Below are 144179 nucleotides of genomic sequence, written 5' to 3' on the forward strand. Positions count from 1 at the left end.
GAGTCGACAGGCAGGAACATTTAAGTTGGCTGAAGCTGTGCCCAGAGCCACCCCTTCCCCCAGGTGCTCTGTCCCAGAGAGATGGGAGTTTTATCTATAAGCCCCTGACTGGGGCTGCTGCCTTTCTTTCAGAGATGCCCTGCCTAGAGAGGAGGAATCTAGAGAGGCAGTCTGGCTACAGTGGCTTTGTGGCGCTGCAGTGGGCTTTGCCCAGTCCGAACTTCCTAGTGGCTTTGTTTACACTGTGAAGGGAAAACCACCTACTCAAGCCTCAGTAATGGTGGACGCCCCTCCCCCCACCAAGCTGGAGAGTCCCAGGTGGACTTCACAGTGCTGTGCTGGCAGCGAAAATTTCAAGCCAGTGGATCTTAGCTTGCTGGGCTCCATGTAGGTGCGATCCGCTGAGCAAGACAACTTGGCTCTCTGGCTTTGGCCCTGTTTCCAGGGGAGTGAATGGTTCTGTCTTGCTGGTTTTCCAGGTGCCACTGGGGTATTAAAAAAAAACGCCTGCAGCTAGCTTGGTGTCTGCCCAAACAGCCACTCAGTTTTGTGCTTGAAGCCCAGGGCCCTGGTGGTGTAGGCACCTGAGGGAATCTCCTGGTCTGTGAGTTGCGAAGACCATGGGAAAAGCATAGTATCTGGGCCAGATAGCACCATCCCTCACAGCAGGGTCCCTCATGGCTTCCCTTGTCTAGGGGAGGGAGTTCCCTGACCCCTTGCACTTCCTGGGTGAGGCAATGCCCCACCCTGCTTCTGCTCACCCTCAGTAGGCTGCACCCACTGTCTACCCAGTCCCAATGAGATGAATGGAGTACCTCAGTTGAAGATGCAGAAATCACCTGCCTTCTGCGTTGGTCTCACTGGGAGCTGCAGACCGGAGCTGTTCCTATTCGGACATCTTGCCTGGGAATCCTGGTTCTTAATAATAGTAAAATCTCTAATAGTGCTTGGCAAAATCAAGCCAACCTAAGGAATGCTCATTTTACCAAAGGCATATTTCAGGATATTCGTCATTTCTTCAAAATATTGAACAAAAAAACCACTATGGAACATTTCTACAGGTTATTTTAATCACTTTAAAGTATACAAGGTAAAGAAGAGTGTTGCAGATAAAAAGGCAACTTTAACAAATGGACAAGAACGGAAGCTGTGTGATACATGAAATGTTTATGGGCTTAGTAATCAGATCAAGCAGTGTTCAAATCCTGCCTCTTCAGCTTACTAAGTGACCTTAGATGAGTTACTGAACTTAGAACTTCAGCTTTCGTACCTACAAGACGGAGATGAAAATCATCTATTTCAAAGAATTCTTCTAAGGACCAAATGACACTGTATATAAACTGTCTTGCTGGGTATATACTATGCATTCAGTTAATTATAGTTTCTCCCATATGAAACCAGCACATCAGAGTAGCCTTCACTTATACTGCTGTACATAATTAGACAGTTAAAATAACTACCCCTTAGGTAAATATTTCCATAAAATCTTACATATGCTATAAATTTACCTAAATTGTAATCTTTTAAATAGTGAAATTCATTCTTACCTCTATTATTAATACAAATTATCACAATTCTCGATTTGTGGAGCTTGAATTAGATCTTGCTATAATTGCTGTCACAAGACAATTCTAGACCAAACTGCTCTGACATGCATTACAGCAAAGTGTATTGTGATCATTTAAAAATGTATATCGGAACCTAGGTTTAGGAAGTTATTTTAATATCCATAAGAAGCAGTCTCAATATTAACTTAGTTGTGAAATTTCCAAAGAAATATATTAAGGGAAGATCAAAGATTATGGTGCCATATTGAGTATAACAAATCAAGTACTTAATAGAAGACAAAATTCATTTCTCTTGATTAAAGGAATTAACGAGCTCTGTGTGTGTCTATATATGTGCATATAAAGGGAAGGGGAGGAAATATGTAAATGCATGCAGGGAGCTTTCATACTACTCCACAAGCTGAGTGTGCTTTAAGCTGCTGCAAGAAAAAAAAATCTGAGCTTCTCAGATTCCTTCCTTCCCAACTTTTAAACCCATAGCATTCATAAAGCATTCATTCCTCTTTTCTACTTCCAGAGTAACAGAGGTCCCTATATTTTTACTGCTCAAATAAACTTTTTCTTCTTCTCAGGCTTTGATTCTCTCTCCCTTTTGAAGCTGAACACAAATGAACTCTTTCCTGAGAGACTTTGCACATATGAAAATGCTCTGAATTTGGAAACAACTATTAACATGAATTTAAACATTTTTCTGTAAAAAAATGATTTGTTGTAGATCATTATTTTAGATTTTAAACTTTTTTACTTTAAAAATTAGAATTGCTGAAAGTAATATACATCTTTGATGTTAAATTTAGAAAATACAGGGAAAAGGGTAAGGAAAAAAATAACCCATATCCTACAACCAAAATATAATCAGTTAAAAGATGACTATATTTCTTTCCAGTTCTTTATATATACTTGTGTGTATGCATTCTTGCATGTAAGAGCAGACTGTATATACTGTGTAACTTTATATCCACTTTTAATATTAAATCATGGGCATTTTCTCACATTAAAACTTCAAAATATATACTTCTTTTTTTTTTTTTTTTTTGAGATGGACTCTCGCTCTGTCGCCAGGCTAGAGTGCAATGGCACAATCTTAGCTCACTGCAACCTCTGCCTTCCAGGTTCAAGCAATTCCCCTGCCTCAGCCTCCTGAGTAGTTGGGATTACAGGCGCACGCCACCACGCCTGGCTAATTTTTGTATTTTTAGTACAGAAGGGGTTTCACCATGTTGGTCAGGCTGGTTTCAAACTCCTGACCTCATGATCTGTCCTCCTCGGCCTCCCAAAGTGCTGGGATTACAGGCGTGAGCCACCGTGCCCAGCCTAAAACTTCGCAATATTGTAAATGCATTATTTAAACACCTTCTCCCACTTCTGAACCTTCTGATCACCTATTTTTTTCCACTGTCATTAATAATTCTGTCATGAACCTCATTTTACCATGCAACAGGCTTTGGCCTACAAAATGCAAGCTCACACTCAAAATACATTCTAAGGAAGAAATTATAAAGAGGAGATACTAGGGAAAGGAGTGAGACTAGGCATCCAAGCCCCCAGCCTGCCTGAGTATGAGGGGAAAAAACACATTACCATTTGACAGCTACTCTGATGCCTGTAAAGAATAAGTTAAAGGGTTCCAATCTCTTTACAATGGCCAGAGGTTCACATGGCTTCAGATTATACCAAATGGTCTGTATTTGATTCCGAAGTTTAATAATGGTAGTTCATGTGAGCAGAGCTACAGGGAGCAAGTATGATCCCACACACAAAGCACCTCACTCAGACAGTTTTGGTTTAAGAATACAGCTGTGTACATATCCATTTATAAACATGTAAGCTAAAAGGACTAAAGACTCACTGGAAACCCAAGAAAAACAATTAATGTGTTACAATGATAGATTGCAGTAAAATAGCTTTTTAAAACTTTTATCATTGTGCTTTAGATATCCAATATTCAAAACAGACAGAAAAATAGGCAGACGTTCATTTAAAAAAAGAACTAATTTTATGACATCGTTGCATAAGCAAGAGCTTTCTGGGAGGGGGAGACAAGGGGACAATTAAAGAACAAGCTGGGGTGGGGAGGGGTAGAAATACAGTCTTTATAATATCAAACCCAGTATGATATCTTATGATTCCTTATAATACTCCCATCTTACTTTCAAAATTCACCTTTACTAAGTGACAAGTTACTAACCTGACAAGTTTTAAGCTATTCTTATATTTGAAAGCGATCCTTGATAAAGCTATCAGAAATCTAAAAACATTCAAGACCCATGCACTGAATTGATTTGTATATTAATTTTGCCGCTAGTGTGGCATGGCTGCTTTTTTTCCTGACAGTATGGCTTCTGGCCATAGGAATATTTTGAAGAATTCTTTAATGCCTGAAGAAAGGGTACTTGAGATCCAATTGATTTTTTTTACCTAATCAATCCAAATATTACAGTAATGATAATATCTTTCTTCAAGCTATTCTCCAAGAAGAGAGCTACATTTCTCCTCTACTGACTCATGGTCCCCTCTGAAAATCAGATGAGGGCTATATCTTCTCTTCCTGAAGAAATGTGCATGCACACCTACAAAATTCTTCAATTTCCAGAGGGCCTTGGACTCCCTGAATTCCTGTTAACAGCCTCTATACCAGAAAAAAAGGAATTTACAGAGAAATTGTAAACTGGCAGACTGAGAGTTGAAGAAAGAAAGAAAGGATGGGAAGTAGAAAACGAAGTTTCCCACTCTGGGCCAGACTTGGCCTAGACGTTTCCTCTCACTTTTCACAGCAGCTCTGTGTACTACATATTTTTTAATAGTCAAGGAAACTAAGGTTCAGAGAGGTTATGTGGCTTTCCCACAAGGTCATACTGCTGCAAAGTGGCAGAGCCAAAACACAAACCTGATCTTCTAAGTCCAATGCACACCTCACTTAGCACTTACAAAGTGAACTTACTACGGTTTCATCTTGGGACTTCTCAAGACTGAACTATTAGAATAAATGCATCTACTGTGGACCCCCCTCACTTAGCACTTACAAAGTGAACTTACTACAGTTTCATCTTGGGACTTCTCAAGACTGAACTATTAGACTAAATGCATCTACTGTGAACTCCCTGAGGTGGGGGGGGGGAGGTCCATGTATCATTCCCTCTATATCTCCAGCACACAGACAGCATATAGAAGGCATTCCTTAAAAGAGGAATGAATGAATAAATGAAAACACTGGGACAACAATCCCACTGATAGTGGCAGAAGCCATATGCAGCTGTATGTTGCCACAACATAAAGGTCCGTGTCATCACTAAATATTCCTTTGGATGACCACTGGACACAGATATTAATATATTTTAAAACACATATGGTAAAATTCTTGTACTAGAACAGTGTTTAATCCTCTTGAAAAATAACCTATTCATAAAACACAAAGTAGCTTTCTATCAATCTGTCTAATATTATCAGAATAATTAACATCCTTTGTTAGCCAACTAGAGTATCTTATAAAAACCAACTTATGTTGAAAATGAATACAGAAGTTAGGACTACTTCTAAAAAATACTTTAATTTTACTAATTTCCTAACTAGAACGTAAGTGCATTTTTGTTTTGTTTTTGTTTTTGCAATAATTGCTCTGAAGATAAAACCAAAGCACCACTTCGATGTAGCAAAGGTAATTGGTGCATTTACTGCTCGTGGCATGTTGATGTATGACTATGTATCAAAGGTCATCCTTCTGCACTCATACATTATCAAATTTGAAAGCACAGTATTTGATTCTGAACAACCTTTAAACTGACCAAAATGTGTGTGAAAAATAGATAGAGTTCTACTTTGGGTTGAAAAAAAAGTGAACCCATGTTTTGAAAGCAGAAGGGTCAAGAAGCCAGTGGCAAGGTTAGATGTTAGCACTATGAATCTCAGACTGTCTTAGCTTATCAATGAGGTCTAGTGATCACAATGTGATCACAATGATCACAAGCTAAAATTGCTGTACTAATGAAGACAAAGGTCTAAAAAAGTAGTGCAGGCTCCCTAACAGAGGGCACTACCTGGTGGACAATAATGCAGAAATAAGGATATAAATCACTCTTTAGAGACAATAAAACCTATAACGCATAAATTGAGTTGTTTACATGTCCATTGAAGGCACTCTTAAAAACAGAAGGTGTCAGCTGCCATATCTCTTCTTATTCATCTGGAATGCAGTTGCCCCAAATTCAGCTTCTTTATTAGAAAGCAAGGCATCTGTTTCCCATTCTCTTCTTCCAACTCCAGATACACAGCACTACTTTGCCAACACACAATTTAGTAGTTTTGTGCCATCCTGACCCGAAAGAATTGTTGGACATTCACTCTGGCTTCAAACTTTTGCTTACAATTGCTTGCCAGGTAGATAAATTGGTCTTATCAGAATGTACTAAAACATGAACAGCTGTGGTTTTCTCCTTTGATGGTTCAGGTGCAGGAAGAAACAGTGGAAAGGAAAAAATCCCCTCCTTTTTCTATAGTGATTGTGGTTATTCTGAAACAAATAAAACATAATTTAATTTCATCAAGCCCAACTACAGGAGATTGCCTTATTGAAGAGAAGATCATACAAACATACAAAAAGAATCCGGTCTTCAAAAAAGAAAACACTGTGCTGAAAAGGACCAGGAAGAACCCATAACATCTATCCAAAACATGTCTCAAGCATATCAATTTTCTTTCAGTCTGTACTTTATTTCACACAATTCACAGCATCCCATTCTGAAAATTCATGTATTATTTGGCTATGTGGATATTCTTAATTGAGAATACAAGTCCATTCCAAATATATTTTCCTTCTTGTTGCTGCTAAAAAAGATATTTTTAAAAAGCAAACCACTGTAATTTAATAAAACAAGAGCCAACTCATGGCAGCTATGCAAAGCCTTTAGAATTCTTGCTAAAGACAGTAAGGCACAAGTAGCCAGTTTCATTTTGGACGCAGGGTGGGGAACATCACACACTGGGGCCTGTCATGGGGTGGGGGGACGGGGAGGGATAGCATTAGGAGATATACCTAATGCAAATGACGAGTTAACGGGTGCAGCACAGCAGAATGGCACATGTATACATATGTTAACAAACCTGCACATTGTGCACATGTACCCTAGAACTTAAAGTATAATTAAGAAAAAAAAAAAGACAATGAGGCTGGGTGTGGTGGTTCACGCCTATGATCCCAACACTTTGGGAGGCCGAGGTGGGAGGATCACCTGAGGTCAGCAGTTCAAGACAAGCCTGACCAACATGGTAAAGCCCCGTCTCTACTAAAAATACAAAAATTAGCTGGGCATGCTGGCATGCGCCTGTAGTTCCAGCTACTCGGGAGGCTGAGGCAGGAGAATCGCTTGAACCCAGGAGGCGGAGGTTGCAGTGAGCCGAGATCACACCATTGCATTCCAGCCTGGGCAACAAGAGCCGAACTCCATCTCAAAAAGAAAAAATAAGACAATGAATAACTTGGTTAGCTTCAATTCATAAATTATACCACAACTAGAGCAAGTTTCAATTACACTTGCCATGTACAGTAACACATTTCCTTTTAATGCTATTTATTTATTCATTTTTGAGATGGAGTCTCGCTCTGTCACCCAGGCTGGAGTGCAGTGGTGCGATCTTGGCTCACTGCAACCTCTGCCTCTTTCAAGCAATTCTTCTGCCTCAGCCTCCCGAGTAGCTGGGACTACAGGCGCACGCAGCCACACCTGGCTAATTTTTTGTATTTTAGTAAAGTCAGGGTTTCACCATGTTGTCCAGGCTGGTCTCGAACTCCTGAGCTCAGGCAATCCGCCCGCCTCGGCCTCCCAAAGTGCTAGGATTACAGGCATGAGCCACCACACCCGGCCTATTTTATTTTTTTGAGACAGAGTCTCGCTCTGTCGCCTGGGCTGGAGTGCAATGTTGCAATCTCAGCTCACTGCAACCTCTGCCTACAGGGTTCAAGCAGTTCTCCTCTCAGCCTCTGGAGTAGCTGGGATTATAGGGTTCCCCACCCTAATTTTTGTATTTTTAGTAGAGACAGGGTTTCACCATGTTGGCCAGCCTAGTCTCAAACTCCCGACCTCAGGTGATGCGCCCACCTCAGTTTCCCAAAGTACTGGGATTATGGGTGTGAGCCACCACACCCAGCCCCTTTTAATACTTTTTAGATGCATGTGTCTGACTTTAAGGTCTGAATTTCTATGGTCTATATACTGAAAGAGAAAATATTCTTACATTATTTTGCATGCTGTATGTATGTACATGTGAGTGTGTCCAGGCTCCACTAGACACAGATGTCAAAAAAGCAGCAACTTTATCCAGACCATTTCTAACTTAATGCCAGTTATAACACTAAATGAGTCAGAAATCAGATAATGAATAAAAATCAACATAAAAACAAAAAATATTTTTAAATACCTCATTCCATAGATATTTACGGGAGCAGGGAGTGCGGGGTATTGGGATCTTCAACAATGGGAACTCATTAAATGAACACAAAATATTTTATGTACAAGTTAGAAACTTTATCCAAATCATGGATTCATGTGAATGAGGGATGAGCTCCTGTACTGTAATCCCCCTGAACACCTGTGTTGTGAGGTCATCTCCAGTTCAATTCATTCATGATGAGAGCTTTTCCTATGTCAGGCATTGAGAGTACAAAACACATGAATCCCCCCACCCTCAATGTGCTCAGTTTCCATATTCTTATGTCTTGAGCTAGTCCTTCTCACTTTCTAGCTCCAATTCCTGGATTTGTAAGAGTTTCAAGAGAAGCAGCACACCAACCATTGATGCTGAGAAAGTCAGATCTATCAGTTATATGAATCCACTCAACATACCTGTAGCAGGCACAGGTTTTGTTTTTATTTCCTGTTATTTTGTTTGAGGAGAGCAAAAGTGAGAAAGTAAAAATTAAGGAACATGGCCTATCTTCAGTGTCAGGTCAAATGAGGGAAGTAGACAGAACAAATAACAAGAGGTCAGGAGACTACAAGTTACATAAAGTGTATAAAGTGCAATCAACAAAAAAGCAAGTAACTGCTTAGAAAATTTGAGGATGATGTCACTCAGAAGATTACAGTTAATGCTGGGTCTTGAAGAAATGAGAGTTTAAAAAGAATAGATCGTATGAGAGTGCATGGCATCTCTCAGATGTATGAAATACTAATCTATGGCCGGAGTATAAAGGAGAGTACTGGGAAATAGGCTGAAAAGGTGATTTTCAATTCTGAAGGGCTTCCTTGCAAGTTGCCTAAGGAGTTGCAATATACAAATGAGTCGTAGAATATTTTTAAAGATGTGTGTTTTAGAAAGCTCCAAGAGCAATGTGGACAATGGATCAAAAAAAGACAGAGGAACCAACTGGAGTTTGCCTAAATTGTGAAGAACAAGTTATCTGGCCCTTTCCCTACTCAATAGTTCAAACAATTTAAGATTTGCAAAATTCCCCACACTACAAAATCTGCACTAAGAGTATATTTCCCATTCTGTGTGGTCTGTTTGTGCATACTACCTATTCAACAGATATTGTCTTCCATGTGTTGAACACTGGGAATAAAATGATGAGCAACAACAGATATGGTCTTGCCTTCAAGGAGTTCATAGTTTGATATGGGAGATAATATTAGAAGGAATTTCAAGGAAGGGTGTTGAATAGAGTGTCTAGCAAGTCCTAGGTTAAGACTGCCCTGAAGAAGTAAAAATTATCACAAAAATATGAGGAACCAAAAAGAGCATTAATCTATTTTTTACATCTACCAAAAGAGAGGATTCATAGGTAGTAAAAAGAGCATGGACTTAAAGATCCTAGGTTCAGATTCCATTTGCAATGCCCATAAACTAAATAGTCTTGGGGAATGAATTTAATCTGTTTGATAGGATTCTATCTCCTCACATGGTTGTTGTGAGAACTGTGTGACAGTACTTAGCATACAGTGCCTGACCAAGAGAAGGTATTCAAACAATGTACACTTAATTTGCCACTTTCTTCACCTTTCAAAATATTTATTTTCATGAAAATAAATGATTTTTCCCAGTTGTCCTAAATCAAGTGCCAGGGATCTGGTAAAAGTCTTTGGCAGCTGAAAATCTGGCCTATTCTCACAGAATCCTGGACTAAAAACTTAAAAGTCTAATTTACGAGGGAGACTTTTGAGAACATTTTTTAATCCTTCCAGAGTACTTCCAACTTCCATTAATTCTGCTGCCAAACAAAAAGGAAGGTATACTTAAAAAAATAGAGAAAATGCATAAAGCAGAAAATCTAGGTTTTAAAAAGCATCAAGTAATATAGAACTATATAACTGGATGGTGCTTCCTTCTCCTAAAGTCCATTAGTAGTATGAATTAAACCAGGTATGATAGAAGCTCTGGAGGACCAAGAATGGAAAATTAAGTGGAATCTAAGTTTCATATACAGGCAAACTGATAAAGGGCAATTGGGGCAAGATACCTACTACCCAATAAATTTAGTAATTTTTAGTCATTTAAAATAGCATTAAAGTAGAAAATGTAGATTAGTTTCTGAGGAGGAAAGAAATTAGGATGAGACAAATAATATATGGAGTGATACAATTTAATAAGGTTTTCATTCTGTACTCATTTTAATTTTTATTCTTGTTTGTATTCTAACAAATGTACTTTTCTATATTTATATATTCATCTGTCTACATTCAGAGCCTGAATATATTTACTTATTGACCAGTAGAATGCATACAATTAAAACTTTAATACTTTTGAAACAAGTCAAATTACATAACTGTAACATACAGCAGATCACCAATTCACAACCATCTCTACCTTGGTTCATCTTTACATAAGTACTTGAATTTCCTTCAATGTCTCTTTAGGAGTTCATAAACTATATCTAGATCTCTGCTATAATTTTCACAATTAATTGAAGTTGTACCAGATAGTAACTTAATACAGTATCTTCTTCCAACTTTCTAGAGTAGCTAATCTCCATGACCATTTCAAAATATTCATAATTCACAAATTGTCTTTATTCTTTGGCCCTTCAACTAACTGATTTGTACACAGATAATAAATCCAACAGGTAATATTGTAAAGTAATATTGTAAGAAGAAAGTTTTAAGACGATTAAGTAGTTGCTGTCCACTGGAAATAAAAGTAGACTTATAAGGTCTTATTTTTTAAATAAAACTTTAACTTTATATAACCTTAAGGTTGTATTTTTTAAATAACCTTAAATGCTGACACCAACATTGAGAGGCAGTGTAAAATTCATGGTTCAATACAAATCATCCTGCATTAACAGTTGAGATCTAAGTTCTGGCTTGGCTCAGGTGCCTGCTATCCCTATAACCCTGTGTCTTAGCCCATTTGTGTTGTTAAGGAATACCTGAGGCTGGGTAATTTATTGAAAAAAAAAAAAAAACAAAGAAGAAGTTTATTTGGTTTACAGTTCTGCAGGCTGTACTAGAAGCATGGTGCCAGCCTCTGCTTGGCTTCTGGTGAGAGCCTCAGACCACTCATGGCAGAAAGCAAAGGGGAGCTGGTGTGTGCAGAGATCACACAGCAAGAGAGAGGAAACAAAGAAGAAAGGGAGGGAGGATACCAGGCTCTTTTAAACAATCAGCTTCCAGGGGAGGAAAAATAGAGCAAGAACTCATTACTGCAAGGACAACACCAAGACATTCATGAGGGATCCGCTCCATGCTCAAACACCTCCAGCAATGGGGATCAAATTTCAACATGAGATTTGCAGGGGTCAAACAAACCACATATAGCACCATTTCTAAGTCATTTAGGATTTTCGGAAACTCAGCATACTATATTTAATGAGAATCATCATATAATCAGAACATCTCTCCCCTGACACACGCACATCCACACCCAAAGCTGTATCTCTCCTGATACAATTATGTTCTCCACAACAATAGTGACTGTGTCTAATGCACAAAATGAGTTTGTGTGAGAAATAGCAACTTCAAGAATAAAAGGCCTAGCTTAACAAGAAGTAGCAAAATTTCCAAACTTGGGTTCCAAGTGGAACGATTCCAATTCAATTAAACAGCTATTTTTATTTAGTGCCCCCAATGTCTATGTGAGTGGGAGCGTATCTCAGGCAGAGGAAAAGCTCAAGAAGGCTGGGAGATGAGAAAAGACTGTATATGCAAAGCACAGAAAACACTAGTATTGTTACTTTTAAAATGTGTGTGTGGCAGGGGAGGTGGCAGTGGCTGTAGTCGTGGTGCAGATGCCAGCCATAACTAGGAGCAAAATTACACAGGGCTTTGCAGACGTTATTAGTAAATTTGGACCTCATCTCAAGAGTCATTAAAGGGTCTAAGCAATGGTGTGGGAGATTCATTTTCCTTTTTTTTTTTTTTTTTTTTTTGAGATGGAGTTTCACTCTTGTTGCCCAGGCTGGAGTACAATGGCGCAATCTCTGCTCACTGCAACCTCCGCCTCCCGGGTTCAAGCAATTCTCCTGCCTCAGCCTCCTGAGTAGCTAGGATTACAGGCATGCACCACCATGCCTGGCTAATTTTGTATTTTTAGTAGAGACGGTGTTTCTCCACATTGGTCAGTCTGGTCTCGAACTCCTGACCTCAGGTGATCCGCCCGCCTTGGCCTCCCAACGTGCTGGGATTACAGGCATGAGCCATCGCGCCCGGCCCCTCATTTTCCGTCTTTTAAAAACTCAGGCTGCAGCACACAGAATAGATAGCAAGTGCCCAAGGTTGGAGACAAAGAAACCAGTTAAGAGACAGCTTTGGTAATCTGAAATGATGGAGGCCAAAATTAGAAGCAGTACAACAGAAATTAAGAGTAAATCCTCTCAAGTCATTTGCCTACATTCAAATCCCTGATTTTCCACTTACCAGGTATACAACTTCAAGCAAAGTTGCTTCCTGCTATGGTTTGAATGCTACAAAAAGCATGTGTTGAAAACTTATGCTAACTGTTGCACTGGAAGCTGGAGCCTAATGGAGATGTTTAGGTCATGAGGGTGAAGCCCTCATGAATGGATTAATGCTCATTATAAAACAGCTTGAGGTTGCAACTTCCATCTCTTGCTCACTCTTGCCCTCTCTTACCCTTCTGCCTTCTGGCATGGGATGACAAAGCACAAACGCCCTCACCAGATGCTAGCATCATGCTTTTGGATTTCCCAGCTTCCAGAACTGAGCCAAATAAATTTTTGTTCATCACGTTACCCAGTCTGTGGTATTCTGTTATAGCAGCCCAAACGGACTTAAATACATACTCGCTCTACAACTCAGCTTTCTCTTCTAGTAGTCCAAAGATAAAAATCTTCACAGGATTCTTGCCAAAGTACAAATAAAATAATATATATACAGCAGTTAGCATGTTTCCTGGCACAGAATAAGAATGCAAATGTTTATCATCATTATTAACGCAATGTGAATACAGAAATGAGAATATAACTAGAAGATGTTTAGGAGACAAAAACTGACAGTTTGAATAAAGGGAAAAGAGATGAGTTTACAGCTTCTGGCTTAGAGAGTAACTCTATTTGATTAGATGAGAAACAAACGGTTTGAATGTTCTAAAGGTTTGAAGCAAAGTATAGTGTTCATTCTTGAATATATGGATTGTGATAGACAGGCCAGTAGGCAGGCAAATATATAGCTCTAAAGTAAAGGAAACAGATCAAAGTTGGAGATCTGAGATTCAGAGAGACAGATGGTTGAGTCCTTTGGTGTTGAGAAGAACCCCTAGAGAAAGAATATGCAGAATGAAGAAATGATGACACTAGGTAGAACTTAAGGAACACCAACACTTACAGGATGTTAAGAGCAAGAAGCCAGAGAAATAAGAGAATAATAGTGTGATATGTGAAAAGCCAAAAGAAAAAAAGTATCTCAGAGAATATTCAACAACGTCAATACTGCCAAGCAGTGAAACAAGAACTGAGTTTTCACTGGATTTGGCAACAAAGTATTTATTCACACAATATGCATCAAGCATTGTGCTAGACCCTTGAGATACAGACATGAATAAGAAAAATAAGACCCTTGCACAAAGGGACATTATGTTGTGAAGACAGTAAACTAGCAAACAAATCAAATACACATTGTGATAAGGATGGTGAGCAGAGAGTCACATGATAGAGAGGAAAAGGCAGAGGCCAGCTTTAGATGAAAGGTAGAGGCCAGCTTTAGATGGGGAGTTTGGGAAGGCATCTCTCTGAGGAGGGAAAATTTAAGCTGAAATCTGAGGCAGGAAAGGGCATGGTCAGAGAACTGAAAGGAGTTCCATATGGCTACAGCACAACGATGGTGGGAAGATGGAGAGACAGAAGCTAGACCATGTTTGTAGATCACGCTCGGGACATAGAAGAATTTAGATGATGGCCCACTGAACAATTGTAAGCAAGGAAGCTAAGATCACTGTAGCTAATTGTACTTAATAGCTTGGCTTTTCTCATTTATACTAGTCTTAATAATCAGTAATAGGACATTTTACTAATGTTTCAACCATTAACTGTTTATTATAATAATAATGAAAATAAGCTTTTGTATCTAAAAGGATACTATATGGTTACAAACATGTTACCTATTGCATTAATTTTACTAATCCCCTTTTAACTTTCCTCCATATTTCTTTCAAAGATATTTGTCATACTATGTGTTTGAGTCTATCAAATTTCTCTGAGGTACTTACTCATTTTCAAGCAATGTATATCAGAATTTGAATGTTTTATAACAACATGACTAAGCAAGATGTTACTAAAATCCATATGGGTCAGTAACATACAAAAAACCTGATGAAATTATTTTTAAAAAGATTATATTCTATAGAGTTTCAGTTTCCTATTTCCTTAATCTATGTATTTATATACATACATACAATAAAGAAAAGTTGATGCAAAAAACATTGGCTTGAATCTGAGAAGCTGAATTACATGTTTGTATTATTTTTTAATTTCCTCATCTGCAAGAGGAAAAACTTATGGTCCTTGCATATTTTAAAGACGTTAATAAGAACAAATGCCATCATTATCAGGTAGTGTGCTAGGCACATTACATTATTTTTAATTATCCTAATACCCTTCAAAAATAAACATAATTCTTCCCATTTTACAGATGAAAAAATCATCTCAGTGAGTTTAGGTGACTTGCCCAAGACTACAGACCCGAAATTTAAGCCCAATACGGCAGGCTCAAAAACTCTGGTTAATATACCAGATGTCCCAGACTGTTAACAGATTGAGTTCCAAAAAAAAAAAAAAAGTCACATATGAGATATTAAATCATAAAGATAGATTTTTAAATGATAAAAATGTTTTGTTCACTTTTTAATAAACTGTGTGCAACTTAGAAACATTAGCCAAACACACCATTCTTATACAGGTATATTTTTCCCTTCAGCATAATAATTCGATTTCCATTTTTTTTAATATTGGAGAAGAGAGATAAAAGGAGGCCATAACAGATAAGCACACTGTATTAAAGGTCCAAGAATCAGCACTGAGACACATTTTTTCCAGTTAATCCTTAATACAAATATTAAATCCAATTAACTAACAGCAACCCACTACCTATTCTCACAAAATTTGTTTCTCAAAGTTAAAAATTACAAATGGCTGGCCTACAATATTCCTGAATCAGAAAAACCTAACTTTTGATTAAAACCTCTAAATGTCACTATTTCTCTTAACTAGAAAGGAAACAAGTCTGAATAAAAGTACCATAATTTGCTCTAAGCAGAATCTACAGATTTATTGTATTGTGAGCTATTCCTCCTAAGATTTTTCAGGTAGCCAAGTCACCCACCAAGATACTGTTTGAAGAAGACTAGATATTTAGCAAAATGAAACTGATGCCAGATTATTTTTATTTTCCTTAATAAAATACAAACAAGAGCACAAAATTCACTTATATATCATCATTTTATACGTATAAATAATGCTCAGAATTCAAGTAGGGTCAAGTGCAGAAATATTTCCTATATGCTAGTGTGTAAATATAAACTAATTATATACATCATGTGCCTTTTTTGGCCCAGTTGTAAAATAAAAGACATCAAAAAGAAACACTGCACTTGACTGTTTCATTGCATTCTCACTGAGAATTCGTACCAGTGCCTATGTAGTTACAGTTCTACTTAACTGTTCCATTGCATTCTTATTGAGAATTCGTACCAGTGTCTATGTGGTAACAATAACAACTTTCATACCGCTTAATGTAAACACCTAAATAGACATTTCCCCCAGTTGTAAATATCTCAGGAGCTAAAATTCTATCAATTTTTAATAATGAAGTAGTCAAAATCTTAACCAAGTTTCATTCCTTAAAACAAACACAATTAGAGAACTTACTCTTAACCAAAGTTCTTCCTATGTCAAAATGGATATTTACAGGTTATACATACAGAAAACAAGGCAATCATGTTTGCTTACTTTTAGAATGGACAAAAAAGTATCTAAAAGCTGTCTCAATAGTGTGGGTCTTTGTACATTCAAAAGGATCTTACTTCACTGATATAACTTGCTTTTAATTTTAATACTCAGTATATATAACTTTGAGATGTTCAAATAGCTAGGCAATCTGAATTCAAATGATACACAAGCATACCCTTAGAGGGGCAAAAAAAGTAAGTGCCACAGAAAAAGCAATAACTGACATCAACGAGACTATAAATATCCAGTTGAAGGCACATGGAAGCATTTACTACTCTGTGGTCAAAGATTCTCCATTTAGTTCAGGATCAGGAATAGAATCAGCTCCGGGAACTGTGGAGTTGGTTTCAATCACTGAGGCTTCCTCATTCTCAGTCTCTTGTTTCTCCTCTGGTTCCTCTGAGTCAGATGCTTTTTCAATCACTTGGTTTGTCTGTTCTGTAGCTGGTATTTTGTCATCTGTCTGCTCTGTATTATTATCAAGAACATCTTGTTCTAAAGATTCTGAAAAGATAAAGATTCAAAACTTTAGGAATACCCGAACGTTAAAACTGCTAAATAAGGCAAGCAAAAGATAAACACACACACACACACACACACACACACACAAAGAAACCATACAATTGTCTAACATTATCCTTAAAATCTTTTAAAATAAGTACATAACTCTCTTTACAGTTAGTATGACAGAAGAAAAAAAGTAATTCAGAGGAAATAAACCCATAAATATACTTTTTCTAATGTCCCATATTTTCATACAAAATAAGTTACTAAAGACACATCTGAAAGTTGAAAGTCCAAAAATCATAGTCCCAACAGAATTATGTGCTATAATACAATAGTCCAGCAAACAATGCAAATGTATTAATGTCCAGATTACATTTCCTGAAGAAACTGTTTCCCTTGTGTCCAGGCAACCCTGTGAGCAATATGTAAATGTGTACTTTGTGGGTGGATGGTGCTTTCCTACACTGATATACATCTCTATTATCCAAAAACCGGGAAGTCAGGTTTCTATCTTTTCCAAAGGCATGACTAGTCTCTCCTCATCCCTCTGCAAGACAAGTCCTCTGTATTTAACCTCTGGGTCAGAATGTGCTACATACCTAGCATATTAGGGAGAGAAAGAGAAGGGTCTTTTAATCCCATCTCCATAGCAGAAGTTAAGGGTACTAGTCCCTACATGAAAATTTACTCCTTTTAAACTCTCTTTTTAAGTATTATTGAATTTAAATCCCTTAATAATAATATAACAATTGTATTGAATAAACTGCCTTTAATTCTTTAAAGTTTAAAGAACAGGATGGAGGAGGGAATGACTGGAGCAGACAACCTTTGGGCCACCCAATTTCTACATTAAAGATAAAAATCTAGCTTTAAGGTATCTCTTTGTTTATGTAAAAAAACAGCAATTAATATTTTTGCTAGTAGAAATATGGCCAAACCATATCAGTTAAGAAAAAAAGCAGATTTTTCTACTCTCATAGATGATTCCTTACATACTACAAATGTTACTGATTCAAAAACTCTGGAGGGAAGGCCAGCCTTAGTAAAAAGTTCTAATTAAGTTCCTTGTACAATACAGGTCAGTTTTGCTAAATAAATAAAATTGTTTTGCAAAGAAATTATGTGTTATATGCACAAGTGTTAATATGGAAGTCTTAGAAATCCATGGTTTTACCATACCAGTTTATCTATAGCTCACATACTCTATGCCAAGACTTTAAAAATATTTAAAAAGAATTATTTCTTTAAAGAGATACCTTGGACTCCAGCTTATATAGTTTAACCACCTTCCTCCTTTTGATATGTAGAATAAAGGCCCAAATTCTATAGTTTTACTACATGAAAACTTCCTATGCTCACAAAAAGTAGTAAGGAATGTCCATAAATTAATTTGTGCCAAATTTCATTTTTTAAAATCCTATCTGTATCTTAATATGGAACTTAAAATGGCATTGCTACACACATGGAATTTTATAAAAATCCAAGTTAGAAAACAGTAAGTCACTTGAATTTTGTTATTTCAATGTTCCAGAGCAGAAAGGAAAAGCAGAAAGGGCAAATGAAACTACAGGCATGTACAAATCATTTCTGCTACAAGGGCAAACAAGTTATCCGTGGAAAACTTCAGGAGTCACCAATCATTTGTAATTCTACCCTCACAGAATGTATCCAAGACAGAATGTTAAGCATCATGGTTTTCCACAACTCTCTGGCCATAGAGCAGTATTTACTTGGCAAGAACTTCACAATTTCTTATAGTTTAGTAAGCCTTCTGAAACAAACCAATAAAGCCACAAGAAATGAAAAAACAAAAAGCTAAGAATCCAGGATGTAACTCACCAATAAACATGTTTAAGTGAAAACAGGCCCACATAGTTTGTCATATTCTGTCTGACAGACTGCCTCAATACTGTACTGAAACAGGAGACGTATCAAAATTCAAGGCTTGTCATATGAAAGTTTTGTGATGTTACTATTTTCAAAAATAGACTTTACTAGTCAAAGCCAATTTAATGTACAAATTCTGGGGCTACAAAGAAGTGGCTAATACAAGGAGGAGAACTACAATACTGAAATTTTTAAATGTCTGCAATACAAGAATTCATAGAAATACCATGTGCTATCATAAACAGAAAACAACAAGATACACGAAGTCTTCCAGTCACTATTGTATTTCAGAGAATATGTGGAAGACTACAAAACCAGTGAAATGGGTGGAAACTGAAAATAATCAAAGAGCCTATTAATGATTAAGTTTCTTCCCCTGGGTTAATTTGCAGAAAAGCAATTTTTTAATGGCAGTAACACTACAAAAAATTAGTATGTGACGTGACACCTACAATGTAGACATCAGGTAGTCTAAATAAGATAGGTATTGATGTTTGGATGCCAATGCCATTTTGTAAGAAGTCATCAAACAAGATCTAAATAATTAAGTGTAAATGATTAACAGAGAATTACATATAAATTTAATAACCACAGAGCTTTATAAGATTATTTAATGTGTTACAAACATACTTTTTTCATTTTTATGGAAGCGCATCATTTGCCCATTCTAACAAAAACAGCAAATTTCTTCCATGAAGTTGTAGTTTAAAACAGCTTGGTGGAATAAAATACATTTCACAAGATGTTAATATTTGGGCATAAAATACTATAAGAGAAACCAGGCTTTGTGTTCACACTAATTAAACAACCCTACTCTTCCCTTTATGGCCCAGTTTAAGACTAAGACATGAAACAATTACCTGAATGACCTAATTCCATCTATAAGAAAAATTTTAAAATCGACTCTGGCATCTATAATGTCAAGAAAACAATATACCACAATGTCATAAAACAAAAAATGATCCATGCAATTTCTTTCCCCACTCCTGCCATCACCCCACCCCAACCTCAATATTCTTGAGATATTATTACTATTTTCTTTTACCAAATAGTAACAATTGGCTTCCAGTTGTTTGGGAAAAGTCTCAACTCAGCTAGAAAACTGAAACTCATAAAACAGTGTAATTATATAATGAATACCACTGCCCCACCTATAAACTACACACATGCAAAAACATGTAAAGAATATCATGTTTAGGTTTTTACTCTAGTTCTTGAAAAAATAATTTCTTAAGAAAATTAAATAATAGTCTAGCAAAACAACTTCATACATTTTTGCCTTGCTAACTCCTCAGTGTCCACTATATATGTAAGCTACAAACTTACCCAAAGGAACTGTGTTAAATTAAAATTGACAACATGTCTTTAACTCACAAGTTTTAAACAAGGCACTTTTTACAAGATTTTCCTGCCTTAAGGAAAATGGTTAACTTATATTTAAGAAACAAAGGTATAAATTTCACCCCAACTCAACCCAATAACTCAGTAAATAAAATTCAGTTAAATTATAACCACTCATAATAGTTAGTATTCATCAACACACAGAATACCATTTAATTATTTACCATTTCTGAGCAAATAAATTAGACAAGGGTTTAATTTTTTTTTTTTTTTTTTTTTTTCAGACGGAGTCTCATTCTGTCACCCAGGCTGGAGTGCGGTGGCACAATCTCAGCTCACTGCAACCTCCGCCTCCCGGATTCAGGTGCTTCTCCTGCCTCAGCCTCCCATATAGCTGGGACTACAGGTGCATGCCACCACGCCTGGATCATTTTTGTATTTTTCAGTAAAGACAAGGTCTCACAATATTGGCCAGGCTGGTCTTGAACTAACCTTGTGATCCGCCCGCCTCTGCCTCCCAAAGTGCTGGGATTACAGGCGTGAGCCACCGTGCCTGGCCAAGAGTTTAATTATTAAGCAATGATCTAAAACTAAACTATTCAGTGAAAGTGTTTTAGAAACGGGAGTGAGAAGGCCAAAAGATCTCCATGTCTAAAATAAACATGCAAAAACATACTACATATCTTGAGAAGGCTGCACATAAGTAAATATAAACAAAGGTATAAAAAGATTATTTAATGGATCTGGTAAATACATGGAATTCAACAAAATTTACATTATCAAATAGTTTAATTTCCTGGAGCATAACAAAAATACTAAACTTAGAATTTTCCCTTGTTCAGCGCAACCTAATGGTAACAGTATTTTGCATAAAAGAAAGAGAAGGACTAAAATCATATTATCAAGTTAAATTTTACCTTATATAAATTTCACTTGCTATTTTTGATAGTATTGATTAGATGCCATGAGTTTTCTTATTAGGAAGTTATTTCCCATTGGACAAAAACTATATTCTACTAAAATAACTGCATGAGACCTAGACAAACTGGGCAATAAAAACACAATATTAACAGTAACATTTTGTAAACATGCTAGCCAAAAAATCACTGCATTAGAATACCAACAATGTAGAAACCTAGTACTCTAATGATTATCACATACCATAAAAAAATGTTTTTTTAAAAAAAGGTAAAACTGATAAAACTGATAAACCACTTTAATGTAACTTAGCAGAGATTCAAGTATTACGGTACTATCTATTTAACCATAAAAGAAACTGAGGAACCTAAAAGCAGTTCATTTCTTGCCGTATTTAGTATGCCCTCAAATAAAAAGACAATCTATATCCATAATTTCTTGTATTTCTCTAATAATCTATTACCAAAGCATCTGGATGTAAAATTCCAGAAAAAAATATTCCAGGTATTCAGGTGAGAAATTAATGAGAGAAATTTCTTCTAGGTCTCCTCCTTTGATGAAAACTTTCCAAGATTCTGTATGTTTTTCTAAAGAGCAGTCCAGAAATTTTAACAGCTTTGTGCCCCATCCTAAATGCGAAATCTTCCAAAATCAGAATCCAGGCAAAACTTAACTTCAAAATCCTTACATCACAGATTGAAAAAAAAAAATTCTTCTATTAATTCTTGATTGTTCATAAAAATGGTTACTGATATTTGTTTAAAGAAAAGTTTGGATGGAAGAAAGTTATCTTTTGGTTCCATCTGTAACTTCAATAACTTCATCTCTACAATTTCTGCTGCTAAGAAGGAGCCACTGCAATACTTTTAATAATATAAGAATTAAAGCAGAAAAGTTTTTTTTTCAGACCTCAAGTATCTACATCATTTAGAAATCAGAAATCTAAAACATTGGCTGTTAGCAAAGAGTAGATGATTGAGATGATGTGGTCTTCATTAATAGTTCAATATACTCATAAGCCACCAGTGTTCAAAACAAATGCAGCTTCATCTATTCATCAGATATACTTCTAGTTGTTTACTAAAGGAAGCCAGCTTGGAATTGATAACTGTGTGTCGCAGTGTTGAGTTAGATGTCTTGAGAAAAGTTTCAATCTTCTAGAAAGCCAAAGAAAAAGATGCTCATGGCCACTTTGATGAATCCAAAGAGAAGTATGAAAGTTATTATTCTAGAAACTATCTTAACCAAACGGAATTGTTGCTTCAGTTTTTAGCATTATGAAGTTATCAAACCCTGCCTCCAGTTTTGTCTTCATGTAATAACATTACCTTATTGGGGTTGGGTTTGAGCCAGTAAGACTTCTTTCCAGGAATTTCAGACAGAAAATGAGACATCTAGGGTATTGCTCCTCCTAGGTTAGATGAGAAGGATAGGTATAGCTGGGTGTTGTTTGCTAACTATCTATCTTGACCTTAGCAGAAGACAGAAAGTATGGGACTCATTATCAAGATTTTCACTGTGTTGACTGTTTCTTCTTGTCTTTTTTTTTTTTGTCCCAACTATTAGCTTACAGGTATTCACTTTAGCTTCTATAAGCAGGGCTAGTCATGGAAAAGACTTCAATTTTTCCTCTAGGCATCTTCAGTATGAAATCCTTTAATTTTCAGTTCCAAAAGGCTGCAATGGCAAGGCAGATGGTTTGCATGTGACAGCATGCAGCTCAGAGCACAACTTAAGCAAAAGAAAAAAATTGACATTTTGTTTGAAGTTGATGCTGCAGACTTGGAGAAGATGAATGCATTGATTCAGTGTTGGAAGAATACAGGCCTCTGTCATAGCTATCTGTATTCAAATTCACTTTGATATTTGTTAGTAAGCCAAAAGCCAAGCCCAATTCAACACACACATTTTAGGTTCACTCTTCAAAGTTAAAAAAAAAATCGATACTCAAATCTCATACTAAATTTCTGATATCTGAAAATTCACTGCTTCATATAATATTCTCAATTCAAGCAATTTTTACAGTACTCAATGTTTTTATGAAGAAAATATCAAATACATGTAAATGATAATTCCTAGAAATTAATTAATCCTGACTGGTAAATAAATTATGTGAACTAAACTTCTAATATGCATTTTTTTCCATATCACACATAGCAACAAAACATTATGGCCTGTTTCATAATTTTGGCAATCTTCATAGTTCAGAGCTGATTAACAAAGAGCTCCTGACCAAATATTAATACTGTAGCAAGAAAGAGCTGGCAATAGTCTAATCTTCCACCTCATCTTTTCCATGTTTTCATGAAACTTCCTCAAGAATTCCTAAAACAGAATTGTAAGATGAATTCTAAAACTCAATAAATTCTGATAAATTGCTTCTCTAAAATAAGGTTGATTTTTACATCAAAGGCAATGTTAATCTTCTGAACCTTTAGAAAATTGTTTGTTTTAATGAAATACCAGTCCTATTGATACAGCAATCCAAAAAAATGCAAGGGTAACTTTATAATTCCAAAGTTTCCTGCTTTCTGGTAATTTCTACCAATTCATGTGGTAGATACAAACCTATTTTATCAATGTTAATCACAAATCTTGTATTTTATCCTTTGAATAGTTGTTGCATAATTCCAATCATCTGTTTCACTCAGATAAATTGAAAAAATTAACCCATGAAAATATTACTAATCAAATCTCCCAACAGTTTTTAGAAAAGGTCACTCCATAAACAGTATTTAACTAGCTGATGCTAGATGTTGCTTATCACAATACAACCTGCATGTTAAAAGTGAAACACATCACACCTATCACACAGGAGGCTATGGTAACAGAGCCATAGTTGACATATGCATGCGGCAAAATCTGATAAATTAATCCATCTTTATCTAAAAGCATTATGCTTTTATTATTGTTAAATAATACATGTGATTAAGGGGCAAAACTGTTTAACATATTCATACCTTCATTAAACTGGTTGTCTGATGAAAGCACACTTCCTGATGGCAAGGGACCAACTGAACTTGAACCTTCCACCACCTGCCTCTTCTCAAAACTAAACTCAGGAAGTCTTGGAGCCTGAGGTCTGGTTTTTCTTGCAGGGTTCAAGAAAAAACAGTAGGCACATCGAAAAGCTGCAGAGAATTTTTTAAAAATAAGCAAAACCACAAACCAAACAAAGTTCAAGGACTAATTAGTTAACTCACAAGATCACTTTTGCAGATATTCAAAAGAACCTTTTAAAAGTTACTGTGTATGTTATTTAAATAATAATATGGTAGATGCTCTAAACAGAACTAAAGCATACTTCCTAATTATTAGAATTTTAATTTTTAAAATTAAAGGCAGAAAAGGCATAACAGGTTACATAGCAGGCTAACTATGTAATAAGTTACACAGCAGGTTGATAGCAGAATAAGATTAATGATTTAAATGAATTAGTGAGATTACATTTCTAGTCACCAGAATCATTAGGTATTTTAAAATCCAGAACCTTGCACATTTACCCATGAAAATGTGGTACATAATATTTAAGAAGCATTTTCAATTTACCACAGTAGTTTTTAATAGTGGCTACACATGAGAATCATCTGCAGAGCTTTAAAAAATATACTGATGCCTGGACCTCATACTCAGTCCATTAAAGGAGACTCTTTGTAAATGGGTCCTGAGTCTCATAATTATTTTAAGCTCTTCAGGTGGTTGTGATGCACAGTGGGGTTTGAGAACAACTGGCCTAGAGGCTGTACATTATATAGGAAGAAACCTGAATTCTCTTCCCTGCTTTGCTCTATGTACTAAAATAAGGATAATATGCCTAACCAATGTATACAAAGAGAGTATATAAAATAAAATGACACTGCATAGAAAATGGCATAGAATAAAATATTTAAGTGTAAATTAATATTTAAAACTCATTGCCCAATAATTCTTACCAATGTATTCAAATTCTTCCTTCAAAGCCATGCCATTATGAGAAAAACACTGCTGACATATAAGTGCATACCTACACCGTAAGGAAAAATGAACAGACCAGTTACAAATGCAGACAAAGCTCATGGCAGAGACTAATTTAGCCATCATGGCTAATTTATATTTTAACACAGCTAAATATGCCATAACAAATTATATGAGACTTAGTAAACCACAAACAATATTCATTAAACAAAAGCCAAAATTAACCAAAGCCCAAATTTCAAGCATTTAAAAATATAATTTACACATCAAATTTAAAATAAATGAAGCAACAGTTAAATGAATATGTCTTTACTAAATTAGCAGAAACATATTTGACATCTGAACACTTAAATTTTGGTGTTTCCCAAAGTACAGTGCTGGGGATGAAAGCCTCCAAATCTGTGGTCAGATAAGGCTGGAAAAGTTGGAACCCTCTTAGAGATTCACAATGAATACTATTAAAACCTGAGATGTGTTGCAGCAAATAAACATTTGATTTTGTTTAGTACAACCCAAAGATTAATTTCTATACATGAATCTTATACCTTTCCCAGTTACACTAAGCATCTTCCTCATTTTCTATTTATATACTTTCTCAGTTCTCTGTGGATATACTCAATGAATACTTCGCAATATCAAATGTCATTCTATTTTGAATAACATACAATTTATTACATAAACATTAAATTCTGATTCCTTTTTTAAAATAATATTAATTAGGAGCACTGTCAAACATCTATTATCCGACAAATTTTTTAAAAATCTATACTTTGACAATTGCTCTATACATATCATACGATCTTCCTAGAGTTATTTTAAGAATAATTGGAAAAGCATTTTGAGAACTGCTAAGTACTAAATACATGCAAATTGCTCTTAACATTAAAAGTACTACTATCACCAAGTCCAGTACTGATACCTATAAAGCCCCATTTCTTAGAACCTATCAGAGTTGAACTATGTTTTTGCTCTTTAAGTTTAAAAGTTTCAATGAAATAATCCAGTTTCTCTAAAAGTTATAGCAGAGTTAATATTTTTTCAAAATGGATTTAATCCAGACTATGTTGTCAAAACTTCTACTGTCAAATAATTGAATATGTACTCTTTTGCAGGGCTATAAAATACTCCATTATGCTCTAAAGTCAGAAAATAGGTGCCACAAAACTGTAAAACATCTAGTGTGTACACACACACACATCCTGTTTTCACTTTCATTTATCTACCACCCCAGTAAATATTACCTGTTTTGTGGACCATCACCAACCAAATATTCAACAATTCTATCCAAAGCACCTCGTTCTCGGGGGAGAATAGGTCTTGCTAAAGGTGGACCTGGAGGATGAAGACCTATTAAATAAATACATACATACAAAATTTATATACATGAAATACACATAAAATTTAATTCCATTACCAAGAACTACCTATACTTGTTAGAACTTTTAAAAGGTTTTAACAAAATAGCAAAATACTAATTCTTATAAATCTCTGAAGAACATTCAAATTTTCATTAAAAATACTGTACTACAAAAATATATTTAAATATGTGCTATATTAGAACTACCTTTGCTAGTAGATTCTGTAGTAGATTCCCACATAACTACTAGCAAATAAAATTATGCTTAGTTCTGTACAAACTGATTTTTTAAAATGCTCCAACTGGGAACTGTTGTGGGGTGGGAGGAGGGGGGAGGGATAGCATTGGGAGATATACCTAATGCTAGATGACGAGTTAGTGGGTGCAGCGCACCAGCATGGCACACGTATACATATGTAACTAACCTGCACATTGTGCACATGTACCCTAAAACCTAAAGTATAATAAAAATAAATAAATAAAAATAAAAATAAAATGCTCCAACTCTTAAAAGCCTACGTGATAGTAAATCAGGGGACTTCCACTTCAGGCCATAATAGAGCAACAGGAGTCAGATTTAACGTCCCACCTAAAACAATTAAAATACTGTGCAAAACATATGAAGTAACAGTTTTAAAGACACTGGATATCAAGCAACGTAGGTTATTGTTCCCTGAGAAGACTAAAAACAAAACATGCCCTACAACTGCCCCAGCTTATTGCCCATAGAGAGTTTCCACTCGGCAGTGAAAAGAAAGTAAACCCAGGTGAAGTGTAGCAGACTCTCATAGTTGAGGAGACAAAGCCAGAATTCTGAGAAGGCCAAGGCATATTGAGTTCACAAGAAAGGGTACCAAGCAGGAGAGAAGGCACAGAGAAAGAACAACAAAGATTTGCAGAGGGTCTACTGGAGAATTCAGCAGAGTACTGACTGGTGCATACATGTGAGAAAACTTTCTGAGGATGGAGGAAAAAAACTACTCAAAAAGGTGAAAAGAAACAGCATTCATACAGGGCCAAGAATATTGCCCATTTCCAATCAGAGTGGGAAAACCTCCTAACACACAGGCCATCAGGTAAAGTATTCAGAAGAGTACTGTATAGGAATTTTTAAAACCCAGTGTTCAATAAGGTAAAATTCACAATCTCTGGCAACAGATTAGAAATTACTAGACATGCCAATAAGCAGGAAAATATCACTGATAAGAAAAATCAATCAAAATTGACCCAGAAATTATGAAAATGACTGAATTAGTACACAAATATTAAAACAATTCTTATGACTATATTTCCTATGTTTGAGAATCTAAAGATTCAGTATGCTAAGTAGACATAAAAAAATGTAAAACTTAAAACCAAATTGAACTTCTACAGATAAAAACTACAATGTCTAGTATAAAAAAATCCACAGATTATGTGTACAACAGTTTAGACACTGCACACAAAAAAACTGGTGAACTTTAAGACACAGCAATAGAAACCATACAAAATGACAGCCAGGTGCAGTAGCTCATGTCTGTAATCCCAGGCACTTTGAGAGGTCGAGGTAGACAGATCACTTGAGCTCAGGTGTTCAAGACCAGCCCGGGCAATATGAGGAAGCCCCATCTCCACAAAAAAATACAAAAATTAGCTGGGTGTGGTGGCATGCACCTGTAGTCCCAGCTACTCAGGAGGCAGAGGTAGAAGGACTGCTTGAACCCGTGAGGTGGAGGCTGCAGTGAGCCATGATCGTACCACTGCACTCCAGCCTGGGTGACAGAGCAAGACCACAGAACAGTCTCAAGCAGCCTAATATATAAGGGTGTGTGTGTGTGTGTGTGTGTGTGTGTGTGTGTGTATAATATATATATTATATACATTATATATTATATATATAATATATTATATACATTATATATTATATATATTATATATTATATATTATATATTTTATATATTATATATAATTTATATTATATATTATATATATTATATATAATTGGGGGTCCATCAAGAAGAGGAGAGAAATGAAGAAAAAGACAAAACTATTTAAATAATGCATATTTTCCAAATTTGATTAAATCTATAAACCCACAGATTCAAAAATATCAACAAATCCCAAATACAAGAAACATAATTTTGCTCCAAGACAGTGCATGAACAAATTGCTTAAAACCAATAATAAAGAGAAAAATCTTGACCGGGTGCAGTGGCTCATGCCTGTAATCCCAGCACTTTGGGAGGCCGAGGCGGGCAGATCACAAGGTCAACAGATAGAGACCATCCTGGCCAACATGGTGAAAGCCCTTCTCTACTAAAAATACAAAAATTGGCTGGGCGTGGTGGCACGCGCCTGTAGTCCCAGCTACTCAAGAGGCTGAGGCAGGAGAACTGCTTGAACCTGGGAGGTGGAGGTTGCAGTGAGCTGAGATTGTGCCACTGCACTCCAGACTGGGCAACACAGCGAGACTCCATCTCAAAAAAAAAGAAAAAGAAAAAGAAGAGAGAGAGAGAAATCTTAAAAAAAAAAAAAAAACAGAAAAAAATACATTATGTACAGAGAAAAGGATAAGAATGACAGCAGACTTCTCATCAGAAAAGACGCAAACCAGAAAATGATGAAATGGTATGTTTAAAGTTCTGAAAGAAAAAACTGTCAAAAATGTTATATCCAGTATGAACATTTTTAAATGAAGACTTTTACAGATATACAAAACTGAAAGAATTCATCACTAGAAGAATACGAGAAATGTTAAAAAGAAGTCCTTCAGGCAGAAAGAAAGTGATAGCAGATGGAAAGCAAGATCAACACAAAGGAATAAAGAATCTAAAACAGTTACCATGTGGGTAAATATATAAGACTTTTTATTATTTAAATCACCTTAAAAGATAACTGACTGCACTCTATTATGCATTATATGTAATCTAGAGATGATTTAAAGTATATGGAAGGATATGTATAGATTATATGCAAATACTATGCCATTTCTTTTAAGAGATTTACGCATCCATGGATTCCGGTATCCACTGGGGGATCCTGGAACCAATCACCCATGACATATATATGTTCTTTCAAGTAAATATAAAACATTTACCAATACATGGCATTCTCGGACATAAAACAAGTATGAATACACATAAGAAGATTCAAATAACACAATGTATGTTTTCTAACCATATAATTAAATTAGAAATCAGCAGCAGATAAACATCTGAAAAATCTCCAAATATTTGGTGACTAAATAACATACATTTGAATAACCCAGGATTCAAAGAAAAAATGAAAATTAGAAAGTATTTTGAACTGAATGAAAATGGGAAAAAAAATCAAAATTTATAATATGCAGCTAAAGCAATACTGAAAAGAAAATGTATAATATTAAACACCTATATTACAAAAGAAGATAGGACTAAAATCCATAATTTCAGCTTCCACATTAAGAAACTAAAAAAGAAGAGCAAATGAAACCCAAAGTACAGAATGAAAGAAATAATAAAGTTCAGAGAGGAAGTTAATACAACAGAATATACAAAAATAATAAAGAAAAGCTGGTTCTTTGAAAAGATCAATATAATTGTTAACCTCTAGCCAGACTAATCAGGAAAAAAAAAAAAAAAGAAGATACAAACTATTAATATCAGAAAGGAGAAAAACGCCACAACTCCAGACTGTAAAAACATTAGGAGAATAATTAGGGACTATTACAAGCAACTTAACGCCAATAAATTCTACAGGTTAGATAAAATGGACAAATTCCTTGAAAGACTACCAAACTACCAAAGTTCACTCAAGAAGATAAAAATAATTATTTGTTAAAATTTTGTTAGGAATTTTTGCATCTACGATCATGTGTGATATTGGTCATAGTTTTTCTTAAATAAATTGAATTTTTAGTTAAAAAAAAAAAAAACACCTTTTTCTCTTAGGAAAAAAAAAAAAAAAAAATACCAGGCCCAGATGCTTCAACTTGTCATATCTTTAAAATTAAGGAAACATTTAAATTAAGGAAGAAATAATACCAATTCTACACAAATTGCCCAGAAAACTGAATAGGAAATACTTACTCATAATGTTATGAAATGAAACCAACATAACTCTGATACCAAAACCAGACAAAGAGATGACAAGGAAAAAAATAAACAAAAAAACCACAGACCAATATTCCTAATGAGTATTGATATAAACATTTTTAACAAAATATTAGCAAACCGAAGCCAACAATATACATATAAGATAATTTATCATGATCAAGTGAGATTTATTCCAGGAAAGCAAGTTAGTTTAACATTTAAAAATCAATGTAATTCACTATATGAACAGGCATTAAAACAAAGAAACAAAGCCCAATATAAACATCTCAATAGATGTAGACACAGCATTTGAAAAAATACACAATCTATTACTGATTTAAAAGAAAACCTTCAGCTAACTAAGAATAGATGGGCACTTCAAGCTGATAAGGAGTATTTATTAAAACAAAAAACCCTAGAGCTAACATCATGCTAAACTGTGAAAGAATAATTGCTTTTCCCCTAAGACCAACAAAAAGGCAAGGATGTCCACTCCTAGCACTTCTATTACCATTGTACTGAAGGTATAGCTCATATAATAAGGTAAGAAAAATAAATAAAATAAAACCAAATTGGAAAGGGAGAAGTAGAATTTTCTTTATTCAGACAATGTGGCTGTCTATGTAGAAAATACTACGTAATCTACAAAAAAGTTATACTATCTAGAGCCAATAAATTAGTTTATCAAGGTTATAGGACACAATAGCAATATACAAAAATCAATTGTATTTCTATATACTAGCAATAACCAGTTGGAAATAGTTAATAAAACAATACCATTTACAATAGCATTAAAAATATGAAATAATTAGATGTAAACTTAACAAAAAGTGCAAAATCTGTACACCAAACACTACAAAACATTGCTGAAAGAAATTAATGATCTAAATAAGTGAAGAGAAATATACTGTGTTCACGTAATAAATTAGACAATATCATAAGAGACTAATGGTGAGTGGGGAGTGGAGGAATAACACATAAAATTTAGTTAATAATTTTTATTTTATATAAAAATAATAACAAAAATAAAGAGTTACACATTCAAACATTATGAATTGTAACCCTATAACCTCTGAAAACTGAAAGAGAACTATTTGCAGGAATACTCTGAATTGAGACAACACAGAAGGCACTGAGAAGACAGTGACAGAATAAAATAAAATGTGATGTTTGCCTTTGTAAAACAAGACAGAATGAACATAATAAGGTGGGCAGCAATGGAGGTTTACATGGAGACTTCATAGAAGACTCTGAAACAAAATGGAACCCTGTTGGAAGACGCCCTGCAATATAGGGATACCAGGGTTTCAAAATGGCTATGACAAAATCTTTCAAGTATTCCAGATGGCTTTAGGATAGCAATACTACATTATACTAAATTCCTATAATTTAAAGGAATAAAAAGGAAATTCGATTTGTAAATAATCACAAACTTAAAGGCTATTACCATCTATAAAAGGGCAACTGATGTCAAAATTATAGCTACTAGTAAATAAAAGTTAGGTTCTAGACCAAGTTCTTAGTATTAGAAATCAAGTACACTTTTTTTTTTTTTTTTGAGACACAGTGGCGCTATCTCAGCTTACTGCAACCTCCACCTCCCAGGTTCCAGCAATTCTCCTGACTCAGCCTCCCAAGTAGCTGGGATTACAGGCGCCTGACACCAGGCCCGGCTAATTTTTGTATTTTTAGTAGAGATGAGGTGTCACCGTGTTAGTCAGGCTGGTCTTGACTAACCTGACCTCAAGTGATCTGCCCATCTCCACCTCCCAAAGTGCTGGGATTACAGGCGTGAGCCACCGTGCCCGGCTCTCAAATACACTTTTAAGATTCTATCACTGGCAGGGTGCAGTGGCTCCCACCTGTAATCCCAGCACTTTGGGAGACCAAAGTGGGCAGATCACCTGAGGTCAGGAGTTTGAGAACGGCCTGGCCAATACGGCGAAACTCCTACTAAAAATACAAAAATTAGCCAGGCCTGGTGGTGCCCACCTGTAATCCCAGCTACTCGGCAGGCTGAGGCAGGAGAATTGCTTGAACCCGTAAGGCAGAGGTTGCAGTGAGCCAAGATCCATGACACTGCATTCCAGCCTGGGCAACAGAACAAGACTCTGTCTCAAAAAAAAAAAAGATTCCATCAGCTAAGTTATTGGTTTACTTGTGCTAACAACATTCAATTATTATCATCAAAAAATGAACTTGAATCCAGACATGGTCATCCCTCATTATCAAATTTTCAACTTGAATAAGCAAGCCAAATTAGATTTGGAAAGCATTTAAGCCAACTTAACTTGCTAGAGTATTTTACTTCTACATATTTAAAGTGAACATATCCACAAAAGAATCTGGATACATGAAATAATAGATTTCATAAAAATATCTTAAACCTCTTGCACATGCATCTTTATATTCATGCTGTTATAGACAACGGTAATTAATAAAAACATCAAAAGCAATCATTGTAGGAATACTGGTCATTTTTACACAGCTTGGCAAATTATCAAGTACCTGCTGGTTATTAATTTTCAAACATATGGGAGCTCTGTGGTAATACACATTAAATTGATTCTCTTCCACAAATATGGCATAAAGAAAAAATTAAGTATTAATCTTCTTTATAATGAATTATTTAACTCATTCACATTTTTGACAATGTACAATTTAAACACAGTCTTTCACACAGAAACTAATTAAAAACTTTAGTAAAACATGTTATATTTACATGATCATAAAATCTAGGCTATTATTCCTTCTATAGCCCTATTCTTACATGTGCAATACAGTTTTTATTACTTTATATGTTGCTAAACTTTTTGCTTAAAATAAGTTAGATATACAAATGTATATAATACATACATTCGCACCCAAAAAAGTTCTTTCATTAACCCAGGAATTTTAATTTACAAATCATGGGTATCTCAAATCAACCAGATAACAACAGAAACATTAGTAATTTTCAATCAATTTAACTTTTCTCAATTTCATAAAATATATGGCTGCCTTAAGTATTGTCATTACATGTCAAATTTAAAAGTATTGTTTTACGTAACTATTTTAAAAGTTTTAAGATTTGTATACATTTCATTTATAGTCAGTATTCTTAATTTGTTAATAAATGAAGAGTTTTTTAGTCTTCTAAAATCTTATGCTGCATTTTTGAAGGAAAACAGGAAAAACATCTACTGTACTAAGTGACATTTCCATTTTTTATTGATTTTACTACACAAATACTGATTACCTGACATCAGCTACTGCCTAGCCTCAAAATCATTATTAATTATATATTAGTAATTAGTCATGAAATAACAAAGTAATCTACATTAGAATTAAATAATATAAAACAAAATAAATAATTTACTATAATATGCAACAATATGACATGGAAATCTACATAAAACAATGTGATCTGTGCTAAAGCAGTGGACTTCCATGCCCCAATCACACTCCAAAAGAAACTGCAGGGTACTATAGTCTATTACACTTCGGAATGGGATCTTCCCCTAGAGAGCCACCACAGTGAAAAGAGATAATCTATGAAATAAAATAAAGAGAATATGTTCATTTAATACAGCTTTGTAAAATATCTATCAGAAAATACTAAGGTTCTATGCGTTAAAAAAAAAAATTTACTAGCCCACATTAACAAAAGTATACCACAATACAGGAGTATTATTCCTGAAATATGTTGTCATGTTTAAAAATATATGCATGGAGTTTAGCAAAAAACATCAATACATTCCAAAAGTGTTTTCTTCTATCCCTGTTTTATATAAATCTGGAGGCATTCTAAAGTTGAATATAAAAAGATATGCTGTACTGTTGGCTACAGAATAATACAAAGTTTTATTGCCATTTAAACAAAGAAGCCATAACAGTTAAATGAGCTCAAGAAATAGGTTTCAGTATCACAAGGTGCCAGCTGTAAAGAGTTATGGCTAATTGAATATGGAACTCCTGCTTAATCAGATAACTGCTCTGCTATTTCCAAATGAAATGCCATTTCCATACCATCTGAAAATGGCCCGTTTTATTGGTAACCAGAGAAAACAATATAAATTGTAAATAACATTAAGTGCTCTGTTTACCCATTCCAGGCACTGAAGTAGCAGGGGATCCAAGATGTCTTGGTAACACATTTGATGACAGGGCTGGAGTAACAGTTCTTTCTGGGGGTCCACCAGGGGCAGAACTGTCCTTTGGTGGTCCAGGAGATACTGGAACTTGTGGAGGAGGGCCCTGGTTAGGGCTTGCTGGTGTTGGAGAAAGGTTTCTTTGAGCTGCAGTTCGCTGACGAATCTCTGAGAAGAGTAAGTACATACTAGACTTAATTTCCAATATACCATATTAGCCAGTATCACAAACAATTTATATTTATTAAAATTTTACAGCCCCAAAAGGCATTATAGTGTCAAAATTACTGATAATAATAAATCTATAATATGTGACATTGAAAACAAAGTACTCTATTTCTGAACTTACAGTTCAACTGTACATGTTTACACAACAAGCCATGATCTAAGTGTAGCTACTGATACTACTTTTCAAAACAAATCCAGTAAAATAAAATCACCCAATTATGTGCCATATCTTTTTAAACTAATCTTCCTAATTATAATAAAGGAAAGAAAGTTTATCAGAATTAGTGAAAACTCCAAATTGCAGATTTGTTTTTCAAGATTTAAAAAACTAAAAACTAAGAGATAAGTGAATAAGTATATTCTGGAATTATCAAAGTAATTAATCTAAGTAGTCATAGAAACGCTGAAAAAGTATTTTTACTATTAGGTACCATTTCCATTCTCCTTCATGGTATTGCTATCCTTTTGGCAAATTTGTTTTGGCCAAAACATTCAACAGATCTACTCCATATAAACAATGTTTCGTCATTAATAAATCTTAGCTTATAATTACAGAAATTACAAGATTCTCTGTAACAAGGGTCAGCAAACATGCCACATCCAGGCTGCCGCCTGCTTTTGTAGTTTTATTAGAACACAGGCCAGTTCTTTTGTTTACAGATTGTCTATGGCTGCTTTAGAAGAGTAGAGTAGTTGCAACGGAGACCATATGGCTCTCAGGGCCATTTAACTATATTTACTATCTGGCTTTTTACAAAAAAAGTTTCATGACTTGTACTCAGTAACATAAAATTGAATTCTATTATTCTCTATTCCCACCAATATTTTACTTGAATGTCAGTGGTAAGATTTCACATAAAGAAGCCTTTATACTTTTTCAATTCTACCTATCAGATTAAATTATCACAAATCCTGAATTAGTGAGCTGAAACTAAATAAGTTATTTTTAATTGACATAAACAGTAAAAATACATATGTCCAGAAGCAAAACACTTGGACTCTATTTGACAGTTAAAGAATTTCATGAAAGTTAATTGCAATTGAAAGTACAGCTCTAGCGTCAGATCTTAGTTCATCCCAATCTAGTCTACCAGCTAAGAACCAGGGCCCTGCAGTCAGAAAGATTTGGTTGGAATCCTGGCTCTGGCTACATGACTTCAGATAGGTTACTTAACTTTGAAAAACCTGTTATTTTATCTGTAAAATTAGGATAATAATATTAACTAATATAATTGTTATGAGAATTAAATATGATAATGTCTATAAACTGACAGCTCACATTTAATGAATACTTATTTCAGATGACAGTTTTTGTACACAACTAAGTATTTTCAAACGATTTTAGCTAAAATTACTGGGATCAACTAATTTTCCATTGGTTCACAATTTAGTCTTTAACCAAGCCATGGCAATAACAAATTATAAGCACAGTATCATTATATAAATGGAACCATCTTTATATTTTGCTACTTTCCATGCAATTTATATAGAAAATTTCAGCTGTTACCTGAACAAATCATATCCTAACATCTGCAAATTAGCTGCTAACTTTATTTTTTACTCACAAGGAGCACCTTAATAAGTGGTTGCATATTAGGAAAGTCATTAAATGCTGCAAAAGGTACTGAAATCAATAAAATCATATTAGGATTTGATAATTTAAACTGCTCATTTAAAAATAAGGTATCAAATACTGTAAATCATTTTTCAGCCAACTTTCAGGTAAAGCATAACTCAAAAAGTGGCATTTTTCTTCCAGATAAATGAAAGTTTAGCATTTATTAGACTATACCAAAGCAGCTATTATCCTTCCTCTTCACGAAGACTTGAGACTACTTCCTCTAAATGTGCATTTACCCAGTGAAAATTACCTGAAATGCTTTTACTATCACTAGTACACCACTGAAAGGAGACTAGCTAACAAAGGACACCATGTCAAGCATTCCATAAAAGAGACGTACCTTAATAATTCTAAATCTAAATTTAGGCAAAGGGGGAAAATGTTATAGCAGTTACAAAAGGGAGAAAATGTAGTTTCATCATTTTCAAAGGAAAAGCAAGTATCAAGGGTTACAATATCTTCAATAGTTTAAAATAATAAGGTACCAAATCTATATTTGTCAAACTATTATAAAATATTCTGGTAGTCTCAATTTAAAATACCTCAGATCTACTTTTAACTACTTGTGATTCATAAAGTTTTGTATTAATTACTCTAAAAAGTTTCCAGTACACAACAAAATAGTCATATTAGATATGTTCAACATTTTCTGCCTTAAAAGTAAGATACAAAGCCCCCAAAAGAGCCACCAAGCATTCCACATGAATCTGGCAAAATATCATAAGAAGCATGCCATAAGGTTAATTCTCAACCGGAGTATGTTTTAACACCCTCATCAATGATCAATGACCCAACAAAAATCATACTCACTGAGGATGATGACATGCCTATATTAGGTTTAAATTCAAAATGAAGCAAACAGACCCATTACCAAGCTCTTTTCAAAGAGGTTATTTATTAAGGGTCACGAATAAAGGTTGGTTAGTGGGTACGAAAATATAGTTAGATAGGAGGAATAAGAGCTAGTGTTTGATAGTACAGTAGGGTGACTACAATTAACAATAATGTGTCATTCAAAATAGCTAGAAGAGAAGAATTGGAATGTTCTCAACATAAAAGACAAATGTTTGAGGTGATAGATATCCCAATTACCTTGATTTAATCATCATAAATTGTATGCAAGTATGTAACCCCAAAAATATGTACAATTATATATCAATTAAAAATGAAGCAAATAGAATCCAAATGATATATTTTTAAAACTACTATATTAAACAGAAGCTTAAATTAATGATAAAACAGCATAGCTGTGCAAAGCAAAGACTCTGGGATCAAATGGTCATAATTTTAGCTCCACCCCGTTTACTAGATGTGTATGCTACCTTTTCCAAGTTGATGATATCACTCAGTTCAGCTTTCTCATAATGCGAATACTTACCGCTTATGGTTGTTGTAAAGATTAAATGAGAAAATCAAGAGAAAGAACTCAGCCAAAGCACATGCGAAGTACTTAACAGGCAATAACTATTAGCAGAAAGAGTGCATATCTAAAGGTTCCAATGATTATAATAAATCAAAAACTAAGCAATCTAGAATTTCTAAGGCAATTATTTAAAATATATAGATATTAATTTACACATTAAATGTTTCCTTAAAGTTATTTGTGAAGTCGTTTAAATGTATAAATTCACAATTTATATAAAAACTTAAATGTATAATTCTAGCTTGCCATTAAATAATATTGGGATGAATGTTTTATAATACAAATACTCATCCCTTAATTTATCAGATTTTTTAAATACTCTTTTTATGCTGCTAGAAGGTTCTGTCTTTGTTCTATGATCAAGCTGTGGCAGGAAGAACACCATACAATAATTAGGAGGCCTGGATTTTCATCTAGCTAATAGTACCAGTTCCTTTATTATTTCCATAGGTTACTGAGGAACAGGTGGTGTTTGGTTACATGAGTAAGTTCTTTAGTGGTGATTTGTAAGGTCTTGGTGCACCCATCACTCATACAGTATACAATGCACCCTATTTGTAGTCTTTTATTCCCATCCCCTTCCTGCCCTTTCCCCTGAGTCCCCAAAGTCCATTGTGTCATTCTTATGCCTTTGCACCCTCATAACTTAGCTGCCACTTATGAGTGAGAACATATGATGTTTGGTTTTCCATTCCTGAGTTACTTCACTTAGAGCAATAGTTTCCAATCTCATCCAGGTCACTGAGAATGCTGTTAATTCATTCCTTTTTATGGCTGAGTAGTATTCTATCATTCATTCATATATATAATATATATATATGAATTATATATATAATTCATATATATTATATATTATATATTATATAATATTATATATAATATAATATTATATATAAGATATAATTATAATTAATATATAATTGTATATTATATAATATATAATTAACATATAATTATATATTTATATATTATATATTTATATAATTATATTATATATTTATATATTATATATAATTATATTATATATTTATATATTATATATAATTATATTATATAATTATATTATATATAATTATATATATAATTATTATATATAATTATATATAATATATATAATTATTATATATAATTATAATATATAATTATTATATATAATTATAATATATAATTATTATATATAATTATAATATATAATTATTATATATAATTATAATATATAATTATTATATATAATTATTATATATAATTATAATATATAATTATTATATATAATTATAATATATAATTATTATATATATAATATAATTATATATAATATAATTATATATTATAATTATATATATAATCATATTATATATAATATTATATATAATTATTATATAATTATTATATATAATTATATATAATTATTATATATAATTATTATATATAATTATATATAATATAATTATTATATATAATTATATTATATATAATTATATATTTTATTTATATATATTTATTTATAATATATATTTTATTTATGTATATTTTATATATTATATATAATTTATATATTATATAATTATATATAATTTATAATTATATATAATTATATAATAATATATTATATATTGTATATATATACAATATCTCTCTCTCTCTCTCTCAGTTTCTTTATCCACTCGTTGGTTGATGACATTTGGGTTGGTTCCACGTTTTTGTGATTGCGAATTGTGCTGCTATAAACATGTATGTGCAAGTATCTTTTTCGTATAATGACTTCTTTTCCTCTGGGTAGAAACCCCGTAGTGGGATTGCTGGATCAAATGGTAGTTCTACTTTTATTTTTTAAGGAAATCTCCATACTGTTTTCCACAGTGGTTGTACTAGTTTACATTCCCACCAGCAGTGTAGAAGTGTTCCCTGTTCACCACATCCACACCAACATCTACTATTTTTTTATTTTTTTTATTATGGCCATTCTTGCAGGAGTAAGGTGGTATTGCATTTTGGTTTTGATTTGCATTTCCCTGATCATTAGTGATGTTGAGCATTTTTTCACGTTTGTTGCCCATTTGTATATTTTCTTTTGAGAATTGTCTATTCATGTTCTTAGCCCACTTTTTGACGGGACTTGTTTTTTCTTGCTCCTTACGTGAACTAAAACCCCACTAGGTTCCAAATTTCCTTAATATGAGTGTTGGCAAAACTACAAAGGCAATATTCATATTTTCCCTAGCACTAGTCAAAGGCTTTCTGAACTACTGTGTCCAGTTCTAAGACTCATAAGAGAAAATTTCAGAAATTGGATTTTAGTAATGGGGGTGGGGGAATCTTTAAGCCTATTCACATATGCAGATGTGGAAACTCTTAGACTTAGGGTGAATTTTGCTTTTTGTAATTGTGAAAAAAATTATACTATAGTATAATTTTATACTATAGTACTATAGTTAGGGCACAGGGATATATTTTCAGGTAAATTTCTATTGTTTTCAGTTCTGTATTTTTTAACTTATTTGAATGTAATTCCTTCAAATAATCAAAATAATAAAGACATCTCTTCCTTCTACTTTCAAAACTTTCTGAAGTCCATGTTCACTGTATCTTCTGTTCACATCCACTCATACTAAGCTGCTCCAAATTCAGCTTCTACCCTATTTCGCTATTAAAATTGTACTCTCAATAGGTCAATGTCTTTTTATTGCTAAAAAATGACTTTATAACCTCTTCCTTCCTATAGAGGCAAAGCTTTTTGAAAAACAAAACAAAAAAAAAACTTCTCTGCATTTCACTTCTTAACCCAACTCAATCTGGTTTTTGTGCTCCTTTTTAGCTACCACAGTATTACCCACCACTGAAAGTATCATTGCTTTGGTCACCAACAACGTTATAATACCACTACTAATGTTGCGTTAACATAGCTACTCTTTATCAAATCCCTATTTTCTGCTAGGAACCATGCTAGGCACTATATATAAATCTACTAATTTCATCTACTATTCATATCAATCCTTTGGGGTAACTCCTATCTCCAGTTTTCAAAAGAAGAAACCAAAGTTCAGTGGCTAAATAACTTGCTAAAATTCTGACAGTAAAATAAGAGATGGAGCCAGGATTCAAATTCTGGTTTTTATGACAAAAATGCCCATATTCTCTGTGTTATGCAACCTGTCAAATTCAAAGGCCTCATTTCAGTCTTCTACTTACTACCAATCTAGCTCTACTTTTGACTCTGATCATTCACTCTTTCTTGGGCTCCTCTTTCTTCATCTACCCTTAAATGTCAATGTTCCCTGTAGTTCTGTCTTAGGTGCTCTTACTCTATTTTCTCTCTCTGGGCAATTTCACTCAATCTCACATTCCAATAATAATCACCTATGCCTCCCAATTATTTCTAATCTGTATATCCATAACCTCAACCTTTCTCCTGAGCTCCATATGAAATAATCAACTACCTATGAACCTCAGCATCTTGCTATAACTCCCATTCAACAGATCCAAAAGTAAATGTATTGTCTTCTACAGAAACCAGTATTCCAATTATGTTCTTTATCTGGCTTAACATACTAACACCTAAGCAGTTGTCCAAACAAAAACATCTTGATTCTTCCTCCCACCCCCAACCCCTGCCCCGCTTTCCAAATCTAATTGCCTGTATCAATCTACTCCTGAATTATCTCTTAAATCTCTTCTTTTTCCTCAGCGCTATTGCTGTAACCTTATCTAGTACAGGCCTTTATCTTTTAACTATATTAGATGATATTCCTAATTGATCTCTATGGCTCAGTCATATTCTCTCCAATCCAACATAACCTCCATGTTACCAAAAAAAAAAAAGTATTCTTCGTAAAATGCTAACTTGATGTAAAATTCAAAGCCTCCGTTGACTTTATATGTTGTGTATAAGATAAAGTCCTGAACTCCAGAACTATACTATATAATGATGCAGAAAAAGCCCTTCATAATTTGATTCCTCTTTCATATGAACCCTACCTTCCTTTTTCAGGGATATGGCAGTATTTGTAGTGCCTCGAGGTGCCAAGTCATTTCTCTCTTCCAGTCCTTGCACATGGAGTAAATCCTTTATCTGAAGAGTACTTTTTCAATCCTATTCTCACATCAAATTATTATTAAAAGTTATAATGCATTGTAATTCATACCTATCTTCATTTTGGTCCTTAGCATACTGTTTATTACATGTGTATACCCCTTTTAATCAAAAGCTAATAAGCACAAACTACATCTCTGCAGACACATGATGTGGGAAAGGTAACTGGTACAGAGCATGAGCTTAATAAACACCTATGAAATCAATCTATTTTCCTCTTGCATTTCAATGTTAAATTTCCAACTGCCTATTACCCAACTTATTTGGAGTGATAAACAGGAAAATGGCCTCTCAAAAACGTCCCCATCTTCCTGTCCATTCTGTAAATATGTTACATGCAAGGCAGATAAAGATTGCAGATAGAATTAAGATTGCTAATTAGCCTGCTGCATTTAGAATCTCAGCTTAACTTCAGGAGTCCATACAAAAAAGCTATCTTTAAGCAGAAAGTTTTCTATTAATAATAATATATACCACTTGCCAGCCTTTAGTTGAGTTTATTCTTTTGTTCTGCTTTTCAAATTAAAAATACATTTTGCTTTATAGTTCTTTGTCTTAACATTTACTTTCCTTTATCACCTTAATAATTTATTTTTGATCTGGCCTAACTTCCAGCAATCTCAACATTAAACAACATGAACCTTGCAGTTCACCAAGGTCCTATTTGGTAAATTACTATTTTATAACATTTAAACAAAATAAAGCAATGCCAAAATAAATGTTTACTTTTATTTTCTTCAACTCATTTATTAAGCAACCACTAAGAGTAAAACACCAGTATAAGCACATTGAAGGGGATTCAGAGTTGCATATAGAGGTAGCAAGCTATCTTTAAGACAAGAAAAACAAACTCACTAAATATTCTAATACAAGCTAAATGCCATATAATGGGAGCCAACAAAGTACTATAGAGTGAAGTGAGGACTTCACAAGAAGTGAAGACTGACAACTTAGTCATCTAGATGGGCTGAAGAAAGGGTTTACAGTGATGATGGCATTTGAGATAAACAATGAAAACTGGATTGGGATAGAAATGCCTTTGTTATCTATATTAAAGTCCATGTGGCAGTTTTAAAATAAGACTCCAAAATCCTTTGATTCTCCTTTCAACAAATGAGAGCAGAGGGTGTCTGTGTACCCTCCCCTTGAAATTGTACTCTGACTTTGACAAAGAGAACAAAGTTGTGCCAGAATCCAGGACTTTTTGTCTCCTATGCTCCTTGGTCTTGGAACCTGCCACCAGGGAAGAGTAAGCTCAAGTGACCCGAGAGAGAAGTCCATGTGGAGAGGAAACAACAGCCAGCACCCACTTGGAAACAACAGCCAGCACCAACTTGCCAGTTGTTTTAAACCACCTTGATAGTAGATCCTCTAGCTCAGTACAGTAGCTCTAACTGATGTGAGACACAGATAAGCTGTCTCCACCAAACCCTAGCCAAATTGCAAATTTCATGAGCAAAGAAAGAATGTTGTGTTAAATCACTAAATTTTAGGATGGTTTGTTATATACTAAACAATTGTAACAGTATAAATTTGATATTTACGTAAAGAACATCCAAATTTCTTATAAGGCAAATTTATTAAGGTGAATTTATTATTTTATAAGGCATTTTTCAGATTCTCTTAATCAAACACATTCCCCAAAAACAGCAAAATATAAAGTATTTCTCCATTTGGTATAAAGATCAAAAAAAGATCTACAATTTCTACTTTAATTTTCAATACATGCTCTGGAACACAAGTGAGTAAACTCTAAAACCTACTGAAATAAGAAGTTGTACTCTATTTGCTAAAACCATGTCCCTGCAAAAATAACTGATTTTGAATTTAGCTGTGGCAAGATACAATTGACTTTTCTTTTATTACATTTCATTAGTAAAGGTGCAGGGTTGAATACAAAAGGCAAAAGAAAATGTATAGGTGGTTTCCTCCTAGAAAACAATAGGAGGGTCAGTTAAGGATTTGTTTTTAGGCTGGGCGTGGTGATTAAGGCCTGTAATCCTAGCACTTTGGGAGGCCGAGGCTGATGGATCGCTTGAGCCCAGGAGTTCGAGACCAGCCTGGGCAACATAGTGAAACCCCATCTCTACAAAAAGTTAAAAAATTAGCTGGGCACGGTGGTACATACTTGTAGTCCCAGCTACTCAGGAGGCTGAGGTGGGAGGATGGCTGGACCCCAGGATGTTGAGGTCGTAGTAAGCTATGATGACACCACTGCACTCCAGCCTGGGTGACAGTGAGACCATGTCTTCAAAAAAAAAAAAAAAAAAAAGATTCATTTTTAGGGCATCCTCCAAAAATCTGATCATTCTCCCTATTTCAATCATTCACCCCTATGATGATAACCTATTCCTATAACTTTGCAACCAGAAATAACTGATCCCCTCTCAGGTTTAAGCATCCTGTTCTCCAACCACTAACCTCTCAGCTTACCTCCTCCAACTGCAAGATCTATAACCTGTTAATTATTAATTATTAATAGGTCAGTGAACATTTTTGGAAAGAGCCACATAATAAACATTTCAGGCTTTGCAGACCACACAAGGTCCTGTTGCCTATTCTTACTCTTATTTTTTAGAATGCTTTGAAAATGTGAAAACATTCTAAGCTGAAGAGCCATAAAACACAGGTCTTGGCCCACATTTGCAGGCTGCGGTTTGTGGATTCCTGTATTAATACTACCAACACCTTTTGACTGTCCATCACTACCACTCATGTCTTTATTTCCCTCATAATCATCTTAAATTCCATAATCCATTGTGATAATGGCTCCCCTACAAACAACTTCAGCTCCTGGCCCCCTTATCAAATTATCTAATACATTAGGCAAAACCCCAACCCTGGTTAAAACCAACCATTTGCCTACTCCATGCTGGCACCTACACGGGTGACTGTAACTGGAAAAGCACACAGAATCCCGCATTAAATTTATGACTATTCATTTTAAGTAGCCTTTAGAGTCCCCTGGCATTATTCCATATCTTTTCTTCAAGCCTCCAACATTATCTCCCCCAACCTCATCCTCACAAAGAAAATAGAGATACAATCAGAAAATTGGCTGGGCACAGTAGCTCACACCTATAATCCCAAAACTTTGGGAGGCTGAGGTGGGCAGATCATTTGAGGTCAAGAGTTTGAGACCTGCCTGGCTGACATGGTGAAACCCCATATCTACTAAAACTACAAAAATTAGCCGGGTGTCATGGTGAGCACCTGTAAACTCAGCTACTCAGGAGGCTGAGGCAGGAGAATCACTTGAACCTAGGAGGCAGAGGTTGCAGCGAGCCAAGATCATGCCACTGCACTCCAGCCTAGGTGATAAAGTGAGACTTCATCTCAAAAAAAGAAAACATCTCAAAAAAAGAACCCAACCACCTACTTATATCTTCCCATGTTCTCAGACTTTCCCCATTGCTAAAGATGAGCTATCACACACTTGTCAAAAGCTGACTTCTCCACTTGTATACTAGATCACATCCCCTCTTGCCTAGTCATGGACAGTTCCAAATCAATTCTCCCTACTCTCTCCTCCATCATTAATTATTCCACATGGATACTATTGCAGATCATTCCAAGATGGCTGAATAGGAACAGCTCCAGTCTGCAGCTCCCAGCACGATCAACACAGAAGACGGGTGATTTCTGGATTTCCAACTAAGGTACCTGGTTCATCTCATTGGGACTGGCTGGACAGTGGGTGCAGCCCACGGAGGATGAGCTGAAGCAGGGCGGGGCATCGCCTCACCTGGGAAGTGCAAGAGGTCAGGAGATTTCCCTTTCCAAGCCAAGGGAAGCCGTCACAGACACTACCTGGAAAATTGGTACACTCCCGCCCTAATACTGCGCTTTTCCAACAGTCTGAGCAAACCACACACCAGGGGATTATATCCCGTGCCTGGTTTGGCGGATCCTACGCCCAAGGAGCCTTGCTCACTGCTGGCACAGCAGTCTGAGATTGAACTGCAAGGCAGCAGCCTGGGGTGGGGGAGGGGCATCTGCCATTGCTGAGGCTTGAGTAGGTAAACAAAGGGGCCAGGAAACTCAAACTGGGTGGAGCCCACCTCAGCTCAACCAGGCCTGCCTGCCTCTGTAGATTCCACCTCTGGGGGCAGGGCATAGCTGAACAAAAGGCAGCAGAAACTTCTAGACTTAAACGTCCCTGTCTGACAGCTGTGAAGAGAGCACTGGTTCTCCCAGCATGGCGTTTGAGCTCTGAGAACAGACAGACTGCCTCCTCAAGTGGGTCCCTGACCACTGTGTAGCCTAACTGGGAGACACCTGCCAGTAGGGGCCGACTGACACCTTATACAGCCGGGTGCCCCTCTGAGACGAAGCATCCAGAGGAAGGATCAGGCAACAATATTTGCTGCTCTGCAGCCTCCACTGGTGATATCCAGGCAAACATGGTCTGGAGTGGACCTCCAGCAAACTGCAACAGACCTGCAGCTGAGGGTCCTGACTGTTAGAAGGAAAACTAACAAACAGAAAGGAATAGCATCAACATCAACAAAAACCCCATCTATAGGTCATACCAAAACCCCATCTATAGGTCACCATCATCAAATACCAAAGGTAGATAAAACCACAAAGATGGGGAGAAACCAGAGCAGGAAAGCTGAAAATTCTAAAAACCAGAGCGCCTCTTCTCTTCCAAAGGATCGCAGCTGCTTGCCAGGAAAGGAACAAAGCTGGATGGAGAACAACTTTGACAAGTTGAGAAAAGAAGGTTTCAGAAGGTCAGTAATAACAAACTTCTCCAAGCTAAGGGAGGATGTTCAAACCCATCGCAAGGAAGCTAAAAACCTTGAAAAAAGATTAGACAAATGGCTAACTAGAATAAACAGCATAGAGAAGATCTTAAAGGACCTGATGGAGCCAAAAACCATGGCACGAGAACTACATGATGCATGCACAAGCTTCAGTAGCCGATTTGATCAAATAGAAGAAAGGGTATCAGTGATTGAAGATCAAATGAATGAAATGAAGCAAGAAGAGAAGTTTAGAGAAAAAAGAGTATAAAGAAATGAACAAAGCATCCAAGAAATATGGGATTATGTGAAAAGACCAAATCTACGTTTGATTGGTGTACCTGAAAGTGACGGGGAGGATGGAACCAAGCTGGAAAACACTCTTCAGGATATTATCCAGGAGAACTTTCCCAACCTAGCAAGGCAGGCCAACATTCAAATCCAGGAAATACAGAGAACACCACAAAGATACTCCTTGACAAGAGCAACCCCAAGACACATAACTGTCAAATTCACCAAGGTTGAAATGAAGGAAAAAATGATAAGCGCAGCCAGAGAGAAAGGTCGAGTTACCCACAAAGGGAAGCCCAACAGACTAACAGCAGATCTCTCAGCAGAAACTCTACAAGACAGAAGAGAGTGGGGGTCAATATTCAACATTCTTAAAGAAAAGAATTTTCAACCCAGAATTTCATATCCAGCCAAACTAAGCTTCATAAGTGAAGGAGAAATAATATCCTTTATAGACAAGCAAATGCTGAGAGATTTTGTCACCACCAGGCCTGCCTTACAAGAGCTCCTGAAGGAAGCACTAAACATGGAAAGGAACTAACGGTACCAGCCACTGCAAAAACATGCCAAATTGTAAAGACTATCGATGCTAGGAAGAAACTGCATCAACTAACGAGCAAAATAACCAGCTAACATCATAATGACAGGATCAAATTCACACATAACAATATTAACCTTAAAAGTAAATGGGTTAAATGCCCCAATTAAAAGACACAGACTGGCAAATTGGATAAAGAGTCAAGACCCATCAGTGTGCTGTATTCAGGAAACCGATCTCACGTGCAGAGACACATATAGGCTCAAAATAAAGGGATGGAGGAAGACCTACCAAGCAAATGGAAAACAAAAAAAAAGCAGGGGTTACAATTCTAGTCTGTTAGAAAACAGACTTTAAACCAACAAAGATCAAAAGAGACAAAGAAGGCCATTACATAATGGTAAAGGAGTCAATTCAACAAGAAGAGCTAACTATCCTAAATATATATGCACCCAACACAGGAGCATCCAGATTCATAAGGCAAGTCCTTAGCGACCTACAAAGAGACTTACACTCCCACACAATAATGGGAGACTTTAACACCCCACCGTCAACATTAGACAGATCAACGAGACAGAAGGTTAACAAGGATACCAGGACTTGAACTCAGCTCTGCACCAAGCTGCCCTAATAGGCATCTACAGAACTCTCCACCCCAAATCAACAGAATATACATTCTTCTCAGCATCACATCGCACTTACTCCAAAATTGACCACATAGTTGGAAATAAAGCACTCCTCAGCAAATATAAAAGAACAGAAATCACAACAAACTGTCTCTCAGACCACAGTGCAATCAAATTAGAACTCAGGATTAAGAATCTCACTCAAAACCACACAACTACATGGAAACTGAACAACCTGCTCCTGAATGACTACTAGGTAAATAACGAAATGAAGGCAGAAATAAAGATGTTCTTTGAAACCAATGAGAACAAAGACACAACATATCAGAATCTCTGGGACACATTTAAAGCAGCGTGTAGAGGAAAATTCATAGCACTAAATGCCTACAAGAGAAAGCAGGGAAGATCTAAAATCAACACGCTAACAACACAATTAAAAGAACTAGAGAAGCAAGAGCAAACACATTCAAAAGCTAGCAGAAGGCAAGAAATAACTAAGATCAGAGCAGAACTGAAGGAGATAGAGACACAAAAAAAACCCTTCAAAAAATCGATGACTCCAGGAGCTGGTTTTTGAAAAGACCAGCAAAATAGATAGACCACTAGCAAGACTAATAAAGAAGAAAAGACAGAAGAATCAAATAGACACAATAAAATATGATAAAGGGGATATCACCACCGATCCCACAGAAATACAAACTACCATAAGAGAATACTATAGACACCTTTACGCAAATAAACTAGAAAATCTAAAAGAAATGGATAAATTCCTGGAGACATACACCCTCCCACGACTAAACCAGGAAGAAGCTGAATCCCTGAATAGACCAATAACAGGCTCTGAAATTGAGGCAATAATAGCCTACCAACCAAAAAATTACAGGACCAAATGGATTCAGAGCTGAATTCTACCAGAGGTACAAAGAGAAGCTGGTACCATTCCTTCTGAAACTATTCCAAACAATACAAAAAGAGGGAATCCTCCCTAATTCATTTTATGAGGCCAGCATCAGCCTGATACCAAATACTGGCAGAGACACAACAAAAAGAGAGAATTTTAGACCAATATCCCTGATGAACATCAATGCAAAAATCCTGAATAAAATACTGGCGAACTGAATCCAGCAGCACATCAAAAAGCTTATCCACGACAATCAAGTTGGCTTTATCCCTGGGATGCAAGGCTGGTTCAACATATGCAAATCAATAAACATAATCCATCACACAAACAGAACCAAAGACCAAAACCACATGATTATCTCAATAGATGCACAAAAGGCCTTTGACAAAATTCAACAGTCCTTCATGCTAAAAACTCTCAATAAACTAGGTATTGATGGGATGTGTCTCAAAATAATAAGAGCTATTTATGACAAACCTACAGCCAATATCATACTGAATGGGCAAAAATTGGAAGCATTCCCTTTGAAAACTGGCACAAGACAGGGATGCCCTCTCTCACCACTCCTCTTCAACATAGGGTTGGAAGTTCTGGCCAGGGCAATTAGGCAGGAGAAAGAAATAAAGGGTATTCAATTAGGAAAAGAGGAAGTCAAATTGTCCCTTTTTGCAGATGACATGATTGTGTATTTAGAAAACCCCATCGTCTCAGCCCAAAATCTCCCTAAGATGATAAGCAATTTCAGCAAAGTCTCAGGATACAAAATCAATGTGCAAAAATCACAAGCATTCCTATACACCATTAACAGACAAACAGAGAGCCAAATCATGAGTGAACTCCCATTCACAATTGCTTCAAAGAGAATAAAATACCTAGGAATCCAACTTACAAGGGATGTGAATGAACTCTTCAAGGAGAACTACAAACCACTACTCAACGAAATAAAAGAGGACACAAACAAATAGAAGAACATTCCATGCTCATGGATAGGAAGAATCAATATCGTGAAAATGGCCATACTGCCCAAGGTAATTTATAGATTCAGTGCCATCCCCATCAAGCTACCAGTGACTTTCTTCACAGAATTGGAAAAAACTATTTTAAAGTTCATATGGAACCAAAAAAGAGCCTGCATTGCCAAGACAATCCTAAGCAAAAAGAACAAAGCTGGAGGCATCACACTACCTGACTTCAAACTATACTACAAGGCTACAGTAACCAAAACAGCATGGTACTCGTACCAAAACAGATATATAGACCAATGGAACAGAGCAGAGGCCTCAGAAATAACACCACACATCTACAACCATCCGATCTTTGACAAACCTGACAAAAATAAGAAATGGGGAAGAGTCCCTATTTAATAAATGGTGCTGGGAAAACTGGCTAGCCATATGCAGAAAGCTGAAACTGCAACCCTTCCTTACACCTTATACAAAAATTAATTCAAGATGGATTAAAGACTTAAATGTAAGACCTAAAACCATAAAAAACCTAGAATAAAACCTAGGTAATACCATTCAGAACACAGGCATGGGCAAGGACTTCATGAATAAAACACTGAAAGCAATGGCAACAAAAGCCACAATAGACAAATGGGATCTAATTAAACTAAAGAGCTTCTGCACAGCCGAAGAAACTACCATCAGAGTGAACAGGCAACCTACAGAATGGAGAAAATTTTTGCAATCCACCCATCTGACAAAGATATCCAGAATCTACAAAGAACTTCAACAAATTTACAAGAAAAAAATCAAACAACCCCATCAAAAAGTGGGCAAACGATATGAACAGACACTTCTCAAAAGACATTTATGCAGCCAACAGACACATGAAAAAATACTCATCATCACTGGTCATCAGAGAAATGCAAATCAAAACCACAATGATGTACCATCTCACACCAGTTAGAATGGTGATCATTAAAAAGTCAGGAAACAACAGGTGCTGGAGAGAATGTGGAGAAATAGGAACACTTTTACACTGTTGGTGGGAGTGTAAACTAGTTCAACCATTGTCGGAGACAGTGTGGCGATTCCTCAATGATGTAGAACTAGAAATACCATTTGACCCAGCCATCCCATTACTGGGTATATACCCAAAGAATTATAAATCATGCTACTATAAAGACACATGCACATGTATGTTTACTGCGGCACTATTCACAATAGCAAAGACTTGGAACCAACCCAAATGTCCATCAATGATAAACTGGATTAAGAAAATGTGGCACATATACACCATAGAATACTATGCAGCCATAAAAAAGGATGAGTTCATGTCCTTTGTAGGGACATGGATGAAGCTGGAAACCATCATTCTGAGCAAACTATCACAAGGACAGAAAACCAAACACCACATGTTCTCACTCACAGGTGGGATTTGAGCAATGAGAACACTTGGACACAGGGTGGGGAACATCGCACACCAGGGGCTGTCGTGAGGTGTGGGGAAGGGGGAGGGATGGCATTAAGAGAACAACCCAATGTAAATGATGAGTTAATGGGTGCAGCACACCAACATGTTACATGTATACATATGTAACAAACCTGCACATTGTGCACATGTACCCTAGAACTTAAAGTATAATAAAATAAATAAAATTGAATTATAGCAAAAAAAATACACTATTGCAGACTAAAGTGATGCATGATGTCTTCTATTTAATAACTTTACTAAAATCCCAAGAAAACAGAGATTACTTACACCTGCCTGATGCATTTTCCAATATACATACCATCCCTGCTACAATGGTCAATCAAGCCAGATAGACAAAATGAAACATAAACGCTGATATGGCTTGGCTCTCTGTCCCCATCCAAATCTCATGTCGAATTATAATTCCCAATGTTTGGGGAGGGACCTGGTGGGAGGTGATTGGATCATGGGGATGGATTTCCTCCTTGCTGTTCTCGTGACAGCAAGTGAGTTCTCATGAGACCTGTTTGTTTAGAAGTGTGTAGCACTTCCTCTTTTGTGCTGTCTCTCCTACTCCTCCATGTAGGGCATACTTGCTTCCCCTTCACCCTTCCGCCATGATTGTAGGTTTCCTAAGGCCTCCCAGCCATGCTGCCTGTACAACCTGCAGAACTGTGAGTCAATTAAACCTCTTTTCTTCTTTTAAAAAAAAAAAAAATATTTCACGTCTTCTGGGCGATTTGCAGTAACACACAAACATGCTATCTTTTCTCTCATACAGTAAGCTCGCCCGCACTCAAGAAATGCTTGCCCCTCCAATTACCCATTTCTCTACTCCCTTTTACTCAAGAGTTGTCTCTTCTCATTGTATGTAACTATTCTACTCCCATCCTTTCTAACTAGGCTTTTGCTCCCATCCTTTCACTAAAACTGTTCTTTTCAAGGTCACCAAGGGCCTCCTTATTGCTATAATCAGTGGTCAATTCTCAACCCTCAACTTACTCGGCAGCAGTATTTGTCACAGATGATCACTACCTTGAAACACTCTCTTCACTTAGTGTCCAGGCTCCATACTCTCCTGGGCTACCCATGTCACTGGCCACTTCTTCTCAGTCTCTGTTCCTGGTTCTTCTTCCTTATCCTAACATCTTAATGCAAGAGTATGCTAAAGCATGACCCTTGGTCCTCTCATCTTCTTCCTCTGTAGTAACTTCCTTGGTAGCCTCATCCAGTCTGTTTTAATGCTATCCACATACTAATGACACCCAAACTTGTATCTCCAGCCCAGGTAATTACTGTTTGCCAGACACGTATTCGATTGCTTTCTTGAAATCTCTAGTTGGATGTCTAATAGGTATCTCAAACATAACATGTCCAAAATCAACCCTGTTCTTCACCACTCCATCTCAGACCCCCTCCAAAAAGGCACTTTCCACCATCTCAGTAAATAGCAAATCCATCTTTCCAGTTACTCAGGCCAAAATCTTTAAGGTCATCCTTGACTCCTCCTTCTTTGACTCCATAACCAATGCATCAATAAATCTTTTGGGCTCTATTTTAAAAATATATACAGAATCTGACTATTTCATAAACCACCTTAAGCTGGGGTGAAGAGAAAGAGGAAATTCAGTTTTAAAAAATATAAAAAATTAGTTTGTTTGTTTTTGAGACACAGTCTTGCTCTGTTGCCCAGGATGGAGTGCAGTGGCACAATCTCGGTTCACTGCAAACTCCACCTCCCGGGTTCAAGTGATTCTCCTGCCTCAGCTTCCCGAGTAGCGGGATTACAGGTACCCACCACCACACTTGGCTAATTTTTGTATTTTTAGTAGAGACGGGGTTTCACCATGTTGGCCAGGCTGGTCTTGAACTCTTGACCTCAAGTCATCCGCCCGCTCCCAAAGTGCTGGGATTACAGGTGTGAGCCACCATGCCTGGCCTAGTTAATTATTTTTAAAAACCACCTCCAATATTACTAACCAAGGTCTAAACCAAGCTTGTCCAACCCATGGCCCACAAGCTGCTTGTGGCCCAGGATGGCTTTGCATGTAACCAAACACAAATTTGTAAATTTTCTTAAAACATAATGAGATTTTTTTTTTTTTTTTTAGCATCAGCTATCATTAGTGTTAGTGTATTTTATATGTAGCTCAAGACAATTCTTCCAGTGTAGCCTAGGGATTGGATATCCCTGGTCTAAGCCATCATCAAACACTTTCCTACATTACTGCAGTAGCGTCCTAATTAATCTTCCTGCTTTCACTTTTGCTCCCTCTGCAGCCTCTTCTCAATACAGTAGACTTCCTTTTAAGACATCATTGAGACCATGTCAATACTCTGCTCAAAACAAAACAAAATTTCTTAGAAAAAAAAAAACCTAATTGAGAACTGAAGTTTTTGCAATGGTCCACATTCTACAAAGGACCTACATGAGATGCTCCCTTGTTACTTTTCTCACTGCCACTCTTCCTACTCTCCCCCTTGCTCAGTCTAGTCCAGTCATACAGGCCTCCCTGCTGTTCTACAGACATGCTCTTCACTCAGGGTCTTTGCACTTACTGATTCCTCTATCTGGAATGTGCTTCCCTCAGGTATCTAAATGGCTCATACTCTCATTTCTTTCATCAAATGTCACCTTATCAATGAGGTGTTCCCTGACGATCCTGTTTTAAATTTCAACCTGCCCTCACTCAAGGTACTCCCTATTCACCATCCTTTCTTTATTTTCTCCTAACAGTAATTTACTGTCTATCTATCTCCTCACTCCCCACAAAGGGAGAGAAACGTTTTTACCTGTTTTGTTCACTGCTGTATCACCAGGGCCTAAAATGTACCTGGCAGATAGCACTCAGTAAACATTTATTGAAAAAAAAAAAAGAATAAATCAGACAGTACTGCATAAAAATGAAATTTAGTTCTGTATACCAATTAAAACCTTAAAGACAAGTTTAATTTTCACCAGCTCCAAATATCTAGATTTCTTTAGAAATCTATAGAAATTATTCAGGAATTTACACTGTGACAAATTCTATTTTTCACTTACATCCAAACTATTACATTTTAATATACTAAAGACATTAAGTCTTTCCATCTCCCAGTCTATAATTTCTACAGAACTAGAATACTAAGCATCTAAGCAGAAAATAATTCCATTTAATGTGTATATATACATATGTTTACTTTTATGTTTGGTTATTCCTTCATATCAAGTGATGGCCCTGATTTTCTAAGATTAAGCACCCATAGATAAAAATTCCTTATAGAAAAGAGCTGGGGCAAAACTGTCAAAGTCATCAAAAACAAGGAAAGTCTGAGAAACTGTCAGAGCCAAAAGAAGCCTAAGAAGACAAGACAACAGAATGTAATGTTGTATCTGGATGGGATCCTAGAAATAAAAAGACATCAGATAAAAACTAAGGAAATATGAATAAACTATGGACTTTAGTTAACAATAAAGTATCAAAGTGTAACAAATGTACCACATGTTAATATAAGAGAAACTCAGCACAGGAGTAGGTGGGAGTGTTTATATTATCTTTGCTATTTTTGTATACATCTAAAATTATTCTTAAAAATAAAGTCTATTAAGGGGTGAGAGTGTAGGGACTAGGTCAGTTGAGGGTAATTGTCTGGTAAACATGATACTCCTTTCAGTGTTAAACCTCAGCAAATCAAAGATATCCCCAAAATGTATAATCAATAATATTCATCATGAACAACTTCATAACAAAAAATAAAAAGAAAGATGCCTAGTACACATGAATCAAAGTTCTGGTTCAGCAATCATGCAGGAGAGCTACTAAGATAAGGATATCACAATCAGATTCATTTTGGAAAGATCTTTTCAAGGGCACATAGGTACATACATATATCTTTTAGTATTTGTTTTCCACTTTCTATTGTTTAAGTTTAGAAACACGCTAAATTCTAAAAACAATAAGAAAGTAAAACAGAGAACAGTGGTTCAGCAAAAAAATAAAGACCTGACTTCAAATTCACGGAAAGATGGAAATTCAACAAAGTTAATGACTAAGTCACCTATAGAAATGATAGGAACTAAGAGATATTCAACATGAGTAAATTAAACACAAAACTGAAGTATAATTCTCAAAAAGTAGAATAAAGCTGGGATATAATTTAGAACTTTTTTAAAGTTAAGAAAAAATTCCAAACAGCAATTAATTACTACATACTTGGAAGAACAAAGAACACTACAATAATGTACCCCAGAAGAAGTATTTTTTAAAATAAAAAAATTAGGTCATAAGCTTAAGGTCAAAAACTATGTTACATTTATTTCTTTATTCCCATATTGTCTGCACATAACAGTTATTCAATATTATAGCTAAATGTTAATTCTTCCTAAAAGAATATCCAAAAGCAATGTCACAGGAATCCAAAGCATGCATTATAGAAAAATGATTGCTAGAGAGATCAGCAATCATTTTTCTATAATTTCAATAAGACATCAAAAGGAAAAAAATTATTTGGGTTTCAAACGTTACTAAGAAAAGATAAATTTAGATTTTTAAAATAATTATGTTGCCTAAATATCAATAAATACTTAAGAATGTTAGTAAAGGGGATCATAGTTTTGTTCTTTAATAAGACAGAACATACATTAGTAAAAACTAATAGCAACAGCTTTCTACAAAATATCACATTTTAAAAATACATCCACTAAGGTCATTTTTAAAGTATTTTATACATTGGGAAAAGATTACTATAGTCAAGCTAATTAACAAATCCAAAAACTCAGTTACCTTTATGTGTGTGTCTGTGCGTGTGTGTGTGTGTGTTGAGAACACAAGATCTACTTTCTTAGCAAATTTCAAGTATACAACACAGTATTAGTATTGTCACCATGCTGTACTTAAATCTCCTGAAGTTATTCACCTAAATAATTGAAATTTTGTATCCTTTGACTAACATTTCCCCATTTCTCCCATCCCTGCTCTCCACCCCTAGAAATAATATTTCTACTCTCTGCTTCTAAGAGTTTAACTAAAAAATATTCTTGGCTGAGCATGGTGGCTCACGCCTGTAATCCCAACACTTTGGGAGGCCGAGGTGGGCAGATCACTTGAGGTCAGAAGTTCAAGACCAGCTGAGCCAACATGGTGAAACCCCATCTCTACTAAAAATACAAACATTAGCTAGGTGTGGTGACACATGCTTGTAATCCCAGCTACTTGGGAGGCTGAGGCGGGAGGACCACTTGCACCGGGGAAGCCAAGGTTGCAGTGAACTGAGATTGTGCCACTGCACTCCAGCCTGGGGGACAGAGCCAGACTTTGTCTCTTGATTGATAGATAGATAGATGGATAGATAGATAGACAGACAGACATAGATATTCTTGAAAAATTAGTACCAGTTATACAAAATGCTTTAGAAATTATAGAAATCTGCTTTATAGGCCAAAAAATGTTTTTGTATTTACTAGAAAGTATACACATTGTAGAAAAATTTAAACTGGTTATGAAAGTAGGAGTTTCATTGCAAGTATATATGCCTAATTCATTTTAATCATATGTGAACTTTTACTTTTTGCAAAAGTGAAGGCTTCAAAATAAAAAAAAAATAGGTTAACATTTCTATGAACCAAAATCCTAATTATGGAAAATGTGGAGGTAGAAGGAATTCTTCCCATATAGCCCTGCCAATTGGAAAACCTAAACCTATTATGACTTATTTAATATCCACGATCTTTGTGAATACTTATAAAAAGATTTCCTTTCAAAGGTCTAAATGTCATCCTACCTTTACAAAGCAGGTTATAATTCTGGGGGGTTGCAAAAATTGAAGTTAAATTTTTAAAAGTAACATATTCTATATTGCAACAAAACCCTTACAAACTATATTATTAAAGAAAAGACCAAAGACAAAAGTCATTGCAAACTCAGAATATCTTTTCCCATGCCGGTCTTGAGAATATTTTATGCAACCACTTAATATAACGACTGTTAAAATTTTATATAACATTTAATGATGTAATAGTAATGACTTCATTAATAATATGGTAATACAACCTCAAAAATAGTTAACATTATATAGCAATAATTCAATTTTCATTTTTCTTATTTCTAAATTATTTTATTCTAAAGTGTTATTTTAGAAAAAACTTAAAATTTCGCAGAAATCATAACATTTTTCAAAAATAAAACATAAAAATGTAAGGATTTTCATAATAACAGATATTCCAAGAGACTATTATTTGAAAGTGGGAAATATTTACAAAATATTGATGAAATTACTTAAATTTTAAAAGATTAAAACCAATGATATATTTAATCTCAACACATATTTGATATCCTAACTTAACATATTCCCATAAAATCAAAATGAAATAAAATTATTGCCATCCACCCTAAGTCATATCCCAAATTACCAAATATAAATTTACACAAAAGCATTCTACATAAGTTTTTGCACACCTCCAACACACTTTTGAACTCACTTGGGTAAATATGGATCTTTCCAACAGCAGCAGCAGTTTCTACAAAGTTATTTACCTTGTCCAGGTCTTGCAGTTACAGCTCCTCCAGCAGATGGCGGCTCACACTCCTGTCAATTATAATAATGTTATTACAGTGACCTATTACAATCTGTAACTTATAATAAAATAGTAGTGATATCACAGTCTTACCTTTGCTTTCTTTGAGTCCGGATCAAACCTTTCAAGAATTAATTTAGCCGTCTTGTAAGTTTCTTTTTCCATTACTTCTTCAAGCTACAAACAAAAATTTCCATAAATTGTCACATTTCAAAACACACACTACTTATTTGTATAAGTCCTATTCAAAATGGTTTAAATACCCTTAATATATCCAAATAGAATGAAAGACTTCCTACATTCGAATAATTAAAATCCAGATTTTAAAATGGCTTCTAACCTCTAATATGTTACTTGTACTTAACAGCTTTACTGCAAGGAAATACCAAATATTGCTAATTGTTTACATATAATGAGGAGAATAATTACATGCACCAACTTCAATAATGGAATGTGCAAAAATCTATCAGCCATCATTATTGGAAGTTATTAGACATGACAAGCAAATGACAGGCAATTCCTCAGATTTATTTCCTCATAGCACTTAATGCTATTAATTTAAAGAAGGTCGTTAGCGAAGAGCTTTACAAAATAAAATCTCTGTGCCAATTAACTGCTGTCAGCATCGATTTTAGATTATTTATTAGCAGAAGCAATTAGCTTGCTGCAAATGCAGTGAAAACTCACTAACTGGGAGAACAGCCATGGAATTTGCTCAAATGACTTTAAAAGATAACCCTCACCTCTTTTTTACTTAGACTCAAACAACTTTAGAGGAAAAAACTGAGCACAGAATTTAAGTAAAAATTTTACTGAGTTCTATGTTCACACTAGGGACTATAATTAAATCACTTCATTATTGTAGCATTTTATTTACCACGCACTCAAGTCACTTTATAACTTAATACATGGGTTTAACTTAAAATATAATCGCTAGTAAAGTATCACTAGCAGTTACAGCTAGTTCAACATCAGAAAAAGTTGAACTTTAGTACAAGACAGCCATAGTAATGACAAATTACCTAATGTGTAGGATAAAATGCTTTTGCAAAAATTGGAAAAGAACCTTTTCTTACTCAGTGACCACTGATGACCACTTAGATTCATTAAATGTCATATTCATTCCAAAGGACATTTATTTTAAAATGCAACCCAAAGCACATTTACTGAGTTAAAAATATGCTGCCACAATAGCAGTTAACAGATTCCTCATTAAACACTCAATTCAACATTTAAGAGGTAGGTACTTAGATGAATGATTTATTAGCTTTGCCTTGGTTTAATGAAACTAAAATATTTTCCTATTTCAAAATTATGATAAATTCTCAAAATAAGCAAGTTGACTTCTCTGATGTAAAGGAGATGTTTATACTATCACTTTAGAGTTAGAAAAAAAAAAACAAAAAACTAGGAACAGAGGTAGAAAGAGGGCATAATAAAATACATCCCCAAATCAACAAACTACATGGAATATCAAAGAAACAAATCCCTGATCTCTACACATTAGACTTTTGATGTTTTAGCAGTGTTGTGCAGTAAAACTTTATGTAACGATGAAAATGGTCTATGTCAGCATAATAGTAGCCACTAAACCCTATGTGATAAATGAGCACTTAAAATGTTGCTTGTGCAACTGGGGAACTGAATTTGTACTTTTGTTTTGTTTTGGTTTAGATGGAGTCTCACTCTGTCACCCAGGCTGGAGTGAGTGGTTTCGGCTCACTGCAGCCTCCACCTCCCGGGTTCAAGCGATTCTCTGCCTCAGGCTCCCAAGTAGCTAGGATTACAGATGCGTGTCACCACACCCAGCTAATTTTTGTATTTTTAGTAGAGACGAGGTTTCGCCATGTTGGCCAGGCTGGTCTCGAACTCTTGGCCTCAAGTGATCCACCTACCTCAGCCTCCCAAAGTGCTGGGATCACAGGTGTGAGCCACCGTGCCCAGCTGTAGTTTTATTTCATTTTAAATAATGTAAATGTAAACAGTCATACTGATTTGGACAGGTAACTCTAGACTAAAACTACTACTAGGTTTAAAAAGATTAAACTGTGATCTTTAAAACAACACACAAAACTCCAAACCAAAATGCTACTTTATCGAATGATTGCATTCCTGGTAGATTATTCAGCAAGTATTCAAGTGTAACTATGTTTTTATTTATCTTAAATAAAATCAGTTTTTAAGTACTAAAAGATACAAATCTATTTCCCATTTTTTGCATTTACTTCTAACAAAATATTTTCATATAATAGCTTATTTAACACACACCCATACAACATTTAAGTAATAATATGTTTTAAATGCACTGTTCAGTGGAAAGAACATGAACTTGAAACTTCAAAGTGAGAAAAGATCTGGGTTCAATGCACATTTCCATTCTTAGGAAGACTGTTAGCATGTTTGTCAGCCTCAGTTTCTCCTCTGCATAGATATTTTAATACTTTCTTCATAGCACTACTGTGCAATTTAAAAATATATAATGTAGGAGAAAGAGTCCACAACAGTGCCTAAAATATTAACATAATTTTCAGTGACACCTCAATTACTCAGAATGGGCCTGAAACAAACTATTTCCAAAAACTCAACATATTAACCTCAAGATTCAGGAACAAGAAACTAGAATTCTTGAGAATTCTCTAAATCAAGCTTGTCCAACCCTTAGCCACCAGCCACATGTGGCCCAAGACAGCTTTGAATGCAGCTCAAAACAAATTCGTAAACTTTAAAACATTATAACATTTTTTTGCAATTTTTTATTTTTGAGCTCATCAGCTATCGTTAAAGAATGAATCATTTTTCTGTAATACGGTTGTACTAAAGGTTTTAGAGGCTTTTTTATTTTAAAAGATAGAATAATAAATACATGATTCTATTAAGAGTCAACATTGTGATGAGACTGTATATTTCTATAACATGTAAAAATTATTTCTACTTGATACAGCCATTACATCATAGAAAACATTAAAAGGGCACACTAGCACAAAATAAATGTGAGAAAAAACTTTTTAAGTTTTGAAAGACAATTCTACAAATATTTAATACTAAAATCATCATTCTTGAAACAGAATTTTAAAACACACGAAGCACTAATTTCCCTAACCAATATTTACTCATGAAAAGTATTCCAGATGTGAGAAAACTTTCTTTCATTTCATTCATTTTGCATTAACTTTGCAATTCAGAGTATTAGGGAGCATGTTATACCATATAAACTCATCCTTTTATCATGCTGAAAATACTGTCTGGTATCCCTGATTTGGGGTTTGCTGTTGAAATTGATGATGTTTTTACTAATTCAGATGTTATATCATTTTCTTTCATATAAGAGTATTCCTCAATAATAGTCACATCTTTATTCTTTGCGTTTCTTCTGTTATTGTGTAGCCTAAGGTGAATATTCAAACACTGGGAAAAGCCAGAAAATATTACTGGGTAATACAAAAATGTAACATTTTAAGCCACTATAAGGTTAAGAACTCTATAGAGAATAAAAGCTAAAATTGCCAATTTAAGGACTTCTTTTGCTTCCAAAACTTATTTCATGGAATATCATGCACAGGATTTTGTACAAAGTATAAAAATGTATAAAATACTTTATACATTTATATAAATTATAGTAGGTATATAAACATTTTTATTTGCAAGAATGACTCACCATTAATAAGAGAGTGCCATAAATGCCCACAAAACTGATTAGATTGTACCACTTCTCTATGATTCTGTACTGTTCCCAGAAATGTCAACATTAACCTGTAACTCAGCATGTCAGAATTTCTTGCTCTTGCCTTCAGCTGACATTAGTGAATTCCTTTGAACTAGTAACATCTGTAGTTGATTGTTAAGCTTTAATTCTCAGGGAACTATAACACTTTTCCTCAGGTTCCCAATTTCTCAAGTGATTTTTCTCAGGATTCAGAAAAACAGATTTCCCAAGGAATGCTAGAAATTACCACATAGGACTACTATTCTGAAAAAAGCACAAAATTTTCATGAAGCCATTTAAAGAGGTAACCTTTACTCATGTATTTTGATAGAGCTTGATTTTTGAACTGTTTTGAAGGAATGCTCACGGATGCAGAGGGATTATCTGCTTGCACAGATTACTCAGTGATTATTAAAAACTCAAGTTTTGTTAAAGGGCCACAAAATACGTGAGTGATAAAATGCACACAGATCTAGACTTGGGAATTTTTTAGATAACTAAAGATTACTTCCTAACTTTATAAATAATACTTACATTAAGCTCTTAAAATATTGTTAAGATGCTCTGTCCTAATTTAACTTTTTAATCAATTCATAATTCATATCTGTCATTACAAATTACAATTTTACAAATTTCAAATTACATTACAAATCTATTCAGATTAAAGGGATGCATCCCCAAGGAAACCACTTTTAATAAAATATCAAGTAGTGACCAGCCTGGCCAACATAGCGAAGCCCCCGTCTCTACTAAAAATACAAAATTAGCCAGGTGTGGTGGTGCATGCCTGTAATCCCAGCTACTTGGGAGGCTGAGGCAGGAGAATCACTTGAACCTGGAAGGCAGAGGTCGCAGTGAGCCGAGATTGCACCACTGCACTCCTGCCTGGGCAACAAGAGCAAAATTCCGTCTCAAAAAAAAAAAAAAAAAAAAAAAAAACCAAAGTGTAAAACTACTCAAAGCAGCTCTGTTAAAGGCTTGAACAGTCAAGACCACAAACTAGTTCGAGTAGCAAACAGTATTATAACCAACAATAATCAAGTAAATGCAAATTGTGTTTAATTAATAAAGTGAATTAGAGCCAACTTATTTTTCTTTAGTCAACTGCAAGAGAAATGCCATACTGAATTATTAATACTGAGGCCTAATGAACCATTTAAACATGCAGAGCTATTGAACTCTGAACTTTTCAAACTGTTGTCAGACTTAAAATGAAACATCTTTTATGTTGCGATTCCTTTAAAGGCTATTTAAAAAGTAGTAAATAGCTTGACGTATCCTTTCACACAATTTTCCAAGTCAGCTCTGTTACTCTATTGAGAGATTTTCCCAAATCATATGTTCTTCAAGATCCTGTTTTCTGGCCATATGATGCCAGTGACATTGGGCTGCTTCTCATCACTTAGGACTTTTTTCTTTTCTGCTTTCCTTTGTCTTCCTCTTTATCTTTTCTACTTTAACTAATATTTCTCCATTTTGGTATAAGCAGGACTTGTCTCTGATCACCAGTACCAGCTCTTCTTTTTATCTCATCAGCAAGTCAAACCAATCATATCACAACTTCTAAATCACTGACACCATCAGTATTTCCTCACTTTGAATTTCTGGCTGTTTCATAATGTGCAGAATAGCAGAAACATAATAATAAGATATTTCTGTGTTTGGCAATTTAGGACCACCAAAATTGCCAATGCAATTTTGATAAATACCTCATAGGACACCTAATAAGGAGCAAACAAATAAAGCTAAGGAATCCTTTCAAAATTAAAGTTCTCTTACTTTTCAGGTACTTAAAGCCCTTAAAACCAGTATCTATTATCATCAATTCACAGAATAATTTTTAACGCTAGTCTTAACCTTCACAATATTGGTTTCTTATTACTTGTTACATACTAGACTATAATATATTGAATTGATCATTTGCACCTGATTAAATTTTATTAAATACATTTCTATACAACATAATACTATCAGCAGTTATCATTTTCACACTTCAAAAATAATCATTAAAAAATTAGTAGCTCTATGTCAAACACCAACTTGAATTACTTATTACAGACTACTATATATCAATATCTAGAGCGCCTTCTGTCTTACTCTTGGTCCTCTTTCCAACACATCTGAAGGGATGCATCAACCAGCCCCACAATAGATATCCATGTGATCAGAGTTATTGATAGAAAGTGGAAAACTCTGAAGAAAACAATTATCTCTCTCTCTCCCATCTCTTCTTCAGTATTTTCATGTTGAATTTCTCTCTTACAACCGATTTTCTTGATTCCCTCTCTTTCTTGGTGTCAAGAAAACCTGAGAACTGACATGTGGAGATATTTTGTCCTTTTTTATTTAGCTCTAATAAACAATCTGGTACCCACCTTTTTACCCTCTCTGCCTCATTTAGACCTCCAATATGACTCATTTACTTACTTCTCAGCTTCCAACTGATATAGATTCTCAGAATCTCAAAAGTCCTTCTAAACTACTTTTTCCTGTCAATCATTATTAACTAGCAAAAATATTCACAATTTCACTTCATCATTAAAATGCTATCTAAAAGCATATTATTAACTAGCAAAAATATTCACAATTTCACTTCATCATTAAAATACTATCTAAAAGCATATTTCTTCCTTGGAGAGTTATTAACTTCCAACACATAAACATTAATTATTCAGTTCTTATTAGTTTAATATAAATTAATTTTAAATAAAAGTTAACTTACTATTTTTTTCCTCTGGGATTTTAAATCATCCAATGCTTCATCTAGAAAACAAGATTTAAATCAAAGCTAAATCAAAGATTAAGATATTTAGATATAAGAAAAAAATCATGCCAAATGACACACGGTAGCAAACACAAGAAAACTTTCTCATTTTAGGATTTCTCAAAATTTAACTGATGTGTAGAGACAAAAATTATCTCAATCTTCACCCACATGTAGTTCATATTTTTGCCTGTATTATATATTACAGGCTGTTTAGGGGAAAAATTGACTTTACATAGTATAAAGCACCTTTCTAAATTGAAATATATACAAATATTTTTTAATGTGTTCAGAAACATTACTTTCTACTATTTCTTTTTCCTTTCAACACCTCACCCACATTAATTTACAAAATTAGTATCAAATCTCTTTTTATACACTGGTAATAAAAATGTTCTCTTTGTTTATAAGGAAATAAGTACATGTTTTACTTAGTCAAGCCTGAAGATATTAAGCACGACTTTTTAAAAAACCTAGAAAATCTACCTTATTGCATCTGAGAAGGGACATGGAAAAAAATACTAATAACTTTTCAAAATTAAACATTTCTAAGATTTGCCCGCTTATATAGGTTGGCACGGTGGAACAGAAAGAATCACCGCAGAGGATATCTTTTATGAATGTCAAATGTTATAATGTTAAAAAAATTTACCAATTTATTTAAGTTTCTAGTTTTCCTCTAGAAATATTTAACTAATACAGATTGAAACACTATTCCATATGGAAAGAAGAACTTATGGCTTGAATATTATCAAATGAAATGTAAATAATTGTTCTTAATAATTAATTAAATTTATAAATAAAATTATTACTTCTTCACTGAAATTCTAGGTAACAAATACCTGAATACCCAACTCAAAGTACATCATTTATGTAAAAATTCAAGGAAACACAAACATATAAAAAGACGATTTTACTATAAAAATTTTTTTCCAAATAGATTAAGCAGTCTTTAATGTGATAGCTAACTTATTACTAAAAGCAGAGGAAATCTGCTAACATCTTCAAAGAGAATAGTAATTTTTTTGTTACATAAGACCAAGCCAAACATCTGTACTTTAATCCAAGGGTTAGCAAACTTATTCTGTAAAGGAAAAAGCAAGTATTTTGGGCTTTATGGGCCAAAAAAGCAAAATCAAGTCTGTATTTTTTTGTTTTTTGAGACAGGGTATTGCTGTCACCCAGGCTGGAGTACAGTGGCATGATCTCGGCTCACTGCAGCCCCTGCCTCCAGAGTTCAAGCAATTCTCATGCCTCAGCCTCCCAAGCTGGAATTACAGGTGTGTACCACCACACCAAGCTAATTTTTGTATTTTTAGTACAGACAGGGTTTCTCCATGTTGGCCAGGATGGTCTCGAACTCCTGACCTCAGGTGATCCACCTGCCTTGGCCTCCCAAAGTGCTAGATTACAGGCATGAGCCACTGCGCCCAGCCTAAGAAATACAAAAGAAATACAAAATTTCCACAAACTTTATAGACTAAATTCAAATACAGGTTGAGTATCTCTTATCTGAAATGCTTGGTGCTAGAAGTGTTTCAGATTTCAATTTCTTTTTAATTTTGTAATATCTGCAGAATACACCCCAGCTGAGCATCTCAAATCCAAAAATCCAAAATCCAAAATGCTCCAAGGACCATTTCCTTTGAGTATCATGTTGGCATTCAAAAAATTTTGGATTTAGGAGCATTTCAGATTTTGAATTTTCAGATTTGGGATGTTCAACCTATATAATAATTGAGTTCAATTTTTTGTAATATAAGTCTACCAGTGAAAAGAATGGAATACTTTCAGGGGTGGATAACATTTCACTTAACTGAGGTTCAAAGCTAAGTGTTTTCTATCATTGAAACTGATTGCAAATGATAATCCATTAATGCTGATCTGTAATGAGATTTTACATTTTGATTTTTTAATGTCTTTTCACACAGGTAGTTACTGCCAAATACTGATATCAATCCACAAGCATATGATTTTAATTGAGCATATTCACTAGTTTGAAAGGCATTTATAAAATTCTATTAGATTCTTCTCTTGGCATTTGCCTTTTAGAGTATTATTACATTGGAAGTTAATCACCTCAAATCAAAGACTGAAGCTCTTCAATTATACAGTGAAATGGATTTAGAAACATGGAAATTTCCTTTGCACTTGCCTTGAGGTCTGAAAAATTCTACTGGAACTATAATTTCACCTCGGACAACGCATCTGCTACAAATTTGTGTGGGAATGGCAATCCTGCTTCTTGTTTCCATTTTTATAGCACTTTTTAAAAAATTACTTGTTATTGCAATGTTGTTTTCTAAATGACTTTACCACATTATAGGTTTTGCATATATACATTGTTTTGCCTTGCAATCTTAGGTTGGATTAATTAAGAACCATTATCAAGGCTGTAGCAAAAGCTAATTTCCAAAGCCAGTCAGTATTCAAACACAGTGGCTGAAGATGGTCCTTCTCACTTGGAAGTATTTCAATCTAGGTTTTGAGCTCAAAATATGACAATAAAACTTTGCCACTGCTAAGCCATCAAACTGCTGTGAGACAAGTCAAGATAGCTTCTATTCATGATTAAAATTCATATAACTGACAATGGTGAAGTCCATGAGAGCAATGAAGTTCCCTTTGGCCCTACACAATGACAAATTCAAGTATGTTCTGCAAAGTACCTGTTGTTGAATAATACAATGAATAACCATAGAATGTAAACACCTTACAGTTTCAAAAGTTTTGTACAATTTGTACAACTAAGTCTTTTTCTGTTACATATTTTTACCACCAGTAGTTACAGTACATCTTAGCAGATTCCACTTCAGGCTGTAGTAAATTGCTGTTTTCTAAACTTCATTGAAAATATTCTCACCTAAAGTTGTTCTGCAAAGACTTTTTATAGAGACTAATTCTTCAGTCACTTCAAGCTCAGCATGGACAACTCAAACTACAATTGAGCAGTATTGATAGCATCTGTCAACTCAACAACAGCCAAGAAAGATCACTTGAAATCATTTGCCTTGTTCTTTAATTGACTACTCATGTTTGTTTTTCTGAATTTTCTCAATTCTTCAGGCAACTGTTCTTGCTGAAATATTACTAGTCTTAAGTGTATTTTCCCTGAATACATTTCTTCTGCTGCAGCAATCAAACACAATTTAATTAACTCATCATTGGTAAATGGCTTTCCTTTCTTCACAAACAAGCCACTCAGAAACTTTCTTTGGCTGAAGCCCCATTTTCCCTTTTAGTTTTATGGAGCAATTCTGCAATAATATATTCCATTTTAAATTTTCTAATTTTTATGACCATTGCCTTCTGTGAGTTGGGAATATGATGATGAGTAGTTAGTATGGTAATGTCAAATACATATTGTACACTTTTAGCACAGCTATAACGTCATTGCATAAAAAATACAATGCTTTGCATTTTGATAATAAAATAGTCCACATTCCATTATGTACTAAAAGTGCAACACTCAAAGTCCACTTTTCTTTTCTGGTTTTTACATGATGGGTATGCATGGGTAATAAAAATAAAATAAAATTGTCACAGTACAGCAATACACATGGCACTTAAAAAATGCTGTAAAGTTATAACTGCATCAGTCGTACAACAGTGTGAAATGATGAAATGATTAGTCCTACAAGTGCCTGAAGTGATGAGAGCACCACACAGTCTGTCACAGCTACTCAGTTCTGCTATTGTAGGATGAATGCAGCTACAGACAGCATGACTGTGTTCCAATAAAAACTGAAATTTGAATTTCATATAAATTTTACATGTCAAAATATTATTCATTATAATATTGCAATAATTTAAAAATATAAAAGCCAATCATGAGCTGTACAAAGCAGTGGGCAGGACTTGGCTTCCAGGCTGCAGCCAACAATCCCTGCTTTAATTTATACAGGGTCCAACTTGTAAAACAAAACAACTAAAAATCATCGAGAATAAAAAACAAGGACAGGACCAATAGCTTCAGGCTTAAAAAAATACTATGTGACTGCAAGACAATCTTTTACAAAGTCGATTTTAAACATACATGTACTACCTATTCAAATGAATTAGTACAATTAAAAACAAAAGGAACCTCTGAAATGTATTTTAAAGCAAAAAAAATCCCTTTCATAACCACGTCCAGATCTGCCTATTTATTACATAAGTTAAAAATATTCATACATTTGATTTCCTTAAAGAAGTGTTCCAAAGAACTCTTGAAAAAGGTTTCTTATATTTTTTTACTATCTTGCTATTTCTTGAAGTCAGAAAGCATATTTGCTTTCAACTTCTTCCTATTCTTCCACCATCTGCTATATTACTAAATATCACCAAAAACAGTATCAGAAGCTTAAATTTCCTTACTCTGATAAAAAGCATTAACATTTTTTAAAACTACAGCAAACATCATACTTAATGGTAAAATATTAAAAGTTTTTCCATTAAAATCAGGAACTAGACAAGGATACCTGCTATTCCCACTTCAAGTGAATACTGTACTGAGTCCTAACCCATTTAAGCAAGAAAAATAAAATAAGAATTGGAAAAGAAGAATCAGTGCCATCAGCTCACATTTGTATAACACTTTGCAATTTTTATATGCTTTCATATATAGTAACATTTACTACTTTTAACAGTCCTACCAAAACAAATATTCCTGTTTTCATTTTATTTTTTTGTGGGTACATAGTGGCCCTATATATTTATGGGATGCATGAGATGTTTCGACATAGGCATACAATGTGAAATAAGCACATCATGAAGAATGTGGTATCCTTCCCCTCAAGCATTTATCCATTGAATTGTAAACAATCCAATTATACTCTTTATTTTAAAATGTACAGTTATTATTGACTACAGTCACCCTATTGTGCTATCAAATACTAGGTCTTACTCATTCTTTCTGTTCCCATTTTATAAATTAAGAAACTGTAAGGTTCAGCTGGGCGCAGTGGCTCATGCCTGTAATCCCAGCACTTTGGGAGGCTGAGGCAGGTGGATCACTTGAGGCCAGGAGTTCAAGACCAGCTCAGCCAAAATGGTGAAACCCTGTCTCTACTAAAAATACAAAAAAATTAGCTGGGCATGGTGGCGGGTGCCTGTAATCCCAGCTACTTGGGAGACTGAGGCAGGAGAATTGCTTTAATCCAGTAGACGGAGGTTGCAATGACCTGAGATCGTGCCACTGCACTCCAGCCTGGGCAACAGAGTGAGACTCCATCTCAAAAAAAAAAAAAAAAAAAAAAAAAAGAAACTGTAAGGTTCAGGGAACTTGTTTGTAGTACAAAAAGACGGCCAGTGTGGCTGGAGCAGAAGTGAACAAAGGAGAGTGAAAGATGAGGTTGAAGAAATAGGAACAAGCTAGAAAGTGAGGATATGAATTCAGATTTCATTCTGGTTGCAATGGGAAGCTATTAGACAATTTTAAGCAAAAGACACACAAGATCTGATTTATACCTTAAAAACAGACTAGTGAACAAGCAATTGTGCAAGCAAGAGATGATAATGAATTAGAACTGTAGTAGTAAAGGAAGTGAGAACTGGTCAGATTCAAGATAATTTTGGAGGTAAAGATTATATTACTTGCTGGTAACGTGAATGAATATGAAAGAAGAATCAAAAATAGCTCCCAGGCTTTTGGTCTTGTGATGGTTAATTGTATGTGTCAACTTGATTAGGTCACACAAGGTATCCAGATAATTGGTCAAACATTATTCTGGGTGTCTGTGAGGTTGTTTTGTAAGATTATTTTTTCTGGGTGTCTGTGAGGTTGTTTGTGAGATTGTATCGTTTTGTGAGGTTGTTTTGTGAGGTGTCTGTGAGATTAGCACTTCAATCAGTACACTGAGTAAAGCAGATTGCTCTCCCTAATGAAGTGTCCCTCAGCCAATCAGCTGAAGGCCTGAATAGAACAAAAAATTTGCTCCTCCCTCCAGTGAGTGAGAACACACCATGCCTGACTCCCTGGAGCTAGGACATCTATCCTTTCCTGCCTTCAGACTCAAACTGAAACATCAGCTCTTTCTGGGTCTTGAACCTGCTAGCTTTCAGACTAGAACTTACACTTACTGGCTTTCTTGGTTCTCAGGCCTTCAGACTTACATTGGAACTAAACCATTAGCCCTCCTGGGTCTCCAGCTTGCTAACTGCAGATCTTGGAGTCTTCTCAGTCTCCATAATTGCATGAGCCAATTCCTTATAATATTTCCTATAATAGTTCCTGGAGAACCCTAACTAATACAAGTTTTAACTATTAGTCATATAGGGTAAACATTTACTGAGACGGAGAAAACAAAGGGAAAAGCAGATATGAGGGAGTGGGAATAAAGGGGAGGAGGAATATTAATTCTCTTTTGGCCATGTTACTTATGAGATGCCTACTAAACTCCTAAGTGGAAATGTCAATTACACAGTTAGGTATACAAGCCTATAGCTGAAGGGAAGAGTCTGGACTAAGGACTCAGATTTGGGAATCATTAACAAATAGGCAATATTTAAATCTGTGGAAGTGAATAAAATCACCTAGAGATGTACTGTCTAATGTATTAATAATAGCCAGGAGCCACATGGGGCTATTTAAATTTAAGCTATTTAAAATTCAGTTCTTCATTTACACTAGCCTTATTTCAAGTGCTCAACAGTCACAAATGGCTAGCAGATACCATATTGAACAGTAGATACAAATTATTCTCATCATATAAGGTTCTATCAGACAGCACAGACCCAAACAAGTTATCAAAGAAAGCCAAAGGCAGAATTCTAGTAGAAGAGGTAAAGCAAATAAAACTAAAAAGAAATCACCAGTGAAGTGTTGTCAAAGAAGCTTAAAAAGTTTTCAGAAAAAGAGTGAATAACTGAATTAATTCAAATGCTGTTAAGAGATCAAGCTGTATGAGAAAAGAGAGCTGATTACTGGCTTTGACAAGACATAGATAATGAGTGACCTTGAAATGAGCCACTGCAGTAAAAATTGTTGGAAACAAAACCTAAACAAATTATGTTGAGAAGGAATAGGTGGGGGAAAAGAAGAGATAATAACTATAAACAATTTTTTTAAAAAATTTTTGTTTTAAACAAGAAAGAGAAATTGGTGGTAGCTTAAAGGAAATGTAGGGTCAGGAGAGGTTTTTTCCCCCAAATAGACATACTGAGGCAGAATTATATGCCAATAGGAATAATAAAATAGAAAATGATGCAAAAGAGATGATAACTACAGGAGATAACTGTAAGAGTAAAGCTCTAGAGATGGCCGGAGTATTTAGAATCCAGAGCATAAATGACGGTCAGCCATAGATGAGATCAAGTCCAGTCTTACAAAATATAATGAAGGTTGAGACCTTACGGAGTACAGGTGGAGCTAACTTTACATACATTCAGCCCACCATATGGATTAGTTCAGCACTCATGGAATTAAATCAACCATGGATCAAAAATATTCAGAAAAAAATTAAAAATAACAATACAACAATAAAAAATACAAATTTAAAATTAATAAAATATAGCAACTATTTATATAGCATTTACATTGTATTACAGATTACAAGTAATCTACAAATGATTTAAAGTATGCAGGACGACGTGTAGGTTACATCCAAATTCTACATCACTTTTATTCTTGGGGGTATTGGGACCAATCCCTCACAGATACTGAAGGACAACTTCACTTGGTGGTATAGGCAGCTCTCATCTGTTTACATCTATTTTCTGTATAAAGTAAGACTATAGGTTAAGAGTGACCAGGTAGATTTTGTAGGGTTTCTTTGTGACTTTTGATTTTTTTTATTTGGTTGGTTGGTTGGTTTTAGTTTGGTTAGATTTGATTGTTGGTTTTTGGTAGGAGGCAGGTATTAGTGATTTGAGGAGAAATACAGTAAAAAACATCACGCTGACAGAGAAAAAGGTGAATTTACTGGGGAACTATAATAGGACCATAAGGCAGTTTTAAGTACATATTTGATATCTGCAATCACAGATTTAAAATAAGTCTGGTCAGGTAAGCATGTTGTATCATTTTCCTCTAATAAGTTTAGCTGCTTCAATGAGATTAAACCTGTAAATGTATTTAATCAGAATACAGTTTTGCCAGTCATTGATTAGGCATATAATTGTATTTAAAGAGGGTAGGCTTTGACAGATAAGGAGGATGAGAAGGAGGAGCAAAAGGGTCAAGAGTGTCAGCAAGGAAATAGTCATTGGGGTAGATTATAGGACCTAATGTGAGCAGAAGAGAAGAGAGGTTGTGAGTGAGGAGGGCAATTTGAAAGTCATATATTAATATTTGTACAAACTTTATTTGGATCCTTAGTCAAACAAACAAAATGTTTTTAAAAGCAAATGATACTTATAACTGAAAAGTTAATATTTTTATATTTAATATTTTATGATATTAAGAATTATTTTCTAGGTATAAAAATGGAGAGATACATTTGGGATATACTTCAAAATAATATATGGGGTGAAAAAAATGGGTTGAGGTAAAAATGAAACAAGACTCTGTAACAAACCAAGTTTTCCATAAAGATTAATTTAACAAATATAAATTCTCTTTATTTAAAAATGTTTGTTTTGGTCGGGCACCATTGCTCACGCCTGTAATCCTAGCACTTTGGGAGGCAGAGGCAGGCGATTGCCTGAGCTCAGGAGTTCGAGACCAGCCTGGGAAACATGGCAAAACCCTGTCTCTATAAAAATACAAAAAATTAGCTGGAAGTGGTGGCACGCACCTATAATCCCAGCTATCTGGAGGCTGAGGCACGAGAATCACTTGACCTGGGAGGCGGAGGTTGCAGTGAGCCGAGATCATGCCACTGCACTCCTGCCTGGGCGACAGGTTCTTCCTATCCCCCTGACTCTGTCTCAAAAAAAAAAAAGTTTGTTTTGTGTAAAAAAAAATCTAAATGAACAAGATGGAAATAACACAAATTAAAAACAGAACCATCTTGATCATTTATAACCTTTCTCATGCTTTATAATAAACAACTCTTCAATACTTACCACATTATCATTCCAAAATCATATTTTACAACCTGTCTTACCAGCACACTCTAAGATAGGTATTTTAAAAAATATTTATTAAAAATTGGAATTAAACTTACTATTTCTTTCTGTTCTCTTGGAAAAGAAGAAAATAATTACTGTTCTTATGCTCCAGATGCTAAAGGGGAAGCAAAATTCAGAAACAAAAAACATCATTAGAAAAAGTGAATTAGAAGCCATGTAAAACGAAAACATATATTTCCAATTAGAGTTAGGTACATTATTTCCCTTTATATACAGAAAACCAAAAAGCATTTATTTCTGCCAGAGAAGATTAGAACCTGTGCTTTCAAAGGAGGAGTTCTCAACCTAAAGTCCACAGACCTTCTCATGATCCCCTTAAATTGCAAAATTACCTTTGTGTGCATAAGTGCATTTCTCTGGAAAGACCATTGCTTTCATCAGTCTGAAAGGAATCTATGCACCCCCCAAAAGATTGAGAATATTAGAATCCCTTACTAAGTAAGCATCACTTCCAAAAACTTAATTTGTCTATTCCCACACATTAAGGAAAAATGTTTTTACAAATGTAAGAGCATTATACAAATGTAAGTTGCCACTCCTTCCCTATTATTTAACAATGGAGGGACAGTCTCTACTCTAAGAGATTAAGCCTGAGGGAAAAACAAACAAAAACCTTACCTTCAAATAAATACCTGATAAGTAAAATTAGCTAAATATCTCCTTCCAAAGATTTTATAAGGATAATTCTTTAGGCCTTGCATTAGTAAGACATCAAATGAATTGAAAGAATTAAAAGAAACTAAATGAATAATCCTCATCACAAACTTGTCAGGGTCATCTCCTAAATTCAATGTAAACATAGGAAAATACCACTTCTCCATAGAACCTGGCAGAAATAAGTACATAAGGCTGGGCACGGTGGCTCACGCCTGTAATCCCAGCACTTTGGGAGGCCAAGGCAGGTGGATCTCCTGAGGTCAGGAGTTTGAGACCAGCCTGGCCAACATGGTGAAACCCCATCTCTACTAAACATACAAAAACTAGCCAGGCGTGATGGCACATGCCTGTAGTCCCAGCTACTTGGGAGGCTGAGGCAGGAGAATCGCTTAAACCCAGGAGGCAGAGGTTGCAGTGAGCCAAGATCATGCCACGGCACTCCAGCCTAGGCGGCAGAGAAAGACTGTCTCAAAAAAAAAAAAAAGAAGCATATAAACATTCTTCATCATCTTAAAACATACACTGTATCTCTTGTAAAAAAAAATTCGATTGTACTGGAAATAAATTCAGAATATAAGTATGAAAATTAGTTCTTCACTCTGAAATACAGCATTTGCTATTTTGGGGAGTCAACCTGCAAGTAGTCACCAGTGATCCCTGTCTCTTGGTATTCACACCATTGTGTAGTCCTCTCTCATCAGTGTTGGTCTGTGCAACTAACAGCATGGCAGAAGTGATAGTGTATCACTTCAAGATTAAGTTATAAAGGACTGCAGCTTCCATTTTGGGCCTCCTCTTTCACTTGTCTTTCTGTCTCCTGGATTACAAGCTCTGTGAGAAGACAGCTGTCATGATATGAGAACAGTCAAAGAAGTCTATGAAAAGGTCCATGCAGTGAGCAAGAAAGGTCTGTGGTAAACACTCAGCAAAGAACTGATGCCTGCTAACAGCTGCCTGTGTGAATTTAGAAGTGGATTAGGGAAAAATCAGCCAAAGTGAGTAGGACCACACCAGATATCTTATTGGGATTTGAATTCAGAAGCCATTTTGGTGGTGGCAAGACAATTAGCTTTGGCATGATTTATAAATTCCTCGATTATACAAAGAAAAAGGAAACTAAACATAGGCTTGCCAAAAAACAGCCCATATGAAAAGAAAAAGACCTCAAGGAAAAAGCAAAAGGAACACAAGAACAGAATGAAGAAAGTCAGGGGGATTGCAAATGCCTAGCAGTGAGCTGGAGACTGGATAACGGCAGAAGGAGTAAAGATCTGCAGTGACTTTATCTACAGTGATTGTATGGATTTAGTTAAGCCTGAGATGACTGTGGCCCCTACCAACAGCTTAACTGCAATTTACCTAAAAACAAAAGATCCTGAGATAGAACTACCCAGCTAAGCAGCTCTTAACATTCCTGCCCCTCAAGAGCTGAGACATAATAAACATTTGTTGTTTTAAGCTACTAAGTTTTGGGGCAATCTGTTACACAGGAATAGATAATACACTTTTTTTAAATATTGTGATGATTTATTTTTGTGACATGAAAACACCAAATAACTAGCACCAGATTCCTATTTGGCATTTGGACAATTACCTAAAAGTACGAAAAACACCAGGCTTTGTCCTTACCAAGGGAAGGGAGATAAGAGAATATAGGTTAAGCATAATGCCCATAACCTTCAAGGATCCCACAATAATAAAAAAGTCTCATATCACTTCTCCAGTGCAAACCCACTGAAATAGTAGCAGGCTGGAAGAGAGGACTTTAAAAAAGCATACAGAGAAAGAAAACGGGGGAAAAAAGATGGAATTGCAGAGATAGTGGCTAGAATTCTGTAGGAAATGTATAAATTTTCTTAAATGAGTAGATACTTTTTTAAAAGCATATATAATTGTCAGTGTAAATACTACAAAAATTGAAATTTACTCTCTTCAAAATAAAACTCACTAAATCCTCTCTGTGGACAATAAATTCCTCTAGTTTTTATCGGAATTCCTCCTGGATAACATAAGCTATCGAACAACAGACATTTCCATATGTCAAGTCTTCAAGACTTGAAAAGGTAAAACACAGAATTTATTATTCTTTAGGGCTAAATTGAATGAAATTCTTTGGTATTTTTTGTTATTTTTGTAGAGACAGGATCTCACCATGTTGCCCAGACTGGTCTTGAACTCCTGGCCTCAAGTGATCCTCCTGCCTCTGCCTCCCAAAGAACTGGGATTACAGGCACAAACCATCATGCCTAGCTCTTTTATATTTTTAAATAAAATTAAGAAAAAGAACTAAAGTACTTCAGGACTCTGTTTTAGTCATTCCAACAAAGGTTTTGCTCCCCCAATAATTAAAAATAATGTATTAAAATATAGCAACATACTTTGTGAAGATATTGACAATATTAAGGATATTATTACTAACCTCTAGTTAGAGAATAGTGGCATAAGATCCACTTCCCCCTTCTCTTCATAAAAATAATCCAAAAAACAAGGAGAACAAAAATAAAACTGCAAACTCCTTCTCTGGTAAAACAGAGATATAACTAAAACTCAACCATCAGAATATGTGGAGGCACTCTCAAAAGCAATGGAGATTATTACACAGGGGCTCCAAAAAGTGGAAGCAAAACAAGAAAACTGCGTATTTCACAAAGAGGTAACAAGGTAAACTTTTCCAAGTGTAGAACTTAAATTAAAACCCATGTTTGTAACAATGAGAACAAGATGCACAGCTACAGGCAGACACTCCTCAGTTTGGTTCCAATAAAAAAAGAGAGAAGGCAGAAATTAAAAAGAAATTATTCAGAAGTACACTATTTACAGAGTATTCTATTCCTATGGCAAGGGGGTTGGGGGGAAGTTTTGTATTGTGAAAGAAATAATTGCCTAGCCCCATTGGCTGGGAAAAAATAACAGCTAAACAAATTCACACACAAAATCCTGAATCATAAGGAAAATTCTAGTTAGCCTGGAACACAGGAAGATATGCCTTTATCCCAACACGACCTATAAAACTGACCCAAAGTAAATGTACCACAAAGTAAAAGGTTTTAATTATAAAAACCAAAATCAAAAAAATTGTTTCAAAACAGACCAACTTCTTTCATATCAACAAATATTAAGTGGGCTAAACTCACTAAGGTAAAAGAAAAAGACCTTCACACTGTAACACCAGACAAAACCCAACTCTATAATGTAAATGGATGCATCTAAAACTAAGTATCTTTTAAGGTTGAAAATAAAACCATAGACAAAGGTATAGCAGGCAAATGCAAACAAAACAAGGGTTGTGATCTTAAAACTCCAATGGTTAAACTTTTTTAAAAAAACCTTTCAACTAAAAGAAGGTCACATTATAAAGTTAAAAAAAAAAAAATGTGATTCCTTTCCAAAAAACGTTGACTGAGCACATCCACAGGCAAAAACAAAAAACAAAAATTAAACCACCTTGACCTGAACCTTGATTAACTCAAAATGGATTATGAACTTATATGTTAAAAAAAAAAAATTAAGGTATAGAAAAAAACATAAGAGAAAACCTTCATAACCTGTAGCAAGGTAAAGTGGTCTCAGAATTGACAAGAAAAACACAATTAATAAAGGGAAAAACTGATAACATGAACCTAATCAAAATTAAAAACTTTTGCTCTGCAAAAGACCCTGTTGGGAGAATGAAAAGACAAGACAATCTAAAGACTAGGTGGAAAAAATAAAGCTGTAAACCATATATATCCAACAAAGAACTTTTTTTTTTTTTTTCTGAGACGGAGTCTAGCTCTGTTGCCCAGACTAGAGTGCAGTGGGGCGCGATCTTGACTCACTGAAACCTCCGCCTCCTGGGTTCATGCGATTCTCCTGCCTCAGCCTCCCTAGTAGCTGGGATTACAGGCACGCATCACCATGCCTGGCTAATTTTTGTATTTTTCATACAGATGAGGTTTGACATGTTGGTCAGGCTGGTCTTGAACTCCTGACTTCATGATCCGCCTGCCTCAGCCTCCCAAAGTGCTGGGATTACAGGCGTGAACCACTGCACCTGGCCAGAACTTTTATCTATAATATATAAAGAACTCTCAAAATTCAACAGTTAAAAAAATGAATAATCCAATTAGAAAATTGGACAAAAGTCATGAATAAACATTTTGCTAAAAAAAGATACATATTAATGGCAAATAACCACATGAAACATCCTCAGCCATTAGGGAAATAAAAATTAAAACCACAATGAGATATTACTACATACCTATCAGAACAGTCAAAACAGAAAATAGTGATTAACACCAAATGCTGGCAAGAATGTAGAGAAACTGGATCACTCACACCTACCTAGTGGAAATGTAAAATGGTATAGCTACTCTGAAAAAAAGCCTAGCAATTTCTTATAAAACTAACATGTACTTACCATATACTCCAGCATTTGCACTGTTGGGCATACACCCCAGAGAAATGACTTATGTTCACATAAAAACCTGTACAAAATATTCATTGCAGCCTTATTGGTAATAGCAAGAACTAGAAACAATGCAAATGTTCTTCAGCAGGTGAATAGTTAAACTATGCTACATTAATACCACGGAATACTACTCAGAGAAAGAAAGGAACTATTGACACATTGAACAACTTGGATGGATCTCAATATACTGAGTGAAAAATGCCAATTTCAAAAGGTTACATACTATGTGATTCCATTTTATAACATTCTTGAAATAAATTTCTGGAGACAGAAAACAGATTAATGGATGGCAGGGGTTAGGAATGGGGAAAGTGGAGAAAGATGTGTATGGCTATAAAGGAGTAGCAAAAAGGAGCCTTGTGGTGATGGAACAGTTCTGGATCTGAATTGTGCGGTGGTTACACAAAACTACAGGCGATAAAATTGCATAGAAATATAAAACCCACTCAAAGGAATTCATATAAAACTGATGAACTCTGAATAGGCTCTGTGGATTGAAACAATGTCAATTTCCTGGCTTAATATTTGTTGATATGAAAGAAGTTGGTCTGTTTTGAAACAATTTTTTTTGCTTTTGGTTTTTATAATTAATTAAAACCTTTTACTTTGTGGTACATTTACTTTGTGTCAGTTATTTATAGGTCGTGTTGGTATAAAGGCATATCTTCCTGTGTTCCAGGCTAACTAGAAATTTACTACAGTAGTTCTCCCTTAATCTCAGTGATAGGATCCATGACCCCCAGTGGATGCCTGAAACCATGAACAGTACCAAATCCAACATATACTAAGTTTTTTCCTATAAATACATACCATGTAGGTATAGGGATTTAATTTATAAATTAGGCACAGTAAGAGATTAACAAAAATAACTAAATAGAACAAGTATAACTATACTGCAATAAAAGTTATATGAATGTAGTCTCTCTTGAAAAACTAATATTTTCAGACTGCAATTGACCACAGTTAACTGAAACTGCAGACGGCAAAACTGTGGATGAAGGAAAAACTACCGTATAGATGTTACCATTGGGGTGAGCCAGGTGAGGGTACCTGCAACCTGCCTGTACATTTTTTCTGCAACTTACTGTTAATCTATAATTTTTTCAAAATTAAAAATTCTTTTTAAAGGATGTGTTTATAACGAAGATATAACAGAAATACCCATGTAAAGAGCAAAGCATCAACATTCATAAAGCAAAACTAAAAGAAATACAGGGAAAAGTAGAAATACACTGTTATTAGGATATAGAAGATCAATATAGCATAAGGTAGTTCTCATTGCTAATATTCAACTCTGTGTAACTGAAAAAAGAAAATACATCTTCAAATGTTCATGAAACACTTAAAAAACTGACCAAATAACATTCCACCAAAAAAACTCAATAAATTTAAATCAGAAATATTTAACATTCTCTGAGAGCAATACAGTAAAACTAGAAATTTTAACTAAGACAATAAATAAAAATATAAATATATATTTGCCATCCATAAATGACTCACAGATTATAACTCCCTCCAAAAAAATCATCATATCTTGAAAATAACCAAAATAAATCACTATATATCAAGACCCATGGCATAAAACTAAAGCAGTGGTCAGAAAATGTCATAGTTTCAAAAACATATACAGTGTTATTGTTTCAACAAATAAAGAATGAAAATAAAGAAAAGTTTTTGATGTTTTTATAAAATGATCACAAGACTGAAAGCAGAAATTTTTCCTGGAATTCAAGAATGATTCAATATTTAATATTATCCCTTTGTATCAAGAGAAGATGAAAAATCATATGGTATCTCCATAGATAATGAACTGTATTTAACAACATTCAACAACCTTTCTTGATTTAAAAAAAAAAAAAAAAACTAAATACAGTAAGAATAGGTAGAAAATTCCTTAACATGATCAAATATATCTGTCTCAATCCAAAAGTCACAATAATGCCCAATGGTGAAACATTAGAAGAATTCCCAAAAAAACACATCAAGTATGTCCACTATTTTCTCTACAACTTAACATTGTCCTGAAGGTATTAGCTAACATAATTAGCCAAGAGAAAAAAAAATCAAAAATATCAAACGAGAAAAAAAATAACAAACGAAAAAAACAAAAGGAGGTGGTAAAATTATTGCTATTTACAGATTATATGATTGCATACTTGGAAGCTCTCAAAGAATCAACCAAAAAAATTATTACAAACAATAAGACTATTATTGTAGTTGAATATAAAATTAGTATAGAAAATCACTAGAAATACCATTTGACCCAGCCATCCCATTACTGGGTATATACCGAAAGGATTATAAATCATGCTGCTATAAAGACAGATGCACACATATGTTTATTGTGGCACTATTCACAATAGCAAAGACTTGGAACCAACCCAAATGTCCAACAATGATAGACTGGATTAAGAAAATGTGGCACATATACACCATGGAATACTATGCAGCCATTAAAAATGATGAGTTCATGTCCTTTGTAGGGACATGGATAAAGCTGGAAACCATCATTCTCAGCAAACTATCGCAAGGACAAAACACCAAACACCATGTGTTCTCACTCATAGGTGGGAATTGAACAATGAGAACACATGGACACAAGAAGGGAAACATCACATACCAGGGCCTGTTGTGGGGTAGGGGGAGGGGGGAGGGATAGCATTAGGAGATATATCTAATGTTAAATGACGAGTTAATGGGTGCAGTACACCAACATGGCACATGTAAACATATGTAACAAACCTGCACGTTGTGCACATGTACCCTAAAACTTAAAGTATAATTAAAAAAAAAAAAAAGAAAATCACTACATTCATATATACAATATATCAGTTGAGAAATAAAAAATTTCTTTGACTCACATTCATCAAAGCATTTGTTGTTCTTTTCTGAATGAAATTAATGCTACTTGGAATATTACTACAGCATGAATTTTTGTTCAATAACATCTAATGACTTGAACTAAAAAAATATGTGTCCTAGCAGGAAATACTTGGAACTTCAATATAATAGAATCATACAGAGGACAGCGTAAACATTTTAAAACTTCAATATTCAGTGTTTTACTGTACTCAAACTAAAAATGCTAAAAGTTGAAATATAGCAGAATATCTCAATTCAATCAATATAACTAAACCTTCCTTACTTTGGGTAAAGAATTAACATTCTATAAACCTGGTGGTTTTTCACCAATCTTCATATATGCAACATTATTTTGTTACCTCTTTCGCCCTTTCTGCCAAACTTAAGTGTTCTTTTTCAAACCACCATATCATAAGCCCTATCCAATTTATCAAAATCTTTTTAGATGAGATTTAGCAATATATAAATCTAACGATGAGCTGGGCGTGGTGGCTCATGCCTGTAATACCAACACTTTGTGAGGCTGAGACGGGCAGATCACTTGAGGCCAAGAGTTTGAGACCAGCCTGGTCAACATGCTGACACCCCATCTCTACTGGAACAAAAAAAAAAAAAAAAAAAAAAACACACACACACACACACACAAAAATTAGACAGGCATGGTGGTGAATGCCTATAATCCCCACTACTCAGGAAGCTGAGGCGCAAGAATTGCTTGAGCCTGGGAGGCAGAGGATGCAGTGAGTGCAGTGAGGCAAGATTGCGCCATTACACTCCAGCCTGGGCAACAGAGTAAGACTCTGTCTCAAAAAAAAAAAAAAAAAAAAAGCTAAAGATGAATTGATATACAGGTCTTAATATTTATAACTATGTTGACTTCTTTGTCAGCTTATTTAACCACCAAAGACTTCAGCAATAATTACCTTCATGTTTAGGCAAAATAGTAACAATGATTTATTTTGGTGTAAAAAATAAGAATCAAGTATTTCTTGCTTTTGTTTTTTGGGGCATACAACTCAAAACCATTTTTCCTTACAAATGTCTTCTTTATTATATATAAAAGCCATATCTAAAAATTCCTTTTGAGGTTATCTCTGAGTCTGTCGCCCAGGCTGGAGTGCAGTGGCGCGACCTTGGCTCACTATAAGCTCTGCCTCCTGGGTTCACGCCATTCTCCTGCCTCAGTCTCCCAGGTAGCTGGGACTACAGGAGCCCACCACCATGCTGGGCTAATTTTTTTGTATTTTTAGTAGACATAGGGTTTTACTGTGTTAGCCAGGATGGTCCCGATCTCCTGACCTCGTGATCCGCCCACCTCGGCCTCCCAAAGTGCTGGGATTACAGGCGTGAGCCACCACGCCTGGCTGAAAGACACGTGTATTCTTACTAGTGTATCATGAAACAAACATTTAACTTTCTTCAAAAGGTTACAAATTATGTTTGTCAACCTAGCTGGATTGAGGAAATACCTAACATGTGCTACTTCTGGGGAGAGAGAGGAGGCATGAAAACTGTATAAGAACAAATCCCTATCCTTAAATGGCTTTCAATTTAAGTGGAGATACAAGAAGAGAAATAGGAATATGACCACCTTCCTCAATTCCCTTGCTTAAATTTCTTCCCCAACAACCCCATTTTGAGAGGCAAAAACAAATAAGAAAATTATGGCTAACTCTTCAATATCTTATGATGATGATCAGTCTCTAAAATTACAGAGAATGAAATGTCTAGAAAGTTATAATTCGTAAAAATAAGGTATCCGAAAGTAAAAATCTACAAGATTGCTTGTAGCATTAGTTAACATAGAAACAAAACTTAATGGTTGCTGACTTAGAAAATGAACCAACTCCCAAGGTAATGTATATTTGCTAACATAATGCAGAAATACAAAATTGTAACTTTACGTAACCCAAACCTTCCCTCACTATGGTGTGTAGCCTTAATGACTCCTACAAAATAAATTTGGCATTTATATTATGATTTAGGTTTCAGTAATAGTTGAAAAGATCAAGGGAGGTAAATATACTATTGAATCTGAAAGGCCGAAAAACAGTATGTGGAATTATATTAAACTCCTCCATATTACATTCTGAAGTGAAAATATAATAAAATTTCAAAGGATGTTTATATAGAGTATTGATATTCTACCATAAAGAATAATTTTGGAATAGTTATACAATATATGTTCAGTCCTGATCCATGACCTTTCCAGTAAAAGCATTTGGGAAACTGGGAATGTGCAGACAGCAGGCACTTTTTACAGATATCAGGTAGATTTCTAAACTATATAATCAATGTAGACAGTGTTGAGTAAAACAACATACTTTATTGCCCCTTTTGCCTGTTTAGTCTTTAAGTAAATCCGAGTCCAGCCCTCAAAACTGTTTGCTATAATTTGGATATTTGACCCTCCAAACCTCATGTTGAAATTTGTCCCCCAGTGTTGGAGGTGGGGCCTAATGGGAGGTGTGTGGGTCATGGGGGTGGAGCTCATGAACAGATGAATGTCCTCCCTGGGGCATGGTGAGAGTTTGCCCTCTGTTAGCTCCTGAGAGAGCTGGTTGTTAAAAAGAAACTGGCACCTCCCCTATCTCTTGCTTTCTCTCTCACCAAGTGATCTCTGCATATGGTGGCTCCCTGTCACCTTCTGCCAAGAGTGAAGCAGCCTGAGGCCCTCACCAGATGCAGATGGTGGTGCTATACTTCTCGTACAGTCTGCAGAACCATGAGCCAAATAAACCTTGTTTCTTTATAAACTACCCAGCCTCAGGTATTCCTTTATAGCAACACTAAACAGACTAAGACACTGTTTTCCAAAGAAAAAAGTCCAGGGATAAGCTCACGTTAGACACAAAAGGCAACAACTCACATTACACACATAAGAAAATGTCCTGTGTTAAGTCTTCTTTCTTTTTACCACAACACCCACTTTCACATTGTGTTTTATTTCATGATTTTTTGATTGTCATCGATCAGAAGGACAATGCTATTCTTTGTTGGATAACCGGTCTGTGCTTCGAAAAGTGAAAAGCTCACTGAAATAGAAGCTACAACAGTTGAGAACGAGGTTACAAATATCAATGAGACAAAGTGAAAAATGGCTCTGAAACTAAACAAGCCAAGATATACTAGATGCACGTGATGCAGAAAAATCAGAGGGACACAGTAAGGATAAGAAAGCTTCATACCCAAAATATCAGAAAGACTGAATTGAAGAAATTACATTTTTAAAGAAATGAAGTTTTCCTGCTTCTAAAGAACAATGAGTATATAATTTATTTGCCCCCCAAAAAACTGTTATGAATTATAATAGCTAGATCATAGTTTTTAGATAGCCATTAGAATTAACACAGTAGATTTCCCTATCAGACATTCTGTGACAACTAGATACAAGTCTTTTATGATCAAAAAATCAATCTTTATATGGAAATAGATGTAAAGTGCATTTTTGAGTATTTAAAAGTGCTTAAATCAACTAAACATCTCATACTTATTTTGTAATTTTCTCTTCTCTCCTCTTATGAAAAAAGATAAGGGAAACAAGGAAAAGGGGCTCACAATTATAAAATCCACTACTTCTGGGATAAAAGCATTCCAAAAGATTTCAAAAAATGAAAATAAAGAAAGTAGCAGAGATAATTATTTTGCAATATTATGAAAGCACTCAATTTCAGCTCTTGTAGCTACATACGAACTTATAATTTTACAAGTTTCAGAAGTTTCAAACTGAAAATATGCCCTGCACTAAAGACTAAACAAACACATTTTCTATAGTAGTACTCAGACTGAGGCAATGCCCCTATTAAATGCTCCCATAGCATTTTACACTTCTCTTTTCTAACATTCATCATACTCATTACTTAATGTTTGCAGTCTAAGATATAGTCAGAGAGTTTTGTATTTTTATGTACCATACACCATTATAATCCAATGTCTAAACAATTGGTACCCATAAAAGCTTGTTGACTGAATAAACACACTTTTAATTAAATTGTCTCTCAAAATTCTTAGTCATGATACGCCTCCTATACAGTGCTGTATTATAAAATATTTCTAAAATAAGGGTCAATTGCTTTATAGCAGTGACTATAGAGCAGTAAAACGAGGGGAAGAGAGTTGAGGTGAATGGAATATATTCAGAATAATTTGAGCAGTTATTCTTTTGGTTTTACAAACCCTGCCCCACTTGCCATTACCCACTACTCCATGCCCAGTGCCCCTCGGGGAGCATGGTCATCTACTAGAAAATCATAAGACACTGCCATATAGAGCAATTATTACTCATATTACTAGGTAATATTCCTCAGGTATATTGGATTACAAATGAAGGTTTAAAACAATTGTTCTACTATTTTAAAAAAATCTTTTCAAATTGTGAAAGAAATTCAAACTCAATCAGATATTACCATTTAATAACAAAGAGACTGAATATACATATTAGATATACATTAAGACTCTCTAGTCAGAAAAGGAAAAGATCAACAAAAAGAATAATTTACTTACATCAATGGAAAAGCAAAAAATGGGAGTGTCATGGCAAGTCTTGCTGTAAATTCATCAGGAAGATACCACAAATATACAATTAAGCATGTAAACAGATAGAGAACTGAGGAATACAGAATTAATCTTCCAACCCATAATTTTTGTAATCTCTGATTTTTTTCCCTAAATTCTTCCAATGCTTGAATTTCCTGTTAAGAGAAAATTATTCCATGTTAGTAAATTTCAAACTTCATAAAGAAATTAAAATGTTAAAAAATTTTAGCAGGAAAGATATTTAAGAAAAAACTCTTATTTAAAGTTCAATAAAGCATAATATCCTAACAGTTTAAAACAAAACATAATATGAAAAAGAAAACTAAAAATGAAGTTAAAAATGTATAATGCTTATTCTAACAAATCATTTTTACAATGCAAAGTTAATTACTATTTTTAAACTATCAAATTGGCAAAGATCCAGGGAATGAAATTGGTATCGGCAATAATATTTGTTGAGTCAAATAAGTAATAATTCCTCCTATAAAAGGCATTTAAAAAATCTGGCAATAAGAAAAATAATTAATAAAAATTAAAACAGTAACCCATCTATTTATCACTCTCAATATTCCCAGAAAATAATCATTTTTGATAATAGTATATAAAAAGCTGTGAAAATTTTGTAGACTGATAAAAACTATCGTACAGTATCTCATCTATTTTGTCCTACCTGTAACACTGATTTACACCACATTACAGATCTAATTTCATTCTAACTGGCTCTATTACTTGAAACAGACTTCTTAAGTCACTGATAGACTTTGGATTTTTTTGAGATCACATAACATTAAAGTTCTCAGACTCACTCTATATCATTTCTAAATTCCCATACCAGATTTGGTCTCCAAAATAATATACACTACAATAATATTTACTTAATAACTAAAATGAATTAAAATACCTCACAGACAAAGAACATACCTTATCTATACTTTCTAGAACTTCTACAGTTGAAGGTTTTGTCTGTTATAGAAACAGAAACAAGAGACAGCATTAAAACTTATGACAAATCCTTACATTTTGATATAATCATTAAAGAACATTTATTTCAAAATTAAATTTTCTCAAAGCTTGTCAAGCAAATATGCATTCTTGTTTATAACTAAGATTTATTTAAATAAAAATTATAATTGCAAACAGAACTACATAAGATTAAAGAAATAAGCACTTCCTTACTTAACTTTTTTAATCCTAGAAAGACTTTTAATTCTGATAGCTCAATTTTTACCATTCTTAACCTCAATAGAACACACCGTTCTAGAAAGAAACAAATTTTGGCCACGCACGGTGGCTCATGCCTGCACTTTGGGAGGCCAAGGTGGGCAGATTACTTAGGGTCAGGAGTTTGAGACCAGCTTGGCCAACTGGTCTACTAAAAATCCAAAAATTAGCTGGGCATGGTGGCGTGCGCTTGTAATCCCAGCTACTCAGGAGGCTGAGGCACGAGAATTGATTGAACCCAGGAGCCAGAGGTTGCAGTGAGCCAAGATGGCACCACTGCACTCTAGCCTGGGTGACACAGCCAAGACTCCATCTCAAAAAAAAAATTAAATTAAATTAAAAAATTAAAAAAACACGTTTTCCTCCAAAAAAAATTCTTAGGAATGATTACTCAAAAGAATTAACACATTAAAAAAATTTACAGACTAAAAATGGTCTGATTTGCTAATGCTAAAAGTTCACTTCAGACTCTGGAGGTCAAAATCAACAGGCTATCTTCATTCTAAATTCCTAAAGTACTTTTTGCAGATCAGATTTTAAAAGGACATCTAAGAATACTTCATTATAGCAAAGCTTGTTTGCCAAAGATATTTTTTATATATCTAGAATAAAAACCAGCCAAAATCGCTCATAAAACACTTGAAAAAATATTTACCAATTACATACTCAACAATCCAAGAGGGTAATGAATATCAGTTCATTGTAGTTTCCATAAGAGTTGTTAACATTAGAGTTAACCATATGAAACTGACATTTTGCTAAGTCCAAGCAATTGAATACTGGCAATTTCATATGGTTCAACCTAATATGAAAGACAAAGCAAGAAGAGATAAATTTGATCCTTGGGCAGATTATTATAAGGTCATAACAGGGTCAATATAATGCTGATCCAAAACAAGGCTGTTCCAGCAATAGCCCAAAACCTAAATTATGTACCAAGTATAGTTAGACTCTATTATTACGGTAATAAGGAGTAAAAAAAATAAGTAGTTTATCCTAGATTACCTTATCTCCTCTCTTACATTTGAAAAGACCATTTATATAAATTTTTTTTTTCTTTTTCTTGAGACAGAGTCTAGCTCTGTCGCCCAGGCTGGAGTGCAGTGGCACAATCTCGGCTCACTGCAACCTTCATGTCCTGGATTGAAGCGATCCTGCCTCAGCTTCCCGAGTAGCTGGGACTGCAGGCGCCCACCACCATGCCCAGCTAATTTTTGTATTTTTACTAGAGACAGGGTTATATAATTTATACAATTCATATTTTCGAGCTGTAACTTTGAGATACTTCCTCTAAAAGCTTATCCAATAAAATCAAACTGCATTTCTAATTTTGTTTAACCTATAATTTCTAAAAGCACATGTAGTGTGACTTTAGTCAATATTTATGATAAGCTTCAAGTAAAAAGATACAGTCTGTAAAAAACAAGTATCGTATAGAATACTTTTGTGTGTGTGTGTGTGTGAGACAGAGTCTTGCTCCGTCACCCAGGCTGGAGTGCAGGGGCACAATCTCGGCTCACTGCAACCTCCACCTCCTGGGTTCAAGCCATTCTCCTGCCTCAGCCTCCCAAGTAGCTGGGATTACAGGTGCGCACCACTACGCTGAGCTAATTTTTGTATTTTTAGTAGAGACGGGGTTTCCCCATGTTGGCCAGACTGGTCTTGAACTCCTGAACTCACGATCTGCCCGCCTCAGCCTCCCAAAGTGCTGGGATTATAGGCATAAGCCACCACGCCCGGCCTAGAATACTTATTTTCAACTACCTTTCAAATAAGCTTGAAACTTAGGAAGTATAAGAAAACAATAGCCATTTGCACAGAAATACAGAAATAAAAATAATGCATACATCCAAGTGAAATAATTCTGTTAAACAGGGGCATTGGACACCTACAGAACAAATGGGAGTATTAAAATAAAAAAATAGAAAAGTAATTCAAAAGAGAAGAAAAAAGTTAAGGAAAATAGCAAACTACTATTCAAGGCTATAATCAAAGGAGACTTTCACAAATAGCTTTATATGACACTTTTATATTAGACTCAAGAACTAGCTGTAAAGAAAAGTACCTTACCCTCCATCGAGAAAATAATCCACCCATCTTTTATTTGTAGAAACTGGGCACAATGATAAATATCATCAATTGTCCAAAGGAATTCACAGCTGGAAATAAAGCAAGTATTTAAAATGTTAAGTTAAACACACAGCATACCCACTATAGATGTTGCAATACTGCCTCAAAAATGTTATGAAATATTAATTTCTTTGGATGCCACATATATGGAATTTGATTTCAGACAGTTATTGGAATAGAATCTACTTTTTTTTTTTTTTTTTGAGATGAGTCTCTCTGTGTTGCCCAGGCTGGAGTGCAGTGGCGAGATCTCAACTCACTGCAACTTCCGCCTCCCAGGTTAAGCAATTCTTGTGCCTCAGCCTCCTGAGTAGCTGGGACTACGGGTGCGCACCACTACACCTGGCTAATTTTTGTATTCTTGGTAGAGACGGAGTTTTGCTATGTTGGCCAGGCTGGTCTTGAACTCCTGGCCTCAAGTGATCTGCCCGCCTCGGCCTCCCAAACTGCTGGGATTATAGGCGTAAGCCATTGCACATCACCAAGCCCACCTTTTAAAAATCCATTCTTCAAAACCAGAACAGATTTAAAAGTGAAAATAAAGTTTGAAAAGCTTTTTAAATGACAATGCAGTTTAGAAATGTATATTCTTACCACTTTGCTATTTTCTATTCTTTAAAATAGGTTCTCTATGTTGTTCTGGTAACAAAGTTTTACCATACTACTTTCATACTATACACTTAAATAAAATGATTTCTACCATCCAGCTGTCTCCCAACTAAACTAGTTATCTGGAAAAGGAGTGTTTTACAATGTTTAGAATATCACCTTACAAGTAATAAGAGAAAGCCAACTGAGTTACGAATAAGAAAATAAGGATTACAAGGCTATCTGTGACCTTTAGCAAATCACTTAATGATTCTGAGCCTTAATTTTCTTTTCTCTTAATTAGTTAATAATACCACCACTTTCTCACAGGATAGTCTATAGTATTACCATCTCACAGATAAGAAAACTAAGTGAAAAGAGGTTTAGTGATTTGCCCAATAGCTCAGAAGAAATATGGCCTAGAGTCCCTTTATCTTCAGATTTCTAGCCTCTATTACTAAACACTACTGTTCAATGCCCAAATAAACATTTCTCCCTGACATTGTATATAAGTCCCTGAAGCTAGTTGACCTTCAATTCAGCTAGCTCTATAACCACTTCTTTTAGTTGTTTTTCTATGACTCTCGAATGTTTTATAATAGACTCAACAATATTATATTCTAAATCAACTTACTGGACAATGATTACATAAATTTGTATTCTTTTAAGTTGAAATGGTAAAAGTATAATTTCAAACTGACATATTTTAACCAGGTTACAGTTAGATACTTGCCAATGTATAAAACTACTTTTCCACCCCCAAAAAGGTTACCTATGTCATACTTCTCACATTTTTTAACCATAAACGTAAACACAAAATAATACCAGTTATCAAGTAAGAACACTCACTCCGCAAAATTATTTATATGTTGTAATTAGCATAAGGCATAGCTATCTTGGAGTTTCTCAGAAAAGTAACAAAGTGCCTAACTGTAAAATACTTTTACTCACAAAGTAATTTTTAAGGACAGAAACACCTATAAATCTGTCCCGAAAAACTCTAAGGTTTATAACTATAATGAATGTTTCAAGTCATATTTAAGTTGCAATCTAAATATTATTAATCATTTAGTATTTGCTTAGTACTCAAATTTCTAAAATGTGGTTGTAGAAAATCCAGGAACTTTAATGATTAAACTATAAATTTCTATCTGAGTTATGACAGTAAGTAAATCTAAAAACCCTCTTGAGATGCTAAAAATAACTACCAAAAAGGTGGGTGAAGGGGGTAGATTCATATGAATCACTTGTTATTCTCAAAATATACATCATTCCACTATTCTGGAACTAGTGTATGGTGTCTAGCAGTGTTCTGTACACAACCAACCTACATATTTTGGTTTGAAGTAGAATTATATCCTTCAATGTCAAGTTTCTAACCATCACACCCTGAGACTGTGATCAGAATTTTTAATATTTGAAATTAATGACAACAACAATATCAGTTAAACACTTAGTAAGTACTTCATTTCTAGCGGCCCTAAAACAAATGCTGTGTGTGTGTGTGTGTGTGTGTGTGTGTGTGTGTGTGTGTGTGTGTGTGTATAAATATAAATTTTTTTTGAGACAGGGTCTCACTGACACCCAGGCTGGAGTGCAGTGGTGCGATCTTGGCTCAATACAACCTCCATCTCCAGGGTTAAAGCAATTCTCCCATCTCAGTCTCCAAAGGTGTAGCTGGCACTATAGGCACGAGCCACCACACCCGGCTAAATTTTTTTTTTTTTTTTTTGGTAGCGACAGGGATTTCACCTCATTTGCCAGGTTGGTCTCGAACTCTTGGCCTCAAGTGACCTGCCCACCTCGGTCTCTCAAAGTGCTGGGGATCATAGGCGTGAGCCACCACACCCGGCCCAAATACTTTATATTAATTTTAGCATTTAGATACTACTATCCCTCCATTTTACAAATGAGAAATCTAAGGCAAGAGAAGTGAAGTAGTGTGCTAAGTAACATCCCAAAGACAGTAAGCAGGCCGGGCACGGTGGCTCACACCTATAATCCCAACACTTTGGGAGGCCAAGGCGGTTGGATCAGAAGGTCAGGAGTTCAAGACCAGCCTGGCCAAGATGGTGAAACCCCGTCTCTACTAAAAAACTACAAAAATTAGCCAGGCGTGGTGGCAGGTGCCTATAATCCCAGCTACTAGGGAGGCTGAGGCAGAGAACTGCTTGAACCCAGGAGGCGGAGGTTGCAGTGAGCCAAGATCGCGCCACTGCACTCCAGCCTGGGTCACAGAGCGAGACTCCGCCTCACAAAAAAAAAAAAAAAGACAGTAAGCAGCAGAGCCAAACATAATATTTTAGTTTTTATTTTTTAAGCACCCAGTTATTACCAATAACACAAAATCAGAAATAAAGTCTGCTTTGTATAGATTAGATTTGAATATTTATATGTAAAATATATGAAACCACCTCTGACATTATCAAATAGTTGGTAAACAAATCTACTGAAATGAAAAGTGAGTAATAAGCACAAGAAACAGTATTAGTACAATGTATTGTGTAACCCAATTCCTTTATTTGATTACATTTGAGCGTTTAAATCTACATTAAAGAGAAGTTAAATGATTTGCCAAAATCATGTAGCTCCAGCTAGGGACAGAACTGGTACTAGAAGTCTGCAAGCACAGCCTTTACTTGTTTACTGCATATCAATTTTAAAGTAAGTACAATATGAAATACATGCATAATATCACTATACCAATTTTGACAATTATTTGCTTAAAGAATTGTTTTGGTATTAATGAAACAATCTACATCTTAGCCTCTAAGACCCCTGAAGCAAGGGATTATGCCTTTAAATTTGTACTCTAAAACAATATTAGAGTGATAGTCATTAAATGCCATATCCATGCTTTCAGGTTCATAATCAAAGAACAGTCAACTGGCACTGTTCTAGCAATTTTTCTATCAAATTCTGATATTAAAGGAACTGTTTTACTGTAATGCATATGTAATAGGTGGTACTTTCTAACAGATGTGAAAACACAACAAAATTAAATAATTAAATCAAATATTTCTCCATAGCTTTAATTTCATACCTCTTCTGTATTCAACCACTGGTTCTCTCCTTTCCACCCAAACATCTCAACTCCAAGTCCTGTGGCCCATCACTTACTGTAAAATCTTGGACAAATCAGTTACTTAACCTATCTGCTACTCAATTTCCTCATCTGTAAAAGAGGGATAGATAGTTAAGGACCCTCTTAAATGTTGAAAGACTTAAATGACATAATGTATTCTAACCTATTTACAACAGTGCTTGGCACATAGTGATTGCTCAATACAAACTGTTTTTACTGCTGTGGTTGTAGCTATTTTCTAATCCATCTCTCCTTTCTTTCAAATACATGGAAAATACATGGGAACCGAATAACCCTTGCATTTCCTTCTGAGGCATAAATCAATTTGCTTGCCCTGGATTGGACAGACGGTTCAACCTCAAGTGACTTTTCTCCAAGAACTCTCCCATGAACATGTACAGAGTGTTTCTTTCCACTCTGATCTGATACCACAACAGGACCTGTCATGACCTTAAGAGCGGGGTGCATCTAAGTGTGTTTTTCTTTTTGTTGAGACTGAGTCTCACTCAGTCTGTTGCCCAGGCTGGAGTGCAGTGGCACAATCTCAGCTCATGCAACCACCGCCTCCTGGGTTCAAGTGATTCTCCTGCCTCAGCCTCCCATGTAGCTGGGATTACAGGTGCGTGCCACCACTCCCGGCTAATTTTTGTGTTTTTAGTAGAGACAGGGTTTCACCATGTTGCCCAGGCTGGTCTTGAACTCCTGACCTCAAGTGATCCGCCTGCCTTGGCCTCCCAAAGTGCTAAGACTACAGGCGTCAGCAACCCCACCCGACCTAAATGTGTTTTTCAATGAACAATAATGTCGACCACCTTATTTGAATGTTTTCTACTAATGGCTATTTATACTCAGGTTTGGGTGTCAGAATTTTAAATCTTGGGAAATGTTTTTCTTAAATTGTCACCTCACTCCAAGACACATTAAAATAATGTAATAAAACAGATCTGGATTCAAAATATGGCTCAACCACATACTAGCTATGCAATCTTGAGCAGATTACTTAAACTCTGCACGCCTCAGTTATTGCATTTGCAAAATGGTAAAAATATCTACACTTCATAGAACTGTTGTATAAATTAAATGAAATTATGTATCATTTGGCACAGTGTCCGACACATAGAAGTAACTGCTTAATAAATTGTAGCCATTATTATTACCAGAAAACACACGTATTTCTATGAAACACATTTCTTTCTAACTTCTTATAAAGAAAGCACCTATTTCATAATTCTAAAATTGGAAAATTATATTACAGTTTGTATTTTTACTAAAACATTGCTCTCATTTTCTCTAGTATAAGAAATAGAGCAAAAAATTCTGTAGACTCTGCCATTAAATAACCTTGTAGGCCTTTGAAGGAAACAGCAAAGAAAGTTTTATGTTTATCAAATTCCAAAGTTAAGTATAAGCTATTTAATCACCATCAACAGTACCTCCATACAATTGAAGAGTAAAGGTGATTTATTCTAGAACTCTAACTTTCAAATGTCCTAACTGAAAAGACAATTCTGAAATAGCCCAAGCCACATTTATTGCTCAAAAAGAATTTTAATGAAAAGAAGTACACCTCTGTTATATATTAAGCACTCTTAATATATAATGATTAGTGCTTGCTTTCATGGTAAGTTAATTTTCATCTGAACTAAATACCACCAAAAAATTACTATTTGATTATAAATATTTCTATATGAAGTCATATATTTTTAATAGCCATATAACTTCTTTTCTTGTATTTTCTTGTTTATATGTTATAACATATAAACACTATATAAGTTTATTAACATCATTACTGAGCTGATCTCAATAGATAACAGACAACCTTAAAATTCTAATTTTAAACGCACCACTCCTGTTTAAGAAAATGTGTTAAAAGTCAACTTGATCTTCTGGGGGCTGCTGAGGAAAAGAAATGAGCATTCCCTGCCAGTCTGAACATATTCCTGAAACCAAGCTTACTCACACCCACCAAACCGCTGTTGAATAGAGTCAATTTTGTCACTGCTGACACCCAGGCCATAACACACACCGGAGGACAAGTGGGAAAAGCAGAACACGGAAAACTCAGTGATTCACGGGTCTTGCTTAGTACTGTGAAAGCACCATCAGCAAAGCTGAGTTGACCAATTTCAACTCTTTCTCAATCCGTAAACTATGAACTGATGGAATTTAGATTTGTTTTTCTCCTCCTGCCACGCCTCTGATACTACGCATCTTCGCCCTTCCCCTCCACCCCACAGCCCACCATCCCTGAAATAAGGACAATGGTTGGAGAGCCTCTTCTCTAAGTAGCACGTACTCCACGCCCACACGCTAGAGCCCGGCAGCATGACACTGACAGTTTTCAGTCCCTTCTGGTCTTTCCAACTCTTGGAGCCTCCGCACAACTCAGAAAGAGAGTCGGAAAAAACGCTCAAAGAGGACAGCTGAGCGTAGGAAATGCTAGTTTGGGACCTTCTGACCTCTTTGCCCTACCTGTGTCGAGGTAAGCTCGACACAGGTGGGCCAAAAAGCTGGGACTCAAGCCAGTCACCACCCGGAATCTCCTAGAACCGAGCTGGAGAAACTACCAGCCCTAGAGGGGAGAAAAGGGTTTCGAGACTCCAGCACCACCACTGCCAGTGTGCTGGGAAATCCAGGGAACAAGGCAGCGAGCCTGGGTCTGCGCGCACTACCGCGCAGCCTGACTAGCAGCCGCCGCAGAGCTCTAGGCCACTTGGCAGGAGGCGGGGGCACTAAGGAGAGGCAAGCGGGGAACCCGCGGCTTATTTCCCAGGGGCACAGCTCAGCATGCCTCCCCGCTGCAGAGCCCTCCCAACTGCCCTCGCCTTGAGCGTTCTACCTGCAAGAAGCGGGCGCAGCCCGGCCCGGGCGTCCACCCCCGCCAGTCTCGGCCGCCACCGCCCAGCCTGCCTCCAGAGCAGGCACCAGCGGCCACTGACAGAAACAGGCCGGGCCAACTCCTTCCCATGAAACCCCGCGCTCCAGCCGCTCGCCAATTGGCGCCGCGGCCGGCGCGCGCCGCTCCCCCGTCACGTGACCGTACCCGGGGCGGGTAGTTGTTGGGGCGGGTCGGCCGGGAGGTTGGGAGCCTGGGTTTGTGGCCTCCGCAGCTAGCTTAGGCTGCTGGGTGTCGTGTCGCAGTTATGTACTGCCATTTATTATGACTCTTAGAATATAGTTATTTCTTAGTCTTCCGCTGCCTCCTTTGCTTTTAAAGCCTGTTCTGCCAAGTCTCGCTGGAGAAGGAAACCCCTGAAACTGGTCCTGGTGGTCTGAGACCGCCGCGCGAGCGAAGAGTGGGGAGGACAAAGGTTGGGGAGTTGAGGAGGATGGAGATGGGTGAGTCTGGAAAGGAGTCCGTCCTGAGGAGTCCCCCATCAGCTGTCAGCCAGCCAGCAGCAGAGCAAGTTAAGACTACACAGCTCCGAAGAAGCCAGTTCCCAACCAAGCCAGTGGAGAAAAGTCAGCCTGGTCCCCAGGAGTGCTTGAGGCTCTGTCACTCATGGACGTCAAAAAGGGTCATTTGATGACTGGACGCTTACCTCACCGGTGTGAGGTAAGCTTCAAACGCCATATCATGTTGCTTTAAAACCTAAGGGTAACAGCATAAGCTGAGTTTTCTGTCTTAGAACTCTTAAGCCCAAGAACACTCTTCACAGGCCCTGATAGGTGGACCCACAAAAAACCACTCAGGCTATATTTGACTCGGATTTGAAACGCTGCCTAAACGGTATTAAGTGTCCTCCTCAACTGGAAAAGACAAATAACAAATGATGCCTGAATGAGAAAAAGACTAGACTTGCACACAGTAATGTGTGAGCAGGGAAACTTCAGCGAAGGTTTTTATCATGCTTTACCCCATGTGCAAACATTTTTCATGGGTTTTTTTTTCTATTTTTTATTTATTTATTTATTTATTTTTATTCTTTTTTTTTATTTTTTATACACAAAAAAGTTTCGATGATTTTTAAACAGTGTAATAGTTTTAATATGTTACATTTAAACTTTGACGATGCAAACAGGTTGTCAAGAGAAGCAACTGAGCATTGTTTGGTTGGTAAGAAAATTTATTATACTAGAAGCTATCACGTAATTCACTGTGCAATTTGCTTGCCCTAATTGCCTAAATATTTAGTTACAGTTCTGTACACTTGCAAGGATGAGGGGAAGGGAACTAAAGTTTAGTGTGTCACTGTGGATCAGGCACTTTCCAAATGTAGAAGAAAATGAACAGAAACATTTCACCTGTTTTGATATGGAAATTTAGCCGTTTTGTTTTTCAACCTTTGCTGTTGCAAAGTATTAAAGTCCTGTGCAGTTTTGCAAAGGTATCTCACCGCAGAAAGATCTCCTTTCCTAAGAAGACTGGGAAGAACGGCTTTCCACTTGCCAGTAATGTGTCCTCTGGTTTCAATTGAGCCATCAATGTCTGTACTCCAGCCTGGGCTACCAAGCGATACCCCACCTCTAAAAAAACGGTATCGAGGGGACAGAGAAGAGCTGCCTGGATGCACGAGATTCCAAAAACCTAATCCTGAGATAAAATTCCCTACGGAATTGCTCTACCAAGAGTAGAGATTTGCCTGGCAAGAGAAGGGAGAGAAGTATTTAATCATTAACTCTTTTAATCCTCCCAACAACCTTTTTAGTATCATTTTTCAAATGAGGAAACTGAAATGTAGAAAGATTATGTACACTGTTAAGGTAACACTAAACCACTGCCTCCTTTATATCAAGAATAGTTCATCAAGCAAATAAAGTGAGGGAAAGACATTACAAGCAGAGAAATCAACATACACACTATTGTGGCTGGGCTTCAGGCTACAGAGTGGTTCCAAATATTTATTGACAAGGCCGTGTGTTAAGGGCTGAGGATACAGAGATAAATAAACCAGCTGTCCTAAAGCAGCTGACACTAGTGAGAGAAATCTTAAAAGAAAATACAATGCAGACTAAATAAGTGCTGTGATAGAGGCTAATGTTCACAGTATTGGAAAATGATAAGAAAACAGCAGCCGGAGAGAATGTGAGAAAGCCAGTCAAGGTGCTGCTTTAGCAGAGTCCAAATGTCAAGAGTTATCCCCTACTAACCCTGAAATTGTTCTGGGATAGGGTCTAAAGAAGTGAAATCCAAAGAACAACAGAGAAGAACACCAGAGAATACTTGGAGAGAGGAAACAAATTGCTCTAACCAATGGAGTTTTAAATGGTCTAGTTTAACAAATAGGTTGAATTTATCTAGGTGTTATGAGAACTTACATAAGTGGCATTCATTGGTATGGTCAGAGAGGTTAGGTAAGGCTTCTTTGAGGAAGTCACACCAGAATGGAGATCCGAAAAATGAGAAACTGAAAAAGGGAGAGTGGGAAACAGAGGGAATATCATGTGTAAAGCCTTTTTGTCAGAAGGGAACACTGCAAGACTGAGGGACTGAAAGGAGGCTATTGTGGCTAGAGCCTAGGTTGCAGGGAGAAAGTGCACCAGTTTGAAGCTGGAGACCAGACTAAGCAGAGTCTTATTGGCCATATTAAGAACTGTAATCTTAAGAGAAAAGGGGAGGGGGAAGGCATTTGACATGATCGGATCTGTGTTTTGAAAAGCTCATTCCAGCTGCAGTGTGGGAACACAAGCAGAGCCAGCACTGGACAAATTAAATCTATGAGTGGTGTTAGTGTTGGTAGGCATGCAAGTGGATTGGGGTAGGAACAAGGAGATGGACAGAAGTGGGGGAAATGGAACAATAGGAAGTAAAGTGGAAGGTTTTGGTGATGGATTCAAATATCATGGGGTGGGATGGGGACTGAGGCTAGTCAGATAACTCAATTTCTAGCAGACCCAGTGGGTGGATAGCAATGCCATCATTGAGATATGGAGGACACTGGAAGAGAGCCAGGTTTGGGGGAAGAGGGTAATTTCAATTTGAACACGTTAAGTTTAAGATATTTTTGTGACTTCAAGGGAAGATGTAAACATTGGATCTTTAGGTCTGCAGCACTGGGCTGGAGAAAAAAATATATATTACCATTTGCAATTTTTTGTTTTCTGCAGGGTACTTATTTTTTCAAAATACAGATATCTTTATTGTAAATAAGATGTTTTGTTTTTAAACATATTTAGAAGCACTTGAACCCGGGAGCCAGAGGGTCGCAGTGAGCCGAGATGTCACCATTGCACTCCAGCCTGGGCAACAAGAGCAAAACTCAGTCTCAAAAAATAAATAAATAAATAAATAAAAATATATTGAGAACAGAATTTTAAACTAGAGCAGTTTCCCAGACTTCTCTGAGAGTCACCAGTGTCCCTTATCAGAAACTCAAATTCTCAGGCCCATCCCCTAGAGATTCTGATTTCACTTGTCTGGTATAGGGGGCCTGGAAATGTGGATTTTTTGACAAATGCCACTGGAGATTCTTCTTATTGCTGAGTTTCTCTGGGAAGTGGTATGCCAGTGCCAGAGGCTACCTGCATAAGAGTCACCACAGTGCTTATTGAAATATAGAGTCTCAGGCCCTGCCGACTAAATCTATAGGGATAGAAGGGTTGTGAGGAATGGAAAAAGGAACATGGTACCATGTCAGGTGGTCCAAGACCTCACCCTTCATCTTTGACAGAGGTGTTCTGCGCTTCCCACTGGGCAGCCCAGAGGAAAGTGGATGTCCCTTGCTGGGTGATGCATATTTAGGCAGCCGGCAGCCCTCACAGTGTGCAATGATAACAGCTCTTAACCTAGGCCTTCTGCCCTGTCCACTGAAATGGCACTCAGCCCACTTAGATAGTCTCTTTTTCCACCATTCTTATCAAGGCCCGTTGTTCCCTCCTGGCCCCCAAATCTTTTTCAATGTTGCTTCCAGCACGCTGTCTTTCTACTCCTGGTTCAGGTGTTTTTCAGCCAATCTCTGTGGCCAGAGCTGGGAGAGAAATTGGGTCAAATGCTATGTTTCAGTCTTGACAAGGCTTTTTTGTTCTTGAGAACCGACTTTGGAAGTGTTTTTAAAGACTGAGCTGTGTCAGGGAGGAAAAACTTTCCTCTGCGCTCTCATGTTTCCTCTTTGGGGGACTGCAAATTAAAACAACAAAGATAGCAAGAGAAAAAAGACATTTAATTACATATGTACACACACACAGAGAGAGGGAGAAAGAAAGAGAGAGAAATTCACAAATAACTGACCCTAGGTGGTTAGAATTTGGAGCTTATATACCATCTTAATAGGGGACAAAGAAGGGCAGAGAGGCCCTTCTAGGAGAGTAAATGACTTCTTCAAAGGAAGTGAGGGAGAGACAAAGCATTTAGAGAAAACAAAACACTTTTTGGAAAGATAAATGGACTTTTAGGAGAATAGATGGACGATATGATAGTTTTGTAGCAATGTCTGGGTGTGGTGCAGATGTCTCCTCAGAGAAGAAAATATTAGAGTTGCTCCCCAGGAGGGAATTTATTACAATTGAGTTCTTTTGGGAGGCTTTACTTTTAGGCACATAAGGGATTTCAGGAACTCAAGTCCTTCAGCTCAAAATAACTTTTATGCCATGGTAGCTTATTCTGAACCCCTTCAATTATTTGTTCTCCTTGTAGTCTTGCTGTAGCAATCCCAAGTCTCTTTGAGACACTGTAGATGCTTTTCAATAGAGGAAGAATCAGAACGTATGAAGAAAAAAAAATGATTAGAATGATTTGTTGGTGATGGCAAGCATACAGAAAAGTTTCTAAAACTAAAGTATACTATTTAGCACGATAACACACTCATGTAACCCCACATGGGCCAAAGTAGAACATTCAACACTCCAAAAGGCCCCAATGTGCTCCTTCCCTTATAACCTTCAAGTGCCTAGAGATGGCCACATCGTGATTATTACCATATTTACTTTCTTGTTTTTCTTTCTAGTTTTACTGCCTAATTACTCATCCTTAAACAATATTATTTTTGAGCTCTATGTAAATGGAGTCACAGAGTAAGTTTTTCATCTACATGTCTTGAACTTTTTTGATCAATCTGTCTTTAAGATTTACCTATGTTGATATGGCTGTAGTTTATTCATTTTCATTGCTGTAGGTTACTATATTACATTGGTGTATCATAATTTATTCTACTGCTGATGGACATATAGGCTATTTCTAGCTTTAGGCTATTATAAGCAATGCTGCTGTGAAAGTTTGTGTAAACACACACACATATATATGTTATCTTTAAGTACGTGTGTGTGTGTGTGAGTGTATATATATATATATATACATATATATATATTCTGGAGCATATAAACACAGATTTCTTTGGAGGCTTTACCTTGGTATGTAATTCCTGGTTTGTAGAGCATGTATATATTAATATATTCAGTTTTACAAGATCATGCCAAAATTTTCCAAAATGATTGTACCAATTTATATAACCAACAACAATATACAAAAGTTTCTGTTGCACTACATCCTCACCAACACTTGATATTGTCAGACATTTTAAGTTTTATTACTCTAATGAATGTGTAATGCTGTTTTATTGTGGCTCTATTTTGCATTTCCCTGATTTTTAATAAAGAATAGCCCCTTTTTATATGAGCATTGTCTAATTGTTTAGGTCTTTCCCCATTTTTCTGTTGAGTTGTTTGTATTTTTCTTATTTTTTGTATTAATCCATTATATAATGTTGAAACAAGTTTTATTGATTATATGTGCTACAAATGTTTTTCCCACTTTGTGGCTTGTACTTTCACTGTCTTAATGTCTTTTGATGAAACCAAGTTGTCAGTGGAGTAAAATTCATCACTCTTCCCTTATGAGTAATGATATCTGTATCCTATTTAAGAAATCTTTTCCAACCCTAAGATCATTAAGACTTTTATATTGTCTTCTAAAATTTTATTGCTTTGCTTTTTAAATTTTGGTCTAGGCAGACCTGCAATTAATGTTATTACATATGGTGAAAGGGAGGCATATATAGATCCCCAACCCCTTCCATGTGGAAAATTAGACTAGCACCATTTGTTGAAAGATGGTCCTCTCTGCCCTACCCTGCAGTGCCATCTTGATCATGAACCAAGTAGTCATATAAGTATGGAGTTGTTTCTGATCTTGGTATTCTTTCCATTGATCTATTATCTTTTTTTGTATGTTGCTGGATTCAATATACTCACATTTTGTTTAAGATTTCAGGGGATCTCACAAATAAGACTGACCTGTAATTTTTCTTTTGGTAATGTCTTTCTCTGAATTTGGTATCAAATTATGCTAGCTACCTTCATAAAATTAGTTGGGGAATACACTTTCTTTTTCCTATTCAGTTGTCTTTTTTACCCATTTATTCTTCTTGTTTTTGGAATCAAGTTGTCAAGAACCCCCAAAACTCTATGTGGATTTTTATTAAAATTTATGTTTGTATATTAATTTCAGGGAAAACAATATTCTTCTATATGAGACTTTCTTTTCAGTAGTCTGCATTTGTTCAAGTGTCCTCATATATGTTTTCCAAAAATTTTATCATTTTCATTATATAGGTCATGTATCTCATAGGAGGCAGAATTCTAAAGTCCCTCTAAGTTTTCCACCCCTAGTCAGTAAAACACTAATCTAGGCACTGCTAAGAATATACAGATGTAATTAAATTTATAGATCTTAAAGTAGGGAAATTATTGTAGATATCTGGTTGGCCCAATCTAACCACTTGAGCCCTCATAAAAAGAGAAATTTCTTCAGCTGGAATCAGTCAGATGTGGCAAAAAAGAAAAGCTGAGAAAAGAGTCAGAAAGATCAGAGACATTCAAATCATGAAAAAGGCTTGATGCCACTATGTGGTGGCTCACACCCGTAATCTCAGCACTTTGGGAGGCTGAGGCGGGCAGATGGCTTGAGCTCAGGAGTTCGAGACCAGCAACGTGGTGAAACCTTGTCTCCACTGGGTAATACGGTGAAGCCCTGTCTCCACCAAAAATACAAAAATCAGCTGGGCATGGTGGCACATGCCTGTGGTCCCAGCTACTTTGGAGGCTGAGGCAGGAGGATCTCTTTAACCCAGGAGGCAGAGGTTGCAGTGAGCTGAGATCGCACCACTGCACTCCAGCCTGGGTGACACAGCGAGACTCCATCTCAAAAAAAAAAAAAAAAGAAAAAAAGAAAGGCTTAGTGCATCGTTGCTGACTTTGAAAAAAAAAATGGCCAAGGAATGCAGGTAGCTTCTAGAAGCTGAGAATGGCTCCTGGCTGACAGATAGCAAGCAGTGGAGAGCTCAGTCCTACAAGTGCATGGAACTAAATTCTGTCAACCACCTAATGAGCAGGAAACAGATTCTCCCTTAGAGCCTCCAGAAGGGAACACAGTAAGTAATACCTTGATTGCAGCCTTGCGAAACCTAGCACAGAGAGCTAGCTGAGTCACTCTGTGCCTGGATTTCTGACCTACGGAACTGTGAGATAATAAATGAGTGTGATTTTAAGCTGGTAAATTATGGTAATATGGGAGGAAAAGAAAACGAATACATATCTTATTAGGCAAAAATATTTTGGGTAGCTCATCAGGTAGGCCTTTAAGTAGAATGAGTCCATGAAGGTTACACTACTCAAATCCTGTGGCTGAGATTGTTTCACCTTTTAGAATTTTGACTAAAAATGCATATGCTGTATATATAAGGCAGATGGCACTTGGGGCTGCTATCAGCTACCTCCTGAAAGTGGGCTTGGTAGACAAGATAGATAGTACTTAGGAAAAGAAGGAAGTAAATAGAGGAAAAACACAGCACCAAAAGCCAAGAGCACGGGGTAAGAGCAGAATGAGCAGCATGGCTTCTCAGCCTCTGTTTGCTCACTTCTGATTTGGACTCATCCATCACACTCTCCTGAAATAAATGTGTGCTAAATGTGGTTCACATGTTCCACTTAAAAAGTGAGAAAATAAAGTCTAGATCTCTGTGAAGTAACTCTGCAAATATTGAATGTATTTCGATACTGACATTTTTCAAGTCTAACATTAAAGGTTTCTATTGTCATAAATAATGCATAATTCCACAGACCGTTTGTGTCTGAAAGGCATGATTTAAAATTAGAACACAAGGTGTCCTGGCATGTATACCTGTCTCAAAACTCCATGTGAGCTCAATCTACTTATCAAAAAAGAGAGGAACAATTCCTTCTTACAATTAAAAAAAAGTTCTCATTCTGGAAATATATATATATTAGCTAAGTAGGTTAAAAATATACATTCTTGGCTTTGTGCTCAGTAACTCCAAAAGGTGACATTCTAATGCTTCCTAAAAAATAAATGATACACATGACAAATCAGGTAGCTGGTGAAACTTGAGTCTTCCCTAGAATGCATGTAAAGCTTACACATAAAATAAGGAAGATGTAGCTTTAGCTAATTCAGACTGAGATTTATTGTTAATAGGAGTCATAAAGGTGCATGGTATTTCACAAAGCATAAAATATGGAAGACAGATTTCCTGCCCTGAGGAGCTTAGTGAAACATGTGCAGACAGTAGGTAACAGGAAAAATATTAAGTCATGGTGATTTACAAAGTGGTCACCAATGAAGACCGAGTACAAGAAGATGCCTTATAAAAATGTCTGGTTTTTGGAAAAAGATCTTGCAAAAGCTTGAAGAAAGAATGAAAAAGAGATGAGTGAAATGAGAGTTCTAAAAATGATGAAAGAGGAAAAACTGAAGGGAGAGGTGGAGAAAAAGGCTCAGGCTGCTGTGAGACATGAACCAATATATGAATTATAGAATATAGGACTGATTTGACAAACCTCTGAAAATAGGCAACCAGAAATTCTAACTATACATCTCATTTCTTATAAAACTTAAGAGATAGTTTTCTCAAATAATAGACACTAGACCAAACTTCTTGTTCAAGCCATATTATATGTCTATAAGATATGTATATATAAATAAAATTCCGTGTAGATCTGAATTGGAATTCCATGTACTGCTGAATTGTGAATAATTTCAAAAGTTTGATTTTTTTGAGTTATAGTGTGAAAGTAACTTCCCCTTAGAAGATATATTCAAAAGCACTAGTTTTCCTTATACATACATATGTTACAGAAAATGCCCAATGCTATAGCTATACTGAAATCAGAACCAATATTTCCCTACAAGATAAAGACCAAATTCCTGTACAGTATATTCAAGGCCTGTATCATCTCCAGACTCCACCTTTGTGGACCAGACTTCTCTTTATTCCTCCTGTAGGCTGTATTCATAAAATTGTCTGTCCCAGTAATTTGCCTATTTTTAATTGGATCATTTGGCTAGGTGCAGTGGTGCATGCTTGTACTCCCAACATTTTGGGAGGCCGAGGTGGGAGGACTGCTTGAGCCCAAGAGGCTGAGGCTGCAGTGAGCCATGATCACTACTGTAGTCTAGCCTGGGCAACAGAACAAGATACTGTCTCTAAAAAACGAAGTTAAAAAAAGAAAATTGGATCATTTGTCTTAACTAAAGGGTTTTGAACATTATATATTCTGAATACTAATTAATTTTTAGATATGTAATTTTCAAATATTTCTCCAGGTCTGTGGTTTGTCTATTTGTTCATTTAACATTGTCTTCAAACAGTAAAAATTTTTAATTTTCATGAAGGAAATTTATAATTTTGGTGTCATATCTAAGAAATATTTACCTAACCCAAGATCACAAATATTTTATCCTATGTTTTAATCTACAGGTTTTTACCTTAATATTTTGCTTTCAAGTCTTATGGTTATTTTGAGTTGGTTTTTTAAAGGTATGAGGTATGGGTTAACATTCATTTTCTTTGCATATGGATGTCAAACTGTTTCAGCACCATCTGTTGAAAAAACTATCCTTTTTCCATTGAATTGCCTTTGCATCTTTGTCAAAAATCAATTGGCTGGCCGGGCGCGGTGGCTCACGCCTGTAACCCCAGCACTTTGGGAGGCCGAGGTGGGCAGATCACGAGGTCAGGAGATTGAGATCATCTTGGCTAATGTGGTGAAACCCCGTCTCTACCAAAAATACAAAAAAAAAAAATTAGCCGGGCGTGGTGGCACGCACCTGTAATCCCAGCTACTAGGGAGGCTGAGGCAGGAGAATCACTTGAATCTGGGAAGTGGAGGTTGCAGTGAGCTGAGATCATCACCACTGCACTCCAGCCTGGGAGACAAAGCAAGACTCCATCTCAGGAAAAAAAAAAATCAATTGGCTGTATATTTGTGAGTCTAGAAATAGACTCACTCTTCATTGATCCATGTTCTCTATTTTTGCCTTTTGCTACACTATGTTGGCTACTATACCTTCACAGTAAGTCTTGAAATGAAGTAGTATGAGTCCTCCAACTTCGTTCTTGTTAAAAATTGTTTTGGCTAACCTAGTTCTATATGAACTTTTAAATAAACCTCAATTTCTAGAAAAATATCTTGCTGGGATTTTTATTGGGGTTGCATTGATTTATATATCACTTCGAGAAAAATTGGCTTATTAGCAATATTGAGTTGTCCTATCCATAGATACAGTATTTCTATCCATTTATTTAGATCTTTGATTTCCTTTATCATTATTTTGTAGTTTCCAGCATATAAATCCTGCATATTTTTGCATTTTAAATTTATAGCTAATTATTTCATTTTTGGTACTATTATAAATTATACTGTGTTTTAAATTTTGATTCCCAAATATTTACTGGCAATATTTAGAAATAAAAATTATGTTTATCTTTGTACCTTTTATTTATAATGTTACTTTTCTAAAATGATTAATTCATACTAGGACTCTTTTTATAGATTCCTTGGGGTTTTTTATATAAAAATCACATAGTCTGAACAGAGAGTTTTATATTTTCCTTTCCAAGCTGTATTTTTTTTAAAATCTTGTTTCTTGCCTTGCTGCACTATCTAGTACCTCCAGGATAATGTTGAAAAGGAGTGATGAAAGCAGACATCCTTGCCTTAAACTCAGTCTTAGGGAGAAAACATTGAATCTTTCACTTGTAATACATTAGATGTAGATCTTTTTATCAGGATAAAGAGGTTTTCTAGTTTGTGGAAAATACTTATCATAATGGATTTTGAATCTTGTCAAATGCTCTCTCTGCAACTACTGAGATGATCATGTGGTTTTTCTTATTTACTAAATTGCTGTAATTAATGACATTGACTTTCAAATCTTGAACAAGCCTTGTGTTCCTGGAATAAACTCTATGTGGTCATGACATACTCTTCTTTTTATATATTGTTAGATTCAATTTACTAGTATTTTGTTAAGGATTTCACATCCATGTTTATGGGAATATTGCTCTCTAGTTTCCTTTCTTATTATGGAATGTCTTTGTTTGGTAAATGAGTTGGGAAGTGTTCTCTCCTCCTATTTTCTGAGAGAAAGTGTGACGTATTGGTATTTGTGTTTGGTAGAACTAACCAGCAAAACCAGTTTCATTGTTGGGAAGTTTTTAACTGCAAACTCAAAATCTTCAATAAATGTAAAATAATTCAGATGATTTAGTTCTTGAGTGAGCATTAACAGTTTATATATTTCAAGAAATTGATCTCTTTCATCTAAGTTGTCAAATTTACTAGCATAAAGCTGTTCACAATATTCCTTTATTAGCTTTTTTTGTTTGTTTTGTTTTGTTTTTTATTTTGTTTGTTTGAGACAGGGTCTCACTCTGTTGCCCAGGCTGGAGTGCAGTGGTGCAATCTCAGCTCACTGCAACCTCTGCCTCCCGTGTTCAAGTGATCCTCCTGCCTCATCCTCCCGAGTAGTTGGGACTACAGGTGTGTGCCACCACACCCAGCTAATTTTTGTATTTTTAGTAGAGACGGGGTTTCACCATGTTGGCCAGGCTGGTCTTGAACTCCTTACCTCAGGTGATCTGCCCACCTCAGCCTCCCAAAGTGCTGGATTACAGGCATGAGCCACCGTGCCTGGCGACTTATTAGTTTTTTAATGTCTGTCATATCAGAAGGATCAGTGATGACGTCCCTACTTTCTTTTTTTTTTTCTTTTTTCTTTTTTCTTTGTTTGTTTTCTTTTTTTTTGAGAAAGAGTCTCCTTCTGTTGCCCAGGCTGGAGGGCAGTGGTGCGATCTCAGCTCACTGCAGCCTCCGCCTCCTGGGTTCAAACGATTCTCCTGCCTCAGCCTCCCGAGTAGCTGGGATTACAGGCACATGCCACCACACCCGGCTAATTTTTGTATTTTTAATAGAGTCGAGGTTTCACCATTTTGGCCAGGCTAGTCTCGAGCTCCTGACCTCAAGTGATCTGCCTGCCTCGGCCTCCCAAAGTGCTAGGATTACAGGCGTGAGCCACCGCTCCTTGCCCTGCTACTTTCATGTTTGATATTGGTGATTTATAGCTTCTCTCTCTCTTTTTCTCAGTCTGGCTAAAGGTTTATCTTTTTTAAAAAATAAGCTTTTTGTTTCATTGATTTTTCTCTATTATTTTTCTACTTGTAATTTCATTGACTTTTGCTTTTCATCATTTCCTTCTATCTGTTTGCTTTGGGTTGAACTTGCTCTTTCATTTCTTAAGTGGAAATTTTGATCACTGATGTAAGACATTCTTATTTTCTAATCTTAGCAATTAATGCTACAGGTTTCTTACTAATCACTGTTTTAGCTCCATCCCCATATTTTGATGTTATATTTTTATTTTCCTTCAATCAAAATGTTTTCTAATTTCCCTTGTGACTTTCTCTTTTACTCATGCTGTATTTAGAAATTGTGTTGTGTGTGTTATATCCAAATATATGGTGATTTTCCAAATATCTTTTTGTGATTTATTTCTAATTTAATTATTTTATGATCTGAGGTCACGGTTTGTATTATTTTATTTTTTAAAAATTTGTTGTGGCCGGGTGTGGTGGCTCACACCTGTAATCCCAGCACTTTGGGAAGCCAAGGCACAGATCATCTGAGGTCAGGAGTTCGAGACCAGTCTGGCCAACATGGCCAAACCCCATCTCTATTAAAAATACAAAAATTTGCCAGGTGTGGTGGCACACACCTGTAATCCCAGCTACTCAGGAGCTTGAGGCAGGAAAATCGCTTGAACCTGGGAGGCAGAGGTTGCAGTGAGCTGAGATCGCACCATTGCACTCCAGCCTGGATGACAGAGCGAGACTCCAACTCAGAAAAAAAAAGAAATTTGGGCCAAGCAGGGTGGCTTACACCTGTAAGCCCAGCACTTTGGGAGGCCGAGGCAGGTGGATTGATTGAATCAGGAGTTCGAGAACAGCCTGGCCAACATGGTGAAACCCTGTCTCTACTAAAATACAAAAATTAGCTGGGCATGGTGGTGGGCGCCTGTGATCCCAGCTACTAAGGAGGCTGAGTCAGGAGAATCAGTTCTACCCAGGAGGCAGAGGTTGCAGTGAGCCAAGATCGTGCCACTGCACTCCAGCCTGGGCAACAGGGTGAGGCTCCGTGTCAGAAAAAAAAAAAAAAAAAAAAAAACATTGTTATAGTTTGTTTTATTGGCCAGAATATTGTCTTTCTAGATAAATGTTCCATATACAACATTTGGAAAGAATGTGTATACTAATGTTGTTGGGTGGAGTGCTCTATAAATGTCAATTAAATATAGTTGGTTTCAAAAGTATTGTTCCAATCTTTCATATCCTTATAACATTCTGTCAACTTCTATCAATTACTAGGAGGCAGATGTTAAAGTCTTTATGTGTAATTGTGGATTTATTGCTACCATGTTTTGCTTTATGTATTTTGAAGCTCTGTTGTTAGGTATAAACACATTTAAGATTGTTATATCTTCTTGGTGAATTCACTATTTATCATCATGTGATGTTTCTTTATATTCCTGATAGTATTCTTTATTCTAAAGACTATTTTGCCTAACATTAATATAGCTACTCCAGCATTGTTTTGATTAGTGATTGTGTGGTATACCTTTATTCATACTTTTACTTTAAGCCTATCCTATATCTTTATACTTGAAGTGGGTTTCTTGTAAACAATATCTAGTCGGGCCTTTTTTATACAATCTTACAATATCTACTTTTTTACAGTTTTTTGTTTGTTTGTTTTTGTTTTTGTTTTTTGAGATGGAGTCTCACTGTGTCGCCCAGGCTGGAGTGCAGTGGCATGATCTTGGCTCACTGCAAGCTCCGCCTCCCAGGTTCACGCCATTCTCCTGCTTCAGCCTTCCGAGTAGCTGGGACTACAGGCGCCTGCCACCGTGCCCGGCTAATTTTTTGTATTTTTAGTAGAGATGGGGTTTCACTGTGTTAGCCAGGATGGTTTCGAACTCCTGACCTCATGATCCTCCCGCCTTGGCCTCCCAAAGTGCTGGGATTACAGGCGTGAGCCACCACGCCTGGCCCTTTTTTACAGTTTTATTGAGGTATAATTTATATATGCCTTTTGATATTGTCCACAGGTCCCTGAGGCTTTGCTTATTGATTTTTCAATCTATAATGTGTTTCTCAGATTAGATGCTATCTATTATCTATCTTCAAGTTCATCAACTCTTCCTCTGTCATCTGCAATTTGCTATTGAGCCCATCCAGTGAATTTTTGAGTATGCTATTTTTTAGGTCTAAAATTTTCAGTTAGGTTTTTTTAAAATAATTTCTAACTAGGTGGTGGCCACTGCACAAACTAGATTCTGCTCACGCTGGGCCTCACTCCACTTCCTCTGTGACAGATCATATGACACATGATATGTCAAGACATATCATGTCTGACAAACCTGATATGGCTGAGATCAAGAAATTTGATGTCAAAAATAGAAGAAGACAGAATTGCAAGAGAAAAATCCACTGCCTTCCAAAGAAACAATAGAACAGGAGAAGCAGGCAGACAAATCTTATGGAGGCATGCGCCGCCAATAGGCACCGTACATTCAACGAGAATTGCCTTCTTATTTTACTTATTTTAGCTGTTTAATTTTGTAAGATGCCAAGAGGTTGGATCAACTTTTAAAGGACTTTGCTGCCCTTTTCACATCAAACAATAGAAAACTGCTGACGATGAAGGCCACACCTACCTCTCCCATCTGCTTGTCTGGCTGTCAAGGAAGGAAAATAACTTGCATGTTGGTGAAGGAAGAAGAAGAGTAAGAAGACAGGTAAATCTAGAGTAAAACCAAGCTGCCCCAAGGTGTCCTGCAGGTTCTCAAATGCAGTTTAAATGAAGTTTAATTAGAGTGCCATTTTTCTTGTTCAAATGATTTTAATTATTAGAATGCACAAATTTTATTTAAAAATAAACAGTTTTAGGCTGGACATGGTGGTTCATGCCTGTAATCCTAACACTTGGGGAGGCTGAAACGGATGGATCACTTGAGGTCAGGAGTTTGAGAAGAGCCTGGCCATCATGGTGAAACCCCACCTCCACTAAAAATACAAAAATTAGCTGGGCATGGTGGCTCGCACCTGTAATCCCAGCTACTCAGGAGGCTGAGGCAGGAGAATCACTTGAACCCGGGAGGCAGAGGTTGCAGTGAGCTGAGATGACACTACTGCACTCTATCCTGGGCAACAGAGTGAGACTCCATCTCAATAAAAACAAACAAAAAAATAAAAAATAAGAAAACAGTTTTAAACCCTTTAAACATTTTTGTATTTTTCTGCTGAGAACTTTTCATTCACTTCAAAGTTGTTTACCTTTATTTCATGGAGCACAGTTATACTAGCTGCTTTAAAGTTGTTGATAATTCCGTCATCTGGGGCACCTCAAGGTTAGCACCTGTTGATTATCTTTTCCCTTGAAAAATGGTCACATTTTTCTAATTCATTGTCAATTTTAGATTTATCCTGGGCATGTTGACTTTATTTTTAATTTTTAGTTTTATTATTTTTTATTTTTTTGAGACAGGGTCTTACTCTGTCACCCAGGCTGGAGTGCAGTGGCGCAATCTTGGCTCACTGCAACCTCCACCTCCCAGGTTCAAGTGATTCTCCTGCTTCAGCCTCCCAAGTAGCTGGGATTACAGGTGCCTGCCACCACACCCTGCTAATTTTTGTATTTTTAGTACAGACGGGGTTTGGCCATGTTGGTCAGGCTGGTCTCGAACTCCTGAGCTCAAGTGACCTGCCCACCTCAGCCTCCCAAAGTGCTGGGATTACAGGCATGAGCCACCGCGTCCAGCCCAAAATAATACTTTTTAAAGTACTTTTTTCTCTTCTATCCTTCTAGGTGACAGAGTACAGGGTTTCTGGCTTCAGGGACCTCATACTTTAAAAGTGAAGGAGAAAAGAATGATAACTTAAAATATTTCTATAGGGCAATATTTTAATGTTTTGAAGTATGTTTTCATATTTTAAATAATTATAACCCACAATAAACTCACATGGAAAGTGTGAACGGAGTCTAAAATTTCAGAATTGTCTTAATTCTATACTTTGAAATTGAAGATAATTTTATATTAAATGTAAATAATCCTCAAAGAAGAGTAAATTAGTTGTTAGTCAATTCACTATATTTTTCTTCTTTAATTATTTGGCTTTTTTCTGAATGGGTAATATATGCATGACACAAAATTCAAAAGTTGCAAAAGGGTACAGAGTGAAAATTAAGTTTTTATCCCACCTCATCTTCAAGACTCATGGCTCCCTTCCCTGGAGGCAACCAGTATTACCAGTTCTTGAGTAGCCTTTCAGATATATATTTTGCATACATGTACATATTTCTCTGTTTGTTAATACAGAGAGTAGCTCATTCTATACACTGGTCTTCATATATCTTAATAATTATTTTCATTCACTTTGATGGCTACATTATATTCAATTGAAAGGATGTAGCATTCTTTAACTGTTCTTCTGTTGATGGACATTTAGGTTGTTTCTGGTCTTTTACTATTACAAACAATGCAGCACTATATAACCTGTGCACATGCCATTTCTTTGCGTGACAGTACATCTGTAGCAAAGAATTTCTAGAAGGAAGATTTCTGGGTTAAAGGATATGTGCAATTAAAATTTCAGTAGATCTCACCAAATTGCCCTCTATAGATGTTGTACTAAATTACATTCCCACCAGGAATGTACCTCTTTTCCTATGGTGGACAACACAGTATATGATTAAATTTTTTATTTTTAACAATTGATAGATTTAAAAAATAGTGTCTCATTATAGTTTTAACTTGTACTTTGCCAATTATGAATGAGGCTGATCATCACTTTATATGTATTAGAGCAATATTTACCATCAAGCTTCAATTACTTAAAGAGTAGTCAATGATTTCCTTCTAAGTCTGACTATTCTCCCTCAGTGAAAAAGAAAACATCCTACTGAGTTGTAATTTTTAGCATCTACCATTAATAAATAGATAAACAAGACACTGCACCATCTTAGAATATAAAAGCAGAGTTTTTTCACCTTTTCTGGAAGAACTCAAAAATTTATCTTTGGTCTGGTAATAAACACGTAAAGCTTCACTAAAGTTATTTATTAATAAAGTTGACAAAGCAAGCAGATCATTTGAGGTCAAGAGGTTGAGACCAGCCTGGCCAGCATGGCAAAACCCCGTCTGTACTAAAAATGTATAAAAATTAGCCGAGCGTAGTGGCACATGCCTATAATCCCAGCTACTTGGGAGGCTGGGGCAGGAGAATCGCTTGAACCCAGGCGGCAGAGGTTCAGTGAGCCGAGATTGTGCCACTGCACTCCAGCCTGAGTGACAAAGCAAGACTCTGTCTCAAAAAAAAAAATAAATAAATAATAAAATAAAATGAAGTTGGAAGTCCCCACAATATATAAATCCGTAATTGTTTTTCACAATAACATGTCAAAATGCAATATATATATATATTTATATACCAATCAAAAAATGTTGACCTTTAAAACAATAGCTATGATAGTATTTAGTAATAAAAAAATAAACTTCTAAGACTTAGGAAATCATTCATCTAATAAAAGATTGTCTTTAGGGATATTTGGACATTATTTTTGAGTAATATAGTAATAGTATAAATTTTAATACAGTATTCATAAATAGCATTATTACATTGCTACTAGTATTGCAACACCAGTGTAAGTAAATACTATAAATAAATATCAATGCTAATTTTTTTGTTCTGTGGAATTTCACTGTTCACATTAAATTATTGTCTTTTCATCATTGCTATAGCAGTTAATCTTATTAAATAAAACATAGCAATTGAAATGCACTAAAGTCTTAAGACTTTTCCAGTTAATGTGTGTTGAGCGTGTAGAAATTACTTAGTATCTTAGAGTTCTAGGTGCAAAATATACTTTTTAATATCATTATTTTGGGAGGTTAGTCTTTCCACTCCCTACTCTCCTCTCTACCAACCTCATCCAGAGAAATAACTCTCTCAAGGTACTGATAAGAGATGCCACAGTCAGCCTAGTCAATGGAGTGAAAGATGTCACTGCCAGATCCCCTGTATAGTGGCACAGACTCCTGGAATTAAAAGGGAGCTAGCTTAAGGAGTCATTTAATCCAGACCTCTTTCTTCCTGCAAGGGGTCTGCCTGAAATGTCTAAGACAGATGGTTTGTCCTTAAAATTCACCAGGGACAGAGATTCTACAATATTACTCTGGAGCCTTTTCTAATGTTTAATCACTATTACTGTCAGGTTGGTTTAAGCTCTTTCCTGCTAGTTTTTCCTCTGCAGACATGGAAAACGGTTGAACACCAACCTCTTTATAATCACCTTGCCAATACGCAAAAACAGTTACCATGGTGCCCTTCGGCCTTGTTTTTTCAAAAGTATGTAATTTATCTCCTCTCCATTTTTAACACATCAATATTTTATCTCATTAATCATTTGGGTTAATTTTAATTAAACTCTTTCCATTTGTTATATATCACTTCTAATGTGGCATTACAGTAAGTTCTTAAATTGTAATGTGCTTTATTTTTAATTATTATAGGGTTAGGTAGAACAATACAAGTACTTATTGAGTATGTTGTTCCAGCAAGAAAAGGATAGGCAAATCTCTTGCTCCCACATAGTGTATATTCTAGTAGGAGAAATAAACAATAAAAACTATAAAAATTGATCTATAATATCATATGATGTTATGGTAAGAATAAAACATCTTGTATTAACTAGAAAAATGCTAGGCTGCTATGGTAGAGACCCAAAAATAATGCAGTTGTTTGAAAAAGAAGTTTGTTTCTCTTACTTAACAGTCCAAGGTAAATGTTCTGGATCATCAAGAAACTGCTCTGTGAAGTCATTTGGGGACTCCAGTACTTCTATTATGCTGCATTACCATTCCTAAGATCATTATCATTAGCTCTATACTATAAGCTGAGTCACCCTGAGTTTCAGCCAGCAGGGAGGAGAAAGACAGAATGGATGAGGCTACCCTAGATTCAGAGGTGGCACACATCACTACCACCCCATTCTGCAAGAAAACACAATTTCATGGCCACCCTTGGCAAGGAGGCTGGGAAGTGCATGCAATCTAACCACATGCCCAGGAAGTAGAGAATGTATTTAGGGGGAACAGATAGAGTGTTACAAACACTGTCAATATTTCTCCCCAGTATCTTAAGATCCCCTTTCACCTATTTGTGTGTTTCTGCTTCCAACAACAAACCCCAGGCTGTTTTTCAGAAGCCACTGGATCCCACTTGGCCAACATCAGAACATGCCTGGGAATTTACTTTCCCCCATTCCACAATGCCCCCAAGGGGACTGGTTGGCGCAGAACTATGAAAGACCAGCTCCCTTCCCCTCCAGTCAGGACAACTCAGGCATAACTTACCTTTCAGAGCTCCCCTTCAGACACAGGCTGAAGCCGCCCTCTGTGGGGTTAGCCTGAGATCCATACTTGCTTGGCTGTCTTCTCTTCTCTGTCCTGTCCTGCTTTCCCCATTCCCTTATTGGTTTCTCCCAGGAGTGCTTTCGTAATAAATCACACACGAATCCTCACCTACGGGCCTGCTTCTAGGAAACCCAATCTAAGGCACAGGATAAAGGGTTAAAGTGTGATAGAAGGTGCTGGATCATTTTTAGTGGCTTCCTAAATAATCAAAAGGATTATTTGGACAAGTATGAATGACTTTAAGGAAGGAGGCCATTTCTCTTACTGTCTCCTGTCTCCAAAGGAAAGGAGGAAATAAAAACTGAAAAATAACAGACTGATCAGAGCCACTGGCCAGGCCTGTAGGCTAAAGATTAACCCCCACCCGGCGGGCGCCTGTAGTCCCAGCTACTTGGGAGGCTAAGGCGGGTGAATGGCGTGAACCTGGGAGGCGGAGCTTGCAGTGAGCCGAGATGGCGCCACTGCACTCCAGCCTGGGCGACAGAGCGAGACTCCGTCTCAAAAAAAAAAAAAAAAAGATTAACCCCTACCCTAATCGCTTGTGCTATCTATAGATCACAGACAATGGTATGGAGAAATACTTGCCTTGCTCACCACCCCCACCTAGTCACGTACCCCATGCTTGCTCAATCTATCACAACCCTGTCACGTGCACCCCTTAGAGTTGTAAGCCCTTAAAAGGGCCAGGGACTCTTTCTTCAGGGAGCTCGGTTCCTGAGACGTGTCTGCCGAAGCTCCCGGCCAAATAAAGCCACTTCCTTCTTTAACCCAGTGTCTGAGGGGTTTTGTCCGTGGCTCGTCCTGCTACAACTTAGCTCATAGATGTCGCCACTACTACGGAAAAAAGAAAACTCTAAAATGTGTGTTTTAATTGTTTTGCAAGGGTCACATTCACATACACAAACTTAACTTTTGCAATGTGGATATCTACAACCTGCTCAAAAAGTGAATGCAGTGGATCTGCAGCTGTGGAGAGCGAGCACCACCGCAATAATGGGCCACAAGTTTGGAAATCTGAGGTGGATGCAAGATGCGGTTACCTATAGCTCGTGGCCCTCAGGCACTGGCCTCCCCACACTGCTTCAGCAAGGACATCCGCAACAGCCTGCACAATAATACTCAGGCGGCTTTCCTTTGCATAAAGCCACCATTTGCAGTGTTTTATCTCGTCTACACACAGGAGAAATGGGAGTCTGAGAAATCCAAGAATAACCCAGCTGCCTATGAAAATGGCAAATGAGCAACTCATCTGGATGACTCATTTGGTTCCCGGTCTCTGAAAGACCATTCTCTGGGATAGGAGTCTTCATTGTAGTGTCTTGAAGACATGATAAATGTATGGACTGCACTGTTGTGTTTTTTTTTTAAGTGAATGCACCTCCTTTTTATGTTATCAAATTAGGCTTCACAAACGTAGTATCTTCCAGTTTGATATTTGACAATGACGAGAATGCAGTTAAGTGAATGGAGTAGATGGGCAAAAAAAGTCCTCAGTAATATTCTGCATGGTATAACCCAGCTTGGACTCAGAGCACTGCAGAACACAGAACATCAGCCTCGATGGCTCACGCCTGTAATCCCAGCACTTTGGGAGGCCGAGGCAGGCAGACTGCTTAAGTCCAGGAGTTCGAGACCAGCCTATGCAACATGGCGAAACTCCTTCTCTACTAAAAATACAAAAAAATAGCTGGGCATGGTGGTGCATGCCTGTAGTCCCAGCTACTTGGGAGGCTGAGGTGGGAGGACTGCTTGAGCCTGGTAGACGGAGGTTGCAGTGAGCTGAGATGGAGCCAGTGCACTCCAGCCTGGGTAACAGAGAGGCCTTGTCTTAAAACACACACACACACACACACACACACGACATTATGGATTCTGAAAACTAAAACACTGAAGGATGCAAATATATCCCATGTAACTGTTTTGCACAAGGGTATTGGCAGCATAACCATAATGAAGTCTGGGAGTGGAGTAACTGGCAAAAGATTAGATGATTTAATTTTGACTTTACTAATTTTAACCAACTGTGATTCCCTTCTATGATCCTAACTAATAAATTAATGTAGAGTTTTATGTTACATATTTTTTACAGTAGGATTGAAATATGTAAATATTAGACTCATTTGTGTGCTGCAGAATCATTTGGTTTATATGAGTAATTGATTCAGTAAGAGAATTCTTTAAAATAGGTTTCCAATTTAAAGTATCACCTTTGATGAACACACACATCAGAAAATATATATGCTACTTAAAGTAAAATTAACTTGCATTGAGATTGCCTTATTCAAATTTTACTCTCTCAGAGCTCTGTAGACTTTTTTGTGGCTCTGATCACAGTTTAAATTGTACATTTATTTTTATGATCATTTAGTTAATGTCTGTCTCCATTACTCAACTGTAGATCTATGAGGGCTGTTTTTGATCACCAGCAGTACATACAGTGCCTGACACATAGTAGGTATTCAAAAAGAATTTGTTGGCTGAGAAAAATTAATGAATATCTCAATATAGAAATATATATATTAATTCTCAAAATAATCTTTACCAAGTATGTGGTATAAGTATTATTACTTACTACTCTGTAAATTATAGAAAATGGATAATACAAATGACTCTTGTCCATAGAAATGCAAATGATTTTATCCAGTATAATGGAATTGATTATTGCTATCTGGATAGATTAATTTTGCATCAATTTTCGCATTCCTTATTGCCCCTATGTATGTGGTTCTTTGAATTCTTTTTTTAATTACTTATAACATCTTACTGGTTCCCTCATTAATTATGCATTAAAAAGGATTTTTGATATGTGCTAGTTTTATATTTGTATGACAGTCATGATGTTACCTTCTTTTAGAAAATAACATTTAACAGTTTAACAATAGCTTAATACCATCTTAAATAGTGCTAATAAGTTACTCTATGTACACAAAAGTATATTGAGAATGAACTACATGAAGAGTACTGTGCTATGCCTGAACATAATGAACAACAATATAGTGATGGAGTCTGATATATAAACCAATGGCAGGAACTGAATATCTTTATCACACTTCTTACTAGAATTTAGGCCAGGTGTGGTGGCTCATGCCTGTAACCCCAGCACTATGGGGGGCTAAGGTGGGAGGATGGGAGGATCACTTGAGCCCAGGAGTTTGAGACCAGCCTGGGCAACAGAGTAAGATCCTGTCTCTACAAAAAATCAAAATACAAAAAATAAAAAAATTAGCCAGGCATGGTGCACACGCCTGTGGTTCCAGCTCACAAGAGGCTGAGGCAGGAGGATTGCTTGAGCCCTGGAAGTTGAGGCTACAGTGAGCCATGTTTGTGCCCCTGCACTCCAGCCTGGGAGACAGATCAAGACACTGTATCAAAAAAAAAAAAAAGAATCTAGTAAAGCTGCAAAGAGATTAGTAAAAGAATTATGCATACATATTTTGCTTTTCATCATTATTGTTACTTCATACAACCACAAATTACTAGCACTGCGCTGTATCAATGGTACCCCGTCCCAGTTCTCTGGGATTTGCATGTCAGAGAAATATTTTATCTAAGCCAACCATGTGAATATTTCAAAATATTCCAGTTTGCAGTTAAATTCATTGTTTTATTTCATTTTTTCTTTTTCCTTTTGTTGTTTTTTGTTCCATTTTTCATACTTTATAAATGAAGAATTACTTAAAATTGGGAAAAGAGATAGCTCAAGCATTGAAATTTCAACTCCATACATGTTTCAAGGAGTGCAAAAGATTATACTTCAGGGGGTACTAAAATTACTTAAGATTTTTTTCAAACGAATGCCAAAAACTGTATCTGCTAATAAGTTTTGCCCAGCTTGGAAACCAAACTCACCCACGAAGTATGAGAACGCCAGATATACGACAATAAATATTTTTGGCATAGTTTCAAAGCTACATAATGCCAGACATAGACATGTAAAAGTAATGGCAAGAACTACAAAGATTATAAAAGAAATAAAGTCACAGTTCGTAATTCATATGATTATGTTCAATAGCAGGCTTAGACGGCTATTCACATAATAAGATCCACATGTAAAAGCATCAGCTTATTTTACTTGGTAAAAGATAACAAATATTAAAATGGCTTTTAAAAGTAAAATTTTGTTGAGAGCTTGTAGATGCATTTTTGCAAGCTCAAGGAGAACAGCTGAAATTGTTTTTTTGTTTCTATTTAGATTTCCAACTTCTGCTTCCCTTTTCATCACACTCAGAAAAGTTAAGTAAAAAATGAAAGAAAATACAATCTCAAAGATCAAAACAGCTTTTAAATATTGTCACTATAATCTGTGTATTAAAACTGGAGTGTAGGGGGAAACACCATTCCCCCAAAATTAAATAAATTCTGCATTGCATTTAGAGAAAGGATGAGAGGGAAATACAGCTGTCAGATGTTCAAACCTTGATTTGACTACTGGGCACAGATTATGGGGCTCAAAGCCAAAGTGAATAAAGCCAAAGCAATTCCCTTGTATCCTCCACTGCAAGCTGAGTATATAAAGCTGGTTTTTAAGAGCAGAGATTCTAGCAATATTTTTTGCTCCTTGGAATATTTTATTTTAGACCCAAGAAAATCAAATTAAATTAAGTTTGTGATGTGTTTGATTTTCAAAGATAAAAGAAACACACCTTTGTGTTTTCTGTCTGCTTAATTTATGGATTAGAAGTGGTCAACCATCAGGGTGGGCTAATGAAAAGCGAGACTAAGGGGAAAAGCTAGTGGAAGAAGAATGGAAGAAACGGTAGAATCTGAGATAAACTGTCAGTGCCTCAGGCAAGATAAACCAGAACACCACAGTGCCAAGAACAGCTAGCCTGGGGTTCAGTTCTTAGTCACAAGCAATACAGTGAATTGCGGTTCATTTTTTTAAAAGAAATTTGACTAACATAGAAAATAATTATTCAGTAGGTGAACTGAAAATAATCATATTGTAAGATTTTATATTAAATACAGTGAAATATTTTTGTCAGTACTATAGGTCTATATTGAATTTTTATTCTGCTGTGAATAGAACAAAAGCTCTTGTTCCTTTTCAACCCAATGAAAATTTATAATGTAGGATAATTACATTGCATCTCTTATCTATCAGCTGTTATAAAATAAAACAATAATGTTTTGCAAACACATGTTTTTTTCCTTAGTTCAAAGTTTGCATGAAATTTTTAAATAGCCCTCTAGCAAAGCACTATTTGTGTTGAATACATTTGTAATGCATTCATGGTGATATACACTTTTCTTAGATGTTAGTGAAAATTTTTTGTTACAAAAAGACACTTTTCGATTGAGTTCTGTCCCTATTTACACATGGATCCTTTTAATGGATGTTGAGAGTCTTGATTTAGAACTTTTAATAGGCTCGTTTACATTTTGCAAATCTCTACCTTTGAAATAAAAATGCAGTGATCCACCCATCTGCAGACAATTAAGACCAGCAGCCAAGTATAAAAGGGTGGAGAACTTTTAATGGGTGTTTATAGATTGGAAGCACCAACCCCCCTTTTAAATGAAAGAGGCCTAAGAAGAAATAGTAAGTGTTAAGGATAACCATGAAATTCATTTAACCCCCCAAGCAGAAGATCTGTTATCAAAGAATTTGCAGGATTCTACACCTTCCAACTTAAGGTTCTCAGCTTAAGTACTTAGCAAAAGTACTTTAAAAAGAAATATCTTATTAGAAGTGTTTTGATTATAATTTCTTAGCTGCTTGAAGGTCAAAACGCAAGCCAGCAGGAAGACCAACAGTAAGGTATGTGATATAAAAACAAATATTTCCATAAAATCTTTGCCCTAGCAAAAAGAGAAATTCTTAGTAGGTTCAAGGTGGGAATTTAGGGAATAGTATTTTTTTACAGGAAATACTGGTTAGGCGTTTTATATAGGGGGTTCTGCATTTGTGAAGGGATAATTTGCTCTAAAATATGTGGGCAACCAGCCTAAATTCTCTAATTGAGTAGTTTGCTCATAACCCGAGGCCATTAGGTGAATGTAAACTGTTACAGGCTTAGTAAGAAAATAGTCCCATTAGGATTTTTTCTATTTGTATGTGGTTGCGGGTTAAAGTAACTGTTTCCAAAATCATGGATTAATGAAAAGCTCTTTTTTTCTGAGTTTGCAAATACCAGCTTTAAAATGCTCAAACTCAAATTAAGCCAAGGATTCTTTTTTTTTTAACAGTTAAAAAAAGTTTTACAAGATCAAGTCTCAACTATAAGTTCCATCGTAAGTTATCTAAAAATAAAAATTAGAGATGTTTAATTAAATGGTTGTTAATAATAAATGAAAAACAGCCATATTTTCTTTGAATCTGTCATTCAGGTATTTTGTTCATGTCCTAAAATGTCCAGTATTGGCAAATGCCAAAAACTTTGATGCACAGAAAATGAGTATGACTTCTAGAAAATAAAAACTCATGCAGAAATTCAAGAAATGTTGTGTCCATGTATTTCATTCGGTAATGCTCAGATGCCACACGTGCTGCATGTATGCTCGTATATCTGTAAAGGAGAAGACAACTTTATGTGCTGCTGCTTGAATTAAATTCTGAACTTCTCTCTCATAATGGATCTCTTCAGTTAAACAGTCTACTTCCTTTCCTGTTTCCCGATTCCTGTTAAGTCATCACATTGTGCTTCTTACTAAGTATGGCATACTTGTACAGCCCAGAGCAGGACAAGGGAGGAACGCAAAATAGACTGTGTAATATTTCTTAAAATCAGTAGTTACTATATATGCAGAAGAAATTCAGTCAAGGGAGGAAAAATCTGACCAAATATGTCAGGTAAATTTAATAGACATACTCAAAATTAAAGTAATTCATGTGTCTTTTTCATGTCTCTATTTCTCCTTTGAAATTGGCTCCAGCACTAGTAAGGTTGTGGATGCTAGTATTACATCAAATCTTATTTAAAAATTGAATTACACAAAAACTTTAGCAACTTAATTTTTTAAATATACACTTAGAGCTGAACACGAATCTCTCTCACCTGAGAGTGCTAGGTGTTTTCTTCAGCTGTTTAACTTTTTACTCTGTGATGTTTTCTTTTTTCATTTTAAAATGTCTCATTTCAAAATATTGTAAGATTACAGAAATACCCTAAGTATATATTTGTCCAACAACTTAGCTGAAAAAAAATCAGAATAATATGTGAGAAACTCCTTGAAAAGAGAAAATTTTTAAAAAAATGTTAAAGCAGAATTGTTCTGAAATGACTTGCAAGAACTGGAGGAGAAACTTATATACACATTGGAGTACATGAAGAGAGAAGGGATTTTCAAAGAGGCTTGCTCTATAATGAAAGTATGTCTAAATTCCACACCTTGAAAGAAGGTAGAAAAGATTTCCAGAACAGCCTGATAATTTTTAATAGCTTTTTAAAAACTTTCTAAAAGATAATCATAAAGATAATTTATTTACTATCTTCTTTCAATTGAGATTGAAGATGGAATTCTTGAATCATAAATTTTGGAAGAATTGAAAGATGAGATTTGCTAAAAGAACTGATGATAAAGGAAATATAAATTGATTCTGGTAGAAACCAAATGGAGAAAAAGAATTTGTCATCAAAATTGTTCTCTTAATTCCTTATTTTCAAAACTAATAAAATAATACTATAAAGAGGAAAGGCAGAGATTCATTAGATTCTTTCACATACCACCTTACCAATATTTGTAATATCAGATATAACTAGGAATTGTATTACAAGCAAAATGAAAATGGATGTTTCTATAGAGAATAATTATGCTTGAAATGACCAAAGACATAATAAAATTATAATGATAAAAGCTTTTAAATCCATTCATGTAAACATACTATTAGAAACTATCTGCACATAATGAAGCTTCAAAAGGATCCTAGATGGTTTCTCAGAAGGTTTACAGGTGAAATTTTAAAAGAATAAAGGTCCCATCCCTCTTACAGTCCATCTTGCATGTACAGTAACTTTAATAAACTTTTTTAGATGAATGAGAAAGAAGAAAAGCAAACTGGTCATGATACAGTATCTATCTTGTGAGAAATAAAACATTACAAGTCTAAATATTCGTTCTTACTAAAATATGACTTAAAATAGGTTTTCCTGGTAGATAACTGTTGAAGTTAGGTGAAAGTGTTTCATTATAGCATTCTGTTTTGTGTATGTTTAAAATTTTCCATAATAAAAAGTTGAAAAGATAAAAAAGCAGATTCCTCAAGATTTGGAGAGTAGATAAATTGGCATTTGCAAAGTTTGTTTCTATTTAGGAATAAAAACTTGGAGAATCATTGCGGAATTTCTTCTCTGGGAAGGATTTACTGGGGAAAGGGATACTAAAGTGGCGTCTGCTCTGTCTAGTGATAATAAAATAAGAAGGTAGAATGAGGCAGAAAGGGAAGCCAGAAGGGAGGGGCAGGATAGCAGTTTTAAGCATGGTGGCTATTTTCATAGTACAAGACTTTGTTCTTCTGATGCTTCACCACCTCATTAACCTGTGTGTCATTCTGAAGTATTTTGCCATGCTCTGATGATTAGAGACTTGCTCGCTAACAACACATTTTAAATGCAAGTTCTTCCCTGGAGTCATGGTGAATTAATTTTCAATTAGTTTTCATTAATGAACTTCATTTTTATGGTCCTAATTGCTATCCCAGCTTCAGGAAACTAAGCAAGTACTTTGGTGGGGTGTGGGGTGGGAGGCCGCTCTAAGAGCCAAGAATATTCTGGGCACTTTTCAGAAGATTTTACTTCAGTCATCCTCCAAAAATTAAATCTAAATTATAAATCAAACACCCACCAATAGAACCCATGCATCTTTTCTGTGGCCTTGAGAAGTATGTTATTGCTAGCTTCATCTGGAGTTTATCTTGCGTCCCAAAACCAGGATCAGGGAGGGAAACAGTCAGATTTAAGCAAAGAAAAAGAGCTACTGGAAGTTCTAGAGAAATTGTGTAAGGTAAGGAATCATTTTCTCTTCTAGAAAAAAAGGAGACCAAGGATGTCTATGATGATCTTATTATCATAAGTATGTCCATATTTTCAATGAGCAAATAAAATTCCTGCAACCAGGTCACTTCGTCTTCTTTCTTCAGTGAAAAGAATGAATACCAACCTATTCAGAATCTTCTTTCCTCTATAGAGAAATTCATCACCACTTCCTTTTGTAAGCTTCAGTGTTAAAATCAGAATAGGCTATATCTGTACTTCAGGAAATATTGAGTAATCATTATATATTGTTTAAAATAATTCCCTTCAGTTGTTAATATTTTTTAAATCTGTCTGCCATGTGGAAATTCTATCCTGAATTGTTTCTATCTAGTACTAATGCCAAATTTCTTCCTACTTGGAAAATTTAAAAAAATATATATATGTTTTAGAGATGGGGATCTCACTATATTGCCCAGGCTGACCTCGAACTCCTGAACTTAAGCAATCCTCTGGCCTCAGCCTCTTGAGTACCTGGGACTACAGGCATGCACCACCACACTTGGCTTACTTGGATAATTCTCAGTCATTGTAAATTAATAGTAGAAGATGTTTTACAAGCATAATACATATAAATAATAAAAGAATAAGAGATATATAAGCTTATACCTGATAGAGTTCTGCTCCCATTTGTATGGTTTGGGCAAGTCACCCGCTCTTCTTTTAGACAGCGTCTTGCCCTGTTGTCCAGGATGGAGTGTAGTGGCACAATCTCAGCTCACTGCAACCTCCACCTCCCAGGCTCAAGTGATCCTCCCACCTTGGCCTCCCAAGTAGCTGAGACTAAGGGGCAAGCTACCATGCTTGGCTAATATTTGTACTTTTAGTAGAGACAGGGTTTTGCCATGTTGGTCAGGCTGGTCTCTAACTCCTGGGTTCAAGTGATCCACCCACCTCAGCCTCCCAAAGTGCTGGAATTACAGGCGTGAGCCACCATACCTGGCCTCACTCATTCTTTCAATGACTTAGTTTCCTCTCAAGTAAAAAAGTTTAGCCTGGATTTTTCAGAGTCAAATAAAGATTCAAAAATAGTTTATAAATAATCACAAATAAGTCTAATACATAAAGACAAACTGCATAGTAAAATCAGTGTTCTTGGGTTGCTAATGAAGGACTAATAGCCTGAGTAACACACCCACAAACCAACCCTCTAACAATGCAGGAAGCCACTGTGATGCTCTGTGCCACAGGATGAAGACAATAAGATGTCTGTACTCTTCATTTCCAGTCTAAAAACGAATCTGACGCTCATGAAATACTTATCACCCACAGCCTGAGACTTCATCTTTGTAAAATTTAATAAATATTTTTATTTCTTATTATTTTCTTCATGAAAAACTGAGTTTGTTGATAGCTTAATTCTTTTTTTTTTTCTCTCGAGGAGGGACACATTTTAAAGCATATCATCGTTTTAGAATTTAAAAAAGTATTTTATCTTGTTACTTTGACTTAAAAATATGTTATTTTTTAATTAGTTGTGTTAATGCTTCCCTTTGCACAGAAATGATTATTTCAATATTCTTTCAGTTAACATTAATAGAGTGCTGATTTCCTCATAATACAGAAATCTTCAGGATCATATCTAAACAAAACAAAACTTGAAGATGGGGTCCTTCTCTGGAGGGATTATAAAATAGTTGAGATGACAAAAAGGAATACATGAAACTACAGAGCAGTGACAAAGCAACAGGTGAATAAGTAGAAAATAAAGCAGCAGAAAATGTAAATGGAAGTGTCCAGGGCATGTAGAATAGAGTAAATTATGATGGACATAAACCTTAGCTAGTGTTTTACTGTCTTCATTTACTTCCTCCAGCAGAAGCAGTTTCTCTACATTGCTGATCACTTTATTGTGAAAACAAACTCAGATTTTAATTCTTCTCAAATGAGAAGTATCTTATAGACAGAACCATTTCTTGGCATTCCATTCTCCCCCATCCCCACGGAAAGACATAAAGATGAAATTGGGGGCCAGGCCCAGTGGCTCACAACTGTAATCCCAGCACTTTGGGAGGCCAGGTGGGCAGATCACTTGAGGTAAAGAGTTTCAGGCCAGCCTGGGCAACATAGCGCAAACCCCGTCTCTACTAAAAATACAAAAATTAGCCGGGTGTGGTGTCGCACACCTGTAATCCCAGCTAATCCAGAGGCTGAGGCAGGAGAATCACTTGAACCCGGGAGGTGGAGGTTGCAGTGAGCCAAGATCGCACCACTGCACTCCAGCCTGGGTGACAGAGTGAAACCCTGTCTCCAAAAAAAAAAAAAAAAAAAAGATATAAAGACAATGGCTCTCACAAAATTCAGCAAGAAACTACAAATGAGAAATACTTTATTATGTAAGTCATTTTTAAAGATCTGGAATATCACTGTATTGTTTAGGTACAGATTACAGTCCAATCTATAAAAATATAAAAAGAACTATAGATAATAAAACTATAAAAATATAAAAAGAGGCCAGGTGCAGTGGCTCACTCCTGTAATCCCAGCACTTTGGGAGGCTGAGGCAGGTGGGTCACCTGAGGTTAGGAGTTCAAGAACAGCCTGACCAACATGGTGAAACCCCGTCTCAACTAAAAATACAAAAATTAGCCAGTCGTGGTGGCAGGTGCCTGTAATCTCAGCTACTCAGGAGGCTGAGGCAGGAGAATTGTTTGAACCCGGGAGGCAGAGGCTGCAGTGAGCAGAGATCAAACCACTGCACTCCAGCCTAGGTGACAAGGAGACTCCATCTCAAAAAATAAATGAATAAATAAATAAAATAAAAAGAACTATAGATAACAAAACTGAATTAATAATGAGCAGGAACAACACTAACCTTCAGAAGTGATCTATTAGGTAATGCAATGAATTAAGGGTGCTATGTTAAAGCCTTTAGAGGTGTTAATCTGTAATAAACTATTGTATTTTTAACAAAATATTGTCTGACTAATCAATTATGAAAGGAAGATCCGCAGTCTGACAATGGCATGATAAAAAGAGGTCAGATTTTTGAGTCAGACAGACCTGAATCAATCCCACTTCTGACATTTATGAACAGGTCCTTTGGCAAGTTTCTTCACTTCTCTGAGTCTCAGTTTTCTTACCAGTAAAGCACAAACAATAATAATACCTACATTATAAAGATTTTTTGAGGATTGAATGACATGACTCGTGTAAAATGTTTTGCACATGGTAAGCATTAAATAAAAATAAACCATTGCTATGATATATTCGGCTAAACATTCAGACCCAAACAAGACTCTCTAAGGAGGATGAGGGAAGTTATCTTACAAAATCATCTCATCAGTGAAGTCAATAAAATATTTTCATTAAAAACCACTAATAAATTTGAAGACATAACCAAATAAGAATTATGTGACTGCCGCCTCAAAAAACTGAGATGTCACCAGTTTACAAATCTCAACTTCCAGCACAAAAATCAAGTAGTTAATATCATTCTGCCTTTATAATTCCACTGAAACACAGGATAATTGGTTCTATATTTTGCTTTAACTATCCTGAGTTAAAATAAACAATAAGATACACGTCCAGTGTTTTCTCATGAATAAAGCATAAGTGGATATATGTGGTTTTATTAGGTTGGATGGGAAAATAAACTTCCCTGCAGCCATGCACCTGTTTTCTACACATTCCAATATGGGAAATGTCAACTTCTTTAAGATGACCACTGTGAAACTGGCCCCTAAGTACATTTTCTTAAGCCCCACATAATAAGGATTTTCCTAACATGTTATGTGTTTTCTCAAAACATTAAGGAATGTGTTTCAGGATTCCCTAACCTTAATCATAATGTTCTTATAAGATGGGTGATTTGTTGTATTTATAACAAATAGTCAAGTTATAGTAGCTGAAAGTCAAATAGCATTACCAGAAAAAGGCAATGAGAGAGAACTGGGTAATATTATAATTCTGACTCTTCAAGATACATGTTAAAATAAGGCATCTTACCGTATGTGGTAAAACTAACAGAATATCATTGCCCCCATTCTAGCCTAGTAAGATGTTAATTATTTTGTTTTCTTTTTTGGAACAGTAATACATGTACACAGTTTCAAAAACTGAAAAGTTTAAAAGGATATATGCCCCTCACTGATCTTCCAAGTAAACTTGGTTTTTAACACTGAAGCACTATTCAGTCATGCATCTTATAAATGTAATCTCACATTGATTTACCTGATACCAAGACAGATAGATAGACTAGATAATTGGATAGAGACACATAAACTTTTACTTCTGATTTTATATATATAGTATTAGTTAATAACATATTAAATAAGAAGTAAATTAACAAATACCACATGTTATCAAGATTTTTAGTTCTGAAGAAAATATCTAACACAAGGAGTGTCTACTGTACTACAAAAGACCATCAAGAGAAGCTCTGAAAACTGTATCACTGAAAGTACCACATACACGGAGTCAAAAGGAGAACTGAAGCAAATACATAAACTGCTTTCTAACCAGACCCAAATAACAGAATTTTTGTAGTCACAGACAAGGATAATTTATGTTCCTATTGATAGTCCTAAGACCCTGCAAGCTGAAAGTGCCCTCTGAACCACAAAGCAGTCCAATTGTTTGATTTAGTCTTAATATTAAAGTCATCTTGTTACATCCTATTTCCTTGAAATTTATGATCCAGATCTAAAAGTTTCTTATGTGTGACAATTTTTTCATTACCCAGAATGTTAAAGTAATCATAATATTTTATTATCCTTAATTATTTAGAAAGAGGGGTTTCCTTTAAGTATAAAATGAAAATAAGAGGGACTATAGGAAAATGAAAGACAATCTTTGCCCATATGGCTTTATAAGGAAGACTTCTGTTTGTCCTCATTGTTGAGTCAATTAGTATTAATATTGGCTTAATGTGGACTAAACAATTTTATCATTTTTTCAATTTTTCTAATAAACAAATTATATGTAATCAAACATTTAGACATTTAATTGATTTTTGATTCCATGAACATAGTATCTTAAATGCATATAAATGTATTTCAAATGATTAAAGGGTAGTTATTTAGATATTTCATATAAGGAAAAATACTCTTTAGTAAATACAAGTAATTATGCTAAGATATGATAAATGTATAATGAACATTTATGGTACTCAGTGTTATGAGTTAACAACTTAATACTAATTTTACTAATTTCTTCAGAGCTACTGCTGTCTATTTTTTACATTTACTTATTTAAATAAATGATATATTGTATATGGTTTGAATAGCCACCTTAAAACCTCTCTCCCTAAATGTAATTTAGAACATAAATTATTACATAGAAAACTGCTTTTAGAACTTCCAATTGATAATTGTAAAAATATTTTAAGGATGCTTTGCTTTGAGTTTTAAAAATATTTCAAGCATATTAAATTGTTCTATTAACTATTAATTTATTTATATTTATATGCAACAACATTAGAATATTTTCATTTTGACAGAAACCAAAGGAAGCAAAAAAAAAAAGCACAATTAAACCAAAAAGATACTGTGTCATTCATACTCAAACACCACAGGACATGGGAAGAGAGCCATTAAAATAGCATTCTGTTGTGTTATTATGACACATAGTAAGTTTCCAAAATTAACAGAGAGGGTATTTTGCTGCCTGTTGGCATGTATCACAGTCTTAATATGGTTTTTTTAAGGGTGGGAGAAGAGTTAAAAATGTCTTATGTGTTTTGATAAGTACTTCTTTTTTTTTTGAGACAGGGTCTTGCTCTGTTGCCCAAGCTGGAGTGCAATGGTGTGATCACGGCTCACTGCAGCCTCAACCTCCCCAGACTCAGCTGATCCTCCCACCTCAGCCTCCTGAGTAGCTGGGACTACAGGAATGCACCATCACACTTGACTAATTTTTTTTTTTTTTTTTTTGGTAGAGATGGGGTCTCCTTATATTGCCTAAGCTGGTCTCAAATTCCTGAGCTCAAGCAATTCTCCCACTTTGGCCTCCCAAAGTGCTGGGATTACAGGCATGAGCCACTATGCCTGGCCCTGATAAGTACTTTTGAGAGTTTATTAGGCATTGATCACTTCTAGATATGTTGTTTTGGGTAAGAAAACACTCAGCCATCACATTTCCTCTGTTTTCTTTAGAGTTCTTTTCTCTATGTCTATCCCAGCCACCTTCCGGGGTTGCTTCTCTGTTCTCTTCCTCTTGGCCCAACTGCATTTAAAAAGGATATTTGAAAAACAAATTGGTGAAGGTATAAACTTGTTCAGTTATGTTATCTGTTCATGCCTGACCTTATAGATTGGGCACTCCCCTTGGCCTTTCACACGTGTGGTAGCATCTCCAATTTTGTTCAAGATTCACAAGGTTAGCTCCGTCTCTGCACATCCTTGACACTCACAATGCAGCAAGAGTCACTATCAGTTAGCTTCAGCTTTCTGAAATATTCAGTTTATGCCCTAGAATGTGCTCACTATGTAAATAACCTTTCAATATGATTCCAAAATATGGAATGTATTTCTAAACCGTAAGGAAGAACACAGAATCTCATCTCAAACTCCGCATAGCTAGGTCACTATGTGGCACTGTTTTCAAGACGAAATGAAGGTTTCAGAGTTATATGAACTCAGCCTCACTGCCCAGGCATACACTTTCCATACTTAATTAGGATACCGTCTGTGGCTTCAATAAACCATACTGGGGCCTCCTCCTTCAAACCTCCAACCACTGCCATTTGAGTATGAAGCATCCATTGGCCATTTGTTTCACCAGGTGTTAAATTTCTCTTTGAGCATGTTATATTTAGATTTCTGAGTAAAATGACAGTAATATTTAGTTCAATGCCCTTCATTTACCCCCATAGAGGTCAAAGGGCAGGACATATTTTGAGGCCAATTACTCTGTCTCTTTGGTTTAGAAGGACATTAGTTATACACTCTTCAAAACACAAAAGGTAAAGTAGTTTTCCTGCATCCAAAATTACCGACAGCACATAGTAAGAGATTCCAGCCCCAGTGAGTTACTTTTTCACATGGTGTGACATGACAAAGCACAGACACAAATTCACCGGGCAAAAGATAGCTGGAGTGTTGACAGTTGTCTTTAGCTGACATTTTTTTCCTGGAGCCAGAGGGAGGACTTAGACATAGCATGCATAAGAAGACTGGCACTGGATTTAGACAGTCTGGGTTCAAAATTCACACATTGCTAGCTGGTGACTTTGGGAAAGTTAATTTAAGCTCAACTTTCTCCTCTATCAATTAGCGTTAATAGCAGCATCTGCTTCATAAGGCTTAAATGAGATAATGCATGCAAAGTGCCCAGTATGTGGTTAGCACCTAGTAAATCATCGTTATTATTATTTCATTCATTCATTCAACAAGCATTAAACACCTACTACAAAGCATCTTATGGATGAAGAAACTGAGGCACAGAAATGTTGGACAGGTATCTAAAGTTATTATTAAAATAGGACTGGAACACAGATGTCCTAATGTCAATTTATCTCACTAGGGTAAGTTAGTTCTCTTAATGGGTTATTAAAAACTCACCTTAGTTTTGAGAAACAGCCAGGAACTTCTCAATAAATGAACTAAACAGCCAGTTTTTTGCTTTGGTTTTGTGAAGGGTGTAATGGTTTCAAACATATCTGCAATGAGAAACATATTGCAAACATGTCTTCCATGAGCAAAGCAAAATAAGACTGAGATGTAAAAGTGACCCACCAAAAAAAGGCCAGCAAATCCTTAAGCCACCCAAAAAATCCATCTCACTGCTTTACCTGTGTCTTGCTCAATCTAAAAAAAAAAAAAAACCCTGTTGTCAAGTAGGGCCCGAGACTTTTATTTCTTTAATTGTATATATTGTCTTCATGTCTTCATATAATGGGATTTATATAAATGTCAATCAATACTAAGGACAAAAAAATGAGTGATGATCAGGAGGAGAAAGGGTCCCTGTGGATTGATTATTTTCTCTAATGAGTAGTTATACCCGAAGACTGACTAACAGAGAAGTTATACTAAACAGATTAGCCCACATTCACCATGCCAAAGCTGATAATGGATTCCCTATGGAACAAATATCATATCACTCAGATCTTTATACATCACTACTACTGAATTGAAAACTTCAGTCTCTGTAAACACAAAATAATATAAGAACACATAAAAGACTATAAGATGATGTCAAAATAAATATAAATTTCTTCACTTTTTTTTTTTTGAGACAGAGGCTTACTGTATTGCCCAGGCTGGAGTTCAGTGGTGCGATCTTGGCTCACTGCAACCAACACCTCCCAGGTTCAAGCGATTCTCCTGCCTCAGGCCTCCAAGTTGCTGGGATTACAGGCATACGTCACCACACCCTGCTAATTTTGTATTTTTAGTACAGATGGGGTTTCACCATGTTGGCCAGGCTGGTCCTGAACTCCTGACCTCAGGTGATCCACCTGCCTTGGCCTCCCAAAGTGCTGGGATTATGGGCGTGAGCCATTGTGCCTGGCCTTCTTCACATATTTCAATTGAAATCTAAACATATGATAATATGGTTGTTTCTGCACAACAGCACAAAAATATGCTTTTATGAAAAAGTGACAAAATCAGTAATTAGTGGTCACAAAAACACTTCATTGTTTATTCACGACCAATCAAAAAATGACACTTTTTCCCACTGAAAGAATAGAAAGTAATTACAGTACAGATATTCAAATAATTTGATGAAATTTAATTGATGCTCTATAAGTGGAATTACCAAACATCTTTGACCAGAATGCTGAGATTTGGTGGGAGGGAGTAAAACTACATTTGATGATGTAAATATTTCAGAATGTTGAAACTTGATTTTTCCTAAACTCCTTTATTTGAAAACTACCAAAAATTAATATGAAAATAAAATTTAAAACAGCAGGAGTCAAAATGCGCATTTTGAATGACAGCAGTTCCACTGGCTTATAATCATTTCTTTAGCCCAGATAAAAACCTCTTTATAGCCTTGGTTCCAAGAATGTGCATTTCTGATGCAGTTTATTATAAGAAAAGTAAGACAGTCCTGGTCTATGTAAGTGCATTTAAAATTTACACTGCTAAGAAACATAACCTTGATAACAAAAGAGAGTGGGAATGAATATTATTACAAATGACAAGATTTTTGAATGCAGAACTGGCATTTGACAGTGTCATTTACAATAACTGAATTTTTTAATCTATGTAATTCCTGAAGTATCTTTCTGTTGTGCATAATATTTAGTTTTTGGTCACATTGCAATATAGCTTTGTGCTTAGTATATTCACTTTTATATTCTTCCTCCCCTGGTACCATGCCAGTTTTGAAGCTGATCAAATAAGATTTTTCATTATTGAAGAGGAATTGACACTAATTTTTTCATTCATTTCACACACAAAATTTTTTTCTGTTTTGAAGAAAAAAGTCTCACTGGGCAGCAGCCCAGGCAGGAGTACAATGGTGCAATTATGGCTCACTGCAGCCTCAACCTTCCTAGGCTCAGGTGATCCTCCCACCCCTCCCTCATAAGTAGCTGGGACCACAGGCATGCACCACCATGCCTGGCTAATTTTTTTTTTTTGGAGAGACTGAGTTTCACCATGTTGCCCAGGCTGGTCTTGAACTCCTGGGCTCAAGCAATCCACCCACCTAGACCTCCCAAATTGCTGGAATTACAGGCATGAGCACTGCACCCAGCCCATTTTTTTAGAGTGTCATTTATGTACCAGTTAGGGATCTGTGCTGAGAAGAAGTCATGGTCCCTGCTGTCATGTAGCTTAGCGTCTAGTGAAGGAACCAGACTTTTAACAAATAATCACACAAATAAGTGTATACAGTAGTCCTCTTGATCCCTGGTTTCACTTTCCACAGTTTCCATTACCCATGGTAAAACGAGGTCTGAAAATAGATGAGTACAGTATAATAAAATATTTCTAGAGAGAGAAAAAAACAGATTCACATAACTTTTATTACAGTATATGGTTATAACTGCTCTATTTTATTGTTAATTATTGTTAATCTCTTCCTGTGCCTAATTTATAAGTTAAGCTTTATCACAGGTATGCATGTATAGGAAAAAACAGTATATATAGGGTTCGGTACTATCCCCCGGTTCAGGCATCCACTGAGGGTCTTGGAAAACATCCCCCTGGGATAAGGGGAAACTACCATAGTTTAAAGGCAGTAAGTATTATGAAGGAAGACCACAGGGTGCCATGAGCTAGAACATGACTCAGTTTGGGAGATCAGGGAAATCCATTCTGCAGATCTGATCTCTAAGGTGAGAACTAAAGAAAGAATGAGTTGACTAGGCACGCAAGTGGATCAACAGAGTAGACTTTGGGATTGCTTCCCTCCCTACCCCTCACCACAGACTTCCCTTACATAGGTGGGTTTGAGCTGGTATAGACCTGCCCTCACCTCAAGCATTGGGCCCTGATTGGTCTGATTTAATCTCCTTGCCATGGTGATTGGTTCAAAGATGGACTGGCCAAAACCAATCAGCACATGACAGTCTTCACAAGTCACAGTAATTGGCTCTTGGGGGGAAGGAGGGGAGTGTGACCCAAATGTGGATAATCAAAATGAAACTCAGGAATTTTGTCTGAAGATGGGGGAAAAGTTGCCTCCCCTTCTTGAATGTGAACAAAGACATGCAGCCCAGGAGCCAGCAGCAGCTCTCTCTCTACCACAAGAAAGGCCAGCTTGAAAGTAAAGCCAGCAGGGAGGAGAGAATAGAATCAGGATCACCACAGTGAACCAGAATCCTGATGGCATTATGAACAGAAGCCTGAACCACCCCTGATCTTTCCAGCTTGCTTTTCTGGATAGCAACCAAAAGTATTTTAACTGTTACTGGCAAAGGAGATTCTAGGCAGAGGAAATGTTATGTGAAACATTATGTGAAAACCCCAGAGCAGGAAAGAATATAACACAATGTTGGATATCACTCACTTATCCTCCACATGAATTCACTCCTTTGATCCTCTAAGAACACTGTGCTCCACGCTGTTCTCTCTGCCTCTGGTATTTTTTTCTACCTCCAACTTGCCTATCAAATCCTACTCATCCTTCAAAATCCTATTAAAGTACTTCCTCCTTTTCTAAAAGCCCTTCCCCAATCACTTTTACCCACTTCTTCTTACTGACTCTAGCCAACTTTTTTCCAGTTTCAATTTCAGCATCTGCTGTACGCTGACTCAACATGCGCCCTACCTGTTCTCCAATGCACGTCGGCACTCCCATGCCTTTGCCCAGGCACATTTACTCAGTCTGGAATGAACTTCCTCCTAGGGCATCTATTGACAGACCCTTCAAACATCTATGATGCCACCTCTCCTAGAAAGCCTTTGCTAATCCCCCAGTAGGATGTGAACATTATCTATTTCTCCACTATATTTGTCCTTTATTGAGGACAGGAACCATTTTTTATTCAACTTGAGTTCCCACAGCATTACTACAACAGAGTAGACATTAGAGACAAATGTTTACCGAACAAATAAGTCATTGAATTGTTAGATGAATATACAGATTCCTCTAAATAGATAGATAGGTGAACAGATAGATAGACATAGAGATATAGATATGTATATACAAATTGAGAATCCCTTATCTAAAATACTTGGGACCAGAAGTGTTTTGGATTTCAATTTTTGTGGGGGACTTGGCATATTTGCATATACATAAAGAGATATCTTGGGGATAGGACCCAGGTCTAAACACAAAATGTATTTATGTTTCGTATGAACCCTGTACACATTGCCTGAAGGTAATTTTATTTTTCCCTTGGGGACCTGGAATAAATTGTGTGCTGTGTGCCTGTGTTTTGACTGCAACCCATCAGACAAGGTCAGATGTAGAATTTTCCTCTTGTGGTGTCATGTTGGTGCTGACAAAGTTTCAGGTTTTGGAGTATTTTGGATTTCAGATTTTCAGATTAGGATCACTCAACCTGCATATAGTTAAGTTTTATGGAAAAGGATCCATGTCTACATTTTAAAATCCATAGTAAATAGCAGCATACAGAAGTATGTTGCAGGAATTAAATATAAGTATATATTGAATGAAAAAATACATATGAGATGCTAGAATTTACAATAATCAGAAGAATGAGGACTTAAGCAAATGTGTTTGATGTTTTTCTGGTTTTTTCTTTTAACTTGGAAGCTACAGAATGTCATTCAGCAACTTTTTATTTAATGCCTAAGGCACTCATTGCTTGTGACACCAATCATCAGAGCCATTACTAAAGTCACTGATGTACAAGAATATGCAGCTAATAGAAACCAGAAATGTTGTTCATATGGTTAAGCACTAAATATTGGTGAATTGCACTTGAGAGCAAATAGCTTCAGCTATAAATATGGGACTAAAAGAACCAAAGACCAATCAATGTTTACTTCCTTCTATGAAATGCTCTTTTGAAATGGCAAATAGACTTTTGTAATGAGAATATCATTCAGTGGATCAAACTGGAAATGTAACTACTTCATCGTTTTTCTTTAGAGTCAGCAGCTTCAGCTTTTTAAGTTACATTAACATTTTTGGTGCCATTCATACAAAGTTAGTGGGAATATACTTGGTAAAGACTTTTTGAAGGACAATTTGATATTATCTATCAAAATGTAAAATATATATAACCCATTAAGTACACTTCTAGTAACCCATCCAAAATAAAAACTCACACTAGAGCACAAGGAAATATGTACAAAAAATGTCTGATACAATATTATTATTGGTTGAAGACAACCTAAATAGCCATTAGTATGGGAATGGTTATATAAGCTGAAGTATTTTGAGACTGTTCAATACTATACCTCTGCTAAAAAGAATGAAGTGCATCTGTATGTATTGGTATGAAAGAACGTCAATAATAAATTCTTGCAGAAGCTGCATGGTGAGTACTTACTTTTCTCTCTACTTTTTTGAAAGTTTGAAAATTTCTATAATGAAAAGGCTTTTTAAATATCATCTAGAGCTCCACTTCTACTTAGGATCTAGAAAGCTTCAAGATAACATTGCTCCCATCTTAATAACAAGAAAAAAATGGATAACCTACAAAATCATAATTTTTCTTTAACCCATTAGAGACCCTGAGGATACAAGGCAACTATATGAACTAAATTCTAAAGACTGACAAACTTCTTCAAGGAAAAAAAGGAACACTTAAATTTTTACCTTTGTCACAGCACAGAAGGAAGAGGTAACTACGATTTAAGGTAGGTTTAAAAAAAAAAGGAGCAAAATTTTCAACAAATTCCTAAAGACTAGATGTGGGCTAGTGTATCAATTTAGAATAAATGGGAACCCTGGGCCTCTACAAGGAACTTTGCATTTATTCCCAAGCTCTTATGCACCCAGGGACCACAAAATAGATTGGGGGGAAAAGTTGGAGAGAGGGCAGAGCCCCTTTGGAGACTCAGTCATACAGGTAAGATCAGCTGCAGTGGGGGAGTGGTATGAAACAGAGCCCACCTCCCCAAAACCTTCTCTCTTAACAACATAAAAGCTGTAAGCAGCTTAAGGGGAGGAGAGCGGTAGCAGAGCTTCTCATACCAAGAATCCAGGCAAAGATCCACTGCTTCTGGCCAGGTGTCGTAGCTCATGCTTATAATCCCAGTACTTTGGGAGGCCGAGGTTGCAGATTGCTTGATCCCAGGGTTTTGAGACCAGCCTACGCAATATGGCAAAACCCTGTCTCTACAAAAAATACAAAAATTAGCCGGGCATGATGGTACATGCCTATAGCCCCAGCTACTTCGGAGGCTGAGGTGGGAGTATCACCTGAGTTCGGGGAGGTGATTGGTTCAGTGAGCTGAAGGCTCAGTGAACTGTAAGCATGCCACTGCACTCCTGCCTGGGGGACAGAGTGACACCCTGTCTCAAAGAAGAAAAGAAAAGAAAAATGAGCTACTTCTGGGGAAAGAAGTAGCTTCAGTGAGCTGTAAGGCTTCAGTGAGCTGTAAGCATGCCACTGCACTCCTGCCTGGGGGACAGAGTGACACCCTGTCTCAAAGAAGAAAAGAAAAGAAAAGAAAAATGAGCTACTTCCGGGGAAAGAATAGAAACAAAAGCCCCTCGGCCCTCGGAGAGGTACAAAAACCTCTTGGGCCTGGGATACTGCAGTAATACAAAGCAAGGGTCTGCTCCAAATAGGGAGAAGCTGGAAACTCTCCCCTGCCCAAGACTCGGCACAGATGTCTGACTTTAAGAGGGGCATCCATCAAGAGGAATACTTAAAAGGCTCCATCCCTCAGGCCCAGGCACACAGGCCCTGCTGAAGACTGCAGATGGACCAGGAAAACCAAGATCTCCCTGGTCCTACAATGAGCCTAGCACTAAATTAGTACAAACGGCTGTCTACTAGCAAGGGAGGGACAAGAGCACAGAGGGAACGCTCCCCTCCGTGGCACAGATATTCAGGAACAGTTGACAACTGAAGGTGAACCACAAACATGAGCATCCCTCCCGCACCCCAGGCCTAACATCAAACACAAAGAAATAGCCATTCCCTGCCAGAGGCATTTGAATCTGTTGTGCACTGAAGACAGAGATAGCAGCAACATGGCAAAACCAGCTCAACGACTGACTTAATTGACTAATTCTACCACACTAACATGCTGACAACAAGAAGAGGTGCACTCATCACTGAACTTACATACTCTTCACCTCACTCTCTGCTGTTCTACACATATCTGCCATTAAATCAAAAATTAAATGATATAGTTTGGCTCTGTGTCCTCACCCAAATCTCATCTTGTAGCTCCCATAATTCCCATGTGTTGTGGGAGGGACCCAGTAGGAGATAACTGAATCATGGGGGTGAGTCTTTCCCAGGCTGTTCTTGTGGTAGTGAATAAGTCTCACAAGATCTGATGATTATAAAAAAGACAGTTTCCCTGCACAAGCTCTCTTCTCTTGTCTACTGCCATGTGAGATGTGCCTTTCACCTTCTGCCATGATTGTGAGGCCTCCCCAGCCACCTGAAACTGTAAGTCCATTAAATCCCTTTCTTTGGTAAATTGCCTAGTCTTGGGTGTGTGTTTAGCAGCAACATGAAAATGGACCAATACATAAAACAACAAAGAAAGCAAGAAAAAAGACCTATTGTCAAGTGATAAAGCAATAATTAAAATCCAAATTCAGAGATGACCCAGGTATTGCAATTATTAGACTGATACTTTAAAATAACCATGAATAATATTTTATTTTTTTGAAATGGAGTCTGGCTCTGTCACCCCGGCTGGAGTGCAGTGGAATGATCTTGGCTCACTGCAGCCTCTGCCTCCTGGGTTCAAGCAACTCTCCTGCTTTGGCCTCCCTGAGTAGCTGGGACTGCAGGCATGCACCACCATGCCCGGCTAATTTTTTTGTATTTTTAATAGAGACGGGGTTTTACCCAGCAGCTTGGACCAGGAGCTGCTGGTCTCAGGAGCTTGAGACCAGCCAGGCCAACATGGTGAAACCCTGTCTCTACTAAAAAATACAAAAATTAGCCAGGTGTGGTGGCGTATGCCTGTAATCCCAGCTGCTCAAGAATCTGAGGCATGAGAATTCTTTGAATCCAGGAGGCGGAGTGTGCAGTGAGCCAAGATTACGCCACTGCACTCCAGCCTGAGTGACAGAGTAAGTCTCCATTTAAAAATAATAATATTAATAATAATAATAACAACAACAATGAAAGAAAACAAACCACACATCCAAAAAACTCTAAGTGCCCCAAAGAGGAAAATAAATCAAATAAATAAGTATCAATGACATGAAAGTCAAACTACTGAAAAGCTAAGATAAAGAGAAAATTTTGAAGGCAGAGGAAAAAAACAATGCAGACAGAAAAACAAAGATGACATATTTCTTACAATATACTTTTCATTGGAAACTACACAAGCCAAAACAATGAAGCAACGTCTTAAAGTACTGAAAGAAAAAATACCTGTCAACCTAGAATTCTATACCCTGCAAAAGATCTTGCAAAACTAAAGATGAAATAGACTTTTGGGGAAAAAAAATGCTGAGAGAATTTTCTAACAGATCTGCACTAAAAGAAATGTTAAAAGAATTTCTATGGGCAGGAATATGATATTAGATAGAGAGCTGCATACATGAAGAAATAAAGAGCTCCAGAAATTATAAAAATAAAGATAATTTTTTAAAATTTACTTTTTTTCTTTTGTTTTTTTGAGACAGCATCTCACCCTGTTGCCCAGGCTGGAGTGCAGTGGCACAATCACAGTTCCCTGAGGCTTCAATCTCTCAGGCTCAGATGATCCTCCCACCTCAGCCCCTCAAGTAGCTGGGACTACAGGCGTGTGCCACCACATGCAGCTAATTTTCATATAGATATATATTTTTTGGTAGAAGTAGGGTTTCACCATGTTGCCCAGGCTGGTCTCAAACTCCTGGGCTCAAGCAATCCACCTGCCTCGGCCTCCAAAAGTGCTAGAATTATAGGTGTGAAACCCTGTGCCTGGCCTTAATTTACTTTTAATCACTTTAAAACATAATCGACTGTCTGAGGGAAAAACAGTACTATGTGACTATCTGAAGAAAAAAATAGTACTTTAAGGTTCAAAACATATTTAGAAATAAATTGTATTACAATAATAGGACAAGATTGAGATAATTAACATTTAAGAAAGATCCTTCCCAAATGCTATTCTCCCATATATATGATTTCTTGGCTTAATGAAGGCTGCTTGTGTAGAAATAAGCATGAGCTTTGATGTCTCCCCAGCCTTTAGCTGTGGGACCATGAGTAGAATGTTGAGCATCAGTTTCCTCATCTTTAAAATGAGAGGGAAGGGCCAGGCACGGTGGCTCACGCCTGTAATCCCAACACTTTGGGAGGCCGAGGCAGGCAGGTCACCTGAGGTCAGGAGTTCGAGACCAGGCTGGCTAACATGGTGAGACCTCCATCTCTACTAAAAATATAAAAAATTAGCTGAGCATGGTGGTGCACACCTGTAATCCCAGCTACTCGGGAGGCTGAGTCAGGAGAAGAGCTTGGACCTAAGAGGCAGACGTTGGTTGCAGTGAGTTGAGATTGCACCACTGCACTCCAGCCTGGGCAACAGAGTGAGACTGTGTCTCAAAAAAAAAAAAAAAAGAAAAAAGAAAAAATTAGAAGGAAGAAAAAAGTAATACCTAGCGTGTGGCTCCCTGTGAGAAGCAAATGAGTTCACTATGAAAAGCAACTGGCCCTGTGCTTGGTATATGAAGGGCACACAATGCCAATGTTAGGAGTTGTCTCTCCTAACCACCATCACCACCGCTCCCCTCACTGCACTATCCTCATTGCTGCATATTTTGTTCACGGTTTTAGACTCTGTTTGCAGATCTCGTTGATATACACCACTCTTAGAATAAGACTTTTATGCAGCCAGAAACCATATTTTTTTGTTTTTTTGCACCTGGGAAACCTGTAAACTATTCTATTTCTCATCTTCTTGCCCTTCTGTGTCAATGCTCCTTAAGACATTTCTTCAGAACTCCTTTAGCTCCCATAATAACTGTGTGTGTGTTTACTGATGCTATTATTCAATCACATTATAATAATTGCCATTAAACTGAAGTTATTTCTCTGTCCCAGTGAATAAATGGCACATGGGAATATTTCTAGGCAACAAATCACTCTGTACTCAGATATTTTTATAACATCCTAATTCTTGATCAAATTCATCATCTTTTCGTACAGTTTCAGAGCTGAAAGAGAAGTTAGAGGATATCTATCCCATTCTCAAAGAGGAGCCACTCAGCCAGTTAACGGCAGAGCCAAGATTGAAACTCAGGGTTCCTGCTTCACCCCATCATTATAAAGTGGACTGGCTAAGTGATTTTTAAAAATCAAGTAATCATCTCTATATCATAGTTAAAGATCTTGAGCTAGACATGGTGGCATGCCCTTGTAGTCCTATCTACTTGGGAGGCCAAGGTGAGAGTATCACTAGAGCTCAGTAGTTCAAGGCTGCAGTGGGCTATGACTGTGCTACTGCACTCCAGCCTGGGAGACAGAGCAAGACTCCATCTCTAAAAAAAGAAAAAAGAAAAAGAAAGAAAAACATAATGAGGCCGAGCACAGTGGCTCATGCCTGTAATCCCAGCATTTTGGGAGGCTGAGGCAGGTGGATCACCTGAGGTCAGGAGTTCAAGGCCAGCCTGACAAACATGGTGAAACCCCATCTCTACTAAAAATACAAAAAATTAGCCAGGCATGGTGGTGGGCACCTGTAATCCCAGCTACTCAGAAGGCTGAGGCAGGACAATTGCTTGAACCCAGGAGGCAAAGATTGCAGTGAGCCAAGATTGCACCATTGCACTCCAGGCTGGGCAACGAGAGAAAAACTCTGTCAAAAAGGAAGGAAGGAAGGAAGGAAGGAAGGAAGAAAGAAAGAAAGAGGGAGGGAGGAAGGAAGGAAGGAAGGAAAGAAAGAAGAAAGAAAGAAAGATCTTTAAAATGTGCAAAATGCCATAGTGAAGACTTCTTTTTTTTTTTTTTTTTTTTTTTTGAGACCGAGTCTCGCTCTGTCACCCAGACTGCAGCACAGTGGCGCGATCTCCGCTCACTGCAAGCTCCGCCTCCCGGGTTCACGCCATTCTCCTGCCTCAGCCTCCCCAGTAGCTGGGACCACAGGCGCCTGCCACCACTCCTGGCTAATTTTTTTGTATTTTTAGTAGAGACAGAGTTTCACCGTGTTAGCCAGGATGGTCTTGATCTCCTGACCTCGTGATCCGCCCGACTCAGCCTCCCAAAGTGCTGGGAATACAGGCGTGAGCCACCGCACCTGGCCCATATAAAGACTTTTATAGATGAAAATACTTTAAGACCACAGGAGAAAAGAAGCCGTGTTAATCCAAAGTTGTAGCAGCACTAATGATTATTGTCACTGTTATTCAAACAATTTTTTTCTTTTGTTTTATTTTGTTTTTTGAGACAAAGTTTCACTATCCTTTCCCAGGCTGGAGTGCAATGGCGTGATCTTGGCTCACCACAACCTCTGCCTCCTGGGTTCAAGCAATTCTTCTGCCTCAGCCTTCCAAGTAGCTGGGATTACAGGCAAGTGCCACCACGCCTGGCTAATTTTGTATTTTTAGTAGAGATGGGGTTTCTCCATGTTGGTCAGGCTGGTCTCGAACTCCCAACCTCAGGTGATCTGCCCACCTTGGCTTCCCAAAGTGCTAGGATTACAGGCGTGAGCCACCGTGCCTGGCTCAATTGACTTTTTAAAGTTAATTTTAATATCTTACTTTGGTAGATTAAAGATGGCCACAAATTTTCACTACCATTTTCCTGGAATCTAGGCTGATCTCAGTGACCTGCATGACTTATAGAACTGGGCAGAAGTGAGGTCCTGGGACTTTTTTTTGTTAGAGATGGATCTTGCTATGTTGCCCAGGCTGGAGTGCAGTGGCTCTTCATGGATCTGATTGATCATTGCCTCAAACTCCTGGGCTCAAGCAATCCTCCCACCTCAGTCGAATGAGTATCTAGAACTATAGCCACGTGCCACACTGCACCCAGCCTTGAGATCCTGGGACTTTTGATGCTTAGTCATAAGAAGTCTTGCAGCTTCTATCCAGGTCTCTTGGAATCCTCTCTCTGAACACAACCTAACAACTATAAGGAAAAAAAAATTTAATGGCCCAACACATGAATAAACTTCCCCAAATAAGATATACAGATGGCCAGTAAACACATAAAAAGATGCTCAGCATCAGTAATCAGTAGGGAAATGCAAATAAAAACTACAATGAGCCAGGTGAGGTGGCCCACACCTGTAATCCCAGCACTTTGGGAAGCCAAGGAGGACAGATTACTTGAGCCCAGGAGTTGGAGACCAGCCTGGGCAACATAGCAAAACTCTGTCTCTACAAAAAAATACAAAAATCAGCCAGGACTGGTGGCACATGTGTGTAGTCCCAGCTACTTGGGGGCTGAGGTGGGAGGATCACTTAAGCCTGGGAGGT

At 36.2% G+C, this 144179-nt stretch overlaps 1 protein-coding gene, 1 long non-coding RNA gene and 1 pseudogene across 4 annotated transcripts; 2 read left to right on the forward strand and 1 right to left on the reverse strand.

Annotated features, from left to right (window-relative positions):
• Positions 1-14901: 14901 nt before the first annotated feature.
• LNPK (lunapark, ER junction formation factor) lies at positions 14902-95500 on the reverse strand. 3 transcript variants are annotated; one of them, NM_001132700.1, is given in 13 exon segments: positions 14902-16461; positions 23571-23741; positions 24543-24613; positions 25806-25896; positions 34060-34272; positions 57501-57552; positions 57635-57718; positions 63967-64007; positions 73095-73153; positions 85532-85719; positions 86486-86527; positions 88856-88944; positions 95428-95500. In NM_001132700.1, coding segments are annotated over 12 exon segments (1272 nt in total). In that variant the 5' UTR covers positions 88883-88944; positions 95428-95500; the 3' UTR covers positions 14902-16228.
• Positions 94884-113267, forward strand: LOC129058042 (uncharacterized). The gene is made up of 3 exons (XR_008522864.2): positions 94884-96144; positions 110503-110613; positions 111684-113267. It is a non-coding gene; the product is annotated as an uncharacterized LOC129058042 (long non-coding RNA).
• On the forward strand, positions 109780-110516 carry LOC129058041 (thymosin beta-4-like; annotated as a pseudogene).
• Positions 113268-144179: the final 30912 nt, after the last annotated feature.

The sequence above is a fragment of the Pongo abelii genome, chromosome 11 (assembly GCF_028885655.2).
Source record: "Pongo abelii isolate AG06213 chromosome 11, NHGRI_mPonAbe1-v2.0_pri, whole genome shotgun sequence".
Lineage (NCBI taxonomy): Eukaryota > Metazoa > Chordata > Mammalia > Primates > Hominidae > Pongo > Pongo abelii.

Excerpts from the sequence above, each read along its gene's own strand:
- LNPK (XM_054548671.2), bottom strand. The coding sequence starts at position 88,882 with ATGGGTGGATTATTTTCTCGATGGAGG. Across the intron at positions 34,273-57,500 it reads AACTGCAAGACCTGGACAAG|AGATTCGTCAGCGAACTGCA; the intron begins GTAAATAACTTT and ends TACTCTTCTCAG. Across the intron at positions 23,742-24,542 it reads GGAAGAATTTGAATACATTG|CTTTTCGATGTGCCTACTGT; the intron begins GTAAGAATTATT and ends AATTCTCTGCAG.